The following is a 144,179-nucleotide window of genomic DNA, read 5'->3' on the forward strand; positions in this document are numbered from 1 at the left end:
AAGAACACAAATGCGTTTGAGAAATCTAAGTACATTATTTAAGCCTATGAAGTGAGAAGGCCATTGGTGCTCTAAGCACCTTTTGCTTGTCTTGAATCTAGGCTTTCCTTTCCTCCTTGAAGAACTATTTGATCTCTCCTTTGAGCTCCTTCTCAATGATGACCATATCCACTCAATCATTTTTAGCAATGGTGAGGAAGTCCATGCCCATGGTATCTTCATTCCTCCCTACCTTCTATTCATGGGTGACGATTCACCACCCTTAAAGCTTGTCTTCCCATTGCTTGTTGCTTGCATGAAGGGGAAGGAAGGGCCACATGACCCCCCTCCCTAGTGTGCAAAGTAATGCCTTAAGTGGCACTAATGGTAGTTAAGGAGACTTTGAAGTTTGAAGGATGATTCAAGAACAAATGGTGTGTAGCACTCCTAGAAAGAGGTAATTAGATGAGCAATTTATAACTTCTCTTTTTGTTATTCTTTGTAGACATATGATTATATAAGAACATATTTTTGGAGGCTTAATCACTTAAGCAATATATTATTCTTTTCAAGTTTGTATATGAATGTGAGTGTGATAAATGTCATTTTGTATTTACAAGTAATCACGAAGTCAAACCTTCTAGGCTAATGGGTTCCCCAATTGTACCATCTAGTAAGCCTTTCCCCCAAATTCTACACACTCCATCTTTTAAGCCATTTGCAAGAGTACTTTGACAAACAAAGTTCACCTCATCATCACTTGCAATAGATTTGGTCAAGCATGCAACTCAATTAGTTTATCACTTGAATGGCATAATGCTAGTCTTTACTTTCATAATCTAGTTTGCCTATTGAGTTGTTCATAATAATCCAATAACAATGTATTAACCCTTGCTTCTTCAATATCCTTGATAAACTTACTCCTTGGAACCCATCTACATGTAGGGAAATTTTGTATGTTAGAGTTTTCTTGGTGTACGTTGTCAAATGTGTGGAGGGGTGATGTAGACCTTTCTTATGGGATTTTTTTGAACACTAGTGGTCCGTGTGGAGGGGAGAGAAAAGTTATTATGTCACGATCGGTTAATCCACATTGAGTAGCCATTTATTTGCTTGCATGATAATGACAGATTGACTTTTCTACCATCCTTGTGCAAGTCCATTTGCCTACATGAGGAGGGGATCTTAGGCCAATTACACATTACTCAGCCTATGAAATTTTAGGGTAAAAAGGGAACAATGGTGTGCAAGATGAGGATTAAACATCCACACTAGTCAGAATGTCGATGCAAACCAAATTTGTCATGGATGGGGAATCCTATCTTGGTGCACTATTTTTAAGGGTGACAAGTTCAAGTTTCCCAAGTTGCTTGTTTGCTTTGAAAAAGCTCAATCCAATTGCAAAAAAGAGGAGAATAAGAATCAAACCTAGGAAGATGGATAGTTGACTTTCAAAAAAGAAAGTGATGCCACTCATAGTAGAAATCTAGTAACCTTTAGAGTGGATGTCAGACTTTGTGCTATGCACATATTGGGAAATGGCCTATTGTGACCACTCTTATTATGATTCAATGTGTCTACTAAACCTAGGGTATGGGGGCCAATAAGGTTACGACCCTTGAAAGGATAATAGGTGCCCCCCTCTAAAGAATGACACTCTTGGTGTCTTTCATCCATGCAATGAGCAAATGAAATACTGCTTTTGGTTTGTTCTTGCTTGCAATTATTTCACCCCACTATTGGCGCGTAACTGGAACATATTTTTTTCCAAAGCATGTTTGCCATAGCCATCACTAATTTAGGCAAGAAGACTTTGAACACCTTCCCACCATGTCCATGGACCATGCATGACCTTCATTTTGGTGGTAGAAAGCGAGTTGGATGACGAGACCTTGCCGATGTTGAAGTTGGGTGGTGGTCTATTGGTCGTGACCACACTTCCTCCAAGCCCCTCAAATTTGAAGGGCTACCCAACTTTTCATTTAGAAGGACTTAGAGGACCTCTCCTTTTCTTTTTAAAGAGTTTGGAAGGGCATATAGCTATTTTTCTAAAATTCTTACCTTTCTTTTGAAGGGTAATATATGTATCACCCTTCTTTAGAAGGCCAAAAAACCCTTTGAAGGGTGTTGCAAACTTCAAATGTCAGGCCTGCCTGAGTTCCCCCTTCAAGGGTGGGTGGTTTTCGGCGGCAGGCCCTTCGCATTACATCGCATTGTCATTAATTACGTTTGTAATTTGGTGGTTGCTTGTATAATCATAATAATAAATAATAATAATAATAATAATAACAGTAATAATAATAATAATAGAAGAATATAAGAAAAAGGTGTGGCTCTTCCCCTCATTGCCTTTTGTGTTGAGCGATCACCCGCAGTGGCTATTCATTCCATTGTAGGAGAAGGAGAAGGAGAAGAAGCAATAGCAGCAGGGAGGCTGAAGACGAACACCAGGCAAAACGCGCCGAAACAGGGAAGACCACCTTTAGAGGAAGGACGGTGATACGAAGGAGCCGTGCCCGGTTTACGTATCATCACATTTGCGGACCGCCTACCACAGGTCAGTCGATCGCCTCACCATTGCTTCCCGCAGGATTGATCATACGAAAGATCGAGCAATTTGTGCCAACTGTGAAGTTTGTCCTTCTAAAATGTCTACCTATCGATCGAGCTATCCTGTGCAGAAGCTATGAAAAAGTTTTGTTTTTTAAGATACATATTTCGAATTATCATCTTTAGGACGTTCGCCGAATTCGCAAGCATGGATCGCAGATTTGTTTTTGCAGAATTTCGCAGTAGATGAACACGTTCATGACTGCGTCATGCAGACACGTTCAAAGGCTTAAAATCATATGAAGTTTCCTGCCAGATAAAGATCCTGACGCTTTAGAAGTCTTGCCTATAGGATTGGTCAAAATAAAGTATTCAAAACGTTAGATGAGATTTATTGACTGATTAACAGATTCTGAAAATGAAAACTCCTAATTGACATCCTCAAGAGTTAGTTGCCAAGCATCTGGAGAAGTTCTGATGTGTGCCTATCATAGCTTATGAAAGGTAGACTGGAATGTCTGGAAGCACACTGGAAAGTGTCTGATTTGACTTTACAGGATCCTAAATTATCTTCAGTGTTAGAATGTGCTGCAAATGCCCATTTGCTTGGACGAAGTTAGGGAACTTGAGTTGAACCTTTGAACCTGAACAAAGGTCTTCCTTCTTGTAAATCATGTCACAATTATATTGCCACAAGTGGCTAGGTATCTGATATTTTGATATTGATATCAATGCACTAAATATTGTGCCATTTCATACTTGTAATTTTAATCATTAAGGAGATTTTGCCAGTAGATAGCTGCAGGTTACTTGGGGATGAACATAAGTGCAACAAGTTTCTGGCTTCTATATACTCATGTTTCAAGTCTCTAGGTCTTTAGCTTTGTGTCTATGCATATAGAGTTTCGCACTTGTCCTTGAAATTGGGATTCCTTAGCGTGGTGCTCAATTTCTACTCAATCAAGATTGATTCTGCCGCTTTTATGCTTAGATCCAAAGTTGTTTTCCATGTGGCCAAGTTGGCGGGTTGTTAGTGGGCTGTCTTAAAGACATGCTATATGATTCCTATGAATAACAGTAACCAGCAATACATACTAGTGGACACAAGCATATGTAATCATTTTGGTCCTGAATGAAGATTCCTTACCATGACCCTCAATTTCTACTTAATCAAAGGTTGATTCTGCTAGCTTTATTGTTTAACCTGAAATTGTTTTGTTGTGTGGCACATGCATTCACATGTGTTGTGATCCATAAAGTCCTTTGTTTGCTGTATGAAATAGCACAAACTTGATTTTATCTTTAGACTTTTCCTTGAATGGTGGCATTTGAGCTCTTGCAGAGGTTGAAACATGTCTCAGAACCTACTCAACCACACACACTCGTTATTCACCACCAGTCTTGAACTAAGCAGAGTCCATTGGCTTCATCACATTGGAATCACAGATGTTGCGACATCATAACATGAGGAAATTCATGTTTTTCACTGCTAAGATTTCCGAGGAAACAGGACTTTGCTTAAGAAGAACAGTCCTTAAATTTATATGTGATGTCTGAACAAGGGCATAGAAGACATTCTGGCCCATGAATGGCGTACCCTGAAGAAGTTCCATGAAGACATGAACACTTTCCAACACATTAAAGTCATCAAAACTGTACAAATCATGGAAAGAATGTAACTTCTTTTTAAATGACAGGAACTTACATATCAAGGATGTTGTGTACTTAAAGATAATTTTACATCTTACATGCCATGTTATTTCAACATCAATGGCCTGAAGGCAAACATGCTGTAACACTGAACTTGTAGTCTGGCCAGAGCCTATGTTCTGGGTAGTTACTAGTTCAGTTTTTTTGAAGCTCGTTATGTCACAGTGATTCCTGTGTATCTGCAGGTGATGGGGATACTCTCAACACACTTTGTGGTTTAGGGTTGAAACATGGAAACTGAAGTCTGGATCACCACTATCTTAAGTGGAGCTAATGCTGCCTTATATGTAGAGAACTGGAACTCTTTCTTGAAATGTCGAGGTGCTTGGCTATGTAAGCATCGACCTGAGGCTGAACGTGGAAAGGTTTGGGCTTGAGGTAAATGACTATACAAGGCCGTCGCCTATTGCAGATAAGGCAAAGAATTGAGGCTTGAATGGTGAAACAGACATTCAGAAGTGCTCAAATTTTGCATTAGCACGAAGCTTCAATGTTGTGGATGTGTATTATATGCTCTTAAGCTACTGCCAAGAGCTTGTACACATTAGTGGAAGAAATTCTCTCAATCTAACTCGTGCTCTACTTGAGTCATGATGACTGATGTATTCTTCAGTTGAGACTGGACATTCCCATGGATGGCCTCATGCATGTATGCTGTCATCCTTGAGAAACAGAAACTTGTTTGCCTTATTGACTCAAAAAATGTGTAAAGTTGCAAACTCTCACCATCAGTGCAGATAGATCTCTTTTCATTCTCATCCTTATTGCCTTCCAAGTGTCTGTGGTAAACTTCAAAGGCTAGCTCTGTTTGTACTTTCCAGCAATGGGTGCTGGGGGAGGGCATATCGTATGTTTTACGATTTCGCCATGGAGTTTATGTAATCAATTTCTTTTTGAAACTGAATCATCAAGTTTGTTTCAAATTTGCCATACTTTTGCCTATAGATTAAACCTGATCTACAATGCTCATGCAAGATGCTAAGCACACAGTGCAGAAAAGGTAAGTAAAGGTTGTGCCTGCTTGATTATTTCTTACTTATTTCTAGTGTTCAAATTCAATTTCTCACTTCACCAGCAATTCTGCAAGCATTGTATTTGAGCGGGCTGTGCTAAGCACATCAGTTTGAGCTCAATCTGAAATTTCAGGATATTGTGTTGGTGATTGTATTTAGTAGTCTATGTAAGGTTGCTTGAGGGTGTCAAAGTGATTCTTGTGTATTGTGAGTTAAAAAGGTCACTAAGGCTGCTCATGGAAGACAAAGGAAAGAGGGCTTTGTAACATGGTATTGTTGACTCTAAACGTTACGTGTTGGATGCACTACTTATATGATTAAAGAATCCTTTTCATTCAATCAGAAAGCACATGGAAAAATTTCGAAAGTATTTACAGAAACAATCCATGTCCAATGAACAAACTATCAAGAAATTGGAGCGAGTTTCAAGTTCTTTAGAGCTATGTCTATGGTGATTTCAAAATGTGTATCACCTCTGGGTATTTACAATATGTTAATGGTATTAGATCTTTTGGTTGTCTTGTCTACTTTAGACAGACAATCAGAGCTTATGGTGGGAAGTACAAAAGCTGAATTTTTACTGAGCCATGATCATCAAGCACTGATTTTTGAGATGCTTGGTTTTTATGTTTTTCTTTTTGGAGGTACAAAATTGTTTCTTTTTGGAGCACGTATTTTGCAATTATACCCTTGGTTTTGAGATGCTTCCTTGGCATTCTTGTTTCTCGGTTGCCTCAGTGCTTTTGGAGCTTAGATTCTACAAGAGGATTGAATTGTGGAATGACCATTTCTGATGAACATTATGAAATAGAAACATGACTGAGATAAAAGAGAGAAAATTTCACACTTAAGTTGTAGAAGTGAAGCAGTCCAAACTAATTTGCATAAATTGAGAGAAGCCTTTCTGGTTGAATCTGCTGAAATTTGCTATGAGGCCACAAAAAAACCAACCTAAAATTTGGAGGATGTCATTTGCTTGATTGGATGGAAGACGCTTTGAAGACTTTACGGTCTGCAATTGTTAAGGTTTGAAAGCAACAAGCTTTTCTTATCAGAGTGAAGATGATGCTACCAGCTACAATTAGGAGATAGTTAACACATGCCTTCTAATGCAGGCATGTGTGCATTCTTTATCATCGAAATCTTGGTTAGTGACATGCTAGGGGTTTATTGATTGAAGGGTGGCCAGCATTTGTTTTAATCCAAACCAACACATCATGCAAAACAAGTTTGGCTTAATCAAATTCGAGCTTGGGTTGTCAAACCAATAAAATATTTGTGTAGATCCAATGAATTTGAGTTTTGGGTTGTTATTGGCTTAGAGGAGGATTACTGAAGTTAACCCTAAATTTCATGGAAACTCTGAAAGTACCCCTGAAATTGTAAAATGAACAACATACTCTTGTATCTGTTGGCCCGTTTATTTAGAAATTATTTCCAGACTGAGGATCTATCTTTCTGTGCTATACTCCACCAATGAGCTCAAGAATAGGGACATTTGGTCGTGTCTTTGTGAAAATTATAATGGGTATAAGGGAAAAATTTGAGGGGCATTATGGGAATTTTGGCTAGAATGGAGGGGTATATCAGGATTTTTGACCAAATTTGAAGGGTATTTTGCTAAATTTTGAAACTGGAGGGTATTGGTATTTTGATTATGTGTTTATGGCTGAACATGGGCACTCTCTAAGCCCAATTATACTTTAGCCTAAGCATTCTCATAGCCCAAATTAAATTAAGCTTGGATATTAGTAGCATGGGTTGCTTTTATCGGCTATGTCAATCATTTCACCAGGTAACAGTTATTTAATGATAGTAATTCATCTTGAGCATGTGTGCAGTGAAGACAATGTGCTATTCAACAGTGCTCGTATTGGTCCATCGAAGAGACCTGAAGGGGAGGCCATGTGGCAGACCTAAATCAATAAATATGAATAGCCAGCAGGCTGAATTTCTGATCAAATGGCCCTTTTAGTGCTCCATTTATGTTAATTTTTTATCAACTGAAGTTGAATTTAAAACATCATGTTTACACTGCTCAAGAAGGAGCATTGTGTACATTTCCAGTTATCTCCAAAGTTGATCCTGTCTAGCATTTGAAGATAGTGTTAGGTTTAGAAGTGTGTTTGGTCAGAGCACAATACCGAAATGAGAGAGAGAGAGAGAGGATTATCACCTGGACAGGCAGGCAGCTGGTTAGAGTAGGCAATCGGGCAGGTTAGTGGTTTGTTGAGCAGCAGGTTGGCGCAGGGCATTTTCTGCGGCAGGTCTGTCATTTTCAGCCTGGTCAACCTGATCATTTTGTACCTTTTCTGCTGGCTATTTATAGCCAGTGTGGCGCATGTGGTCATATGCATCTTGTTAGAGAGAGATTGTGAGGTCAGGCCAAGTGCATACTTTTGTCACTCACAGTGAACATGCTTTGCTTTCAGATTTCAGGCTTCAGCATCGCCTCCCCGCCCCCTCTTTGTGGTTTCTATGTTCCACTCTTTCTCAGCCCACGCATCCGCTTCCGCAACGCTGCACTTTGACATGGTCTCGAAAGTGGTGAAGGGCTGCACCAAGGTGGACAGATTTGAAGAGTTTTCAATGCATCAAAGGAGCTGCGTTTCCAGCTGAGCAGGACGGCTGCACATCAGATTATGGTTGGAACGAGTAGAGGAGAGTGTGAATGGAGGAAGGAGTGCTGTGTTTGCTGATTGAGAGGGCTGCCTTGACCTGCATGGTGTCAGGAGGTGTGCGGACTTCATTTTGTGAAGGAATGAGCAGGAGAAGTGCTGAGAAGGCTAGATTTTCAGCTTTTGGAACAGATTTTGCATTTTCATCGCCTTTGATAGTGAAGAAGTCTCAATGATCGAGCGGAGCAAGTTCCAGCTGGCTGCACCTTTGGAGGCGGAGAGGGACTACTTGAGAAGTGTAACAAATTCAAGGCAGCAGAAGGATGTCTAGTGACTCAAACATGGATTTTCATGCCATTACCGCAAGGTCCTTGTTCTACATGTGCTTTCCTAGGAATGGAGACAACTTGAGCATCGAGAAGGTCATGATGGAGGCTATATTGGAGTCGTACAATCTTGCGGAGTTGATGACTAAATAGATTGACCCTCCAACGGTCAAGGATCCCAAATTTCTTTATATTGTTGAGAAAGTTGATTTGCAGAAGGCTCATGCTGTTGGGACAAGTCGAATGCTTGCATCTGCTCTTTCATATTTCTTGCACACCAGTGGTCATGTGAAGCATATGATGGTTGCTCATCGGATATGGCTAAATTTGGAGCAGCTCTCAATAGGATGACACCCATGAAGAGTGTCTATGGAGGTATTGATGTGGACCCATGGATTCCAACAAGCCTGCATTTGTGAAGGATGAATGTTAACAAGTTGCAATAGCTGTAGTGGGAGATTCTCAATGTGGGAAAACTGATCTTCTTCAAAGACATGGTCGTTACCTTATTGGCACAACTAGTGGTTTGATACAAGTTGTTTTATTCTATTTTGATCACTTCTAGATGGGTTGATGCCATCACATGGGATGAGTCAATGTCCATGGTGTTGGATCAAGAGGACCTTTCAAGCTACACCCTCTACAGAGGGAGAATTTGGAGGCTTTGACAAGCCAGAATACAAACACAAAGAAGAAGGGTAAGGAGAAGAAGAACGATGAAAAATCCAATAAGGACGACTCCACATGGGCCATTGGAAGAAGAATTGCTTGGATAAGGACAAGGAGGAGAATTCCAAGGATCTAAGCCTTTAGGAGCAGCTGTGCCATTAACTTTCGCAAGAGGCCAATGACGTATGGTAGTATGAGGGTACTCATCATCTTAGAAAATTCCTCATCAATCTCATTGAAGCATAGTCTCAATCTCCTCCCATGTAGAGAAGACTTGGGTGGTTTGGCTTTGGCTCGAGCAATGATCTGGTGTATCCTCTTGTGCATATGTCGTGGACATATGTGTTGGGCTTTAGGGGGCTTGGATCGTCCAAATTGGACTACATGCGAGACACACACACACATAGAGGTTTGAGTTAAACATTGTTTTTATAGACGAAGTGGTGGATGCTTTGGGACTTGATTCGAATGTTGAGGAAGGGGAAGACATGGTCCCCTATACCAAGATGGAGGTCCCTTGTTTTGAGTTTCCGCATGGCCTTGATGCGCAGCCATCGGTTAAACATAGCAAACATGCCTCTAATGCCTTGAGGGAGGAAATTGATGGAATGCCGCCAATTGATGATGAGGTGCACTTCTATGTGTAGGTCACGTTTGTCACTGAAGACTCGCAGGACCTTGATTGAGAACACTTATTGGAGTTTGCCAATACTTTGCTAGGTGATTACGTTCAACATAATTGTGAAGCATTCTTTGATCAAGATCAGGATAATGTTTTAGATGCAACCATTTATACCAAAATAGTGTTGCGTTCTTTCACGGCATTTTATGAAAGAGGGGTCATCCTCTTTTTCACGGGCAGGATCCCAATGCTTTCATGGATTTGCTAATGACTCAACTCAATGCTATTGACGATATGGAGGAAATTTTTGTGGGATCATGGGGCTTCTATGAAGTAATGCTCAAGTCGACAATGCTCAATGACAACTTCTTGGCAAAGGTGCCTCTGGTTTTTGATCGGTGCCTTGTTCATGTGGTACCATGGAGATTTGCATTGGCACAATCTTGGTGCCCCCTAGCTTGAGGGTCACCAATCTCAATCGCATGTGTATGTTGTGGGATACTGTTCACAAGTGGCCTAACTGGTTAAGGCTAAATTATCTTGGAATGCCATCCTTGCATTATAGCTTGAAATGGGGCACCTTTGTTGGTCATTGTTTCTCTTGTGGGCAGTTGGGACATTTTATGGCTGAGTGCCCGAATAAAAAGGTAATTTCAGAGGGGAGAATTCCACTAGTGGTGGCGGAGGAAGATCTTATGATTGAAGGCCCTCAAGATGAGGAGGTTCTAGCACCCACCAACATAGGCAAAGGGAAAACACCTATGTAGTCCCGGGATCAATTGGAGTAGGGTTGGATGGATGTCTATTCCAAGAGGAAGAAAAAATTAGTATGGACATCTTGGTTGCTAAGTCTGGTGCTGCCCAAGACTCCTTACAGATATATGTGTGACGTAAGGATAAGCAGCCCATGGTGCATCCATCTGCTGATAGGGTCTCTTTTCCTCCACGGAATGCTTCTATTGGGAAAGTCCTTGTGGATCGCTTCAAAGATCCCCTAGCTGCATGTGCTTTTGACACATGAGACAAGGTGATAACTCCATGCTATTGGCATTATCCTAGATCTATTCTCAAGAAGGAAAATGATCCCTCTACCTCTAAATTGATGAGTCAGCGCATTAACTCATTTGCAATATTGGCAGATTTCTTGGATGAGGGAACCCTTGAGTTGTTAGTACAAAAAGTTAAAGTGAGGCATGACCGACCTCGGCCTTGATTTTGCTCTTGATTACATATGAAAGTTGCTACTTGAAATGTGCTGGGCATGTGCTCATGCAACAAGCAACATGACACAGCGCACCTTGCACGAGATTCAATGGGATATGTTTTATGCGCCCTCAAACACAAAAGTCATGGTAAAGTAGAAAAGATTGTGGATTGTCATGGTTTTTGTATATTTTATGTTGGGGGCTCTGCACGACACTACTCTAGCATTCTCATGGTGGTTCATGAGAGATTTCAGCCACTCCTTGTTAAAAATGATGTGCGCTGTTGTTTTGTAGTGATTGAAATTGTACTTGATGGGGAGGTCTTGTGGCTGGCTGGTCCTCTATGCTTCGAATGATCTCGTGTTTGGACATGATCTGTGGAGTAGTTTGACAATCTTTTTGATGCTTGGAAGATTAGGGTTTACTGATGGGAGGCTTCAACATGTGTGTGGATTCATTGCAGTCTACCTCTGGGCATTTAGTGATGAATGCTCTTGAGAATCGGGTTTGGCAAGAAGTGCCTTGAATATTCTTAAACAAGAACTTTGGTCTTGGGATTCTTGACTGCATATATCGAATCCAAGTTTCACATTTCATTTGATGTAGTATTCCGCTACATGGTCTAGATTGGATTGCATGTATGCCATGCATGATGATCGATTTTTGCTAGAGATCTTGGATATCCAAGCCTTGAATCAATATGCCTTATCATATCATTTTCCTTTGCAATTCGACATGCTTATGCAATGTGTTGCACCTTTTGCACAATTCTTGGAAAAGCTTCCTTTGTGCTTTAATTCGTCTTATTTGAGGCACCCGGTTTTTAATGGCTACATGGAATAGTTGCTTGACTGCTTCTTATTAGATTTTCCAATGAGTAGCAATTGATCCTGTAAGCACTTGATTAGTAATGTGTAGTGGGTTGCTTGACAGTATGGTATTCATCATGCATCCCTTTGGAGACAGTGCCAACAAGCGGTAGAGGAACTCTTAGCCTTGGTTGGTTCACTACTAGTCACTAGATGATGCATTTCTCCTCCCATTTGTCAGAGTGCAGCGGTGCGGAAGCGTAGGACTGAGAGGAGAGAACGCAGAGAGAGAAGAGAGAGAAAGAGGCAGTGGAAGATGAAGATCTGCTGTATAAAGTGTGCTGAATACAAAGATATGCAGATATATACACGGGCATAGTGCGCTGGACTGTGCGTCTCCACCTCGACGATGCAACCTGCTGTTCACCTCGAAGTCCGCTGCAGTCTGCACTGTCTCCTGTCTGAAATCTGCGAACAAAGACGGAATCTGCGCGTGTCACCGGTCTGTAATCTGCGAGCAGAGAAGTGTCTGAGACTGCTGGAAAAATCGGCTATTTGTAGCCAGAAATCTGGGCGAAAATAGGGCGCCAGAAAACAGCCTGTCGGCTGCATTAAATGCAGCAGCCGACTGCCTGCACAGGTCGGACTGCCAAGTGGCAGTCCGACTGCACTCCTGTCCGACTGCACTGGCTGCCTGGCTGTGATCTCTAACACCCCCTCTCAGAGCCTGGGCAGGGCAGAAGCCTGAGGGATATGGAATGTCGCCAGAGTAGAGCCTGGGGAAGTGCCTTCGTAAACAAATCTACAAGATTGTCCTCCGTCTTGCAGTACTCCACAGTGATGGTCTCATCCAGAAGCTTCTCTCTGATGAAGTGGTACTGGATCTCTATGTGCTTCATCCGGGCATGAGAAACAGGGTTACGTGCCAAGGCAATGCAACTCTCATTGTCACATTGCAACAAAGTAGGACAAGTCTAGGAGCACCCAAGCTCCTCCAATAATCTCCGAAGCCACACAGCCTCACATGTGGTGGAAGACGCAGCCCGATACTCCGCCTCAGTAGACGAAAGGGCTATCGTGGGCTGCTTCTCGCTACTCCATGAGATAACACCTGCACCCAAGGTAAAACAGTAACCTATAGTAGATCGCCTGTGGTCCACATCACCGGCCCAATCCGAGTCGCTCCAACCTGCAAGTACAAGATTTGAACCATCTGTCCCTGCGGGATAATGAATCCCTAAATTAGACGTCCCCCTCAAATACCGAAGTATCCTCTGAGCAACCTGCCAATGCATCGTCTTAGGTTCACTCATGAACCCTGCCAAGAGCCCAACAGCAAAACAAAGATCAACCCGAGCGTTGAGAAGCCAAATCAAGGACCCAATTAACTGACGATAGCGGGAAGCATCCGCTATAGGAGAAGCTGAATGGGAAATGGCCTTCCAGTTCGGATCCATAGGAGTAGAAAGGGTTCGACAATCCTCCATCTCAAAAGACACCAAGAGCTCCTGTACATATCTCTGTTGAGAGATGAAGATCCCCCTCTGAGACTGATAAATCTCATGGCCCAAAAAGAAATGGAGTAGACCCAAGTCCGTCATCTCGAACGTCTGATGTAAAGCTGACTTCGTCTCTTGGACCTGCTGTGCATCATCACCTGTGACAATCAAAGCATCAACATATAATACAAAAAGCACACAACCATCCTCGGAAGTGTGAACATAAAGCTGCGGATCGGCCTTGGAACGCCGATATCCCAACTGAGACTGGAGGAACGAATCAATCTTCTCGTTCCATGCACGCGGAGCCTGCTTGAGGCCATACAAGGCCTTCTTCAACCTGTAGACTTTTCCATCTGAAGATCCAAAGCCAAGAGGCTGCTCAACATAGATCTCCTCCTTCAAATCACCATTGAGGAAGGCCGACTTTACATCCAATTGGTAAACAAGCCATCTCCTATGGCCAGCCAAGGCAAGAACAGCTCTAATGGTCGCCATACGAGCTGTGGGGGCAAAAGTATCATGACAATCAATCCGTGGGCGCTGTGCAAAATCTTTAGCAACAAGGCGAGCCTTGTGCTTATCCAAAGAACCATCGCTAAGGTATTTGGTCTTGAAGACCCACTTGACGCCAATCACCTTCTTATTCGGGGGGGCGGGGCATGAGTGACCAAGTGCCATTCCTCTCAATAGCCTCCAACTCGGCTTCCATAGCTTTCTTCCATGGTGCGGACTGTAAAGCCTCCTTCACAGAGGTGGGCTCTCGATCCTGCATAACACGGGTCATCAAACAATAGTTAGAGCAAACAAGCTCCGTGGAATGTGCCTAGTGCCACCGTGACCGTCGCGGACCATCCTGCGGTCCCCACTCCTCACGAACCCCCTCGATCCCTGAATCATGGAGTGTGTCACGGGCCCATCGAGGAGGAGGCCGAACCTCCCCTCGTCTCTCTCCATCAGCAGAAGACTCTGGAATATCCACCGGTGGTAACTCCGCAGGGGCGACCGGTGGAGCAGTAGACTTTGTGTCAGAAACAGAATCATAATCAAAAGGCACGGGCTCCAGTGGAACAGTAGCAGGAGCCCAACTCTCCCCTGGATCTCCAAGAACGGGATGCTCCTCACCCGTTGATATAGTCGGAACCTCCACAAACCGCACATCTCGACTAGTGTATACATCCCGCTTGACGGGATCATACAATCGATAGCCTTGGGACTGGGAGCTGTAGCCAACAAATACCTGTCTTCGAGAAGCTGCTTCAAATTTATCACGATGAGCCTTGGGAATGTGAACATAGGCATCACACCCAAAGACCCTAAAGTAAGAAACATCGGGCTTGGTCCCAAAGTAAGCCTCAAACGGGGTCATCCCTTCAACGGCCGAAGTAGGGGATCGATTAAGGATGTGGACTGCAGTAGCCACAGCCTCGGCCCACAGAACCTGAGGGGTCTGTCGGTGCTCCATCATGGTGCGCGCCATCTCGATCACACTGCGGTTTTTCCGTTCAAGAATGCCATTTTCTTGAGGAGTGTTGGTATTGGCAAACTCCTGGTGAATACCTTTATCTGCACAAAACCGAGCAAACTCATTAGAAACAAATTCACCGCCCTTGTCGGATCGCAAGGTCTTCAACATTCGGCCCGATCGGTTCTCCTCAAAGAGAAGCCAATCCTTGAAGTGTGAGAAAGCTTCTGACTTGAATGCCAAAAAATAGGCCCATGTCATCTTGCTGTAGTCATCTACGATTAGCATGAAGTACAAGCTCCCATGCAAGGACTCATTCCTCATAGGGCCACATAGATCCGTAGATACAAGCTCCATCGGTGAAGTAGACCGTCGCGAAGCTGTGTGGGGAATGGCATCCCTATGCTGCTTTCCCCTAATGCAGGAGACACATGGCTGCTGGCTCACCACTATATCTGGCAACCCTCGAACAAGCTGTCCACTTGATGCCCTCCGAAGATAATCATAGTTAAGGTGACCAAACCAAGCATGCCATAACTCTGACTGTGACTGAGAGGTAAGAAGAAGAGTAGAGAGGGCGGTGGAAGACTTCAATTTATAAATGCCATTCTCCTCATATCCGGATGATAGAACCTTCCTCGATCCACGATCAAGGACTCGCACTGTAGTACTGTCAAACTCCACCAAAAGGCCAAGGGAGCAAATCTTATGAACTGACAGGAGATGGTACCCTAAGCCTGGTACGTGCAAAACCTTTGAGGTATGGGTACCACCTCGTCCATCTGGAATAAGCTGCATCTTACCCCGACCTGCATGTGCCGGGAGGCACCACTATCAACGATCCACTCTCAAGCCTGGGGAGCCGTCATCGCAGCATCAAAAGCATTCGGTGAAGCGTTCTCAATGACAGCTAGATGAAGAAATGCAGTTGATGAGGGTGCAGCCATCTCTCCAGAATCCTTTGTGTCCTTCTTGTTGGTGTCCTTCTTGTCTTTGTCAGGGCAATCCTTCTTCCAATGGCCAGTCTTTCCACAAATATGACATGTGGATTCTTTGTCCTTGTCCTTGTCCTTGTCCTTCTTTGACTTGTTATCCCCCTTCTTCTTCTTTTGGTCCTTCCTCTTCTTCTGAGAGGCTTGACCTGTCAGCGCCTCCGACTTGGAAGCATTCTGTCCCTTTAGCTGTTCCTCTTGGTCCAAGACCATAGGAACCAACTCTTCCCACCGAAGAGTAGACTCCTGCCCCGAAGCAATGAGGGCAGAGTAGAATGTACCGAATCGTGGCGGCAACTGGGACAATAGTGTGATCGCCATGTCTTCGGAGGAAATCGGCTTCCCCGCATTCTGAACCTGCATCTGAAGCTGCCTTAGCTTGTTGATGTGCTCCCGCAGCGAAGAAGACTTGTTTACGGACAAGGTCCGCATCTGTACCTCCAAAGAAACCCGCTTTATAAGGGTCATCCGATTGTACATCTGATCAAGCTCCAGCCATATCTCTCGAGCCACTGTCAAGTGCTCGATGTGAGCGATCATGACTGTAGTACATGATAGAAAAAGAAAGGAACGAATCCTGGCATTCAGTTTGTCCCAATGAGATTGAGCCTTGGCCAACTCCGCACGAGCATCGGAAGAGAGTTTGGACTCATCTCTTACCGAGGGCCGGTCGATCTCCTCCTGTACCAAATCATAGGACTCAAGGATGGCCAACATCATAACGTGCCAAATGCGGTAGTTGTCGTCGTCGAGCTTCTGATCTGCGAGAAGAGCTGGTAAGACAGGCACCTTCCAGTCCATAATCGACTGGAACTCCAAGTCAATCTCTGTAGACATCTTCACCTGTAATGCCTTCACAAATGCAAAAGCAGCCCCCTCTGACTGTGAAAACTCAGCCTGCTAAGGCTCTTCCCCGTCCTGAATCTTCTTCACCCGTCGGAGGCGATGAAAAAGCAAAACCTGCACTTGTAGGCTGAAAACTCAAACTTCCTCCGCGTCAAACAGCAGTAAACAGCAGCAAATCCACCACCTGGACTCCTTTCCTGTGCGCCCACGCTTGCCTTAGCCTTGTTCCGAGGCGCAGCCCTCCTGTCTGCCCTCAAACGCTGAAAACGCAAATTTGTGTCGCGATAGAAACTCCTCTTCAGGTTGATTCTGCGCTCAGTCAGCCCTCTAACACTGCTCTGATACCATGTTAGAGTGCAGCGGTGCGGAAGCGTAGGACTGAGAGAGAGAGAACGCAGAGAGAGAAGAGAGAGAAAGAGACAGTGGAAGATGAAGATCTGCTGTATAAAGTGTGCTGAATACAAAGATATGTAGATATATACACGGGCGCAGTGCGCTGGACTACGTGTCTCCACCTCGACGATGTAACCTGCTGTTCACCTCGAAGTCCGCTGCAGTCTGCACTATCTCCTGTCTGAAATCTACGAACAGAGACGGAATCTGCGCATGTCATCGGTTTGTAATCTGCGAGCAGAGAAGTGTCTGAGACTGCTGGAAAAATCGGCTATTTGTAGCCAGAAATCTGGGCGAAAATAGGGCGCCAGAAAACAGCCTGTTGGCTGCATTAAATGCAGCTGACTGCCTGCACAGGTCGGACTGGCAGTCCGACCTGTGCAGTCCGACTGCACTCCTGTCCGACTGCACTGGCTGCCTAGCTGTGATCTCTAACACCATTGGCCTCAAGATTGATTGATCTTATGTAGCAGTTTCAGGTAAGATCTTACCAGCAAGCGAAATTGAAATCTTTTGACTGAAGAAATTTTGCAAGATGCCTCTTGCCAAACCCATCAATTCTTTTGGGGTTTGCACCCTTCCCTTGTGTGGGAGAATATGGTTAGACTCTAGAACCTAGGGGGCAACATGGTCACAGATCCGTAGACTTTTGTTCAAATGTGTCGAAACTATTTTCTAGATCTTCTTGGCTTGGCTTAGACCCTTTTGCATAGATCTTTGATGCTTGTGTGGCTTTTTATCATTTGGTCAAGGATCATGTTTCGCTTAACATCCATGATGCCTTGGAAACTTGAAAGGGACATCCATTTGCTCGATAGTATGGTATTAATCATACACCCCTTTGCAGACAGCGTTGGTAGGTGGCAAAGGAACTTCTAGCTTTGGTTCATTCACTGCTTCTTCAGGCACCATATGATGCGTTTCTATTGCCATTGGCCACAAGATTGGTTGATCTTATTCAGGAATTCTAGTTAAGATCTTAGTAGCAAGCGAAATTGAAATCTTTGGTTGATATGTAAGATGCCTAGATCCATAAAAATTTTCAGAGTTTGCACCCTTCCCCTATGCGGGAGAATATGGTTAGACTCCAGATGTTGGAGGTCAACATGGTCACAGGTTTGTAGACAATATATTGTTCAAATGTGTTGAGACTATTTTCTATATGTTCTTGGCTCCCTTCTGCACAAATCTTTGATGCTCATGTGGCTTTTATCACTTGGTCAGGATCATGTTTGGCCTGATATCCATGATGCCTTGGAAAGTGACATCTGTGAGGATGAGGTGATGGATGTATTATTGCATTTACCCATGGATAAAAGTCTTGGTTGGGATGGCCTCACTAACGAGTTTTTGGACACATGCTACTAGTGTGGTGAAACCCTTGACCACCAAGTGCTACGAGGTTTGGGAAATAATATTTATGCCAACATTGTGGAAGGAGGGAGTCAAATTGATTTCAAAAGTGCTTTCTTTCTTCATGTTGAAACATTGGAGACCCAATTCTCTAATGGGTCAATGTATAAAATCTTCTCTAAAGTCTTGGCCAATTGCCTCCACAAGTGCCTCCCTAATATTGTGCACCCCAAGGAGTGGATTCTTCAAGGGCAGGAACATATTGGATGTATATGTTAGAGTTCATAGCCTGTTTTTTAGGCAGCAGCACAGCTGGTCCAGCAGTCGGACCAGCTGCACAATCGGACTGTGCAGTCGGACTGCCACGTGGCAGTCCGACTGCCTGCAGCTATTTTTATCAGGCTGTGCCCCATTTTTGAGCCCCGTTCTAGGTGATTTTTCGCCTATTTATTGCTGACGTTTTCAGCAGTCTGGCCACTATTCTCTGTCGCAGATTACAGACCGGTGCCGTGCAGATTTCTGTCTCTGTTCACAGATTTCAGACAGCAGACAGTGCAGACTGCAGCAGACTTCGAGGTGGACAGCAGGTCGCATCGTCGAGGTGGAGATATGCAGTCCAGCGCACTGCGCCCGTGTATATCTTTGTATTCAGCATACTATATACAGCAGATCTTCATTGTACACTGTCTCTTTCTCTCCCTTTTTCTCTCTGCGTTCTCTCTCTCTCAGTCCTACGCTTCCGCACCGCTGCACTCTGACATGGTATCAGAGCAGTGTTTGAGGGCTGACTGAGCGCAGAATCAACCTGAAGAGGAGTTTCCATCGCGACACAAATTTGCGTTTTTTGCGTTTAAGGGCAGACAGGAGGGCTGCGCCTTGGAACAAGGCTGAAACGAGTGTGGGCGCACAGGAAAGGAGTACAGGTGGTGGATTTGCTGCTGTTTTGCGCGGAGAAAGTTTGAGTTTTCAACCTAAAAGTGCAGGTTTTGCTTTTTCATCGCCTCCGGCGGGTGAAGAAGCTTCGGGATGCGGAAGAGCCTTAGCAGGCTGAGTTTACTCAGTCAGAGGGGGCTGCTTTTGCGTTTGAGAAGGCATTGCAGGTGAAGATGTCTACAGAGATGGACTTGGAGTTCTAGGCGATTATGGACCGGAAGGTGCCTGTCCTACCGGCTCTTCCTACAGATCAGAAGCTCGACGGCGACAACTACCGCATTTGGCGCGTTATGATGTTGGCCATTCTTGAGTCCTATGATTTGGCGGAGTTGGTACAGGAAGATATTGACCGGCCTTCGGTAAGAGATGAGTCCAAACTCTCTTCCGATGCTCGTGCGGAGTTGGCCAGGGCCCAGTCTCATTGGGACAAACTGAATGCCAGGATTCGATCCTTTCTCTTTCTATCATGCACTACAGCCGTGATCGCTCACATCGAGCACTTGACGGTGGCTCGTGAGATATGGCTGGAGCTTGATCAAATGTACAATCGGATGACCCTGATGAAGAGGGTTTCTTTGGAGGTACAGATGCGGACCTTGTCCGTCAATAAGTCTTCTTCACTAAGGGAACACATTAACAAGCTAAGGCAGCTACAGATGCAGGTTCAGAATGCGGGGAAGCCAATTTCCTCCGAAGACATGGCGATTACACTCTTGTCCCAGTTGCCGCCACGATTCGGTACATTTTACTCTGCCCTTATTGCTTCGGGGCGAGAGTCTACTCTTCGGTGGGAAGAGTTGGTTCCTATGGTCTTGGACCAAGAGGAACAGTTAAAGGGACAGAATGCTTCCAAGTCGGAGGCGTTGACAGGTCAAGCCTCTCAGAAGAAGGGGAAGGACCAAAAGAAGAAGAAGGGGGATAACAAGTCCAAGAAGGACAAGGAGAAGGACAAGGACAAAACTCCACATGCCATATTTGTGGAAAGACTGGCCATTGGAAGAAGGATTGCCCTGACAAAGACTTGAAGGACACCAAGAAGAAGGAAACCAAGGATTCTGGAGTGGTGGCTGCACCCTCATCAGCTGCATTTCTACATTTAGTTGTCATTGAGGACGCTTCACCGAATGCTTCTGATGCTGCGATGGCGGCTCCCCAATCTCGAGAGTGGATTATTGATAGTGGTGCCTCACGGCACATGACTCCTTCATCAGATGGTGTTGCCCAGCTGCGACCTTCGCGTGGGCAGGTTCTCATTGGAGACAGCTCTTCAGTTTCTATTGCAGGTCGGGGTAAGATGCAGCTTATTCCGGATGGACGAGGTGGCACCCATACCTCAGAGGTTTTGCATGTACCAGGATTGGGGTACCATCTCCTTTCAGTTCATAAGATTTGCTCCCTTTGTCTTTTAGTGGAATTTGACAGTTCTACTGTGCAAGTCCTTGATCGTGAATCGAGGAAGGTTCTATCATCTGGATATGAGGAGAACGGCATTTACAAACTGAAGTCTTCCACTGCCCTCTCTTCTCTTCTTCTTACCTCAGAGTCACAGTCTGAATTATGGCATGCTCGGTTTGGTCACCTGAACTATGACTATCTTCGGAAGGCGTCACGTGGACAGCTTGTTCGAGGGTTGTCGGATATAGTGGTGAGCCAGCAGCCATGTGTCTCCTGCATACGGGGGAAGCAGCATCGGGATGCCATTCCCCACACAGCTTCGCGGCGGTCTACTTCACCGATGGAGCTAGTATCTATGGATCTATGTGGCCCTATGAGGAATGAGTCCCTGCGTGGGAGCTCGTACTTCATGCTGATCGTGGATGACTACAGCAGGATGACATGGGCCTATTTTTTGGCACTAAAGTCAGAAGCTTTCTCGCACTTCAAGGATTGGCTTCTCTTTGAGGAGAACCGATCAGGCCGGAAATTGAAGACCTTGCGATCCGACAAGGGAGGTGAATTTGTGTCTAATGAATTTGCTTGGTTTTGTGCAGATAGAGGAATTCACTAGGAGTTTGCCAATACCAATACTCCTCAAGAAAATGGTATTCTAGAACGGAAGAACCGCAGTGTGATCGAGATGGCGCGCACCATGATGGAGCACCGACAGACCCCTCAGGTTCTGTGGGCCGAGGCTATGGCTACTGCAGTCCACATCCTTAATCGATCCCCTACTTCGGCCGTGGAAGGGATGACTCCATTTGAGGCTTATTTTGGGACGAAGCCAGATGTTTCTTACTTTCGGGTCTTTGGGTGTGATGCCTATGTTCACATTCCCAAGGCTCACCGTGACAAATTTGAAGCGGCTTCCCGAAAACAGGTATTTGTTGGCTACAGCTCCCAGTCCCAAGGCTACCGACTGTATGATCCCGTCAAGCGGGATGTATATACTAGCCGTGATGTGCAGTTCGTGGAGGTTCCAGCTTCTTCAACGGGTGAGGAGCATCCCGTTCTTGGAGATCCAGGGGAGAGTTTGGCTCCTTCTACAGTTCCACTGGAACCTGTGCCGTTTGATTATGATTCTGTTTCTGACACAGAGTCTACTGTTCCACCGGATCCTTCTGAGGAGTTACCACCGGTGGACATTCCAGAGTCTTCTACTGATGGAGAACGACGAGGGGAGGTTCGGCCTCCTCCTCGCTGGGCCCGTGACACACTCCGTGATTCAGGGATCGAGGGGGTTCCTGAGGAGTGGGGACCGCAGGATGGTCCGCGGCGGTCACGGAGGCACCAGGCGCATTCTTCGGAGCTTGTTTGCTCCAATTATTGTTTGATGTCCCGAGTTATGCAGGATCGAGAGCCCACCTCCGTGAAGGAGGCTTTACAGTCCGCCCCATGGAAGAAAGCTATGGAAGCTGAGTTGGAGGCTATTGAGAGGAATGGCACTTGGTCACTTGTGCCACGCCCCCCGAAGAAGAAGGTGATTGGAGTCAAGTGGGTCTTCAAGACCAAATATCTCAGTGATGGTACTTTGGATAAGCACAAGGCTCGCCTTGTTGCTAAGGGTTTTGCCCAGCGCCCAGGGATTGACTGTCATGACACCTTTGCCCCTACAGCTCGTATGGCAATCATTAGAGCTGTTCTTGCTTTGGCTGGCCATAGGAGATGGCCTGTTTATCAATTGGATGTGAAGTCGGCCTTCCTGAATGGTGATTTGAAGGAGGAGATCTACGTTGAGCAGCCTCCTGGCTTTGGTTCTTCAGATGGGAAAGTCTACAGGTTGAAGAAGGCCCTGTATGGTCTCAAGCAGGCCCCGCGAGCTTGGAACGAGAAGATTGATTCGTTCCTCCAAACTCAGTTGGGATATCGGCGGTCCAAGGCCGATCCGCAGCTGTATGTTCACACTTCCGGGGAAGGATGTGTGCTGTTTGTATTATATGTTGATGATTTGATTGTCACAGGTAATGATGCACAGCAGGTCCAGGAGACAAAGTCAGCTTTACATCGGACGTTCGAGATGACGGATTTGGGGCTACTCCATTTCTTTTTAGGCCATGAGATTTATCAGTCTCAGAGGGGGATCTTTCTCTCCCAACAGAGATATGTACAGGAGCTCTTGGTGACTTTTGAGATGGAAGATTGTCGGGCCCTCTCTACTCCTATGGATCCGAACTGGAAGGCCACTTCCCACTCAGCTTCTCCTTTGGCGGATGCTTCCCGCTATCGACAGTTGATAGGGTCCTTGATTTGGCTTCTCAACACGAGGGTTGATCTATGTTTTGCTGTTGGGCTCTTGGCAGGGTTCATGGGTGAACCTAAGACGGTGCATTGGCAGGCTGCTCAGAGGATACTTCGGTATCTAAGGGGGACGTCTGATTTGGGGATTCATTACCCCGTAGGGACAGATGGGTCAGATCTTGTACTTGCAGGTTGGAGCGACTCGGATTGGGCCGGTGACGTGGACCACAGGCGGTCTACAACAGGTTACTGCTTTACTTTGGGTGCAGGTGTTATTTCATGGAGTAGCAAGAAGCAGCCCACGGTAGCCCTTTCGTCTACTGAGGCGGAGTATCGGGCCGCATCTTCCACCACATGCGAGGTAGTGTGGCTTCGGAGATTGTTGGAGGAGCTTGGGTGCCCCCAGACTCGTCCTACATTGCTGCGATGTGACAATGAGAGTTGCATTGCCTTGGCAAGGAATCCTGTTTTTCATGCCCGGACGAAGCACATTGAGATCCAGTACCACTTCATCCGAGAAAAGCTTCTGGATGAGACCATCACTGTGGAGTATTGCAAGACGGAGGATAATCTTGCGGATTTGTTTACGAAGGCGCTTCCTCAGGCTCTACTTCGGCAACATTCCAGATCCCTCAGGCTTCTGCCCTGTCTAGGCTCTGAGAGGGGGTGTTAGAGTTCATAGCCTGTTTTTTAGGCAGCAGCACAGCTGGTCCAACAGTCGGACCAGCTGCACAGTCGGACTGTGCAGTCGGACTGCCACGTGGCAGTTCGACTGCCTGCAGCTATTTTTATCAGGCTGCGCCCCATTTTTGAGCCCCGTTCTAGGTGATTTTTCGCCTATTTATTGCTGACGTTTTCAGCAGTCTGGCCACTATTCTCTGTCGCAGATTACAGACCGGTGCCGTGCAGATTTCTGTCTCTGTTCACAGATTTCAGACAGCAGACAGTGCAGACTGCAGCAGACTTCGAGGTGGACAGCAGGTCGCATCGTCGAGGTGGAGACACGCAGTCCAGCGCACTGCGCCCGTGTATATCTTTGTATTCAGCATACTATATACAGCAGATCTTCATTGTACACTGTCTCTTTCTCTCCCTTTTTCTCTCTGCGTTCTCTCTCTCTGAGTCCTACGCTTCCGCACCGCTGCACTCTGACAGTATAGACGGGGGGGGGGGGGGGATCGACTATGCCAAGCATTCTAATTTGAAAGTGGTCTTTTTGCAGGTAGACTTGGAAAAGGCATTTGATTATATTTATTGGTCCTTCATTGTAGAACTTATGCGTATTATGGGATTGGCTGCGTATGCCCCAATTGATCTACACGATCAGTGCTGATGCATCCTCCTGAGTGATGTTAAATGGTGGTGTCTCTAATGCCATTCCCCTTTTGCGCTCGGTTAGGCAAGGCTGCCCCTTGAGCCATTTGTTTCTTGCTTTGGTGACTCATCTGGTCGTTACTAGGTTATCTCATATGGTGGACACTGGGCAGTTGTTTGGTTTGTCCCTTTCGAACAACATTTTATTGCTTAGTCTTTGGCTGATGACACCCTCATGGTCCTTAATGTAGAAAGGGACAATCTTTGTAAGGCATTGGATGTTTGGGATCTCTTTGGTCATGCTTTTGGTCTTCGTGTTAGTGCTGCGAAGTCCTCTCTTGTCGGCTGCATTGAACTTGATCTTCAGTCCTTGGATAATAGGGGTTGGTCATAACTTGTGGCAATGTTGCTAGATCTCTAGGGTATCCCTTGGGGGTTGATGTTGAGCCCCAAGTTTTGTTGGATTGGATTTTGCAAAAGATAGAGGTGAAATTTATCTATTGGAAATCTTGGGCTTAGCCCTTCCATGTGCGTCTCAAAGTTGCATAGGCCACCATGCTACTGATGCTCACTTGCTTCCTCCCGCTCTTGCCCTAGATTATTGCCATTTTGAATGCCCTTACGAAGCATGTACACTTGATGTTGTGGAAGAAGGATTCTTTGCATGCAGGAATATCTTGGATTTCTTGGAGTCGTGCTTGTGACCCCTAAAAGTATGGGTGGTGGAGCTATTCTTGATGTGAAGACTCACATGGTGGCCCTTTATTGGTCACTTTTTCGAGCTATATGCGTTGATTACCACTCCTAGGTCTTTATTGTCCAGTTCATACAAGCTTCGTGGTGGCACATTCTTACTTTTGATGACTACTTTTCAACACCTTACTCCTTGGTGAATTATTTGGTTTGTTCCCAACTAGATCTGCTAGTTGTGTCACGGTTGCTCTCGTGGGATTGGAAACAAGAGGGTCACTTGAAATTTAACCACATGGCGCATTTGGGTTTGACTTCTATTGCTGATGCTGCTTTTGCTAGTTGTTGGGGGTTATGTCCTTCTACACATCCATGAGACTTTATTTGATTCCTTGTGGATATCATGAGTTGTGGGGTTAGCTAGACAAGATGCTACAATCTGTGCAACTCTTTCAAGTTTCCTATACCTGTTCTTAATTGTCTTGGCAGGACATGGATCTTCATGACCGTCCTAACCTTCAAAAAGGCTTCAGCTAATCAGGTTTATGATCTCATGGTTAAGGATCATCATTGGCTAGTCGATAAAGCCAATGCGACTTGGGGTATGTATAAATCTAATATCTGGGTGGAAGATGATTGTGGTGGTTGGAGAGATGGCTAAATTAGATACCCATCCAAGGTCTTTCTTTGGCGATGATCATTGGTGGGTTGCCTCTTGCCTCAACTCATTTGAAGCGCCAAATATCGAATGACATAAGGACTCCACTCATTGTGGAGTCCTTATGTCATCAATTTATCTCTTACCCTGTAGCTAGGACTTTGTTGTTAGATATTTGGAGAATTGTGGTTGGTTTGTCGTTGCAGCCCTCTGATTGGGTTTTTGCTTGGCCAAAATGCTCCACCTCACCACAACAAGATATGAAGCTTATGTTTCATTTTCTTAGTTTTTGGGGTTGTTGGCATGATTGGGTGACCCGGAATGCTTTTGTCTTCAACTTTGCTGCAAGTGTTCAAGGACATATTGCCAGAATTAAGGGTCTCTTACATCATTAATTTGATGTTATTCAATATGCTGATCTTCTTCCTTGGGAGGATTTGGTACCTTGGCATATGGCAATCTCCTCTATTTAATTCTTGTGACTTTGTATCTTTTTCTACATGATGGCCTAGAGCCATCCTACATCTTGTAGTCTTGTATTCTTTTTGTAATTAATACAATTACGTGTCATGAATGAGAGAGATAGAGAGGATTGACATTGCGATGGCGAAATGGGCCTTGTTGTAGGATTTTTGTGTGCTAGCTCTGTGCCTTGCCAACCTCGTCTAGTGCACCTGCTCGTGCCCAATTCGTTAGTTCCTCTCCTATGTGCCAGCCTGTATGTTAGCTTTTTGTGTCGACTTATTTACCTCTAGCTTGCGTTGCTGTGCACGGTGTGCATAGGCCGTTGTAGAGGCCAGCACGTAGCACCAGACCCAGGGGCCAAACAACGTGGGGCAGGTGTCATCTTGCCACTGTTTCTTTCTGTGGCTACCCATACAGTGCCTGTTGCGTCTACTCGACCTCTATTGCACTTGTGCCTACTGCGTGCAAGTTTTACGCTATGCCTGTTTGGGGCTTGCCCCGGCCTGATGATATAGAGAGAGATACTTGTTTTTGTTCATACTTGCAGTGGCACCACTCTACAATAAACCCTACTTGTAATAGGTCTCATTTGCAGCAGCAATGCTGAGTCCCTTGTCAAGTGTCTTGAGTGTGTTGAGGTCTCCTTAGTGGAAGGGACAAATGCATTGCCTTGCAAGAAGTCTCAATCATTACCTTATGCTTTAGAGATGGGTCACACATTGTCCTATGCTCAAGCAAGACGATAGTCAGATGATTCCCAGGACTTGGATTGAGAACATCTTTTGAAATTTGCCAACACATTGCTTGGGGAGGATGTTGTCATTATTTTATGATTGCAAACTGGTGCATGTTGTCCCATGGTGGCCCATGGTAGACTTCACAGTATTGCTAAAGCAAGATTGTCCGGTTTGGGTGGAAGTGGAGGGCTGCCCAGTTGTGTATTGGCCCCTTTTGCTTCATGCCATGTCTAGGATTAGCAAAGTGTTGATACCCCCCCAGTACTTGAGCCATCAATAGAAATAAAATGTGCATGCTTTGGAATACCTCTTGCAAGCGTCCCACTTGGCTATGGGTGAATTCCCTTCGTATGCACCCTTCGCATTTTCATCTCAAATGGGGAGCCTTTGTGGAACATTGCTTCAATTGCAGAAAATTGGGTCACTTTATGGCAAAATGTACTAAAGCCAAGAAGGGATAACACAGACAAATGAGTTAACAAATTCACAAAACTAATATGCACACTTTACCATACAATCTTGAACATTGGTCAGCTTGTTGGCTCGAAAACCGGCGCCCTTTGCGGTATTTCTTTAACTTTTATTGTAAATGTATGGAGTACAACTAAGATCCTTGACCTCCTCTCCTAATCCAAGTGCGACTTGCTGTTAAAACTGACTAGCAAGTCTCCAATCTAATTTTTCCCTTGGTTTACTTGGGGATCGACCTTTACCTTGCTCCTTGAAAGATAAATTTAGCCCCAATTTTGATATTGGCTAGTTGGCCTCTTGAATCTTTTTGAAACTCCTCAATTTTAATTGTTCGAATTTAAGTCCTAGGTCCTCAATTTTGAGCACACATCTCAAGGCTCAAATCTATTTCTCTGATGGCTCAAATTGCTAGAAAATACTGAGATAACTTGAGAGATGACCTGGGGATGAGAGAGAATGATGTAGAGAAAATTTCAGAGTTTCATCACGAGAAATGTTGAGAAGCTACTGCTGCCCTTCTCAAACAACAATGGAAGCTATTAGTTAAAGCTTAGGACCACCAAAAAGATTGCTGACCCCTCCTGTACATTGTTATCTACACTAGAAGGACCTTGGGTTATTGTCACTTACTCTTGGAGGGCTCCAAATTGCTGTCACATATTGTAGGATTGATCTTTGGTGGTTGCAAATCACATTAGTAGCCTCTCCTTGGGGTGCTGTCATAAAAGAGGTTGCTATCACCTACTCTCGGAGGGCTCCAAATTGCTATCACATGCTGTAGGATTGATCCCTAGTGGTTGCAAATCACATCAACAGCCTCTCCTTGCTCTCTAACAGCCTCCTTCTCTCTCACAATGGTGGGAATAGACTTCCTTTGGCCCCTAGAAACGTTTTTTTCACTTGCATGGGCAAATTTTGCCAAGTGGCAATCTTCTAATCCCATTTTTCAGCATTATCCAGCTTATTAAATTAATTTTCAAATTATTAATTTTAAAAATTAATTTAAAAAGTATTCTATTGCTCAAAAAATTAATTTCACTAGCCAATAATTAAATTGGCTAAGCCAAATTGTTTTCCAAGTATCCCTTAGACCGGCATTAATTGCTTAGTCTTTAATGTCACCATTGACATTAGTGGCTAATAAATTGGTCTAGGCTAAAATCTGACACCGAGTACCATCTAGTATCTATAATGTATAACTTATTACAACTTTTGCCTTTGTCACCCATTGTATCCTTGGGATCCTTGGCTTATTACCATGAAATAATTCCGTGTGCATCATCACATGTGCAAAACAACCTTGCACATTTGATTAATATCTTAATCAAATGTTATTAGCAAGATTACATCATATCAAAATCTCATGTTCTTATGACAGTTGATCCATTGCATTTGACTTCAAGACATGGACTCATGGATGGCCCAGAATGCCAACATTGGAACGCCTTCGCTTTAATAGCTTTGAGACAATATCTTTGGTCTTGGTGGTCTCACCTAGACCATGGATACACCTTCCATTCGGCATAACACTTGGAAACCTAGAGCCGCTTGGATTGGTTCTACATTATGATGATTGCTTTTTATTGGAGGTTTTGGAAATCAAGGTTTTGCAGGGCTATGTTCTCTTGAGATGCATATCATCTTGTTGGTCCTTTTGGAGCCCTTTTGAGCAAGCTTTCGTTGCGTTTCAACTCCTCCTTGCTTGGCACGAGATATTTGATGGCTATATGCAACAATTGCTATATTAATTTTTGTTGAACCTTCCATTCTACGAGGCAACTTCCCTCAATTAGTTGATATGCAATGTGGAAACGGTTGCTAGACAATATAAAATACATCATGCTACCTTGTGTAGACAACAGTTGCAAGCTGCCAAGCGACTCTTGGCTTTGATACAGTGTTTGGATGGATTCACCACAAGATTTTCTTTTACTTTTCATCTCCACAAGATTGGCACAGCTTGTTGATACTTTTCAAAAGTGATCACACCAGTAGGCTAAACTTGTTGCACTATCAGAGAGATTGTAGGACAATAATTGTCAGTTGCATAAGTTTTATTGCGGCTTGCATGCCTTCTTTGCTAGGGAAAATGTGGTCTACTTGAGTATCTCTGATAGTGAAATGGTCGCAAATCCGTGAGCAAGTGTGCAAATATGCAGAATCTATTTCATGGACTTGCTTGGATCACAGTCCTTTGTTTCTCATATAGTTGGTGCGGCCCGTCCATTGTTTTGTGATGTGGTTAAAGATGAAGTCCCATTAGATGTTGCCAATAGTTGGGATATGGACATTACACAAGATGAGGTCATGGATGTTCTCTTGCATTTGCCTAAAGACAAGAGCCCAGGGTGGGATGGTATCAACAATGAGTTTTTTTGAGACCTATCCCACTCACTTGGCTGCACCTTCAAGAGCCTTATGCTAATAGATTTGGACAATTAGACATTCTACTCTCTTGGAAGGAGGGTTTGATTAAACTGATCCCTAAAGTGCCAGCCCCCTTAGCCTTTAAGCATTGGTAACCAATCTCGTTGATGGGCTTGTTGAGTTTAAAAATGCATGACATGCTGAAGATTATCCTCTTAAACAATCCTAAAACATGCTTATTTAATGAAAAATGCGAAAACAGTGCATGGCTCGAGAGAGTTTCAGTGAAACCCTAATTTGGGAGGGTCCATCCACATCTATAAATAGAGAGGCTGCCCCCATTTAGTCTTCATCCTTTTCTGGAGGTTTCTCAATCTACCATGCAGATTTCAGCAGCCACCTACTATCTGCTGTCCAGCCGTCATGGATTGCAGTCCATCACTAGGCGGCTTGTTTCTAGCCATCACCTTGTTTGGAGATCTCCATCTACTGTGTCATCATAGCACCTGATTAGCTTGCATTTTCAGCACCTAGTGCTAGGTGACAGATTGATGTCATCTCTTTCACTAGGCGACTTGCATTACCTACGTTTTTGTTGTTTAATAGGCTACCTACATGAGCAAATACCTCTTTTGTTGTCACCTGATAGTTCTCTACCTCCGGTGCAACCTTCTATGGTGGTACATTGCTACGTTTACTAGATTTCAGCCTTCGACTTCTGTGTTTTGGTAGCTAACCTGCTACCCTTCATCATTTAGCACTCTTTCATCTTCGACTAATGGTTATAGCATTTAGGATCCGTGTTTGGTGGACTTCATTCTCCAACACTATTGCTCTACCCTTGGGCACTTTGTACACTCTTCATTCATTTATAGATTTCATTCACTTTAGAGTTGTGTTCTCTCTTTCCTTCTACTTGTGTTTGTTTCTGTGTTTGAGTTTTAAGTTTTTCTTTTAGGGTTTGAGTTTCGCATGTTGGTGTCTGTATTGTGTGTTAGGAAGAGTGCTAGGGTTTGCACTGAGGAACAGAGTGTACGACCACGATAGAAACACAAAGACACAGACACAGAGGACAAAACTCAAACCCTAAATGCAAAACTCAAAACTCAAACCCTAAATGCAAAATTCAAAACTCAAACACAAAAACTCAAACACAAATAGAAGAAGGGAGAGAGAGAACACAACTCTGAAGTGAATGAATGCTGTAAATGAATGTAAGAGTGTACAATGTGCTCAAGGGCAGAGCAATGTCGGAGTGTGATGTCCATCGAAGACGGATCCCAAGTCTGTGATCACCAATCGGAGTGTTGAATAGTGAATGGCAGCAGGCTGGTCACCAAAACGCAGTAGTCTGGAGGCTGGAGACTGGTGAACACAGCAGTGTACCATCGATCGGGGGCTGGAAACTGTGCACAGTTTGCTGTAAATAGTAGGCTGAAACAATGTCTGAGAGTGTCAGGGCCTGCAATGCTGAAAACGCAGGCTGGCTGACCCTGGGGATGATGGACAGCAGACTGAACAGCAGTCTGGGACAGACTGGAGCAGTTGCCAGCAGCTGAAAGCTGTCGCCTACAGCAATGGACAGGTAGTTGAGAGGTGTCGCCTATAGCAATGGACAGGCTGAAGATGATGTGGCTGCAGTCGATGATGGCTGGACAGTAGATGGAGGCGGGCTGCAGGCTGGAAATTGGGCGCCAACAGCAGCAGAGGGTGTGTGGGCTGGTGTAACTTGCAAACAAGGACGATCGTTGAATGGGAGCAGTCTGTCTATTTATAGATGTGGAAGGGAAACCCCAAAATTAGGGTTTCCACTAAACTTTCTCGAACCGCTCCCCGTTTTAGGGTTTCCATTGAACTCTCTCGAATTGCTCCGTGTTTTAGGGTTTTACTCTAAAAGAGCATTTTTAGTGTGTTTTGGGGCTATTTAAGAGGCTAATCAACAAGTAATGCATATTTTAGCTCAACATTGTGGTGTTTTTGTCATCGTCGTAAAATTTGTGTTTTCTTAGTGCAAACCCTAGTAGCTACTCCACAATTTTCTTCACATGGTATTAGAGTTGACGCTCTTGTAAAGAGTATCCTGCAGATATTATGGAGTGCCAAGTTTTGTGTGAGACACATGTACGACTCATAACCAAATCACAATGGCTTAGTTACCTTTTTCCTAGGATCCCATGATGCCTTATCAGATTTCTTTATCACTAGAGGCCTTGAGGAGGCATTAAGGACTCAATGAGGAGGATGATATTCCACCTTCACCTTCTTTATTTTCTCTTGTTCTAGATTTCAATCTCACGTTAGAAGAGTTTCAAGAGTACTTTGTATCACGTATAGTCGAATTTGCACTCCTCTTGCCAACTTTCCTATTTCATCCGGACTGATTAGTGCGGCTGACCATCTCTTTGATTGTGGAGGACATATGACATTTGGGACGACTAATGAACCATCTTCATCATCTTAGCCAGGCCTTGTTATAGATTCATACAACCCCTTTGAGTCATATGAATCAAAACTCTCTTCCGTTTCTCCTTTTGGTGTGCAAGATTTAGATGATTTTTTGTATATAAACTTCAATAGAGGGGGCTCTCAAAGGAGATATTCTTCATGAGGTATATCTACATCTTCTGTTTCATTTGAGCATGTAAGCCACTCTTCTCAAATTCCTCCCATCCCACCCTCTTCTAGCCCACACTTCGATTTCCTCTCTTTTTCATTCCAAAACCTTGGATTACACTCCACATCCGCATTCTCCACACTAGGAGTTGGAACCTCCGTTTCCACTCGTAGCACATTCTCATTCTCCATTCCATACTCAACACTTTTCTACCACTTTATATCACGGTGTATCGTTATAGGGAATGCCACCCTTTAACACTGTATCCTCCACTTACCCTCAAGCCACTTTGCACCATGGGGCTTCGTTACAGGGAATAGCACCCTTTAACATAGTTTCCTTCACCTTTTCGTGAGTGAGCATATCATTTCTCATTGGGATGGTTGTGATGGGCATCCCCGCACTATCTCTAGTCACACATATCCTTTGACATCTTAGATGCAGGGATTTCCATCCTCTACTTATGGTGTGTCATCATGCTTTCCATGGGTCACTTCTACGCGGGGATTCCCTACCTTTGCTCCATGTGTCCTTATCCCTCCTCTATGGGCTTTTCATGTGGTTTCCATGCCCATGCCTAGTTAGTCCATACCCACATTTGGATCCACTATGCATACTTCCCACATGCATGGTGGGCACTCTGGGATTAATTTCCAAGTATATTGCACTATATCACCCTAGCCACCCTACCCTCATTACATACCTTATCCATCTCCTAGCACTACCACTCTTGTTGCAATGGCCAAGAATACCTTCATGGATAAGACTCATTTTAACAGGTCAAATTTCACCACTCGGTTGAACTTCATGCAACAAGTGCTTGAATCTTAAGGACTTTGGGACATTGTTATTGGTCTAGAGTCTATGTTGGACCTTCGATTAGCTCACCTTGATTACATCTATCAATGGAGAGCTTGTAATGCTATAACCAATGTTGAGTTAATGCAGGGGTTGCTTCCTAAGTTCCACTCTCAATTACAAGAATTTTCCCTCACATTTGAGCAGAGTCATCTCATTGACCGTTATGCGGCAAGGATTACATTTGAGGTATCAATCTTGATTATGAGCTTCAAGAGTTTTCCATTAAGAAAGGAGATGATTTGAAAGTCAAGTTGGCCAAAAATCGACGGTTACCCGCGGAATTTACTACTACAGGCCCCTTGAAGTCAGATGATGATCAAGTCATGTTTTTCTTGAATAAGTTGCTTGCCAAATACTTCCATTTTATCCAACACATTGTCTCACTACTTAGATTGTCGACCTATGAGTTTGAGTGCTAGTTTTTGCATTACGCAAGGCAGCACAATCAAGTCCACAAGAAAGCCTCCACACAGAGAGTAGAGGGGATTGGTTGCCTCTTCTTTGGGAGGAAAACCAACAGTGGCAAGAACTTGCAAAATGCGAAGGCAAGGCAAGCCAAAGGTTAACTCCCCTTCTTCAGACGGAACCAAAGAAACAAAACCCATTTGGCAATAATTCCCTTAAAAAAAAGGATTTCACACACATTGCCAGAGATCGGGCCATGTGGAGAAGGAGTGTACCAAGGCTCAAGGTCTTCCTCCTAAGAAACCTTAGTAGATCGTTTCAACTACCACCACTTCAATTAGCCAGTCTGATGGGGCTACGCCTCCCATTACTGCTTTATCTACTTCTTCATTCCTAGCCGTTGTTGGACATGTGGCATATAGATAGTATCGGCGGCCGTCCTTCTCTACTCTTGAGGGGTTGTTTGATTGGTTTGCGAGTACTACACTTTATGCATTTTCTTCACATCTACCTCCATCTAGGACTACCCTTCACATCTACCTCCATCTAGGACTACCTCACTACCTTGTCAGGCATTTTATTGGTAGAGATTTGCTAGTGGGCGTACACGATGGTGGCTACATCCTTAGATTAGCTTTATCTTAGCATTCTTAGGTCTTTAGGCTCTTGAGTTAGGCCCATAGGATTTTGTCCTTAGATTTTCATTTTTAAGTCTTCTGCTACATTTACTCCCCCACGTAATCATGCATTAGCGCATTGTTCATTAGTTATCTTTTCATTTCCATTTTGTTTTGTTTTTTGGAGCATCTCACTACTAACCTTTGAGCTTGTAGACCTTCATCTCTTTGGTAGGGTTGTGTTTTTAGTGTCAGGCTAACGCGTAGGTTTGCACCAATGCTATCAAGGTTGGAGACTTGAGATGCATGCAGTTTCATTCATGGTTTTGTCATCTTAGGAGGTTTACTCTTTTACTAGCATGGAGGCTTCCCCTCCTAAGGTGGACGGGCAACATCTCTCTTGATGTTATCATGGCAGTGACTTCTATCTTGTTCTTTCAGTTGAGATGCTTCCTCACACCATGGTTCTCAGCACTGTAAAAAATTCATTACATGCCGATTAGCCTCTTAAACAGCCCCAAAACATGCTTATTTATGAAAAATGCAAAAATGTTGCACGGTTCGAGAGAGTTTCAATGAAACCTTAATTTGTGAGGGTCCATCCACATCTACAAATAGATATGCTGCCCCCATTTAGTCTTCATCCTTTTATGCAGGTTTCTCACTCTATCGTGCAGATTTCAGCCATTAGCCACCTACCATCTGCTGTCCAGTTATCATTGACTACAGCCCATCACTATCTAGCCCTAGGCTGCCTGTCTCTAGCCATTGCCTTGTTGTTTGAAGGTCTCCATTTGTTGCGTCATCATAGCACCTGATTAGCCAACGTTTTCAGCACCTGGTGTTAGGTGATAGGCTACTGTAATCTCTCTCACTAGGCAATCGTTGCAGTACTTGTGTTTTTGCTGTCCAGCAGGCTGCCTACATCAGCAGACACCTCTTTTGTTGTCACCTAACAATCCTCTACCTTGAGTTTTCAGCCTTTTGTGGTAGTACACTGCCGTGTTTACTAGATTTCAGCCCTGACTACTGTGTTTTGGTGAACAACTTGTTGCCCTTCTTTATTCTGCACTCTCATCTCTGATTGGTGGTTGTAGCACTCAGGATCCATCTTTGCTGGATTTCACACTACTATTGTGCCCTTGGGCACTATGTACACTCTTCATTCATTTACACTTTTCATTCACTTTAGAGTTGTTCTCTCTCTCCTTCTACTCGTGCTCATTTCTATGTTTGAGTTTTGAGTTTTACTTTTAGGGTTTAAGTTTGCATGTTAGTGTTTGTATTGCTGTGTTTCTGCGGTGGTCGTACACTCTATGTTTCCTTAGTGCAAACCCTAGCAATTGCTCCACAGTTTTCTTCATAGGGCTCTATGTATAAGATCTTTACCAATGTCCTAGCTAACAAACTGCATGTATATCTTTTGAACATTATTTACCTCGCCTAGTATGGATTTATCAAAGGGTGCAATATTCTGTACATCATCTTGAATGCCCAAATGGGAATAGATTATGTTGGATATATGAAACAAGAAATGGTGATGGTTTAGTTGGACCTTGAAAAAGCCTTCGATCATTATGGTCCTTTTTGGGCCAATTGATGGCGTGGGTTATGGTTTGAGAATGTTTGGACTTATCAATACTATCAGCACTGATTTCTCTTCAAGAGATTTGCTCAATAGTGGTGTTGCAACACCCTTCTCCCTTCGTCGATTAGCTAGGTAGGGTTGCCTGCTAAGTTCTTTGTTATTTGCCTTGGCCACTCACTCCATTTTGATGATATTGTCCCATCTTGCAGTCAATGGTGAGGTGGTTGGACTCTCTCTTCCTTCATAGGAGCAATTGGTGGGCTAGGTTTTGGCAGACAAAACCTTCATTTTTCTTAAGGCTGATCCGGATAATATACAAAGAGTGACGGCCATGCAGGACTTATTTGCCCTTCCCTCGGGACTACATATTAATGTATCTAAGTTGGCCCTTATTAGGTATAGTGATTGTGATCTTCGAGCCTTGGCTCGCAAGGTGAGGTGGTGCTTAAAGGCTCTCTTTTCAGGCACTTGGGCTGTCCTTTGGGAGTGCAGGTTTTGCTTAAAGTGCTAATAGATTGGATCTCCTCGGGTATTATGGATAAGTTTGTGTATTGAAAATTACAAGCTTGGCCTTTTTACGTGAGATTAAAAATAACGCAAACAATCATGATATCGATGGTTTCATATTACCTTCCCTTTTTTCCTTGGTCAAAGTCTCCTTTATAGCAAATTTCTCAACCCATTCAGTTTTTACTTTGGAAAAAAGATTCTACACGGATGGGTATTTCTTGGATCTCTTAGCACCATGTTTGCACTCCCAAAGGAATGGGTGGTGGGGTTGTTTTGGATTTGGAGACACATATGATTGCTCTTCGTTGGTCATTGTTCCATGCCTTGTGCGAGGGTAGGCAACCGTGGTCCTTGATTGCTGGATTTTTCCTTGAGACTCAAGGTATCAAGCATGGAACACGAGGATTTGTGCCTCATGGTGGCATGTAGTTAATGCCAAATAGCCTATCCAACTTAAGTCTTTTTAGTTGTTGAATCATTTGGTCCACTCTTAGAGATCGGTCCTTATTAAATCTTCTTGGCATCCACCTCTAGATTGGGAGGTGGTAAACTCCTTGAGAGTGGAAGTGTTGGTGGTTTCGAAGCTTCTCTCCTGGCAAGGCAAAGAAGAACAAAGGCCAATGTTGAATAGAATGGTGCACCTAGGGTCCTTTACTGTTGCTGATGCTCTTCTACTTGTCAATGGGGTTGTTATGTCCTTCAAATTGACTTGACACTACTTTCATGTTCCCTGAGGCTACTGCAATTTGTGGAATGCCATCTCCACCTCTTTACCGATCATGCAACCTCTTCCCTCTTTGGACCAGGGGGCCCCTTGGCAGGATTGGTTGATTAATGGTCGGTTGCTTTTGGGTCGTGCTTCAGCAAATCAAATATATCATTTCCTTATTTATGATAAGGACTGGCCTATCTAGAAAGGCAATACCACTTGGGGTCTCTAGAAAGGTCAAGCATGGTGGAAATTTGTGGTAATGACAAGTTGGCTTAACAAAATGCCTTTTCGATCCAAGATCTTCATTTGGCAAATCTTGATTGGTGCACTTCCTCTTGCCTCGATGCTCTCCAAGTGAATGATTTCCAATGGTTGTTACTTCTTTTGCTAGACGTCAGTTGAACCCCCCTGCTATTGGTTCCTTACTTACCAGGTCGTGCGGAAGGTTTGGTTACTCCTATCGATCATTTGGTTTCGAGTGGTTGGGTTATTGATGCTTCCAAAGGATTGGGTCTTTGGACATCCCAAGTTTGTGGACCTTGTGCAGGCTGATATGAAAGTGCTCTTTCCTTTCTTATGCTTCTGGAGTTGTTGGCATATATGTGTTAGGAATCTAGTCAGCTCATGTGTGAGTTTGGGCTATGCTTGATATTACTGGGTAATTTAGGCATTTATTGCTGGCCGACTAGCATTAAATGCTGGCCAGCTAGCTGCCATTTTTGGCCTATTTTGAGCCTATTTATTTAGTGGCTTCTCCTCCTCATATACAGTCGTCATCATTCTTTAGGTGGTCTTCCTATTAGAGAGAGAAGCCAGTGCCGGTGCCCACATAGCGAGTGACTCATTGTTGTACGCGTCATTCTCGTGTTTGGTATATGCATTCCATTTCTCGAGCACATCTCTGAGTTCTCTTCCTTTTCAGTGTTCTTATGTTCTTTTGTTTTCTTTCTCTTTTGTCTTGTGTTCAGCAGTTTGTTTCAGCACTTATCTATGCTTGCATTGCTGCACCACTTTTGAAATGGTATCAGATATTGCATGATCTTGGTTCGTGTTGTGTGTTTTTTCAGCTGATTATAGGTCTTTCTTTCCCTTGCTGATCAAGCCTGCGTTTTTCAGACCAACAACTTGCATTTTCAGCCTGCGCCTGGATTTCAGCCTGCAATCGTTAATTTGCTGCTTTACATGCTCTACCAGTCTATGTTTTTGGTTTTCTACCCATAACCGTGGCTGGGCGATTGTTTGTACAGGCCGTTTTTGCTGTTTTTGACAGGTTTTTGTTCATTTTGTGGTAGTTGGCCTTTGCTTTTGATTAGATCTTTGGCTACAGTGCATGTGAACTCTCGTTTTGTGAAGTCTTTGCTGTTGAATAGATGATAAGTTACATGGACTTGACTATTTTACATGGAGTGGTGTGATGAAAGCTTGGTTTGTGCAGAAGCGGATTTGTTACATTGTATGTGGATCTATTTCTCGGCCTCAATGTTCTTTTCCTCTTTTCAATGATTTTGGTGAGGACAACCATGAAGAAGTTGTGTTTACATGGGATTCAGATGATGCCAGTGCTTATTTTGCACTCCTTTGGTGTATTTCTAAAGAAGTTCTCCTGATGGTTATCTTTTGTAGGACATCATTAGAAATATGGTTGAAGCTTCAGATGTTGTATGAGACCCCTTCTCCCATGCATGCCGTGACCCTTTATGGATAGCTTCAACAGATAAAGTTTGAGTGCAAGGACACCATTCCATTATTTTTGCTTTGTGTTACACATGTACAGGATCAGCTTCGACACATGCAGTTTGCCCTTGCCCTTTGAGAGGCACATCTAGTGGGTACAGTACTCTACAAGCTTCCCCTGGAGTTTGATGGAGTGGGGAATGCTTTGAGGGCGCAAACATCCTCTACACCTGTGAGCTTTACACATATGTCCTTGATGCTGCTTGAGCATGAGACATCTTTGCGTTTACAAGAAAAACTCTCATCTCATTATGGCGGATCTAGTGAGGCCTTTATAACTTTAGGGAGGGGTGACAGGAGGAAAAAGTCGAAGGCCCAGTGTTATCACTGTGGTAAGAAAGGTCACTTGTGGAAGGACTGCAAAGAGTTAGTAGCCTCACGGAAGAAGAAGAAGAAGCGGGATGCTGACTCCTCTGACGAGTCATCCTCTTTCTTAGACTTCAACTTTGATCCTCCAGCCAAGGAGAAGTCCATGGCACGGAAGGGATCCACTTCTTCACATCGCGAGAAGGGCTTGATTGCCCCTTTCTTAGCTTCTCTCTAGTCCTGGTGATACGGTCAACACTTACAACTCTCCGATGCTAGAGTGGTGGCTTGATCACCCACTACTTGGGTATCCATGTTTCTACTTTGGTGGTTCTTTGTTGTATATGATTATAATTTTTCATTGTATTGCATCAGATTACCCATGATTTGAGAGAGGATGTTAGTAGTCTAGTTAGCTCATGTGCAAGTCTGGACTATGCTTGATATTATTGGGTTTAGGTATTTTATAGTGGTCATTTTAGTGATTATTTAGGCATTTATTGCTGGCCGACCAGCTGCCATTTTTTGGCATATTTTGGGCCTATTTATTCAGTGGCTCCTCCTTCTCTCATAGTAGTCCTCATCATTCTTCAGGTGGTCTTCCTATTGGAGAGAGGAACTAGTGCCGGTGCCCACACAGCCAGTGACTCACTGTCGTACGCATTATTGTTATGTTTGGTATATGGATTCCATTTTACGAGCACATCTTTGAGTTCTCTTCCTTTGTAGCGTTCTTTTGTTCTTTTGTTTTCTTTCTCTTCTGTCTTGTGTTCAGTAGTTTATTTCAGCCCTTGTCTATACTTCCATTGCTGCACCACTTCTGACAATATGGACCATGAGGAATGCGCATTCATCTTTGATGCTTCATCGGGCATGCAGAGTCATATAGCCCACTTGAAAGCGCTGCTTCATTGGCAGCTAGACTTGATTGAGTTAATAGATATTCTCCCTAGATAGGATCTGCTTGCTTAGCAGACTGCAGTTTCTTCTGCCCCCCTTACTTTACTCTCTTTGTGCCTTCACTGTTATGTTTCAGATTTTATGTACGATGGCCTGGAGCCATCTTGTATCTTGTAACCATGTAATCTTGTACTTTTTTTCGTAATTAATATAATTACTTTTTGTTGGAGAGAGAGAGAGAGAGAGAGAGAGAGAGAGAGAGAGAGAGAGAGCACAGAATGAACATAGAGAAGAATGAAGGAACAAACTCTGAACTGAAAGAAGGCTGAAGCCTGAATACAATGACAGCCGCTGCACATGTGAATCGACACACCACATCAGTGAGCGTGCTGGACTGTAAGCAAGAAGAGGGAGAAAGCAGGTGACAACACCTCAGAACAAGAGGGCAATGATGACAATGATGAGAAGCACAAAAAGCAGCAGCCGGTATATAAGTGGAGGTATAAAATCTGGCTGACTGCTGCCCTTATGGGCCGACCTGCACAAAATGGACTGACCTGCCCCAAACAGGGCTGACATGCTGAAAACGGTCCAACCATCTGCTACATGTACCTGCTGCCTCTAGAAATGCACCTGAAATGCTGGAAACGATTGCTGGAATGAAAGGAAGACAACATGCTACAAATGCATGAAAGAGCACTCGGTCACAGCTCCCAATGTCTTTGTCAGACTCTAATGGAGCTCACAGACAGGAGATGATAGCAGAAATACAATATATTTGGTCGTTTCTTTATCCTACATAGTATGTGCTTTTTCTCCTTATACACTCAATAATTGTCTTCAACACGTGTGAATCTTTAGCACTGTGTTTTGCAAATAATTGATCTAACAATAGCAAGGTGTATAACTTTAAATATGTGGCTGCTGCTTCACTCAAGGCTCTGTGGGGCAAGAAATAAGCTTTGCAATTGCCCATGCCATAAGTGGTTAAATCTTGTCCAAATAGTGGTATTATGATAGCTCTTTATAGCCACACTTCCTTAAGAGAGAAATGTAAAGGACCAATCTCCTATTAAGTTGCTGTTGTATATCAGCTACCAACTTTTGATGAGAAGTTGCAATGTTTATATAATCGGTACACACAAACAAGCAGAGGATGAAACTGAACTGTTGCCAGGATCAAGATAAGAACCCTGCAAAACCCTTTTCAATAAGACAGCATGTCACCATGAGGTAAAACTTTTTGTATGGAGGGATACTTAGCAATGGATGTGGAAGTTTTGTCATAGTTATAGTGTGATTCAACAAGAAGCCTTTTCTGACCAAGTGACCAATGTATGTTTCTTGTTCCCTAGAAGCATACTGGGCTTTGAATCTGGTGCTAATGACCTTGTCATTTGGCTCGTCAATTTGACTTTAAGTGTGGCTTTGCTGAATAGCATCCGTTTTAATACTGCGTCATTGGAAGAAGTCATCTGCAAAGTCTCTTCTGGAGTGGAAGAGTAGTGATTAGATATTGTCAATGAAAGTATACATATTTGTCAAAAGAATATAAACTCTCACCTACTTTTTTATTGCCTTTCTATTTAGTCGTCTAGATCTCCTCACAAGTTCTTGAGGGGGAGATGGGCTAAATCTCTATTGTTATTGCACTCGATTCTTGAGAAGTAGATTTCAGACATGTAGGGGGATATCTAGTTTTCTAGGGACATTAGGGGGACTTATTTTCAATACGAATGATATTGTCAACTAGTGAGGCATAGATGGTCACAGTGATGAAATTTTTTAAGACATGCAAAGGAGGATAAAACAAAAATTTAAGAAAGTGTGTACAAACTCGAGGTGCAAAAATGAATGATTGTTAGAAATTGAAGTTAATATCTTGGACTATACGTTGCACATTGAAAACACTGAAGGCCAAGCACACCCACATGCCCAATAAATGGTTCATCTATAGGATACAAGGTTGGGCCTAATGTGCTAGCAACCACCAATAAAAAGCTAGATGAGATCTCCAATCAATCCTTTTAATGGTAAAAAGTTGGATTTATTGGTTTAGTTGGCCTTGTGATATCTTAATAAATCCTAAAACTTGTTTAGGAGTTTTTAACTAGTTATTGTCAGTTCCATTTATTGTGACTTATTGTTGCTTTCTCACGACTAAAGTTCTCTCTTTAGAACTTGTCGATTATTAGAGAAACTTTTGGAAAAGATTTTAGCTCATTCTATCACTTGCCTTTCTTTTGCTTTTGATACGACTATTCTCATTATCTGTCATTTTCCATTGTTTAAGCCCCTAGTGTTAGAAGGGAAACTAGTATCTATTTTCGCTACATTGTTTTTTGCATCAATCTCCTTTGGTAGAGGATTGATGGGGACATCCCTTTCATCAACATAAGAATATCTAGAATAACTAAACTTTTAAATTCAAGATCAAAGATATTATATGTAAACTTCTGTTAATTATCATTGAAGGTGATCTTCAAAAATAATCTAAAGTTTAAGTGAACATAAACTAACTTGCACACATGAAATAAAGTAGCAAATATCAAAAGATTCATTGAATGGGAGAGTTAGAATGTGCTTGTACAATAGATAACACAAGATAGGCCATAAAGGTTGGTATCTTGATCTCTTTATCTATATTCAAAGCTTACGCAATTCACAAGTGACTTCTTTTTACCACCCAACACTCTCTCAATACTACTGATTCCCATGTGCCTTGCTCTTCAATTAGCCCAGACTTGTCTCTAGTACAACATCCTCAAGTGCTCTCACCAACCTTGACGAAACATGCAACAAATCTTTTCATTCACACTTCATAGGTGTAATTCATGTGAATATATGGTGATCTCAATCCAATTGATATGCAAAAGTGGGATTAAAGATGCAAATCTTGTTTCACATTGATCTAAACTACAAGTAATGCCTAGTTTATGCAAATCTCAAATTTAAAAATTGAATGATCCCTTGTACAAAGCTTAGTCTTGTTCATGCATCAAGCGAGTGCTTTGACCTAACATTTGCACACTTGAATAAATTCAAATGTGCACTGTTGTCACAACAAATCATCATTTAACTTATGTGCTATTTGCATGCTTGAAAGCAAAGGACACTTGCTTTGGTCCTTGCTATTTGCATGCCTGAAACCAAAGGCAATTGCTTTGATCGCTGCTATTTGCATTCCATTCCATCTTGGCTTGCATCTCCCTAATTTTCCCATACATTTACTGTGACAAAAGAGTTGCAATTTACTTTTTTCATGATTAACCTATGTTAAGATGTTTCCAATGATGAAACAACTAGGAAGATAGCCAGTGGTTGTACACAACAACCAATCCATAGTGCTACACTACTCATACAACCACCACTTATTGATTGCGGCTATCCAAGCCATCCAATGATATCAATACATGCATAGAAAGGCTACAGTAAATAATTGCTCTGAATGGATTATATAAGTTGGTTTTCCATCAATTTGGTGTGACACAATGGTCTATATATGTTGGAGGATCTTGTTAGCCTTATCGATTGTTTGTTTAAATGTCCATTCGTAGACTTCAACTTATTCAAGCCTAGAAAAAACAGTGAGCATTAAGCTCAAATTCCTTTAGAAAACTTCCAAATGAGAAAACTATGAGAGAATCGCTTTTTTCATGATATGATTGTCTAGGAAGTTCACAAGGCATGAGAGTTTAGACAAGAGAAGATCTCAGCTTGTAGTGTAGTAATGGCTTGTTTTGATGAGAAAAAGGTTAAAAATAGTAGCATATCTTGTTATGAAGGGAATTATAGAACTGCCTAATTGATTCCCATGTCTGGGGGAGAATATTGGTTGTTGTCTTGACTCCATACATGCTGACGACTCTGATCCATGGTGAAACTTCCAAAATTTTTAGTAAAGAAGAGAAGAATGACTATCTCAACTTGTATTGCTCAAATGAGAGAAAAACAGACCCTAAATAACCTAGACAACTTTCTAACTGAGTAGCTAGTTGCTTCTTAATCAACATACCAATTTGATTAAGGGATAATTTAACCTTGGCTAGTCAACCATAAGTGAGCTTTCTTTACCACTTGAATGAGTTGCTTAATGGGTGACGTTTTCAAATGATCATTAAACATTATGAAAAATTGTAATTTTTTAAGACTCTTTGGAAATTGCACATCTTCCAAGTTCCTTTTGTCGTGCTATTGTGCCACATAGCTTCTAGATTTGTTAACTAGGTGCCTAGTGTCAAATGCTTCTTTGCCAATGCAATAATCACCATACGAAGACCTAAGGATATTAGAATTAGAGTTAATTTTAGTTAAAAATCTTGGTGAAGTTTAATTAAATCATTATGTTCTTTTCTCATTCTGCGATATCCCCTTAAACCTTGCGAGCCACCTTGATTGCATGTAGTTCCAACATGACATTTATCAAATGAACAAATACAAGTAACCAAGCACACTGCTATTATTCCATGTACTACCAATGCACAATACTCCAACATGGTAGTCATTGCACTATGAGAAAAACAAATAACAACTTTATGATTCCAAAACTATTGAAGTAGTAAATAACCAAGCATAGATGCAGAAACACTAGTGTTTAATACGATTATGGAATTCTCAAAGCTTATTGTTTACAAAAGACAAAAGGGTGTTGCAACAAATCCAATAGCCTCATTGAGGAATTGTAAATTTTATACAAAACCTTCCATTTCTTGTCTCAAAGTTGGCCAAAGAAAGTGTTATGCCTTCTCAGTAGCAACACCTTGATGCACTGTATTTAGATCACAACTTATTTTGACACCAAAGAGGAACCATGCATTTTAAAGAAGCCCATTTAGTTGTCAAACTCAACATAACATATGCTTTACCTGTTAGAGGTATAAACACTCCAAGGCGTCACAATGAGAGATTCACCCACTCTTGCATCAACATGTGATTGTCCTTGAAGCTTACGCCTATGATCAACTGGTCAAGGTTACCAAAACAGCGAGCCAATATATGCAAAAGCCCTCAATGCAAGTCCACAATTGAAGCCTATAACATCATGAACATAAAGGCTTGACAAGGTGTAATTAACTCCCTAACAAGAGTCATGTCATAATGTCATTGCTCTATCTTGTAGCCATCTCAAAGCCATGTTTTTGAAGATATGCTAGGGTTTGCACTGAGAAAACATTGGTATGAACTCCATTATGACACAAGTCAGCCAAAAATGTAAAATCAAAACTAGGGAGAAAATAAAAGTGAATGATTAATGTATGTTGAATGAATGAATGATTGTACACAATGCTCAAGGACATAGTCCATCAGGCAATGACTCTTGTGGGAGTGGGCCGAGGGAGATGTTTGTGTGTCATTTATTGCAGATGGATCCCGAGTGCAATAACCATCAATTGGAGCGGAGGATGATGTAGAAAAGTGCTGAAAACTCAATAAGACTTGCTATAGATGAAAATACAAATCAGGCTGATGCCAAAAAGTGCCAAAGAACTAAAAAACAACTTGTTGTAGATGCAAGTGTAAATCAGGTTAATGTGGAAAGGTGTTGGAAAAGTTGGAATGCAATAGCTGATTGTATGGATGATGATGTGGCAGTTAGGGAAGCCTGATCAAGAGTCACCAATAGTAGACCAACAACTAGGCAATGATGAGGGGCTACTGTAAACAGCGAACACAGTTGTGGAAGGTGATGTTGGCCTTGTGTGGATGACCTCAAGGTGACAAATAACAGCAAGGATGCCTATTTGTATGTAAATGCAGCAGTCCACCAAGTTGTGATGAGTAGGGTAGTAGTTGCAAATTCCTTGATAGGGGCTAGAGCTAAAACCAACCTTGCTTGATGGAGAGGGTGGTGATCTTCCTCATTAACTAGCAATTTACACCTAGCAATAATTTAAGAAATAAACAAAATTTACACTTTACCAATCACAAGAGACAGTTGACACCAATTGGCTCCAAACCTTGTGTTATTTCTTTAATTTTTATTCCATGATCTTGTTGTATGACCACGAGAAAGGCCGGTTGTGTGACCACGAGAAAGGCTAGATCCTTGAGAAGATGGTGGACCTTGGCACGAACTCAAGGAATACATTCAACAGTTTCCAACTTTGTCTATTGATCATACTCAATCTCTTACAAAATGTGGAATCTTTTGCTGCCCTCGATGACTAGCAGTAGCATGTAATGATCTTTCTTGCATGGCTGAGATTTGCTGGCAGGCATTCCAAGCTAGCTACTGAATTCCTAGTTTTTACTGCATTAGGTATAGGTGTTAATGTTCTTTGTGCTTTTGTACCAAGTATGCATATGCTAATCTTCTTGTGCATTTTCTATGCAACTATGTGTAGTGACTAGTCCTTTATGAATACAGTCAGCTATGGGCATCGCATAATCCTTGACTTATCATTGACTCTAGCCATTATCCGTAAACCTTCTACTCTCATTGAAACTAGCCTTCCTCCTCGGATAGGGTGGTAAATAACTTGATTAAGCACTAATTACAGCAAGTATAAAAATCACATAAACTGAAAATGTACACTTTACCACTTAATCTTGGACATTGGGCACTCAATTGGCCTCGAAATTGACGCCCCTTGCGGTATTGCTTTATCTTATATTGCAAATGGAAAGAGTATAATTGAGATCCTTTGATCTTCTCCACTAATCCAAGTGCCTCTTGCTGTTAAAATTGACTAGCAAGCCTCCAAATTAATTTGCTCCTTGGTTTGCTTGGGTAGTCCTAAATCTGATATGGGTTGGTTGGCCTCTTGAATTTCCTTGAAACTCCTTAATTTCGATTGTTGGAATTCAAGTCCTAGGTCCTTAATTTTGAGCACACATTTGGAGGTGTCTATAAAAACCTTAATTTTTGCTATACATTAGGGTTTACAATAGAGATTGGTTGAAATCTCTTCCTTAGAGGGCTTAAACTATTGAAAAATGTTGAGATAACTTGATAGATGGCTAGGGGGTGAGAATGTTGTAGAGAGAAATTTCGGAATCTCATTGCGAGAAACGCTGAAGAGCTATTGTTGCCTTGCTCAAACAACCATGGAAACTGACACCTACAGCTTAGGACCACTAGAAAGACTGTTGCCCTCTCTTGTATGTTGTCATCTACACTAGAAGGACCTCGGGCTACTGTTATCTACTCTTGGAGGTCTCCAAACTGTTGTCACATATAGAATTGATCCGTGGTGGCTGCAAATCACATTAGCAACCTCTCTTTGCTCTCTAATAGTCTCCTTTTATTTCACAATGGTTGAAATAGATTTCCATCAGCTCCTTAAAACGTTTTTTTCACTTGCATAGGCAAGTTTTGCTAAGTGGCAGTCTTCTAATCCCATTTTTCAGCATTATGTAGCTTATTAAATTAATTTTCAAAATGTTAATTCTGAAAATTAATTTAATAATTATTCTAGTTCTCAAAAAAATTAATTCCACCAGTCAATAATTAAATTGGCTAGGACACTTTGTCTTCCAAGTATCCTTGAGCAATTATTAGCCCTTAGACCGGCATTAATTAATTAATTAATGCCTAGTTTCATGTCAGCATTGGCATTAGTGGCCAATAAATTGGTCTAGGCCAAAATTTGACACCAAGTACTGTCTAGTACGTATTAGGCATAACTTATTACAACTTTTGCCTTTGACACCCACTGCATCGTCGGGATCCTTGGCTTGTTATCATGAAATAATTGCCATGTGCATCACATGTGCTAAACAACCTTGTACATTTGATTAATAATTTAATCAAATGTTATTAGCAAGATTAAAGCATCTCAAAATTTCACGTCCCTGTGACACTCACACTATTGCACAACCTCATCTAGAGTAGTTGGTGTTCATCTATCAACTGTTGCCATCATCCTTCCTGCTGCAACTTGTGTGGACATGGCCATCAATGAAGGATACTCTCAGGTTGCTGCCACGATCTGTTTTGCTCCTGTCTTGGAGGCTGCCTATTGTTTTTTCATTGTCCAGTGGCTGCCCTAGCATGTTGACATCATAATAGGCCCTAGCAACTTGTTGTCAACCTATCCTAGCTTGTGTTTTACCGATTAGGAGGCCGCCCGACTACTAGCATAATCACATCATCATTTGCCACCATTGTTTGTTGTGCTTTTAGCTACATGCTGTGTGTTTTGTTGCCATCTAGCCTTTTAGCAGCGGGTTGAGTATTGAGGACTGATATATGGCTAGTATGGAGGAATTGTGTATAGCTTCCTTTGCTGCCATCTTTGTGTTTGTACCTGCAATAATTTGAGAAGTCATTCATAGACATATCTTTGAATGTTATAGGTCTATCTCTTCCTTTCAAGTGATATGGATGAAGCTTCAACAAAAAAAGTCATATTTATATAGTGGTGGAGGAATTGTACTCCATATGGAGAAAAAAAAACCATACGATTCTCACCAATTAAGTTGAAGCCAAAAGGTTGGGAGATGAAGGCAAGAAGCACATTGATGTGTTTGTTGTTTCAAGTGACATGGATGAAGCTCCAACAAAAAAGAAGTCATTCATATAGTGGTAGAGGAAGTGTAGTCCTTATGGAGAGAAAATAACCACAAGGTTCTCACCAATCAAGTTGAAGCCAAAATGTTGGGAGATGAAGGTAAAAAGCACATTGATTTGTGGGTCAATATGACCATGAGGAAGATGCACAAAGCCAAAATGAGAGAGAAATCTGATTTTCTTCTTGAGAAAACTCTAAAATCTGCTTGCTGCTTGCTCCAACCTCCATTTGATGCAATCATCTATTGCCAGGCACCTCCAAAATGCTATCACTTGATCAACAATGTTGTTGCCAGCCCTTGAAAGGTGTCTCCTTCTCGTCCCTTGCTTGGTAAGGCCCCTAGATGGTTATCTTCTGCAGCAAATTGCCGTTATTTGATTAGAAAATAAACCAACAGTTCCCTCTCTCTCTCTCCTAGGTTGTAAACTAATTGAATGGCTGAGACCCAGGCCCCAAGAACGTTTTCTCAGTTTGCATGGGCATTTTTGCGAAGTGGCAGCCTTCTAAATCGAATTTTCAGCATTATCCAGTCATTTCATTAATTTTCAAAATTAAATCATCCTAAAAATTAATTTCAGCTCTTCTGACCCTGTCCAAAATTAAATGTGCCCATCTATAATTAAATTCGCTAGGCCATTGTAACTTGGAGTGGTCCTCAACCTCTATTGACCCTCAGACTGGCACTAATTATTTACTTAATGCTATTCCCTAGTGTCACCATTGACACTTATTGGCCAAACAACTATGCAAGGGTTAAAATTGACACCAGGTACCATCTAGTACTTGTCAGACATAACTTATCACAACTTTTGCATTTGACACCTACTCCATTCTCAGGGTCCTTGGCTTGTTATCATAAAATAATTGCCATGTGTATCACATGTCCTAAATAACCTTGCACATTTGATTTGTAACTTAATTAGATGTGATCGACAAGATTAAAGCATCTTAAAATTTAACGAGAGAGAGAGAGAGAGAGAGAGAGAGAGAGAGAGAGAGAGAGAGAGAGAGATTAACATCTACGTAAGGCCAATGTGGCCTATGAGATAAAATTCAGAGTACATCCATGTCTAATGTCATCTCATTAGTAAGGTAAAGAACATTACAAATAAGTGGGTGGCCTATGAAATAAAATTGAAAATAACTATACGATGGGACTATACTAGGGTTGAACCATGTGTAGTGTTGTTCCATCGATAGAAAAGAAAAGGAAAGGAAAGGAGAACCATATTTGATAGAACTATGTACAAAAGTGTGGTGGAGACTATGGGTTGTAGCTAATCTCAAGATCTGCACATGATCTCAGCTATGATGCGGTCCCTAGCTGCTTCATTGATATGCATGGTGGCGAGTCTTCGGTGTCTCGTGATAATGGCTCTAATCCGACTGTGGTGCGCTTTCCTTAGATGTGGTCCTACTAGATGGGGTCGTCCTGCTCGATGAAGGGAAATGACTCTATTCAATGTGACTCCATGGCGTGGCGTGTAAGGTGTCTGGCAGGGTGGCTCTATCTCTGCTAGGCTAGTAGTGTCAGTAGGGTCGGCTCTGTAGAAGAAGTCTGTCACTACTCTCTGTGTGTGTCCCTCTGGATGAGCTGGCCTCCTGTCTCGCAATAGTGTAGTTCGGCGCCTCTCAAGCTCTAGGAGGAAAAGACCTAGGCATCTTTGGTCCTCATACTCCATGATGTGACGAAGGGGTCCAAATCTATCATGGAAGAGATTGTGGTACCGTCCTTGTATGTCATAGTATACTGTGTATGTACATGTGTAGTGCTCCTTCGTCTCAGGCTTTCGACCACAAAGTTGGCAAGTCCTATTCTCTGCTAGGATATTTGTCCATCTGCATGTCTCCATGTGAAGCGTATGTGAGGAGGTGTAAATCTTTCCGATAGCAACCCTTACGCTATGGGAGAGATGAGAGTCCATATATGCTGGCCGAATAGTGAAACCATCATTAGAGAGACACAAGAAATGACTCCTGTAGATCTCCATCCTCGATCCTAGAGGGAGTGGTAGATGGATCCATGTCCTTGCTGTCTCAATCCTCAAGATATAAGCTCTGATCACCTGGCTTAGCTTCGATCGGGTGAGAGAAAGTGTAGGGCAGTCAAGGTTATAATCCAAAGGTGGAAGACGCGGTCAATATCCAAACCATGTAGGCTCATCCAAATAGCCATTTGTGAAAACCAACAGTTCTTCTCGTCACCTGCTGCTAGTTGTCTAGATGAGTTTAGTGCCAATCTAGTGTATCTATGGCGTGGAAGTTCCCATAGTCTGTGCCAAAAGGTCACTGCCTTAAAGAGTGCCTCCGTAACTATAGGTGTTGCCCCTAGCTCTGCTCTGACAATGGGATGTGGGGTGGAGGGCTTACTCCTAATCATGCGTGCTATCATCATGATCAATGGCCTTTCCATGCTATCCCAACCATCATAATAATCCCTCTCTACTCCAATCTGATTAGTGAGTGGGCTAAGATGCGTGTGGTACAAGCTGCAATCCCATATCTCTGCTCCATATAGTAATGTAGGTGTGATTAGGGTGTCAAACAACCAGAGTTTGATGTGGGGCTCTTGAAACTGTATGTGAGCACATTAGCTCTCGAGTGCCCCTAGTGCTGCGTATTCACTTGCCAGATGTGCCTTTGATGCCCCTCTCAACGAAAAATGTGGGCCAAAGAAGGTGACTCCCAAATAGACATATTTCCTCACATGTTCCAGTATGTCTCTCCCAAATGTGAACTGGTACACGGATCTAGTCACCCATGCTGTTTAAGTATTGAAAACCATGGTTTTGGTCTTCCCAAGGTTCACTGTGAGGTCTTTATCTCTATAGAAGATGTGCAAAGCATCTAGATGGCACTGCAATCCCTCCGGTGAATCTGAAATTAGAACAATATCATCTACATATAGTAATATCGGTATCAGCACCCCTGCTAGGCTGGCTTCAGCTCCTCCTCCTCGGTCTATGTAATCAGATACTTCATCTATGTATAGACCAAACAATGTGGGTGAAAGTGGACATTCTTGTTTCACTCCTATGGTACTGTCAATCCTCTTTGATAGCTCCCCAGGTGCTCGTATATGACTTGTCACTGCCTCATATAATGCATAGACATCCCATCGTATACCCTCTGGTACTCCAATGTCCTGCAATCTTTGCATGATGTGTGTACAAGGCATTGTATCAAAAGCATTGTGAAAGTCTACAAAGAAACAATAGATCCTCTTGTCTCGGGTTCGACCCTCCTCGATAATGGCTCTAAGCGTGAGAATATGGTCTAGCGTGGTATATCCTCGTTTGAAACTTGCCTGTCCTTGTGCTCTCTTGCCTTGCATTTCAGCCCACTCACTGAGTTCATGCTCCAATATAGATCCATATATCTTGGCCAAAGTATGACCGATCATGATAGTCCTCTAGTTGCTCGGAATCAGGGGATCACCACTTTTAAATAGCGGAATTATAGTATTGTCTGACCTTCACATACTGCTCTATTGAACATATGTGCTAATATGGGTGCTAATATGTCACAAGCATGTGAGAAATGTTCTGCTACTAGTCCATTCTCATCCAGTGCCCTCGCATTTTGTAATCTATAAATTGCATCCCTAACCATTTTCCATGTGAAGAAAGACCACTGTGTTGGTCTATAAGCTTGTGGGGGCTACATAGGTGGCTGTCCTGGCAGGTCATACAACTGTCTCCCATAGTCAAGCCAAGCATCTGGTGATGTAATATGTATGGGGGGATTGTCTTTCATGAAACATCTTCCATGGGCTCTTGCTATCCCGCCCCAAAAATAGCTGATATATCTTTGCTTCTGCTTTTGCTAAGTAGTCTCGTTTCTTCTTCCGCACAAGGTGTTTGAATTATGCCTTTGCTTGGTGATGTGTATGAGTGCCTAGATCTACTTCTCTCTGTAAGTGAGCTCGGGTGACTACACACTCATCATCATACCAGCTATTTTGGGGAGCAGTAGATCGTGTGGATCTACATCGGGGCAAGGTGTGTGGAAATGTATACATGGCTGATCCATGTATGGCCTCTGCTAAATCCCTTGTACATTCTTCCAACGATCTACTCAAGTTCAATGTATGTAAATTGGTTTGCAAAGAACCACTGTAGATGTGTGAGGTTTCTTCTGTAAAGTCGCATTTGGGATGTTTAGGGAGGCATGGTGTTTCATGTTTCATATGTACACAAGAGAGCATGAATGTCAAAATAGCATGATCTGGTGCTATGCTAATTGGGCTCTTAGATATCTTAAAGTTTTGGGTGTTTGGTATCAATGCTGATGAGCCTATCAAGTAGTCCACAGTACTTGCCCCTTCTTTGTGATTCCAACATGTCAAATTGTCAGATCGTGGCCATTGTGGCATACCATTAAAGATGGCTAGTCTATGTGCACTTCCCGAAGTCAATAGGTGTGTCCCATAGGTACTCACTTCTTTATCCTGGGCTCTCTTGCGTAGGCCTATTGCATCTATTTTGATCTCTTTGAACATGGCATTATCATGGATATAAAAGTCACTCTGTCTATCTCCAGTGTGTGCATTGAAACCTCCTACTAATAATATGTCCCTAATGCTAGTATATCTCATGATATCCTCATAAAGTACATCAAAGGAAGATCCATCTTGTGTTGTGACATAGGTAGAATTTGCAGGAGGGAAGTAGCATATTGTGATGAATATATCCCGTGGTCTTCCTGCATGTATCCTAATCCATAAATATTGTGCATCATCATCTCTTTTCATTACTTGCACTATCCTTTTGAGGTCTTCTCGGTATAGTATGGCCACATCTCCAGAACCCCTAGTGCTTCCTGGTTTTCTAGCTGCTGGACGAAATGCACTTTCCCACCTGTATCCCCGCACGTCTGGTAGTCGGCTGCCTTTACATTGGTGTGTTTCTGTGTACATTGCTATATCTATGTTTCGGAAGCTATCTTCAAAGTAACCAGCATCCAAGCGTAGGGCTCCATTACAATTCCATATTGATATCCGAAGTGTCTCATAGGCCTTGTATCGTCATGAAGTTCTTTTGTCAGTGATGATGACTCGTCCATCCCTAAAAACAACCCACTTTCTCTCATTGCGAGCCTCCAATACCTTGGACATGTGTTCTCTGCGATGCGCTATTTGTGCTGGGGTAAGGTCCTCATCCAAATAAATCTTCTCACCCTTGAGGGCTCTCCTCTTGGAGAGGAAGGCCTTTTTTTCTCTACGTCCCTAAAGCGAAGAATTAGAGCCTTGGACTTAGAGTCCTCTTTCCCCACTCTCCAAGCACTGATGATAGGTATGTTTGAAGCCCCAATTTTGTCAGCAAGTATCTTAGCATCTTCCTGTGTGTTGCTCTTCTTCTCCCATCCTACTACCCGTACATGTAAAACCCTAGCTTGCCGTCTCCTATCCTCTTCTTCCAAGGTAGCATTCATTACTTCAGTCTTGTTCAGTGATGTTCCCTTATTTTGTTTCACTACCTCAATCCATGGACTGGCTTCTTCTATCTACTTTTGTGTTGCCTTTGCCACTTCTACCCATGAGTGAACGTCCCTTTCACATGCCTTCAAAGCCTCTTTCTCTTTTTGTAGTTCGTCTTGCATGTTCATTTCTTTTTTCTTAAATGTATTCAATTCTTTCCTCAGTTTTGAGAGAGAGAGAGAGAGAGAGAGAGAGAGAGAGAGAGAGAGAGAGAGAGAGAGAGAGAGAGAGAGAGAGAGGTTGGGGAAAAGTCCAAGAAGAATCTGTCAAGCAATTGCTGCATATAGCCCTGAAAAATTGCATGCTTCAAGTAGAACGAGTTGAAACGCAAAGGGAGTCTCTCCAGAAATTGCTTGAAAGGTGCAATGGGTTGTGCAAGCAACTCGAACTGCAGAGGGAAATGGTCCGACAAGGCATATTGCTGCAATACTTTTATTTCGAGCATCTCAGGCAGAAAATCATCATTCTGCATGATATATATACGGTCCAACCGCGACCATGTTGTTGCATACTGGGCCGAATGGAAAGTAAACCCTGTAGAAGACGGGTGTAGCCAGGACCAGAGATCTTGCTTAAGAACAGCAAGAGCCAACTCATGCCACATACGACTTTCCGGCGCATCCATTACCGAGTGCTCTGATGTGGACTGGAAAGAATCAACACACATATTGAAATCCCCCATGATGAAGTTCCGTCTGCCAAGTGACAAGGAAGTCTGCAAAGTCTGCTAAAGCTCCCTGCGAGATAACGAATCATTCAGAGCATAGAGGCCAAGTAACCATAAGATTTCCCCTTTGAATAAAATTTCAACCACCAAAAAGCGGCCATGAACATCATTTTTAATAAGACAGGCTGATATTTGGCATGTACAATCATGAGCACACTCGAATAATGCATGGCCTGTGTTCCTGCATAGAACAAACGAAAGCCATGGTAATCCACAACTTTTCTGGCGTCACTGTGACTCTTGTGCTCAACAGCGCATAGGACATTCCACTGATTCTCATACAATGCAGTCCACATGGCATGTTGCTTGTGTCGAGAACAAATTCCTCGCACATTCCACGTGGCTATTTTCATGTGTATACAAAACACAATCAGGTACGAGGCACAGCTTGCCTCGATTTGACTTTGTCGGCGAGAATGTCTAGGACTCCCTCATCCAAGAAATCTGCCAACACCGCAAAAGAGTTCTGAGGACCAGATTTGGAAGTAGACGGCATATCTGCTTGCTTGGGGTTGGAACGTGGATAATGACGGTCCCATGGGGTAATGACATTGCCTCTCGTATCAAAAGCCAGCTTTGCAGGTGGACCCTTTAGACGATCCGAATACATTTTCTTGGCAGGCTGAGAACGGGGGTCTGAGGAAACCATAGCAGGAGCAGAGCGCTCGGAAGACAACATTTCCTTCCTGCGCATATATGTACGCATGGAATCTTGTGAGGTAGTAGGCACAGTACTCTCCATGCCAGCAACAATCCTGTTGACTTTTTTTGCATGTACTTCAACCCAATCAGTGGCACGAGAATCCAGACCCGAAACCTGTTGTTTACCTTTGGCCAGGACTTGGGGCGGGTGGATAGTATCCAGCGACGGAGCATCACACACTATATCTTCCATGGGCGGAGCAACATGGCCCGCATCTGAAATGTGTTGCTGCTCTGGGCATTCAGCCATAAAGTGGCCCAACTGTCCACAGGAAAAGCAATGGCCTGCAAAATTGCCCCATTTCAAACGAAAGTGTAACGGATGCATGCCAGAGCAATTGAGGCGTAACCAAGCAGGCCTTTTCCTTGCAGTATCCCATAACATGCACAAGCGGTTGCGATTCACAGCCCTAAGACTGGGAGAGACCAGAACGGTGCCCACAGCGGCCATAGCATCCTTCAATAGCGGCCAATAAACAGCCGGACAATTTTCCACTTCTACCCACACAGGGCATTCACGTTGTAGGAGGCGCTGAAAATCTGCCATCGGGCGCCATGGAACCACATGAACCAACCGACGATCAAAAAACAAAGGCAGTTTAGACAGGAGAGCAGCACGGTGCGTCTCAGTTTTCAAGAGGATCTCATAAAACCTCGGGACCCAACAAAAATCTCTTTGACACATTCCCCTTGTAGCAGACTCTGCAGCCATTGGCGAATACGGGAAAGCAGAGGGATTCGACCAGTGAAGAAGAGTATCACAGCGCGATCATAAAACACCGAAAAGGAGCGTAGGATAGTTTTGGGGTCGACGGTAGCTTCCAAAACATCGTCAGGTGCAGAGTTAGAAAAGGCTTCCTGATTATGTTGAACATATTCGCCAAGCAGAGTGTTGGCAAATTCCAGCAGATGCTCCCAGTCCACCTCCTGAGAGTCCACAGAATCCGAAGCAACCTGCGCATAGGAACGATCCTGAATAACACCTATCTCTTCCGAGGTATGCTTGGCACTGCATCATTTGAAAGATTGCTCTCTAATGTGCAGCGGGTTGCTCGGCAGTATGGGATCTATCATGCCTCTCTTTGTCGGCGCCGTCGACAGGCAGCGGAGGACCTGCTAGTTTTGGTTCGCTCCCTGCTGGTGGACACTCCGAATGATGCATTTCTGCTTGCACTGGCCATGCGGGTGGCCGATCTTATTAAAGAATTCCAGTTAAGATCGTATCAGCAGGCCAAATTGCAACATCTGACAGAGACTTTGCAAGATAGTGCATGTCAGACCCATAAGTTCTTTCGAGCTCTTCATGCCTCTCCTGCTCGAGAGAATATGACCAGACTCGAGGATGCAGAAGGCCACCTTATCCTGGATCCACAGACTATTGTGCATATGTGCAGGAATTATTTCCGTGACCTTCTTGGTTCCGCTTCTCCACCTTCAGCCCAAATTACTCAGGCCCGTTCGGTTTTTTATGACCTGGTCCGCAATCAACTTCCGCAAGACATGCAAGCTACTGGAGTCAGATATTGGTGAGGCAGAGGTTATGGACGTCTTGTTACACTTGCCCAAAGATAAAAGTCCGGGTTGGGGTGGTCTCACCAATGAGTTCTTTGAAGCTTTCGCTACCCAACTGGCGAAACCATTGCAGGCTTTGTTTCAGCAGGTGTGGGAAACGGGGATGATGCCTCCCTCATGGAAACAAGGACTTATTAAACTGCTTCCAAAAGTTCCTTCGCCATCTAAGTTGACACAGTGGCACCCAATTTCTTTGATGGGTTCAATGTACAAAATCTTTTCCAAAGTAATGGCGAATCGGCTCCATAAGCATCTCCCTGCCCTTGTGCACCCTCTCCAGTATGGTTTCATTAAGGGCCGCAATATTCTACACAATGTTTTGAATGCCCAATTGGCCATTGATTATGCTAGGCATTCTAATCAGGAGGTAGTACTGATTCAACTGGACCTGGAAAAGGCTTTTGACTATCTGGACTGGTCTTTCGTTGCTGAACTTATGTCTGCTATGGGCTTTGGTGCTCGGATGTCTCGTCTAATCTACACCATTAGTGCTGCAGTGTCTTCGCGAGTCATGCTGAACGGAGGTGTTACTGAGCCATTTGTCCTTGCCCGTTCTGTCAGACAGGGGTGTCCTTTGAGCCCTTTATTCTTCGCCCTTGTGACACATCCAGTTCTTTCCATGTTATCACATATGGCCGCCTCTTCTCAGTTGGCCGAACTGTCGCTTCCTACCGGACAGCACTTCATTAGCCAATCCCTGGCGGATGATACCTTTATGATTTTGCGTACGGACAAGGATAACCTTCGAAAAGCATTGGATGTTTGGGGTCTCTTTGGTCAGGCGTCAGGCCTTCGTATCAATGTGCTCAAATCAGCCATTCTAAGCTGCACGGAGTCGGATTTGCAGTCCTTGGACTGGCAGGGTCTGGTTGTTCCTCTGGCTCCATTGTCAGGCATCTTGGATACCCTTTGGGTGTTGATGTTCCCCCAAAGCAGCTTCTGTAGTGGATTTCTCAGAAAATGGTGGCTAAGTTTATGTATTGGAAGTCTCACGCCTGGCCCTTCCATGTTCGCCTTAAAGTAGCCCAGATAATTATGTTGCTAATGCTCACATATTTCTTGCCATTGTTGCCCTGGACTACTACGACTCTGAATGCTCTTACTCAGTCTATTCGCTTCATGCTATGGAAGAAGGACTCATTGCATGTAGGTATTTCCTGGATCTCGTGGTCGCATGCGTGCACCCCTAAACGCATGGGTGGCGGAGCTATTTTAGATGCCCAAACTCACATGCAGGCACTTCGTTGGTCTCTTTTCCGCGCCATGTGCTCGGATCATCATCTGTGGGTCGCTATAGCCCGTTATTTCCTTGAGGGCCATGGGCTTCTGCATGGCAATACCCAAATCCGGAGTTCTTGGTGGCATGTTCTTAATGCTGATTCGCGGTTCTCCAGTTCATCTTCATCGCTGCTTACTCATTTAGTATGTTCCTGGAAACATGTCCTTCAAAAGGCTCAGTGGCATCCAACGGAGGATCGCTTGGCTACTAACTCTTTTCAAATGGAATTATTGGCAGTCTCGCGTTTACTTTCGTGGGAAGGTAAACATGAGCTTAGACCACAATTCAACCGGATGGCACGTTTGGGCTTGTCTTCGGTTGCGGATGCCACCCTTGCCAGTCGCAATGTGCTTATATCGTTTCGTACAGCTAGGAGGCTTTTCAGGATCCCTTGTGGATATAGGCCTTTATGGGAACAGCTTTTGACGGTGCTCCAGAGTAGACAACCCTTTCCTGCTCTTGCTTCGGATCATCCCTGGTAGGATTGGGACCTACAAGGCCGGCTGACGTTGAGCAAAGCTTCTGCTAACCAAGTGTATCATCTTTTGATTAAAGATCATCAATGGCTAGTTACTAAAGCGAATGCTTTATGGGGATTGCGTAAATCCCAGTCATGGTGGAGGGCAACTGTGATGGAGGGCTGGCTGAACAAGACACCCTTTAAATATAAAGTCTTTCTTTGGAGAGTGATGATTGGGGGTCTTCCACTTGCTTCGGCTCTTTCCAAGTGACGAATCTCCAATGGCACCTGTTTCTTTTGCACCACTACTATGGAATCCGCCCGCCACCGATTTATTTCTTGCCCCGTCGCTAAGAAAGTCTGGTTATTTTTGTCGGCTGTTTGGCGAGGGGTGGTTGGTATAACCCTGCGCCCCTTTGATTGGGTTTTTGGCCAGCCCAAATACCCTACTCCCGCACAGCCACATATGAAGCTCATGTATCACTTTCTTCGATACTGGGGCTGTTGGCATAACTGGACCATTTGGAATGCTTTTCTGTTTGACTCCGCCTATAATGTTCAGTGGCATATTGTGAGCCTTAAGGGCCTCTTGTATTGGCAGTTAGCTCTTCTCCATCGTTTTGATTTGCTCTCTACGGAGGACTTCCGTCCCTGGCATATGGCAATTTCCTCCGCACCCTTGCCATGACATTGTAACTTGTAGCACTTAGAACCTCTTCACATGATGGCTTGGATTGTCGTCATGTATCTTGTAATCAAGTAATCTTGTATTTTTTTCGTAATTAATACAATTACCTTTTACGAAAAAAAAGAGAGAGGTTGGGGAGGGGGGAGAAAATTGTCATGTCACATCAATATGTGTGAGAGAAAAAGAGGGGAAAAAAGAGAGAGTAAATGAGGGAGAATGTGATGGACGATATAGATTTGTTGGAGAGTGGTTGTTACCCGACCAATGTCTGCTACTTGACCAGTGTTTGCATCTCCAAATGTGGAAGAAGTGAGCTCGCAAAGAAATGCCACATAGTTATGAAGTAATGGTATATTCTTTTCCAAGAATGGGGCGAACCATGATAAAGCTTGGCCACAAAGCAAGGTCCCAATGAATCCCACCTTGGAAGCATCATCTAGATACCTATCCGTTTGCATGCGGATATAGAGCTTTACTTGTTGCAAGAATCCCCCGAACTTTGAACGGTCACCATTGAACTTCTTAGTCATGCTGATCTTGGATTCTTTTTTTGGGGGTTGATAAACACACATAATCATTTGATCACTTGCTTTGTTGTTTTGCAAGTCTCGGATTTGGTCTTGCATCTCTTGAAGCGTAGGGCCTAGATGCATAGAATGTTCTATTTGAAGTTGTGCTTGTTGTTCATTCAAGTCTTGAAATTGTTGTTGTAGATTTTGAAGGGAGGCTATGATTCTTTCAAGGGTTGCCTCCGTGGTGCTTAGTAGGGCTAGAAAGTAGTCTTGCTAAATTGTTATGGGAGCACTAGACTAGGCTAGATGAAAGATTTGTTACAAGAATTTTGATTACGAGATAATTCCATGTAGGGACACAAGGTAAAATGATAACTTAACAAGATACAGAAAATCCCAGAACTCGGGACCGTAGGTATAGACAACTAGACTCCATAGGATATGAAGGATCCCACAATCCGGAACTGTAGGTATGGATATAAGATATCAGAATTACAAGATCTTCCTCGGCAGGAATGAACAAGATACAAGACAATACTAGATAAGATCTCGTACTACGAGATTACAAGGTGACAAGACAACGTATAATGGAAGATAAGATAAGACTAGATACCATGACTAGACAAGAACTAGAATTGGAACTCGAAGTTACTTAGTTGGAGATCTTGACTCCTTGAGCTTCCAAGATTGGCATTGGCAAGGCTAAGGAGCTCTATGGCAAGCCCTTCCTTTTATAGGTATTGGAGAGTGGTTGAAGATCTTCTAGAATAATCCATGATCTTCTAGAATATTTCATGATGACATCATCGATGATGCAAGTGATGACATGGCATATTTTCTAGAAGGTTCTATGATGACATAGCAAGGACGGGTTTGCATGGTTGGCTCGAGGATGTCCTATTAAGTGTGTGTTCACATGGGGTGTGGATTCATATGGCATGAGCAAGAATTAATCCGTACACTTGATCACAGCATGTCCGTGACATTAGGCAAAGGAATCAAATCCAACATATGATTTTTTTGCAATGAGTCATACTCTGACTGCATGGCCCTCCCCCAAGAGTGACTATTATCTCTATGCATGGCCTCATCATAAGTAAGAGGCTCACCAGCATTTGTCACCATAACATAATCCGTAGAGGACTCAAACTGCGTAGGCTATCGTCTATCTCTAGTAGACCGTCTTAAAGTAGACTGTGTGGCTTGTACATAGTGTGGAGCATCAGGGACTTGGGCTATTGGGGCGTCAGTTGTTGTAGTAACTACCTCAGTCCAAAAATGTTGTGGTAAGCTTGCCTGGCTAAGCATACCATAAACTCGCTCTTGAACTATCCTATTCATGTGCTTTAGCCATACCATTTTGGGGTGGGGTGTATGGGGCGGTCAACTGATGCTTAATACACCTCTCTCACAAAACTGCTCAAAAGCTTTAGAGATATACTTACCCCCATTATTTGACCTTAGGCATTTTAGCCTATATCCAAGTTGATTCTCAACCAAAGCAAGCCAACGCTGAAATGTAGCCAAGATTTTCGATTTTTGCTTAATAGGAAATAGCCATACCTTATGTGTATAGTCATCAATGGAAGTACGAAATACTTCGTGCCACCTAACAATTTGTAGGGCATGGGGCCACATATATTTGAATGAACAAGACCCAATGGCTCACCCATGTGTGTCATACCAGAATTTTTATGCATATTACGTGTTTGCTTGCCATATAAACAATAATCACAAGACTCAAAGCACTTATAGTCGAGGAGCGGAAGATACTGCAAAAATGAGTAAGCATTTTCATTCATTTTAAGAACATGTGCCCAAGGCGAAGATGCCAAAGAGATGCATATGGAACTGTATCCATTGTCAAAATATGGTTAATTGACCCAGATACAAGCAAGGGGTAGAGAGTATTGGACTTAGCACCATGTGCAATGACAATGTTCCCACCCCCATGAGAAATCACCAAAAGAAACAACATAATGTGCATAATTCAATGTGCCAGTAGAGATAAGGCTCTTTGTGAGAGCCGGGATATGATGTACATCATAAAGAGTAAACATGCAACTTGAACCAAATTGCAGTTGGACATAACCAATACCAACTATCTCCAATGCTAGGTCATTACCCAAATGGACAATCCAATTGAACTGCGATAGGAGTGAAACCACTCTCTACTAGGGGTCACATGAAAGAAAGCCCTTCAATCTATGAGCTAACACTGTGTATACCTTGACAAAGCATTAGTCAGTTGTGAAGTATCAAGAGAAGAAGCTCCAAGTGTGAAATCATTACGAGAATTGGTTTGTACAACATTAATCTCTTTAATCTTAATATTGGACTTGCTAGGGACAATGTTGCGATCATTATATTTGCCCTATACTTTACCCTTGCCCTTTTCTTTGTGCTTGTCCTTGCGCATCTTATGGCATTGTGGCCGAATATGCCCTGCTTTCCCACAATAATGACAAGTGAAAGAGGACTTATAGCCATAGGACTTACTGCGAGATTGTCCATGTGACTGAGAGTGAGACTATTGAGAGTCTTTGCTGTGGTGGTCATTACCACCCCTACCATGATTGCCTCTAATTATCAAAGTATGAGAGGTGCGGGAAGCATCGACATTCTTTTTGTTGACCTCTTCAGTAAAGAGTGTACCCTCTACATCCTGCAACCGTAACCCATTAGTAGGTGTGTTGGCACACATAGTAGTGTAAAAGGTATCCCGTGATTTAGTTAGTATAACTAAGAGAAACAAGGTAAGAAGAGTGCCCTTGAATTCAATTCCTTGCAAAGACAAATGACCGATAATGGAATGAGACTTATTTAAGTGGGTTGATATAGAAGTGCCCTCCATGCGAAGGTCTATGAGTTGTTTCAGCCAAAACATCTAAGAAGCGGGGATTTACTTGTCATAGACATTGCGAATCTTTTCCCATAATTCCCATTTGGATTGCCCATTAGAGAGACATTATAGAACACTTGCTTACAGAGGGATAATATGATAGTGGACTTAAGTAGCTCATCTTATTCAGCCCAATCATCTGCATCAATAAGTTCGGGCTTGGCAACATTATGTTTCAAGGGCATAACCTGCATTTTCTGCACTAAAACTTGCTAGATTTGGGCATTCTAGTAGTTGTAGTTGGTGCCATCCGACTTGTCAATATTAAAGATAGTACTATCAATTGAGCCACCAGCCATAATGAAGGTAAATAAGTGCACAAACTGTCAAAACAAGCTGTTGTAATTACTGCAAACAGCCCTGAAATAATTGGCAGATCAGGCTGAAAACAAGGGGTATTGACCAAGTAATGAGCTGTGCACAAACTCAATGCAAAGAACTATCAAATGAAGGTGATTGCTTGCATAAATAGTCCGGTAAACTTCAATTACAGCATGCTGAAGATGAAGTACATCAGTAAGAAGTTAGTGCCAAAGAGGGGCAATCGCTAATACAAAACAAATTGCAACTGCCAAGGAATATGTGACTGGCACCAAGAACTGTCAAAGAATCAATGTGTCTGAGGGGCAATCACTAATATGAAACAAATTACAACTGCCAGGGAATATGTAACTAGTACCAAGAATTGTCAAAGAATCGGTGTGTCTGATTGAGATACATCCCATAGGCATAACCATCATGCATAGAGTGGGTCTCATGGGTAACATAAGAGACTAACTAGAGGCACAATGACCTAACCAAGGTAACGGAAGCTCAGTACATAACCAACCAAGATGTATACATCACTGATAACATTGGGACAGAGATAGGTGCTGGCCCAAAAGTAATGTCAGATCAGCCCATGAAGCATCAACTGCATACATAAAGCATGACAAGAGTATGTACATGCCACCAAGTCCCACGGTCTCACTGTAAGACGCTCAAACTCAACTGCGTAACCAAATGCTCAATGTAATATCCAAATGTCAAGAATTGGCTCCTACTAGAACAAAAGTCGAATGTCAGACGACCAAACAAAGTTGAAACCATCATGTGGAAGACATCCATACATCCAAGATCGAAGTAGCATACATTCGGGAGCATCTGACCCAAGTATCTTGCAAGGCTCTTATTGGAGCATTAAATAGTCATTCATAACAGTGAATGACAGCTAATGTCAAGATTCAAAGCTTCAATCTCAGCTCAAATGCAATTTGGAAGCATAACCAAGCATGTAACATGAACCACAAGCATTGGTACATCACCTGGAATAATCGGTAAACACCCGAGAGCAATAGGCATATGCTTTCACTGATAAAATAGCAATCAGCCCTGCTTAGTACAGGAGTAAAAAACCCCTGTAAAATTGAGCAAAAGAGTGCTCAAATCAGTCCCAAAGCATTCCAATTCATTGGCATAACATTCCTAGATGATCCCACATCAAAGAGACATCTGAGGAAGCATAAGTAACCTCCAAACAATGAATGAAGTGCTGTCCTGAATTGTATGACAGCAAGTTGTCACAAACTATGAATCAATGGCTGATCCTTGGGATTCCAATTGATGCCCAAACTCATACCAGAGATGTCGAGGAAGTTTCTAATGATTGCCAAGAGCCAGGAGGAGTGCCAGGAGTTAGAGGATGAGATAGGCTGATCAGGACGGAGGGGGCAGCAAATAGGCACAAATCATGCTGATGTTGCTGCCCCTGTTGCTGCTCCTACTACTGGTGTTGAGTGTCATTGAGCAGTTGCTGAAGCTCGGGCAATGGTCTTGAAGCTCCGAAACAAGACTCAAGTGGAGGGAGCAATTGGGAAAGAAGCAAGGGCAAGATTCATACTCGAGGAAGAAGAGGGCTGAACTGCCATGGAACCTTCAAGTTGAAGCTTTTCTTGGGCTGAAGTAAATTGAAGGGGAAGAGCTCCTCAATACCAGTGTCATGACTTTGATTCCAGTTGAAGGGAGTGAGCCTTGAAGTGGAAGCACGGAGCGGAAGCAAGAGCTATGGTGGAAGGAGCAACAGCAAGAGAGAGAGACACACACAATGTGGGAACTCCAACAATCACAATGTGTGACCGGTCTTCCCATTATTCAAATGCCATTGAAAGAATAAAGAATGAAGTGACAATGATGGATACCTACCACATAGATACTAATGTGGGTATTGTCAGTGTAACCAATATACGGGCAGTTAGGGCACATGTGCCTTTACCCCCAACACTAGTATCTATGTGAGGATGTTATGTTTCATGCTTGTCTCTTCAAGTAGGCTTCCACAACATCTTTCACTAATGTCTTAAAATTGTATAGGGTAGAAGTTGGCAAGGTCTAAAACTAAGTTAGGGCTTTCCCTTCAAGAGTTGATCCAAACGAGTGCTACTCAAATAAGAGAGAAAAAGACTCCAAGAAACCTAGATTAATTCTAATTAAATAACGAGTTGTGGCTTTATCAAAATTGGCATTTGATTTGGGGATACTTAATCCTAGGCTAATTGAACATAAGTGAGTTGCCCAATGGACCAAACTTAAAGCAACAACTTGCTTTACAATATAAGTGAGCCGTCTAATGGGCACAACTTTAAAATGATCATTAAAACTTAGAGAAATTGCATACTTTCTAGGTTCTTTTGGAAATTGTACATTTTACAAATTCCATTTGCCTTGCCCTTGTACCACATAGCTAGTATACTTTTCCATTGGTTGTTTAGTGCCAAATCCTTCACTGTTGGTGCAATGGTTATCTTACCAAGAGCTAGGGATATTGGAATTAGAGTTCATTTTAATTGAAAATCTTAGTAAAGTTAAATAAAATCATTATGCACAATTCTTATTCTAGTGACAAGCATAGTCCAAAAATGATTTCTTGGATTAAGGATCAAATGTTGTTCTCTTTTGACTTGACACAATTATAAATACAAACTTGAATTTGAAGCTCATGCTCAATTACTTTTGTTGGTATTTGGTCAATGATGTGAATGGTTGTAGCAACAACTCTTACTTGGAATTGGTTTAGCTATCCTAGATAAGAAAGTATAGTATTTTGCATTTCGATAGTAGTCTTGTGCTACTTCATTTGGAAATGAAGAATATAGAGCAGTTAACTTGTTGTGAGTTTGGACTATTTCAAAGATTCAAGAGTGTCTGCAAATTTTCATTTTACCCTTGTATGCTCTTTTCAATTCCATATAGCCCAAGAGATGGCTATATTTCAAATACATTTTTTTATTTTCTACGATGGGCTCACAATGTAGGAGGTTTTATAGGTAGTGGATGGCCGAACTACACGAGAAACAAAGAAGGATGGTACAAAGTAGCTTGTATACTTGATGGATGTGTTGGGAGAGTGAATATAGGAAGCATGGGTGTCATACCAATTGAGTGTGTATTTATAGGCTATGAATTGTACATGACTCAACACTAGTGCAAATATGTTTGGGCCCAAGGATAACAAGTGGGGCATTGACTGAAATTGGGCAATTGACCATAACTTGATGGACAATGCCCTCATTGACTTAGCATAGGCTCACCTGTTACAACCATGAGATCACCATGATGGCTAACAATCCGTGCATAGTTCATTCAATATGGACTATTGGGTTCTTGGTCCAACAAGTAAGCCATCCATACTCATCCAATGAGTTTCTGTGCTATTGCTTGATCATTAAATCTTCTTTGAGTTGGATTTAGGTTGGTTGTATGCTTGTTTGCCTAAGGAATGCACTCTGCTCTTGTTAAACTAAAGAATTGTATACATTTTGGAGCAATTCATTGCAGGAATTGAGTGTAGATCAGTTGATCTTGAGGCTAAGGTTCCATCTAGTCTAGCATATGAACTTGGTCTTGCCCATTTTGAACAAAATCACAAGGCTGAAATATGTATACTTTCTCATGCAGATCACCATTCAAAAATGCAATTTCAATGTCCAATTGATATACATTCCAACCATTATGTGTTGCTAACTCACAAATGCTACATCTTCTCATTATATGGCAAGTGGGAGTAGAGGCCTCATCAAAGTTGATGCCCTTTCGCTAAGCATAACCCCTGGCCACAAATCTAGCCTAATAGGGATTGACACTACCATTTGGTTTACATTTCAACTCATAAACATAGTTATTGATGGCCTTTTTTCCAGGAGGCTAGTTACATAGAACCAAATGCCATTCTTCACATTAGCATCATACTTAGATTGTATAGCAACCATCCAACTTTTTGAATTTTGTGGCCCTTCAAAAGAAATAGGTTACCCTCATCACTCAGATTGGAAACAACTAGTGGGTAACAATTTGATGCATAAGATGCACTACGAGAGCTAGAATGTGTACCACTAGACAGGTGCATTCAATTTATTGTCACCTAACATTTGTACAAGTCATTTTGGCATAGTCTTGACGTGAAGTTGCCTTAGCAGAGTCACTTGAGGTTTTCATCTTTATCTAGGGACTTTTTAGTTTGAGCTAACCTTGTATTTGGCTCATTTAGATTTAATAGAGCAATTGCGTGGGAAATGACTTGATGTTTAGGTGGCATAGACAAGACCTTGATACAAAACTAGATCAAAGACAAGACAAGACAAGAATTGTAGACACATGTCTTGAACTAGAACTAGAACTAGATAGTGCTTACCTGGTAGACTGTAGGAGCCTCACTATTTCAATTTGATGTGTTTGCCATTTTTCTAGAGGGGAGTATGCTACAACCTTGGGTAATTAATGCAAGTTAGTTTTGGTAGATGGGTGGGAAGACGTCAGTGATACTCAATTGCTCTTTTAAGGGCCTTCTTTGCACTGTCAGGGGAATTTCTCTGAGCTGTCATTAATATGATTTTCTTTTGTCTGAAAAGAAAGTGCAAAACTTTAAATACACGTGCAAACATATCTATAGGTTGGTGCATGTGTGTGTGGGTTTGGTGAACATCTGGTACGTGTTAGATTTCTAGAGGCAGCCATGAGACCAAAATTTCCTATCATATAATAGGGATCTGGGAAGTTAAATTTGAACATTTAAAGATTCTTGTTTTTAGAAATTAAGAGAAAAGCAGTATTATGTGTTTTAAAATAAAAACTGAAGAAAAATCTGACAACTTATCTTTACTTGGCGTTTTTGTCAGTTAAAGCTTCCATTTTTGGCAGTTCATGCCATGACATTTAGTGGGAGGTGATCACTGGTGGTCTGGGGGAAATACTACTGTTTTGGAGGACATGTTACTGGCTGGAGACATCATACTACTGGTGTTGTTCTAGCGCTGCCGTGTTGGCTGTTGACAACTGTGTGTTTGCTGTTGGCATGGCTGCCATTTATTATTGCTGATTCTCTCTTTCCTTTGGCTTATGTGCTGTGGCAGAGGCTGTTCTGAGAGTAAGGATTGTCAACTTGAGGATGGAGACAGAGAGATGATACGCTGTGAGGAGTTTTGGGTTGAAGATCTCAGGAACGAGCTGCATGTGCAAGGTCTAATTATCTTAAGAGAGTTGGACAATAAGGCCTATAGGAAATCACTCTCGATGTAGTAATGACAGTTTTGGCCAATTTGTGATGCTGGGTTTTATCAGCATGGCTGTTGTTCTTTTGTATCAAAGCTGCTTTAATAAATAACAAAATGCCACAAGGGTGGTGGGGTTTAATCCTAGTTTGGGGTTGGTGTTTTTGTAGGAGCAATCTAGCTCCCATGTGTTCTCATTGCCTTTTGATTTCAACACTATTGAATTATTGTGCAGAATAGTTTGTTTGTACATTGATATATTGGGCCTACCGGAGGAGGTCCCTACAGAGATTACAGTGGGATCCAGAAGAGTGGGTTCAGATAGAGGAGCGATCTAGCTCCCATGTGTTCTCATTGCCTTTTGATTTCAACACTATTGAAATATTGTGCAGAATATTTTGTTTATGCATCGATACATTGGCCCTACAAGAGGAGGTCCCTACAGAGATCACAGTGGGATCCAGGAGAGTGGGTTCAGAGAGATCCATTCCTTGAGAGACCTTGCAATGTGGCTTTCTTTGGCTACACTACAAAGCCGGGGAGGAGGATACAAATGAGTAGGATCAGAGTGGAGTCACTTGCTCCTCAACATTGGCATAGACAGGACATCTCAGCAACAAGCAATGTGGCTTTCTTTGGCTACACTACCAAGTCGGGGAGGAGGATACAAATGAGTAGGATCAGAGTGGAGTCACTTGCTACTCAACATTGGCATAGACAGGACATCTCAGCAACAAGGAGATTGGATGTTAGCTTCAGACCTAAGAAGATTTCACTTCCTATGGCTTGTAGCTCATAGGAGTTTTGCAGTTGGCACCCAGCTTGGTTATGGCAGGGCTCTTGTAGCATGTGTGATATGTGGACAAAGAGTGGAGACTTAGAGGCACTATGGGATTGCCTCAAGGCCCAGAAGATGTGGAGGAGAGCCCTAATCATGGTCTTTCATGGCACGATTGAGACTATGGTAGTGACTCAAAGGGGAAATAACATGGGTCAGGGAAACAACCCAACATGCGAATATGAGGATTTGTAGGAGAGCCACTAATTTATCTTTGTTTGTTAGCACTATTCATGGCCATAGTAGATCGAGGGGCATTGCCACAAAGGGGAGTCGATTGCTGGCATTATTGCTTGGTTCATTTGGATTGGTAGATGTAGTCATGTCATTGATCTTGAGGATGCATCTATTGTAGAGACTCTCTTTAGGATCTAGATAGAGACTGTTCATATACTTGGTGGGAGATGGGAGAGATTGTAGGGCGACTCTGAGAGGATGAGGGGAGAGATGCTTTTATGAGGATGTGCAGCTCTAGTACCTTCTTTCAACTGAGATGGACATATGGTCTCGTATTTTGAGCCCACCAAATTAGTTGTTCACATAACCATTGTATTTATGACGTATTTAATAGTGCCTTGTTGGGCCTTTTTTGTAATTTGTATTTCACCTTAGGGATTTCTTCCGAGGTGCTATTAATAGAATTTTCTCTTCTTGAAAAAGAAGTTTGTCCCTTGAGTACTGAAGGTCAGTTTCAAGCTCATTTAACTTGGGGTCTAATTGCATTAGATTTAGCCATGGTTGTCTAAAATGCATTTCAGCCAGAATGAAGCATGAAACAGTACAAAACCTTTCACTTTTGCCATTGAAAAAGAAATTTTCAGTTTTCTGAGCTGCAGCTGAATTCTTATGTTTAAGACAAAAGTTTTACCTTAGGTTCTCCTCCTCTATGATTGGCTTTCTGATAGAACAGTAGGATAGAGCCAACCATAATTGACTACCTAGGAAGTCCTAGAACCCTGACTAATATTGTTTTAGGGACTAGATGTGTAACTATTCTATGGCAGAGGGTTTGACGTTCAGCTCCCTCTCGTTTTACACTCTCTTTGAACCAAGTGCACTATTAGTCCGCTTTCATCTTTGATGGTTACGAAGTCACCTTTCTTAGATGGGGCCAACTTTGCTTCCTTTTGTAATCAACCTATGCGTATTATTAAAGTCCTAAAAAAAACATCCCTTCATATTAAATCTAACTTGCAGCCCTTGCTCTACCACTTGACCAATAGATACCAAATTCTTTGTGATGGATGGCACATGGAAAACATATGACAAATGCTTTGTTTGACTATCATGCAAGGACAAAGGAACTTTTCCAATATGTGAAATTGGATGACCCAAATCATTACTCCTCTCTACATAACCTGGACTTTGTATATCTTACATCTCTCCAAACCATTCACCATGGCTGGTCATATGAAAAGACACATCTAAATTAATATACCATATGTCATCATATGCCCCATTGTTGTTAGGTGACCATTGAAATACGGGAACGAACAACAAAATTGCATGGATCAAATTCAATTCCACAACAATAAACTATAGGACCAAACAAAATACATTGTTAGAGCTGAATGACATAAACCAATGCACAATGTCGCATAGTCATTTCACAAATTCTTACAATGCTAGAAATCATGGTTGCTCTTACAATTTAAGGAGCGGCCAACTTGGAACCAAACTAGTTAAGCCAAGACATATGATTGGTACATATTATGGAAGTTCCACTAGCAAGTGTACTAGAGTTCAGCATCCTCTAGTACCTCAAACTTTTATTGCAATTGATTTGTGTTCTCCACTAGAATCTTTTGGAATTTATAGGAATGTTCATGGGGAATTCAGGAGTTTTAATTAACACTTTTGGAAAAATCCATGAAGGATATGTTATGTTTCAAAAAAGAGCAAAAAATCTAGCGTGTCTCCTTCCAAGAGTATCAATTTGGGTTTGGAACTTTATTGGTCTCTATTAGATCTCTGTGTCTTCAAACACAAAAAACAAATTGGCTCATATGTTCTGATTAACTACATGTAAGTTTGGCCAAATTATATTGAGCAAAACTTGCTGACAGTGATTGGCTTCATTAGATCTCTGAGTCCTCAGGGGAGAAGGCTTCCACAATAGACTCTAGGAACTGAGTTTGATTGATGCATGTTCCAGTGACAGCTGCTCTATGGTCCTTTGAATATACCATCATTGAATTATTATGATTTGTTAGGTCTTGGTTAAAAGATGCTTTGGATGCCTGCTGCTGGGGGCAGGAGACGTGACCAAACAAGCTCAATGAAAACATGGACATTATTAGCATTGTAAAATGACATGTTGCAAGAATTGAAGGCATAAAGTTAGCTTGTCAATATGACACGTATTGTGCAATGATCACATTCGGTAGTAGAAACAAGAATGAAATGAGATATATTTATGTGTCTTCTTTTATTGGCTCAAATTGACACAAAAACTGGTGGTGTGTTTTAGATGCTATCCTCTGGAGAGTTGTCTTACTTCTTGTTGAACTTTCATCATCCATAAATGTTCCTATACATGAGGAGCTCTGTGGTTGACAAGGAACAAGCTGTGTTTTGAACACATATATGAATCTCATGGTATACATATGTAAAGCAAAACATTGATCTTAAGCTCTTTACAATTGTGGTCTTAATGATCATTGTTTATGAAGATGCTTACAAGATTTCGTAATGCCTCTACGCCATTTGGACCTAGTAATTGAAATCCTGCCACCCTCCTTTTTCACATTCTTCCCATGAGATGACAGAGATTAGCCTTCTCAGGTTCTTTAAACTAAAACTGGACTTTTTTCTTTGTTTGGACATTCTTCCCCTCATACACTCCTGCATATGCTCAGTAGATTGTGGTTAGATCTCCATCTTTTGCTAGTTGGTCATGTCTGTATGGTAAATGTGGTTACCTTGACCATGATGACATTGTGCAGGTGTAGTATATTCAATAGTTTGCAGATTAAGTCCCAGGTTGTTATTTCAAATGCTGGTAGTTGTTTCTATCAGTTAGTATCCTAAAGTGAAAATACAAGCTGTTCAAATAAGCCCTTTTGAAAAACGGTAGAAAATCAAAGATGCTAAGCAAGCATGCATAATCATGCTAATAAACATTACTCTTGAGAACCATAGTTTCTTCTCCACCAATCTTGGCCTACTTCCTACATCTTTCTCCCAAAATGGTAAGGCAAATACATCATCTAAGGATCAAACCAGGGAAAGGATTTCTGAGGGCTGCTGTCTGCAGCATGAAAGAAGCGGATTTATCCATGCATTGCTGTAAAGGCACGGGAAATTCCTGCTTGGTTTATCTAAAAATCATATATATGCCTATGAAGAACTGACAATGGATTATCAGGGATCAAGGACTTCTGATGTATAGTCATGTAGATATGTGACATTGAGTCACACAGATATAAAGGTGCAAAGGAGAGGAACTGTGCAATAAGAGGGATGGAAAGAAGCAACTACAGCAGCACTGACAAGGCAGCTCGATAGACAAGCAAAAAGTGCAAACCAGCAACATGATGATCTACTTGTAAGTTAGAGCTCAAATGCTTAGCTTTTGACAAGCAGACGGATGTTGATTATAAAAATCATTATTGGGGTTAAATTTACTTGTTCCCGAAATCGAATTGCATGCCTCCTCAAAACCCAAAACCCCTGGGGCTCTCCTTCCAAAACTCCAAAAACACACCCAAAAAAGAACTCTGTTTCTCCTTCCCTCCCTCTCCTTCAATGGCTTTCCAAGGATTGCAGTTGTCTTGCATTAAGAATGCTCTTGCAGAAAAAGTACCAGTTCATGCTGTTAGTTATAATTTCTGTGCATCTAAATTAGTGGTCTCTTTTAACAGGTTGATAAATCTTATTCTGGAAAATTATCAGCTTGGGTTCCATTCTCTTCAGCATGTTGAATGATCTTGATGAACAAGAAAGACTGTATGGGGGCAGATATGGTGACAGTTTCTCATTTCAACTGCCTGAACTGCAAGATGTGATGAGAGCAAAACGACAGAACTGTGGAATTGATTCTCAAGCACGGTGGAGTGTTACCAGAGATTTTCAGATCAGCAGAGGAATGTCGGAAGTTGACATAAGATTCAGCCAGCCTCGTATGCCCTGCTTGGAAGAGCTTCATTGTTTCAACAATCAAGGCAGCATTTCCTTCAACAATGGCTTGCGTGCAGAAAGGTCTATAAATGGTGGTACCATGAGGCTCTTAAATAAGAGCACTGTGGAGTTGGCATCCCTTCCTTTAGTTGGAAGAAGCCAGTTCAATAGCAGACTGATGCATCCAGAATTGTCACTTGAATGCTTGAGCAATGCTTCAAGGTTTGTGCTCTCACATGCAGATGAAGGGAGGAGCTTCTGTAAAAGGAAAAGATCATCATATGATTGTGAAAGTCAGCTTAGGGCGCATCAAACGAGGGTGGCCAATTTACCAAGACGCATGGAGGGATGTATGGAAACTATTACCAGAAGGGACCCTTTTTGGGGTGCATCAAACTATCATGGGGATAATGCAATTCGTAATAGATTGGGCAACAGCTTCTACCGGAGGCATCCACGTATAGAGAACTCACTGTTGTGGCAACATAACAGAGCAGCAATGAATGTCTTAAAATCTGGTGCATGGAGAATTGCGCAGGTGGCTGAATCCGCAAGACATGATATCAATGCTGGACTACTTGGGACCTTGGCTTATGATCACTCTGTAGGTTCTATGGTGACAGACCGTTGGGTTGGAAGTGGTTTTAAAGAGAATTGGAGTAATTTTCTGGTCGCTTCCAGTTCACATGAACGCACTAACTACCTATTATCGTCCAGGTTTCAAGATTCAGCAAGGATCATGCCTGTCACTATGAATAGGGACTTCCGTTCAGATACTCGACATTCAGCTATTGTCCCCAGTGCTCATGTTGGGTCTATTTTTGGCATGGCTGGAGTTTCTCTAGGTGTGATGCTAAGAAGGCAGAACAACCTTGCCTCCGAAGGAAACCTGTTTCATGCTACAGCACAAGCCACTTCAAACATCACAAGTCCTTTTACTGCATCTGTACATGGGCCAATGCGAGCTGGTTTTGGTCCATCAAGACAAAATATACCCCTTGAGACAGCAGAAACGCTGCCAACAGGAAGAAGACCTCGTACCTATGATGTAAGTGTTAGCTTGATACTAGATTTGAGTACATGTAATCTGTTACCGAATGTCTAAGAGAGGGGTTTGAAAGGCTTGTTATGTGGAGTAAGAGGCTAGCTAGTGGAAACACGAGTAAATGCATCCTGATTGTAAACCTTGCAGGAATTGTTGGACCTATCACCATTGGAGGAGGAAGGGACTGAAAGTTATGATTTGTACAGTGACATGCGGCTTGATGTTGATAATATGTCTTATGAGGTATGTAGGATTTGGTTTCTAGTTAACTGCAGCAGGTTGGTTAAAGCTCACTTGTTGTGGAATGATGCGCAGTGATGCCTAAACATGGTTTTACTTCCAGGAACTCCTTGCCTTAGGGGAAAGAATAGGCAATGTTAAGGTGGGGCTGTCTGATGATGCAATTATGCAATGCTTGCAAAAAAGCAGATTTTCCTATTCTGATGTGACAAGTTCTGAGGACATTCAGAAGAATGAATCTAAATGCAGCATTTGTCAGGTTGGGTTTTCCAATCAAATTGTGTTTGTGTATTCCTGTGTGAATCTTTATGTATTCTTGTTGTGAATCTTCATGATGACTGATCTCAAAGAGGAAATGTGCAGGATGAGTATGTGGACGAGGAGGAGCTGGGTAGGCTTCATTGTGGTCATAGCTACCATGCTGATTGTATTAGGCACTGGCTTGAGATTAAGAATGAGTGCCCTATTTGTAAAACTGCAGCCTCTAACTGGGAGTCTTAAAGGTAGACAAGCAAGCTGAATGACATTGTTTTGAGCTGTACATAAGAGTCCCCTTTGGTGGTTTTGCTTGTCAGCATTGCTATGTACAGCTTTTGCACGCAATGCCCATACTGTGGCTTTACTCTCCTGGGAACATGTTAAAAATGGCAATATATTGTCTTCAACTAAAGGTAAAATGATCCTTAGTTGTACATGTTGGAATATACCATCATGTGAATGCACATGGCCATGAGCACCAGACCACAGCACCCCAGCTTCCCTCCCCCCTCCTGATGGAAATGCAGTTGTGTGATCTTTTATGTGTGGTGTATAATTGAGTCTCTACAGCCATAACTCGATGTCTCTCTCCCTAAAGCAATGAACCATTCTCCTCTTGGCCAAAACATTCATTTTCCAGGCTAGGACTACTTTTGAAAGAAAGTTCCCAAGGTCTTTTGTGATTGTCTTTGAAAACTCGTTAATTCTAAAAATAAAAAGTAATCTTGTTATGCCTTTGCTTTTGCAAAATAAAAAGCAACCTTGTGTGACATGCACATAAAATAGTAGGAAAGATTGTAGCATAGGCAAATCCACCATTGATGTTTCTCGTAGGTGTGGTTTTCAGCTTTGATTTTTACCATTGCAATGCCATTTTGGAGAAGTAAGGAGCTCATCTTTGCATGGGTATCATGCTGGGTATGATGCTTATTGGGATTGTTGGAAATGATGCTCGGGAGACAAAACAAGTAGCGTTGGAGGAGTAAGATGGAAGGTCCATAACTTTCCTAAGAATTGACAATGAAAAAGCAATACAAAGGACAAGTATAAACCCTAAAAGAGTGAGAGTAAGGCGTATACAAGCCTAAGAGGAAAAATCTCTTAAGGAGGGGAAAAATTCGAGAGTATGGAGTGTGTTCATGTGCTATAGTTGAGAGTTGCTCCTCTACATAAAGATAATGCACCTCAACGTGCTTTTTGTGAGCATGAAAAATTGGGTTCCTTCTTTCAAAGCACTCTATAGATAGTATTTACAGATGATGGTCTACAATTAGTTGTAATGTTCAAGTGATATAGATTGCAATCATAATGTGTAACAAATGTAAAAAGACACTAAATGATGGGTATATGTGAAGTATGTGTAAAGGTCTTATTGTAATGAATCTTTTGTTGAGTATAACCATGTGCAAAAAGCTCAACCTTGTGGCCATCAACGTTGTTTGCTTTCATCTGTAGCTTATAAATGCACTTGGTACCAATGGCAATTTTGCCTTAAGGTAAGTCCTTAAATTTGTGTGTGAATCTTGAGTATCCATCCATTCATACTTCTCGCTTTCCTTTTTTCTTTTTTGAATGAGACCGATTTTGTCCCTCATAATAGAAGTAACAAGACAAACTCATCAACAAATGAAGCATGCAAATAAGTTTTAACATGTCTTTTTATGTTGATAGTTTGCAAAGCCTATTTGGTCAATTGTTTTAACTCGTCAATGATTTCTCTCTTCAAATGTCGCCTTATTAGCAAATGCCATATCTTTGTTGACAATTATTATTGTTTTATATCAACATTACGAAGTTTATGCCCTTCAATTTCATTTTTGTATTCCACAAAAATGTACTTCTTGGTCTTGTCATCCATCTTTGTTGGTTTTTAGGCACAAGAGCATACATGCATTAAATTCATGCATATATATATATAGCAATGGGTTTTCTGTTATGCTAAGCCTCGTAAGTTATAATTGTTTGCAAAGTATTAGTCAGATACCTATTCAATATGATTTGTAATTAGTATTAAAAATACCTTCAAACAAAAAATTGAGACAAAAATTGCTCCTTCATGAAGCATTATGCCATCTTTAAAGTAGTCATTCTTTCTTTGAGGCACTCCATTTTGTTGCAAATAATAAGGCATTGCATCTCGTCTTTTTGTTTCATAAATGTATCAAGCTCTTTGGATATGTACTTGCCCCCCATTATTTGTATGTAATGTATCAAAATCATAGATAAAAACCAGTCAATCACATAAACATCTCTATCCTTAGCTTCATAGACTATATCTTTGTAAATTTGTAGTAGTCATTTATGAAATGTCACAAATGAAAAATGACTCCCAATTGAAGGTGTCCTCATAAGATCACAAACCTTACTATTATAAGGTGTAATTTCTTAACAGCCCTAGTCGGAACCATCCTTAGTGAATGTGTGCATGCATGTTTTCAAGAATCTACAAACGTGGCAAATCAAACATCATGCCTTGCTTGCAAAGCCATAACAATGAAATTTGGTTTTAAGTGTTTAAATGTGCATGTTATAGCTTAGCATCACTTGTAGAAGTGGTGCCAATACCACATGCATCATGCATGCCACTCTCATAGATATGCATCTTGTAATGTCTACAACTTAGGTTCTTGATATACAACAATGTCACCATTGATACAATGATCATTTTTATATTTATCATGCACAAATACATTTGTGAAGTCAAAATTTGTAAGTGCAAAAATTAATAATGAGTTCTTTTTTTGTTGACACAAAGCACTAATAGGAGGGTAAGTACACTACCATTTTCTACTATAAGGTACACTTTACTACACTTTGAACATAATAGAAGGTGTTGTTGGCATGATGAATAAATCCTTTCTTCTAGGGCTTTTCTTAAAAGAAAATTCCTCCTTGTAAGGAGTGATATGCTTGTTAGTAGCACCATCAAAGAACCACATATCAAATTTAACAATTTTGTATCTGTGTCATGCACATAAGGTTCATGTCATGAATGCATATTCTTTTGAGATATAATATGAGAATTCTGTCTTCTCAAACCTATGATCTCATACCTCAACAAATTGTAGTGCCTTATTCTCATTGCCTTGTAAATTTTGATAGTCCTGGATATATGATGTTCAAGATATTGCATAGGGATAAAATGTTTCTTTTACTTATCAACAAGATTATTGCTTTCATGAGGGTTTTGTGCAAAATCAAGCTTCGACTTTGAGCACCTAGCACAAGAGACATTTCCTTCACTCTTTTGGTGATCTAAAGCAAATGCACGATCATTGTATGTACGACAATATTTAAATTGTTCGTTTTGCAACAAGATTGAATTCAACTAATCAAATGTGGGGCATTTAAATTGCCCTTCATCACGAGTTGAAGCATAGATATAAAATCCTAATGAGAGTTTGCTAAGATAATCAAATAATTGGTAATAAATGAGCCATTTGGAATGATTTTATCAATTGTAAGCTTCTCTGTAAGATCCTTGATTTTTATGAGAAATGCATTGATTGAGTCACCCTTATTTGTGTGCTCAAAATGCAATTGTTTACACAAGTAGATTAAATGTGCTTCATTATACACTTCATAGATATTAATTGATGCATCTGAAGCTTGCTTGGTAGTTTTATAAGAGTGAATGTAAGGTGCATAATGCTTTTTAGAGGCATGACGACATGTACACTTTGCATCCTATTTACATTATTCCTGAGTGGGTGGTTCATAATCGAAGCTGTACCATGTATGCTACAAAAAATGGATATACTAATACCATGTACATTTATGGGTCCATCGGTATCTTATTATTTAGAATGATAGGATTGGGAGTCTAATTAAGAAATAAGGTGACCCCTAAATAAGTGATTTTGGTAGAAGGAGATGCTACGATGAATGTTTGATAGTTGAGTGGAAGGATTGAAATGGGATCTCTTAAGTTATTGGGAAGGCATGCACAATATGTTTTTCTCAAGTGTGTGCATGTACTCACTATATACATGTGCATGCTCTATGTAATAGACCTTGCTATAATGATTATTGTGAAAGTCTTTTTTAGACATTGAATTGTTCTTCATTGATTGGCGATTTATTGTGTAAATTAAAACCAACATATGGGACTACCAAGTTGTATGATCAGCTTAATTTTTCATTGAGCACCCATCACATGAGTTAGACTTCACAAAGAGATGGTGAAAAGGTAGCTCACATATTGTGAATCATGATCCTTATCATGTCTGATTCCATACAAGGAGAAAGAGGATATATGCAAGGATTGTCACATGCTCATGGTTCCACAAAGAGGTGATAATAGGGCATTTCACAAGACATCAATCATGACACATCTTTTAAAGTATCATGAGACCCAAGAACTAGGGTATGTGAGAATTGGGGAATTTTACAAGAATTGGGTAGGCACCAAGCACTGTGTGTAGGGGCCTAAGAAATATGAGACTTGCGATAAGCTTTCTAGCACTTGAGAGTCATACTTTGGGGTATTATTTTCATATTTAGAAGCCATTGATCAAATATAGAATGGCATGGTATAGGATCATGATGGATAATTGACAGGCACTTCTCAAATACTATCCCTTGTCTAGCTTACATGTCTCATAGAGCTTGATATGGTGTTGTATTAACCCATACAGAATGAGATCCATTAGAGCTCAAGACATTATTAGATCCTCACCATTGGCCACATATAATCAAGAGTTTTACTAAGCATGATTTTAGCAAATGGGCTAAAAGCTAGGCAAAGATGTAGACATGTTAACTTAAAAACAAGGATGCTTCATAGAAGAGAAGTTATCCATTTGGTGATATTGAAAGAGCGAAGCTTTCAGGCACATGAGATTCATGCCTTTTGGTATTATTGTCATCTCTAGAAGCTGTTGATCAAATATTGAATGGCATGATATTGCATCCATGGTGGATAGTTTGCAATCACTTCTCGAATGTTCAAGACCTACTATTCCTTTTTTAGCTTACATGTCCCATAAAGCTCTATATGGTGTCTTACTAACCCATAAAGTAAGAGATCTATTAGATCTCGATATATTATTAGATGTTCATGATTGGGCACACACTAATCAAGAGTTTGACTAAGCATAATTTTAACAAATGGGCTAAAAGATGGGCAAAGACATAGACATGCTAGCTTAAAAACAAGGATGCTTCACATCGAGGTTCACCCTTGATCACAATTCCACTTTATGGGCCTCATTGATAGCATATCATTGATGGGATTATAACACTGAATCCGAGGTATATGAGGAGGAGGTTTGACAACATACCCAAATGATACTATATATTGCTTTTTTGGATTTTCACAATGCATTAACTTGTAACCATTAGCAAGAACATTATATTGATTCCAAGTCCAAGTCCAAGTCAAAGATGAAATGAAAGGTTTTTACACTTTGAATCAATGTTAGATAGGATAAAAGCTTTAGGAGGGATGTTTTATAGCTAGAGCGCCATCAGTTGATCCCAACCTTACTAGATGTTGATGTTGTGATGATTTTTGCCTATGTGGATTATGTACTTGAGTGAGTAGTTTGAGATGTTTACCTCAAAGCCACTTTCTTTGGATCCAAGTTTCCCATGAGGGGAGCTACTAATGCTATATCTATATGAGGATTTGCAATCCTTGTTGCAATAGCGAAACAATGTAACCATATATAGTTCTTGGAGTTGTGGACTAGTTTGCATTTTTAGTATACTAGGCAACCCTATATTTTGAATTCTTAGAAACAAAATATTTCACAAATATTGTTGGATTGTTTAGTGGGACATGCTCTCCTATAAGTGCACAAAGCTATACTTCCAATTCTTATAAATAAAATATTTCACAAATATTGTTGGATTGTTTAATGGGATATGCTCTCTTGTAAGTACACAAAGCTATGCCTTTAATGTTTGAAAATAAAATCTCAATACATAGTTCATCAAGATAGTTGAATCGATACGAGGACCATAGGTTGATGTTCACCATACTATGTTAAAGCAACCATGGGTTGAATTCTTGCTCCCTTATTTCCTAACTTTAATTTGATTTACAATTCTCATAGTGAAATTGGAAAGATATTTTTGAGGAAAGGGAGACTAAACATTTCCCTTTTTTGAGTTTCCTATGCTCTTCTTCCCAATGGGTCGTTGGAGTCCAGAAGAATGCTTATCAAGTTGACTCTTCAATTAATCATAATAATGACGTATCTTATTAGCTATGTTTGTTACATATTAGGAAGTACCAAATTAATGACTTACATTATTAGATATGTTTGTTATAATAAAAGATAATTGAACAACTAAACTCTAAAAGACAATTCCATGACTACTAGGTAATTTGGAAGTAGACAAAATAATGAACCTTAATATTAATGAGGTCCATGCATGATATAATGATGCAATGTCAAACATGATTAATATGCTTGAGAAGTATTATGATTGGATCAATCAAGACAATTATATATGCAATGGATATTCAGACACCCAAATAGAAGTTGGCTCTAATGGTCTCTTGTTGTCTTGAAAGGCTCTCTTTTCCTGTTAGTATGCCATACAATTCTTAGCTTCTCTTTAAAATATGAATACATTGGTGTTATGGCATACCCTATCTATGGTCAAAAGATGTTCTTAGCTTCTCATGGAAGGACATAGATATTAGTGTTGTGGCATACCCTATCCATGTTTAAAAGCTATGGGGTACAAGCACGTTGATATGACACAATTTAGCATGTTTGTGGACTACTATAAGGGAATTATTTTATTGTCTAGAGAAGTTAACTTCTTAACATTGCCACATTTATACATGCCTCTAAGACTGTTGGGAGGTAAAGGTGCTTGTGTCGTCTAGCTACCAGTGTATTTGTTACAATAATAGTACTTACACCATATATTAGTTGCCCACATACCTATACATTATAGGTGGTGGGCGCCCATCCTTGTCACTTTATTCCTTATTCTTTTAGTGACATTTGAATAAAGGGAAGACCAGTCACACATTGTGACTATTGGAGTTCCCACATCTTATGTGTCTCTCTTTTGCTCTTGCTCCTTCCACCATAGCTCTTGCTTCTACTCTATGCTTCCTCTAGGGTTCTCTCCCTTCAAATGTATCAAAGCCTTCTTCTCCATGAGCATCAACTTCTATTCAAGCTACCTATAGCAAGGATTTACCATTGGTAGCCATTGCTTCATCTCTTGAGGCTCATATCGATCATTTATTGCTTTGGCACTCATCAGGGCTTATTGGAGTAGCTTGGTTAGGGGAAAAGTAAGCTTGTGTTGAGCTCATCTAAGAGATCATATTTAGCTCAACAATTCAGTTCACAAGACAACCATAGCCATAGCTTCAATTTGAAGTTTAAGTTTTCCTCAACCATTGGTTGAGCCTTTACCAAGGCTTCATTGGGTACTTATTGTGACCCCCTACCCTCCCAAACTCTCAAGCAACACCATGTGGAGCTTTAGCTCACAAAAGCAAGCTACATGGAGTTTTAGCATGTTTCCTGTTTCCTGGTTGGTTACCACAATAGCTCCCCTTGTCTTTTAAGGCTCATTGGTAGCCTCCCTACTCACTTGGCTACTTAAGCATTGATCTCTAGACTTGACTTGGCTTGGAGCAGATCATACTTTAGCTTCATTCAGCTTGTGGTTGTGCAGTTGAGCTTGATTATTGACATAGTGGGATATTCACTTTATGTACATGCTCTCTTTACATGCTATATGTATGAAGTTTATGCCTTGAGGGTTGATTTGAATTGACACTTGTCTTGGACTAGCACACCGACCTTTACCAGGTCATTGTCAGTTATGCATACGTATGTTTGGCTCTTTATTGAGATTTTGTTCAATGAGTCATGCCTTTGGTTGGTCTATTCCATTACCCCGATACTTGTTGCTACATGCATGACCGTTATGCCAGTTGATGCATTCCATACTAAAACCCATTGCAGTTGATAGCATTGCATTCTTGTCTTATGTATGTTGGCTGCTAGAGTTTATTACATACCTTGCATGGTGTAGGATATCACATGGCGGTTTTGTAGTTTATGTTTTCTTAGTGATAAACTTAATTTGGCTTGGTTTTCTTATTGTTGTGCCTCATTTACATCAATATGTAATTGCAATTTTTTTGTAGTTTTTATGAGGGCAATCACTTTCATTTGACAATTCTTTGCATTGAGTTTGTGGATAGCTTACTACTTAGTCAATACCCCCTGTTTTCAGCTTGATGTGGTAATGGTTTTGGGATTGATTTGTAGGTTATTACAACAATCTATTTTGCCCTTCTGTGCATTTACTTGGTCTCAGTATAGCTAGTGGTTCCAATGATGGTGTTATCTTTAATATTGACAAGTTGGATGGCACCAACTACAGCTATTGGAAGGCCCAAATATGGCATTTACTTGGTCTTAGTAGTATGACTGGTAGTTCCAATGATGGTGTTATCTTTAATATTGACAAGTTGGATGGCACCAACTATAGCTATTGGAAGGTCCAAATACGGCAAGTTTTAGTACAGAAAATGTAGGTTTAAGCTTTTGAAACATGAGAGTGTCAAGATTGAATGTATTGATGTAGAGGATTGGGTTGAAATAGATGAGCTATATGTAAGTCCACCATCATATTGTCCCTCTCTAAGTAGATGTTCTATAATGTTGTCTGTGATGGGCAGTATGCATGGGACTTATGGGGAAATATTCACAATGTCTATGACAAGTAGAGCTCCACTTCTTAGATGTATTGGCTGAAGCAACTCATGGACCTTCGTATGAAGGAGGGCACTTCCATGTCAACCCACTTAAATGAGTTTCATTCAATTCTTAGCCACTTTTCGCAGGGAACGGAATTCAAGGGCAATATCTCTCTTTTGTTCTTCTTGGTTACACTTTTTCTTGAATCATGGGATACATTTTGTACTTGTGTGTGTGTAAATGTACCTACTAATGATGGGCTAGAATTACAAGGTGTAGAGGATTCACTCTTGAATGAAAAGATTAATAGAAAGAAAGCCAATGCTTCCCGCACATTTCATGCTTTGACTATTAGAGGCAATAATGGTAGGTATGGTAATGACCACTGTGGGAGAGACTCTTAGCAGTCTTGTCCTCAATCATGTAGACAGTCTCACAATAAGTCACATGGCCATAAGTCCTCATGACTTCTCATTACTATGGGAAAACATGGCATATTCGGCTGCAGTGCCATAAAATGCGCAATGTTGGCAAGTGTAAGGAAAAGAGCAAGGTAAAGTACATGACAAAAATGATGATCATAGCATTGTACCTAGCAAGTCAAGTGTTAAGATTGAAGAGACTAATGCCATGCAGATTGATTCTTATGATGATTTCATACTTGCAGCTTCTTCTTTTGATTCTTCATAGGTCGACTGATGTTTTGTTAGGGTATACTCATCAAAGTTGGTTGATAGATTCAGGGGCTTCCTTTCATGTGATCCCTCATAGCGAGTGGTTCCACTCTTATCATAGTTTGACTGGATCTATGACCTGGCATTAGAGATAGTTTGGTTCAAGTTTCATATTTACTCTTCATGATGTACGTCATGTACTGGTTCTCACAAAGAGGCTTATCTTTGTTGGCACTTTGGATGATGTAAGTTATGTAGTTTCTTTTGGTGATTCCTCATGGAAGATTATCTGTGGAAATTTGTCATTAACCGTGGTGCTAAGTCCAATACTATGTACCCCTTGCTTGTATCTAGGCCAATTGACCATGTTTTGGTAGATACAATTTTACATGTATATCTTTGGTATCGTCGCCTTGGGAATATGTCCTTGAAAGGGATGAAAATGCTTACCCATTTATAGTATCTTTCACTCCTTGACTTTAAGTGCTTTGATTCTTGTGATCATTGTTTATAAAGCAAGCAGACATGTAATACACATAAAAAATATGGTATGATATGCATGCATGAGCCATTGGCTCTTGTTCATTCGAATGTATGTGGTCCCATGTCTTACAAGTCATTAGGTGGCATGAAGTATTTTGTTACCTTCATTGATGACCACACACATAAGGTGTGGGCATATCCTATTAAGTAAAAATTGGAAGTCTTGTCTACATTTCAGCGTTGGCTTTCTTTGGTTGAGTACCGATCTCTGGGTATAGGAGGCTGAAATACCTAAGGTCAGATAATGGGAATGCATATGTCTCTAAAGTCTTGTACGTCTCACCCCAGAATGATATGATTGAGCACATGAATATGACAATTCAGGAGCAAGTTTGTAGTATGCTTAGCCAAGTAGGCTTACCATAACATTTTTGGACTGAGGCAATTATTATTGCTATACACTTGATAATTTGGTTTCCATATATTGCTCTCAACTATCAAGTTGTAGAGGAGGTATAGTCTAGAAAACCTCCCTCATATGCTCATTTGTGTATCTTTGGTTGTGAGGCTTTTTACCATGTTCCCAAGGACAAGCTCAATAATAAGTTGGATCCTAAGTCTAGAAAAAATGCATCTTTCTTGGTTATGGAGATGTAAGTTAGATGGGCTATTGTCTATGGGATCTGTAGGCTGCTTGGAAGGTTATTCGTAGCCATGATCTTGTTTTCCATGAGGAGACAATGCATGAGCAATGTGAGCATGCCATTGAGATACATAGGGTGAATTTCAGGAGGAGCCTCCTGCTACTATACAACCAACTAGATAGCTTGTAGTAACGATTGATGTTCAAGTGGCTCAAATCCCTGATGCTTCATAGGATGTCTAGGCCCCCTAGTCTATTTTGAGGTGGTCTACTAGAGATAGATGATAGCCTATGGGGTTTGAGCCCTTTATGGATTATGTTATGGTGATAGATGCTGATTATTCTCTTAACTATGATAAGGCCATGCGGATAGGTGATATCACCCTTGGGAGAGGGCTATTGTTTAAAAAAATTATACCTGAGATTTAGTTCCTTTTCCTAGTGGAAAGCGTGCTCTACCATGCAAGTGGGTGTACAAGTTGAAAAGTATCCTTGGATGACCCAAGCAAGTATATAAGGCCAAATTGGTTGCTAAGGGTTCCACACCATGAACATGGTGTGGACTTTGATGAAGCCTTTTCTTGTCTCTCCTCATGACGGACACATTCGCCTTTAAGTGGAAGGGTGCTGGGGGTAAAGGTGCTTGTGTCTAGTTGCATGTATATTAGTTAAACTAATAGTACTTGCACCATGTATTAGTTATCCGCACACCTATACACTATAGGTGGCAGGCGCCCATCATTGTCACTTTATTCTTTATTCTTTCGGTGACATTTGAATAAAGGGAAGGCTGATCATACATTGTGGCTGTTGGAGTTCCCACATCTTGTGTCTCTCTCTCTTGCTTTTGCTCCTTCAACCATAGCTCTTGCTTCCACTTTAGGATTGACTCCCTTCAAATACTTCTTTGTCTCTCTCTATAGGTGGTAGACAATTAGTAGAAAATATTATTCCATATTCCGTATGCTTTCTCTCTCTCATTATGTGTAATGGTGGAGGTCCTTTTGCAAAAAATGTTTGTGAAGTGTATGAAAAACATGCTTATAGTTTGTAAATTACTTGTTAGGGATTCTATTGCAATATAAGCACAAGTATAGAGTCATTTGTACAAGCCCATTGAGCTAATTTTCCTTCCCTTTCCTATGCTATAATAAGTGTGAAGCAACAAATAATGTTAATGATGAAAAAAGCATAGAGCGATTTGAAGCCACCATGAATGTAGACACTATTAATGAATACAAGAAATGCAATATGTGAAACAACAAAAACAAGTCAAATAGTTCTCAATTTTAAGCTTCATAAGTGGTGCAAATTCAAGCATTATGAGTGTATCATGCAAACATGTGTAATGGAGGAGTTATTGTCAAAAGAAGCATTGATGTGATCTTGATGAGTGGGAATTAGAAACTATTTTTTTAAATTTTAGGATCTCTAAAATCCTTCAAATTCTTGGGCACTCCCTTTGCTTTCCATATTACGAGCTTCTTTATGTTAACATAAGTAATTGAACATTACTACTTTTCTAAACAGATTTGTACAAACAAATCCCAAAAGGGGTAAGTGTTTATGACTCCTAAAAGAGGAAGGCAAAATGTACCCTCATTACATAATTAGGAGAATTTCACAAGCTTGATTAGGAACTTGTAAGTGACCTCAAATGAGTGGATCTTACAATAAAGATCCTCCTAAAGCATGAGGCAAAGTCTTAAATTATTATTTAAAAAAGATTACTCCAAGCTACAAGTCTTTTGATCTTCCCAAAAATGACATCATTCATTGTGTTTCAGATATTCTTAATAATTGACTTGAATACTTGCTACAAATTCCAAGACTCATTACTTCACCTAACAAGCCATATTTGAATTTTTAAAAAAATAATGTGGTTCTATATTACGAAAGAATGAAAATAATATTTACAAAGCCTTTAGAAAGGCTATGCTAAGGGCTTCTAAACTAGGCTTGACTCAACCCTTTAAAGAAGGCCTTAAAAATCTTATTTGCAGAGGCAAAACTTTTCAAGGTTGATAAAAGTTCTCCCCTAAGTTTGGACCACTAGTCCATTGGGATAGTAGGCATCCTAACTTTTCCAAAAATGATCTTGTTTCTCAATCTCCACAACTCTTGAGTTCCTATTGCCCTTGTTACATTCGATTGTCTAGGATGGATGCCATCTTTCTAGGGAGATCACTCAAAAATTTCCTACCAATCAATCATCTAATGCTTTCAAAGTACATGGAAATTACTTTTCTCATTTTTCCTTTTACAAAGGGGGCATAACATGCAAAAATATCAAAATTTAGAGATGCATTCCATCATGGGAAACTTATCGATAATAACAAGCATAATATGAAGTTACATCTGAAGGAAGGGGTACCTCACTAAACTTTAGGGAATCTTCTTTTCCATATGACCATTGAACTTGGAAGGATCTTAAATGGCTTGCATTTACTAGTAATTAAAGAGGTAGGCCAACCTATTCTCTTCTTACCAAACACTTCTTGAAGGCAACAAGCTTTTTTAATAGTACGACCAACATCAGCATTGGCTTAGGATTAGAGGCTTGCAAAGCCCAAGAATCTTTCTACCTTTGAAGAGCCTTATTGCAACTATTAGTTGATAAATCTAGCTCAATCAAGCAAAACATAAAATTACCTCAAAAGCTTTTCTATTCAGCCTAGATTGCATTAGAGAAGAATCCATGTGCCTATCATTTCTTTTGAACCATATTGCACTTTCATGCTCATTTTTAAAGAGGTTCTCAAGAATCTCAGCTATTGTAGAATCCTTTCACCTAATCTTTGAAGGGAAAAGAAAGACAATATCCTCTTAAGTAAGGCTTCTTAAACTTGCAAAGGAATTTCCCACCATTTTAATGTAATAATTTAGAATAATAGGTCGTGATTGATTGGAATCAAGACTTTCTAGTGAACAAAAACTAAGTTTACTTGTTTTATCCTTGGGTAAGTTACTCATGAATATATATGTGCATCACATGGGTTCAAAATAAGGTATTTATAAAATACCATTTTTATACATACAAAAAGGGTATAGTATAAAGGGGTTATTTACAAATTGAATAGAAAATGGTTATATTTTATTTAGAAAAAATTCAGAGATAAGGATATTTATAAATAGGCCTTGAATGCACGTGATGTAGAGGATATACATATAGTAACTTCTTGAGGTTTTATCATAAAAAGGTTCCAATCCTAATCCACCACCATTCTTAAGAGATGTCACTTGATCTAAAAGAATGGCATGCTATTTCTTAAATTTACCATAAGACGAGAGGAATCGGTAGAAAATAGACTCAATCTTCTTCCAATTACTAGAGGTAAAGGGAAAGAAACATACAACACAAACCACATAAGAGAAAAATTTGCCTCATATAGTTCCAATCCTTAATGGATATCCCAAGTCCTTAATCCATTGAGGGGTACCATTCTAGTTTAAAATCTCTAATAACATTTGCGTTGTAACAACAAATAGTTGAGGAAAAAAAACCCATGAATGGTTTGATCATATGGCCTCATATAAAGATTCCTTAGAAAAGGTTTAGTAGCTATCACAAAAAGGAGAGGAGAAATATGCTCATCTTGATGGACGGACCTCCTAAGTTGAAATGTGCTATCTCATCCTATGCATAAATCTTTTTCCAAGTCCATGTTGATTAGGACAAAATCTTGCAGATTGTTGGAGGTAAAGGCGCCTATGCCTAACCACCCACATTTACTCATTGTACATTGTACTTACACAATTGTATACTACAAATGGTAGGTGCCCATCACCCACCACCTATAGTGCTCTATTAACTAGAAATTATATATTCTAGCTACATTTCAGTGCTTTGTTGCTCTTGTTGAGAACTAGTTTGGGTATAGGTTGAAATGCCTAAGGTTTGACAATGGGGGGTGACTATGTCTTTAAGGCATTTGAGCAATTTTGCAATGAATGGGGCACTTTGATTACTAGGAGTGCTTGTGATGAGGTGAATTCTTTGAAGTCCTGGCTTAAGAAGAGATTTGAGATGAAAGGCATGAAGTATACCTCTCACATACTTGGTATGCACATTATACATAATAGTTCTAAGGGACTCCTCTTCTTGTTATAGGAGTACATTCATAAAGTCCTTCAGTGGTTCCATATGTAAGGTAGTAAGCCAATTGGATTCCCCTTACCTTCTCATATGAAGGTTAGTCCTAGTCACTCTTATTAGATGATGAGAGGGTTGAGATGACCAAGATCTCATATGCATTAGTTGACTGCCCCATATACCCTACCCCAAAATGGTATTGTAGAGCATATGAACAATACTAATCAAGAAAGAGTCAGTTAGGTAGGCTTACCATAGTTTGGGTTGAGGCAATTACTACTACCGTGTATCTCATTAATAAATCCCCATGCACTACTCTTGGTTATTAGGTTATAGAGGATGTATGATTTGGAAAACCTCCATCATATGCTCATTCGAGGGTCTTTGCATGTGAGGCTTTCTGCCATGTTCCCAAGGACAAGCGCAACAAGCTGAATTCAAACTTTGTCAAATGCATCTTTGCTGGATATGGGGATGTAGGTGAGATGGGCTATCTTCTTTGGGATCTACACACTCAAAATGTTATCTGCAACCATGGTGTTATCTTCCATGAGGATAAGATGCATGTGAGGCTAGAGCAAGTGGTTGAGGTACATAAGGTAATCCTTCAAGAGAAGCCTCCTATTACTGTATAGCCACCCTTAGTGAGATAGCCTACTATAGTTATTGATGATGTAATAGCCCATGATTCTCTCATTGTGCAGGACCATGTTGTTAGACATAAAGGACATAATGTATAGGCCCCACAACTAGCTTTGAGGTGCTTTGCTAGAGTTTTAGGTCCTCATGAATGCTCTAAGCCCTCTATGGATTATGTCATGCTGACAAACTTTGCCGAGCCTTGATGAGCCACATACCTATGAAGAGGCTATGCATAGAGGCGATTCTCATTCAGAGAGGGCTATGTAGTCTGAGTTTGATTCGCTACAAAAAAATTGTACATGGGACTTAGTTTCCTCGCTTGATGGAAAATACGTATTGCCATGCAAGTGGGTATACAAGCTAAAGAGTATGTGTGGTTACCCTAAGCCGACATATAAGGCTAGATTGGTTGCAAAGGGTCTTAAGTAGGAGCATGGTGTTGACTTTGATGAAGTCTTTTCTCCTATAGTCAAGATGACTATCCTACACTTGGTCTTGGCCTTGGTTGCTCCCCGTGGGGTCCATCTATAAGAAGTCATCTATATAATGTGTGTTAAAAGGATATTAAGAAATACTATTTCTTTACATGCTACAAGGCCTTAAATTGATTCCTTTTACTTTACTAAACTTATGAATTTACTAAATATAATACCCCTTCTTTGGAACTCACATGGTATCTTACATGTTTTATAAGGTGGACCCCCCGGGGTTTGCTTAGTTGGATTTGGATCTTAATTAGATAGATGTGGAGATGACTTTCTTATATAGGAACTTGCATGATGAGATTTATGTGTAGCAGCCTAAGGGCTTTGAAGAAAAAAGCAGGGAACACCTTCTATGTAGAAGAAGAGTCCTTATGGATTAAGTAAGAACCTAGGGAGTGGTACCATAAGTTTAATGCTTTTATACATTCGCATGGATATTTCGAAAATGATATAGATCCATGTTTTTACTCGAAGAAGGCATACAATAATAGCCTTATTATCTTGGTGCTTTATATTAATGACATGCTTATAGCTAGGAGTGCTCATATTGAGCTAGATGCTTTAAAGAACAAGCTCAATAAGAGCTCTGAGATGAAGGACATAGGATAGGCCTCACACATACTTGCACATTACACATGCAATCACTCCAAGTGATTTCTCCACTTGTCCTAAAAGGAGTACTTGCATAGTGTACTTGAGTGGTTTCATATGTAGGATGGTAAACTTATTGGCTATCCTTTACCTTCTCATGTGAAGGTTAGTTAAGCTAATTGTCCATAGTTAGCCTAATAAGATACTAGAGATAGCCCAGGTTCTATATGCATCCACAGTGAGTAATTTGATGTATGCCATGATAGTCACTCGTCATCTTGACATAGCATCTACAATGGAAGTTGTGGTACACTATATGGATATACTTGGAACACGACATTGTGACATCATGAAAGATATCATGAGGTGCCTAAAAGACACTACATATATGTGCATTTGCTATTGTGGCTAGGATACTATAGTAATGGATTACACTAACTTTGATTATGCAAGACATGCAAATAGTAGGAAATCCATATCTAGGTATGCCTTTACCTATGCTGGAGGTGCTATTTCTTGGATGTCCAGGGTGTAGAAATGCATGGCCTTATCTACTACTAAGACTGAGTACAGTGTATCCATTGAGATTTGTAAGGAGGCCCTATGGTGATAGACCTTGGTATTATTGTTACTCCTACACAACGTTCGGATTCTATGAGTGCCATTTAGGTGGGCCTGTAATCCAACCTTCCATATGAAGACTAAGCACATTGAGGTGGGCTATCACTATTAAAATAATAAGATAGTGTAGATTCTATATGTTTATTTTTCTCTTTATGTGACTTAGATTAGTTTAACTCTATTTTATTGAAGTACATAGGGTATAAAACAACTTGATAAGAATTTATGATGTATTTATTAATTGAACCACTTAATAAAATACAATTATACTTATTTTTAATCATATTGGATGTTTGAACTGCCACATAAATTTTATTGCAATATCTGCACAACTTTATGATAATTTTATAGTGACCAACCTAGAAACCCATAATTTAAGTGTTCCTAGCATAACAGATTAACAGTATGGACATTCCCAACATTAAATATTAGTCTTAGGTCACGAATAGATATTATTTTTATAGCCCAAACCTTAGCCAAGGGAAAAAAAACACCATATAACCAAAATTTATGACAAAAAAGGTCTGTTTTCATATAACAATGAACATATGAAAAAACTAGAAGAAAAAGTAGTGGCCTAGACTTGAGGAGCCCAAAAATAGCTTGGAAATCCCATGATTAGGACAAGAATACGCCTTTGGAGTAGTTCCCCCCCCCCCCCCCCCCACACACACACACACACACACACTCTCTCTCTCTCTCTCTCTCTCTCTCTCTCAATAGATTGATCAAACTTCCTCTCAAACTGATATTGGGCATTTCTTTTGCCACTACATTGATGCCAAAGCATATCAAGATCTCCTCCAATTGATTTTAAATTATCAAAGCATGAAAATCTTACTTAAAATTGAGGGCTATAGTAGCAAATCAATCAGCCAATCATGACCATCCACCACTCAAAAAGGTTGACTTCAATCAATTATATTGTTTCTAAACTAATGGAAGGGCCTAAAGAGTTGGTTGGCCACCTCTACATGAGAGAAAGCATGTTTGGCTGCACATGAGCTGTGAAAGAAGCTTACATGCTATTAGAATCAACACATACCCCTCTCTTAGCCTCTCTTCAGAAAACCCCTAAGTTTTGAAAGATGAAGGGTTAATTTTATTAAGCTCAAATGCATAAAAATTGTATTTTTTATAATCCTTCAAATGTACATAATATGTAGATTTTCCTAACAATGAACTCACCAAGGTGGTGCCTCAAGAGAACTTTCCAATTAGTAAGGTGGTGAATATGTGAGCCAAGGTGCCCCAAGAGAACTTTCCAATTAGTAAGATAATGAATATGTGAGCCAAGGGTATCGAAGCAATGAAGCAAACGTGTTGATTGTGATAATTTTCAATAGTTGATCACATGGTCACATCTAGGGTGGTGAGAAACTAGTACAAGAATGGATGATGCTTAATTCCTTCTTTTTTGGATTTTTCAAAGCTTTTGACCTTCCAAATAGAAGGGGCTAGAACGTTCACACCAACTACAAGATTATGCAATCAATGGTAAGGAGTGACTTACTTATTTGTCATCAAGAGAAAAAGATAGAGTCATTGTCATTAAGTATAAAAAAGCCTTTTATCAAAGACCTTGTTTGGACTATAGTGAATTAGAAGGCTAAGAATGTGGGGATTGTCAATGAGTTAGAAGGCAAGGAAGAGGGACATTGATAAGGTAAGAGATCCCTTATTCATCGATTCTCTTTGAGTTACCATAAGAGTTAGAAGGTTAGGAATGAAGATGCAATAGACTAGATAGGTAAGGTGGTTAAAATATTACTATATGTTGAGGGTATTTTATTATTGTCATTGATGCAAATAAGTTTGCAATGTCACCTCTGTGATATCTAGGCTTTTGCAGGGCATTAAGGATAATAGTAAACAAGTACAAAACTAAAATGGTTTAAGCACCTTGAATTAAAATCATGTCTGCTACTTGGGCGTTAGGACAAATAGAAGTTGAGATATTTCCACTAAAGGTGAAAGCTTTGAGTCAAACAAGAAACATGTTGCATGAGCACCCATGTCAAGGATGAAATATGGACAAATTTCAAATACAAACATTGGGATGTAGGAGCTGATCATGGAAGAGGTGATAAAAAAGACATGATTAAATCTAGGAATATGTAGAACTGAAGTTTTAGATGTTTAGCGAATGTAAGCCATGCTTAGCGAACCAACCTCGACCAATTGGGCTACGGCTCGTCGTTGGTGATAAGGATCTACTTTTACTTTTACAGAGGTTGTGGAGACAAAGTAAGTTTACACAACAGTTCTATATACCAGGATCTACTTTTACTTTTACTGGGCTTGTGGAGACAAAGTAAGTTTACACAACCGTTCTATATACCAGGATGGTGTCCTGCCTTTGTTTTTTCCCTTTTGCCCAAAGGAATAGTAACGGTCATTAGGGACTAACGGTAACTTTGTTCTTCTTTACCAGTCGAGGATATATTATATATTCATGTGCTGTGACAGGCAAAGGTACGATGAGTTCTTCTCGCATTCGCCTTGTCGCAATATACCCGTCTCATCAATCCCTTAGTCAGTCCTCCTCCGCCATCAGAACCCACAAGACACAGACTTTCATCTCCGTCCTCTGCAGCTGGATGGATTGTAACAGAGGAATGGGCTCATTGAGTGTGAATTCGTACAACAGGCGAGAATCGTTTGGGCTGGGGTGGGCAGATCAGTGGGATTACAAGTTCAACGACGAGAAATTGGGGGTGAATGGATGCTGCAACAACAAGAACAAGAAAAGCAGCAGCAAGGGAATAGGCCACCTACTGGGAGGAGGAGGAGGAGGCAAAGAGAATTCGCTGATGAAGAGAGAGAAGGAGGACGAGAAGAAGAAGCAGCAGAAGAAGAGCGCCATGGATGGATTGTGCAGCAGCAGCAGCAGCAAGAATGGTGGCAATGGTAAGAAGGAGATGATCAACAGGAAAGTGCTCGGGGTCGCCAACTCAAGCGCCCATAAGCTCAAATCAGGCACCTCCATTGGCATCAAATGGCTCAAGAAGCAGTGCTCCCTCAAAGCCCTCGGCCCAGCTGCTAATTCATCCTATAACTAGCTGCTCGGCTCTCTCTCTCTCTCTCTCTCTCTCATTCTCATTCATCTGTGTCTGGCTCCATACTTCCCACATATCAACTTTTGTAAAGGAAATTTGTCTCAGGATCTTGTAAATTTGTTCCTCCACTTCAGCAACTGTCAGCTGCTGCTGCTGCTGCTGCTGCCGCTGCTGCTTTCATCCATAGCCCTGTGCAGTTGTAGCGCCCCTGTTCCAGCTTATTTTGTGTTACTCCTTTTACTCAATGCCAATTGGGGTACAATTCATTCAATCTTTTATGAACACATGTACATCTGATAACCTTAGAAACGGCAGAAATGAATGTGTGCGCGCGCGAGAGATTAGAAGAGACAACATAATGATCAAGTGCAGTTGATTTGAAGAGATGGGCTATCAAGCTTCTTGTGTTAGTAATATCCTTGCTCTCTGAAGAGTTCCAAGACAATCAATGCTAGTGTTGGTTAATGAACAGTAAATTCTTTATGTACCAGCTTCTTCAAACGTCTTTGCATGTCGTCCCTCAAGCCCTTAATAGCTCTTGCTCTTGGGCCTTTTGATGTGGCAAGCTAGCTGGTTACATGTGTTTGGAATTCAATACCGGCTCTGCAATTTTGATCAAGGAACTATTGGAGAGCAGTCTACCAATTCATACTACTAACAATATTAGTACAAGAAACCTCGATTGGATAGACGCTGCAAGCAAGTTCAGGTTTCTTAGTCCTTTGCATTGAAATTTGGTGTCCATCCTCCTTGAAATCTTAGTAAACACACATCCATGAAATTTCATCAATATTGAATCCCATATAGTTGGATGCAAAGTGACATTTCTTACTACTTTTCTTCGAAACTCTTTTCCTTCACCATTCTAATGATTAGTGTCTAATACAAAGCCCAAACATGAAAGTGATATGAAATAGAGTAGTCCTTACACATACCAAAGGAAAAGGAACGATGCATTTTATCCCTAGAGGAGATATAGATTCTATCCTTCACGAGGGAGTGATCTATTCGATCTATCATTGAGAAGGATATTATGAACAATGGAACTGCAGAATTTTAGATGCAGTGGAGTGGCCTTAGTGGAGGAGGGATAGTCTACATAAATTGTTTCCATAATTGATAAGTTTTTAGCAACCTTGGCATATCTTTTTCACAACTTTGGATTTGTGAACTACTAGGAAATTGGAATTAGAAATTATATTTGTGGAATGATAAGATTCATTTTTTGGCAAATAGATTTTGGAAATTACAAGATAGAGATGTTAAGAGATAGAGCAATAGAGAAATGAAGATATGCAAAGGTTGCTAGAAGATAGAGATGCTAAGAGATAGAGCAATGGAGAAATGGAGATATGCAAAGGTTGCTAGAAGATAGAGATGCTAAGAGATAGAGCAATGGAGAAATGGAGATATGCAAAGGTTGCTAAAAACTTATCAATCAAATGCAAATAATTTATGTAGAGATATTCTCAGATCTAAAGTGACAAAAGGATATATAGAGGCAAAGGGAGAGACTATTAAACTTAGTGATATGGAGACTATGAGACAAAAGGCAAATTGCAAGCAAGGCACCAAAGGATATCTTCAACATTGATGGAATATTAATTACATTACACATTTAGCTCAAACATGTTAAAGGATGAAATCACAATTTCCTTTGCATCTAGAATTTAATTACATGACCTCTCTCATAGTCCATTATTTATTTAGCTCAAACATGGTAAATGATGAAATTTCAATTTCTTTTGCATCTAGAATTCAATTACATGACCTCTCTAATGCTCACTCATCTCGTAGCATTGCCGTGATAGGCAAATGCTTATTACCTATGGGGGCAATTACGATTGTGGTGGCTATGGAGTTTGAAATTTCAAAGTAAAGGTCCTAAAAAGTTTAGGTTAATGTGAGCCACTTTTTGCTCCTTTCAACTTGTATTGAGCAATTAAACTTGCTCTAATGATTCCACTTCTAGTGTACCACACGTAATTAATAGGAGAGGTTAACCTTTTGCGGTCATTTCATTGCCTCCTAAGCGTTAAGGTTAGTTGATGTAGTCAAGAGTAAACTTAACCATAAATGCATAAAAGCCTTTTGTGGGATTAGATCCAAGTGTCACCTTAATAATTTGGGAACCTCATTCGTAGAGGATATTTAATTAGAATCAAATGGCCTTAAATTGCTTGTTATACAATCAACTAGCATTCGGAGCACTAGTTTTAACTTCATTGTAGGGATCATTTTGAGATCTTGAAAGCATGGCATTAAATTGCTTGTTATATAGTCAACTAGCATTCGGAGCACCGGTTTTAACTTCTTGTAGGGATCATTTTGAGATCTTGAAAGCATGGATATGATAACCTTATATAAACACATAAAAGCCTTTTGTGGGATTAGATCTAAAGTGTTGAAGTTCTTAATACTTAGCAAACTTATTGTTAGAGGACATTTAATTATAATCAAATGGCATTAAATTGCTTGCTGCACTCAACTAGCATTTGGAACATTGGAGATGGCTTCTAGGTATTTTAATACTTAGCAAACTTATTCTTAGAGGACATTTAATAATAATCAAATGGCATTAAATTACTTGCTACACTCAACTAGCATTTGGAGCATTGGATGACTTTTAGGTATTTTAACTTCATTCTAGGGATCATTTTTGAGATCTTGAAAGCATGGATATGATAGTTAGATGAAGGCTTGGATTTAACACTTTAGATGCAATTTATTTGGCACATGCCAAATGTTTTCTTTTGGGAAGTTTAACTAATCTAGTTGCAATGCTTGGAGTAGAAGTGGCCTTCCCTAACATTCATGAACATTCATGATACCTAAAGAAAGGACTTGGTCACCTAGTTTGAATACATGGACACAAAGAGAGAGGCAAGGGGGAGGGGGGGCAATGTTGAAGTCTGAAATTTGAAAGCAAAGCATGTTCACTATGAGTGACAAAAGTATGTACTTGACCGGAATTCTAGGCCGCTTCGTGGCCTCGAAGCAACTTCGCTCAACAATCCATTTCTCATCATTCTCTTTCCTCTTTTTCCTCTTTCTCTCTCTCTCTCTCTCTTCCCCCTCCAAATTCCCCATGTCTAATTTTCTCTCTCTCTCTCTCTCTCTCTCTCTCTCTCTCTCTCTCTCTCTCTCTTTCTTTCTCTGCCTTCTATTTTAGTTTATTTTTTCTCCTCTCTTGGTTCTCTCTCTCTCTCCTTTTTTTTCTCTCCCTGCTTTTCTTCTCTCCCTCTCTCTTTTTATTCTCTCCCCTCTCTCCTCTCTTTTCCTTCTCTCTCCCTCTCCTCTACTTTCCTTTTTTAAAATTCTTTTCTCTCTCTCTCTTTAATCTCTTTTTGATTTTTTTCTTATTCTCTCTCTCTATCTTCCCTCTCTTTTCCTTCTTTCTTCCCTATATATAATCCTCTCTTTATGTTTATATTCTCTCTCTTCTTCTCCTCTCTCTCTCTCTCTCTCTCTCTCTCTCTCTCTCTCCACCCCCTTTTCTTTTTCTCCCCTTTCTCTTAATTTTCCATTTTTTCTTCTCTCCCTCTCTCTCTTTTAAATTTTATCTTTTTCTTCTCTCCTCTCTCTTTCAAATTATATCTTCTCTCTCTCTCTCTCTCTCTTTCTCTCTCTCTCTCTCTCTCTTCCCCCCTCTCTCCTTTCTCCGTTCCTCTCTTTCTCAAAAAACATTTAAAATTTTTCGCCGTCTCTCTTCCTCTTTCTTCTTCTTATTCTTCTTCTCTCTTTCTCTCTCCTTTCTTTTCCTTCTCTCTTCTTTTTTTCCTTTTTTTCTCTTTTATTTTTTTTCTTTTCTCTTTCTTTGAAATTTTACTTTTCCTCTCTCTATAATTCTCTCTCTTCTTATTTTCTCTCTCTCATTTTCTTCTCTATGTCTCTCTCCCCCCCCTCTCTCTCCCTCTCTCTTAAATTTTATATTTCCTCTCTCTATAATTCACTTTCTCTCTGTTCCCCCTCTCTCCCTCCCTCTCCTCTTCTTTCTTTTTTGCTCTTTATTATATTTCTCTCTCTCTCTCTCTCTCTCTTTATTTTAATTAAAATGAAAGTTTCTCTTTTTTTCTCTCTTTAATTTTTTTCTTTTTATCTTTCTTTTAAATTTTATCTTTACTCTCTCTATAATTCTCTCTCTTCTTATTTTCTCTCTCTCATTTTCTTCTCTATGTCTCTCTCCCCCCCTCTCTCTCTCCCTCTCTCTTAAATTTTATATTTCCTCTCTCTATAATTCACTTTCTCTCTGTTCCCCCTCTCTCTCCCTCCCTCTCCTCTTCTTTCTTTTTTGCTCTTTATTATATTTCTCTCTCTCTCTCTCTCTCTCTCTCTCTCTCTTTATTTTAATTAAAATGAAAGTTTCTCTTTTTTTCTCTCTTTAATTTTTTTCTTTTTATCTTTCTTTTAAATTTTATCTTTCCTCTCTCTATAATTATCTCTCTGTGTTCAAATTCTTTCTCTTTTTTTCTTATTTTCTCTCTCTCATTTTCTTCTCTCTATCTCTCTCCCCCCTCTCTCCTCTTCTCTCCTCTTCTTTCTTTTTTGCTCTTTGTATATTTCTCTCTCTTTCTCTTAGATTAAACTTTTAAATGTAAATTTTTTATTTAATTCAAATAAGGAGAGAGAGATTAAACTTTTAAATATAAACTTTTTGTTTAATTAAAATAAGGAGAGAGAGAGAGAGAGAGAGAGAGAGAGAGAGAGAGAGAGAGAGAGAGAGAGAGAGAGAGAGAGAGAGAGAGAGAGAGAGAGAGAGAGAGAGAACCTAGGCCCTACACATGAGAGAGAGAGAGAGGGGGGAGGGGGAAAAGAAAGAGAGAGATTATAAGTGAGAGAGAGGGGAGGGGGTTTTAATTTAAAAAAGGGAGGTGGGGGGGGGGGGGGGGAAGAGGGGAGGCTTTAATGAAAAAAGGGAGGGGGAAGATAAAATGAGATATTACACGTGAGAAAGAGGGGAGGGGAAGGGGAGGGAGGTTTGGAAAAAGGGGTAGGTTTAGGAAACCCTCTCGAGGTTCGGGGCTTTCCGAACCTATAGCTAAAATAATATAGTAGTAAGATATTAATTAACATATTGGAGTGAATTTTGGCACATGGCATTGGTTGGGAAAACGTATTGCGCTAATTTTAGATTCAAACTAAAAATCCAAATCTTGGCATCCAAATTACCTTGTGTACATCTTCCTTACTTTGAGTCACTTTCTCACACTCTTAGAGAAAGTCAAGGTATAGACTAATAGTCTACTAAGGGAAAAATCGTAGTCAACTTGGGCCAACTCAATTACTCAACTATAAAATGCAAATGCTATAAGGACATTAGTTTGAGACACTTTGAGATTTTCTATGGCTTCTTAACTATCATGGTTACTTTCTTAGGAATAGTGTCAATGGAAAGGCAAAAAAGTAGTGTGCCACCCATGGAAACAAAACCTAAACTAATTGGAATCTCAAGAAAAAAAGGATAAGCAACTCAACAAGCTAAGCTTTAACCTTCCCACACTAAGGGAGATTTGGACTCAAGTTTGGGCCTTATAAGAAATTCCACCTTAGCATAGAGAGAGGTAATTCAAAAATGATTGAAAATAGCATAAATTTTAGTTTAATTAATTTTTTTCTTTTTTAAAAAATATATAAATTAGTATGAAGCTTTTAAGTTGTTAATTACCATTAATTAAGAGTCCAAAGTTAGTATCCATTTAATAGATAAGTCAGTGCGCATAATTTGATGGCTTGTATGTAGATCGATTTGAAATAATGATGCACTTCCTTTTCATCAAAACTTAAGCAAAATACTACGCAAACGCTTGAGCTATCTTTTGACATGTTACGTTTGACATATTCTCATTTCTTCGAAGCAACTCTAGATAACATTGAGAAGCTTGTGAGGATGGCTCTGATTGAATCAATATCACAAAGAGAGATGGATGGGGACTAATAGCAAGCTTGGTATATACAGGTGTTGGAGGAGATGGTCGGATCTATATTAGAGAGGCACATGCGAGATGTACATTATCTTTATAATGATCTTGAGCATGAGTACAAATCCTTAAGTAAGAAAAATAAATCTTATCTTTTATCTTCTGCTTCTAAAGAAATATTAGGATTCTATAATATAACAAAAAGCTTTGAGATATGCAAGCTATGAAACTACAATAGGAAGGTATAAAGTAGACAATCCATGTAAAGAAGTAATATATTTTCTAAACATATTTTGATGCTCATTATTTCTATATCTAAATTTATTTTCATTTGCTTGACTAAAATTGACCATGGATTTTTGAGAATAGGTCTATCCATTCAACAAAAAATATGCAAGCACATATATTCGAATGCTATTGAGTTTATCAAAGTAACAATCCTTTGAGACATAAATCTTATGTGCTTATATCAAACAAAGAGTGTCATATACTTAACTAGTTTAACCTTGGGTTTCAAAGTGATTTACTAATTTAAAATGTATTGAATTCTTTGATCACACAACAAATACAAGAATATCTATCGACTTCCAAATTAATATGATAGTATATCAATTCGATCGATTCAATGGATGGAGAAACCATGTGATCAAGCCATATGGACAATCATATGATCCATCTACAAATACATATGGACAATCATATATCAATCACCCCCCCTCAATTTTTGACACCTTTAAAAAAATAAGGAACATATCCATGATACAAATGAACACACAAATATATGAAGAAACAAGGAAGATATCAAAGAGGAATAACACAATGTGAGGTGGGCCTTAGGCTAGCATAATGTAAGAATGGGGCCATTGAGGTTGTCAATGGTCAGAGGGGGGGTGCTTAAGGTCCAACACAAGCATGGACACACACAACATGAGAGGGACCCTCAAGATTTTTAAGTGCCCCCCCTCCTCATGTTGTGTGGGTCTATTGCCAACACAATGCAAGGGGGAGTCCACCATTGTATTTGAAAGGCCTTATCATGTTGTGCGGGTCACTACTACCCAGCTTCTTTATAGATTGGTTTGCTAATATCCATTTTGAGTAATTTTTAACATCCCATATAATTTTTGGATGATTCAAGTTATACCTAGATTTTGGGTTTAAAAATGCTCTAAATGGATAACTAGAGACTAAGATATGAGGAAATGAAAAACATATTTGGTGGGGACTCCCCTTGTGTTGTTTGGTTCTCCCAGATTGATAATTTGGTAAAATGTATTATGCCATTGCATTTGGAATGGTCCAAAACCACCACCTTAGGTCCTAAAATGCTCAAAATGGACAAGGGGGAGGCAAGATGTGAAGAAATAGAAGTGTCATCCTAGAGGACCCGCATAGCGTGCGGGGGGGGGGGGGGGGGGGGGCAACCAAAATTGGGTAGAGATTCCCTCATGCTATACCTATCTTCTTGATTTGACATTTTGGCTAGAGAATTTGGCAAAATCGATGGTGTCATTGTGTCCAAAATGGGCCAAAACCCCCATCTAGACTAGCAAAACGGTCAAAATAGACACTAGGAGGCCAAGATTGGATGGGTCCCTATCGTGTTTTGTGAATCCTCCTTGGGTGACTTTTTTGTTCTTCATATGATGGCCCCCCCTCTCATTGTGTGGGTCCTTCTCGTTAGGTGACTTTTTTTCTGGATGGACCCCCCTCGTGTTGTGTGGATCCTCCCTAGATGACCTTTTTTTTCTTCATATGATGGGCCCCCCTTACAGTGTGTAGGTCCTTTCCAGGTGACTTTTTTTTTTCTCTTCATATCTTGGCCTCTTGATGTTAGTTTTGAGCCGTTTTTCAATCCTATACGAGGATTTGGGGCCGTTTCGAATGCAATGGCGCCATTAGTTTTGCCAAATTCTCCATCAAAATGTCAACTTGAGAGGATTGGTACAATGAGAAGAGGGCCCCGCTATGCAAGCCTCCCCCCCACCCAAATTTTTGTTTGGGGGGCCCTCATGTTGTGTGTGTCCTATAGGGCGACACTACTACTTCTTCATATCTTAGCCTCCTAGTGTCCATTGTAAGAATTTTTGGATTCAAGGTGGGGGTTTTGGGCCATTCTAGAAGGGCTCAAAATATGATAAGACATTTTCAGAAAAGACAATGGACCCTCATTGTCCCCACCCCCCCACCCCTCTATTGTGTTGGCTCTAGGCTAGCATAATGTGAGAGGACCTTGGGTCGACTAAATGTGAGGGAGGACCCTCCAATAATCTTGGTAGCCTCTCTTCATGTTGTATCGACCCAAATTCCCCATCATGGAATCCATCTTTGGTCATCTATATATAGAATGTATACTTTCCATTGAAATAGAAAACAAAGCAAATGAAAACATTAAATGAAAGGTAGGAGTGAGAAGAGCGAAGCACATGTAAAATTTTGGGACGAGAGACACTTCATTTAATACTTGAGAATTTCAAGACAAAGATAGAGGTACTAGAATGGAGGGAGAGTATTTTGATGTAATATTCGAGAATTACAAGAAAATGATAGAAAGAATGAAAGGGTGTATGAGACTAACAAAAAAGTCACTATCTAGCCTCTTAAATTGTTTGGGAGCCTCTTTGTTTCCGTGCCTCAATGAATTCGTCCCCAAAAATACCTAAAATGTTTTATGTTGGGAATTTTCCAGAATGAGATAAGACATTTAAAAAATAAAAATTTCATTTTTACCATACCGGCAGCTCTCTCCTTATTAGTTGAGAGGCTTTCTCTCTCTAAAACTGAAAGGCCCAAACCGAGTCCAAATCTCCCCTAATGAATGTTGTCCACTTATTAGTGTAAAACTTACATACTATGGAGTAGGTGTGCTCTTGTGTCATGGAGTTTCTCCATATAAAGATGCTTGTCCAGTTTGATTTACCTTGTAATTATTCCCTTAGGTTTGGATACTTTCTCTATCTACTATCCTCATGATGTTTGATGTGGTGGATGTAGGTGCGTGAGGTGGCCCTTACTTCACTTTGTATGTAATGTAATGATAGTATTCTCAATGATGCCATTAATAGAAATGGGTAAAGCTAGAATACAAGAGAGGAGAGAAGAACATGGATTCAATTAGATGCACACAATAGTCATAAAATATCCAATGAGACATTTCTTCCATTACAAATATTTGTTGGTTAGGATTCACTTCCTCACTCATCTTGTGATTGTCTACATTATGAGGCTTTCATTTAACTATAAGCCACTTTTATAAGCTTCATTTCGAAAGTCTCTTTGGCTAGTGGCTTGTACCACATTATTAGGATCCTTATTTTGATTATTTGCAAGAGCTTATTTTGAGTATTTGGGATGCAAGACATATAGTCAGTCATGTAGTGTTGCTTCCCTTTATGTACCACCGTGGAGAAGTCAAATTCTAAAAGCAGAAGTAGTCATCGAGCGATGTGTCATGTAGCACAAGGTTTATTAACAAGATATAACATGGCCTGATGGTCAACAAAGAAGGTAAAAGGCGTAGCCAAAAGATAATACCAAAATTTCTTTACAGCAATTACCATGGACAAGCCCTCCCTCTCCGTTGTCGAGTAATTTATTTTGGTCTCAGTGAGTTGTCTGCTAGCAAAGCTCACTGGGTAATCTAGGTTGTGCTCAACAGGTTAGCACAACACAACTCCTGTGGCGAATTTCAAAGCATCAATGTGCACATGGAACGTGAGTGTTCAATTTGGGGCTCGTAGAATTGGTGCTGTGGTCAAAGCCTTTTTTAATTCCGCATATGCCCATTGGCATTCATCGGTCCATTCAAATATGATCAACAGCTTGTATAAAGACCTAGCAATCAATGTGTAGTTCAACATAAATAGTCAATAATACCCTGGATGGCCTAAGAAGCACTAAACGCCCTTGTAATCAGTTGGGAGTGGAAGATCAAGAATGATCTGACCTTTGAGAAGTCTATGGCAATGCCATTCTTCAACACTACGTGTCCTAAGATGCATCTGTGCTTTATCCAAAACTGGCACTTCAAGGGGTTCAACGAGAGACGATATAGTCGACACCATTCAAAGACCACTCGGAGTTTGTCCAAGTGTTCCGTCCAAGTAGAGTGAACACATAGGCCATCTACGAAGACCTCTAACTCCTTTCTAAGCATATCTTTGAATATAGTGCACATAAGTCGTTGGAAAGTAGGTGGTGCGTTAGTCATCCCGAAGGGCATGACTATGTAGGCAAAGACGCCCCACTTAGTGGTGAATGCAGTCGTATGCCTATCATTAGGATGTACTTGCACTTGATTGTATCCAAAGAAGCCATCCAAAAAACTATAGGCCTCTTTGCCATCCACTCTCTTGAACGTGTGCTTGGTGTACGACAATGGATAGTTATATCTCTTCATAGTAGCATTTACCTTCTTGTAATTGACTCACACTCTAATCTTTCCATTCTTCTTCAATACGATGACTATGGGTAAAATCCAGTCCATGTGCTCAATTTCGTAGATGAATCCTATTGTCATTAGCTTGTTAATTTCTTCCTTGACAGTGTGGGCATGCCTTGGATTCATGGGATACAGTCATCACTGCTTAACCGACATTGCGTCAGGTGTCATGGGTATATTGTGAATCACTACACTCAAGTCTACCCCTTTGAGCTCTTCTAGGGATCAAGCAAAGACATCTATATACTCTCATAAGAGAGCAATGAGACTTGCTTCCTCTTCCTCAGTCAAGTCATAGGCTATAAAGATAGGTCGGTTTGTCTCCCCTTCCTTGGCTAAATTGACCTCCTTGACCTTGGTGGCCCCTTTGATTGGTTTGCTTGCTTACCCTTGTCGTTTGACTCCCAACAATATCACTACTCTTTCTCATTTTTAAAATTTTTTGAATCACTTTGGTAGGTCTTGCGGTTTTTGCTGCTCCTCTGCATGTGTTTTCTTAGGTAGCTTCCGTCGTTCCTCCTTTAGCCGTTGGCACCTTAGGTGGGTAGGTAGGTCCCCCTTGGTGAGTCTAGTTCTAGAAGGTTGAGGAATCTCAGGATCACTATCTGAGCTGACTTCTGACTTAGAATAAACTCCTTGTCCTCACTAGAAGAGGGAGTCTCTCTTGATGGTCGTAGCTCGGAAGGTGAGTCTATTCTTAGTAGTGGCGTGTCACTTGGTTGAGCTAGGCCTGCTTGCTAGTGGTCTATTGCGTCCATGTGCTCTAATCAAGCTCAATCACACTCCATGCGCATGACTCCTTTCTCTATCCTAAAGGCGTTCTGCTTGCGCTCTCATCTCACTAAAGGAATAACAGTCTTCATATTCGTCGTTAGAGCTATCCATGTCTGGCTGCTCATCATTTTGCAAGTTTTGATACGTCTGTTCTTGTTGGTCAGGGATTAGAGCCCAATTGTACATCAAGTTTAAATTGTGCACCTTGGTCCATCGCCATTTGGGCTCAACCAAGAGATGGTGGAGTGGCTTGAGATTAGTTGTTGGATTGCCAGTCAACTTGTCATTCAGATATCCTAGGATCTCCAGGAGCTCTAATCTATTGTTCGGGACTTGGAATGTGACAAGGTTGGGTCTTCCTTGTAGGCTTCCAATCATCTTGGAGACTGGTTGGTGCATAGATTGGATGTTGTATGCGTACATAGTAGCGAGCGCCGGAAGGTCCCCAAGAACAAAAGAACTCTACTTTTGCACAAAAAACAAGAGAGAATACTTGCAGGACATGAAGCAAAAGACTAATTGGGTACAATCTCCCCCCATGCCTTGTGTGAGCGCTCCACAAAGCATGTATTTGATATATTATTCATCTCCAAGCTCAAAAAATAGCCCAATTTACAATTAGCATGCTTTAGCTTTTGTGTTTTCTTTTGTCCCTCTAAAGAATTAAAGTGATTGGGTGTACAAAGAGTCAGGATGTGCCCAAATACAATGTCCAATAACAAATATTTAAATCGTGTGCCCATACGCATACAAAATAATAAATAAATATTAGGTGCTTCAATAAATAAGCATGTCAAAATAAATATTGGTGCCATGCCTAAGATGCACGCCCATCAAAAATGATAATTTCTTGTTAATAACTTGAATACACACTATTGCCCAGTGCTTCCCAATGCCACTGCTGCCTGCTCTACACATCAACTTAAGCATTCGCAATTGTTAGAAAATAATGAAATTAAACCGACAAAAGTGAATACCTAGTAGTCTTCAGTTACAAAATAAATAAATTGGTTAGAACTCAATCCTAACCTTAATTTATTACGAGTGTGCACTCTAAACTCATAAACATCCATTAATTTAAATATGTGTTTCGCGGAATCACCCTCTATGGAATCACCTACTTGCACATTAGATTAACAAGACACCCGAAAAGAACAGGTGTCCCCATCGACTTTTCGCACAAGGAATCCACCTTGTATATGAGTCTTGGCAACAAATATAATTTTAAGGAATCCACCACAAAACCTTACGAAATCCACCATGGAATATGACTCCTGGCATCACTGGTACTGAGGGTGTGTCCTTGGGCTTGCCAATCATCTTGATAGCTTTCACGTACCCCTCATTGTCAGAGAATGGCAGGTCGATGGTAGCAAGAATGTACAACCAGTCTCGCTTGCCCTCAGGACATGTGACATACTTGTTTAAGGGCCTAAAGGATTTCCTAATCTGGCCGTCGTCACCCTTTATCATGGTGTAGATGGCATCTAGGTCAACCGGCATGGTCTTGTAGATGCCTATCTCTACCCTTACAGCCTCCGTTCAATTACCTAGGAAGATGAGACCATTCCCTCAGTCTTCTATGACTCTCGCATTGGGCATCCAAGGTCGGCCTAGTAGGATGTCGTAGTCCAAACCCTTCATGACTATAAAGTCAATAGAGAATTGGATTCCTACGATCTTCACTAGCCAATTTTTTAACACATTGAATGGTTTCACCTTCATTCCGTTAGCCTATGTGATGTTGAACCTAATAGTCTCAACCAGTGGGTTACCCCAGGTTTGGAGCACTGCATGGCTTAGCACATTGACTCCTGCCCCCGTGTCTACAATTCCCTTTCTTTCTTGTGACATCTTCAAGAGCTAAGACTGGCAGGACTGCATGCATCTTTGTGCCTTTCCAAAAGGCATTGACGTGCAAGGACTCAGGCATTGAGTGCATCATTAGGATTGGTATTTGCATTTTCGCATCGTGCTCGTGCTCGTGTGCAATCGCTTGCTCAGTTCATTCTTTGATCCACTATTTCAGCTCTTGCCATAGCGTTGGATGCTGCCTAAGAAAGTCACCTAAGCTTAGAGTCACAAGGGTGGTCACCAATGTATCAAGGAGGTTGCTAGCTGCTTGCCTCTCTCCTAACTCAGTGGTTCTTAGCCAATGGCCTTAATTGGTTCACTAACCGGTAGCATTTAAACTTTGTCTAAGCCACTACTTGTGGTGCCATCACATCCCTCGATTTCGGTCGTGGGGGCCAGATTGGTGTGCTTATGCTTGAGAGATCATCAATCTCGTCTTCTAGTATGGGCTCAGCATCTTTTGGGTGCTCTTAGCTTCCTTCACCCACTCCCTATCCTTCACGATGGCTTCGAGTTGGCGCTTCGGGTTGGGGTACTCCCCAACCTTAGCACTTCCCTTTTCGGCCATCTTTGGAGCCAATGTTTTTGCCTCTGCACATTACTGACTTTCTTTCCAGCAGGCAATGTCGTGGCACTTTCAATTTTGAGTGTGACCTTAGTGTCTAGCCTTTTCTTCCTCTGTCTCCGACTCTTCTTTTCGATTAAGTTTGCATCGAGGTTGCTAGGCCCTGGAAATGATATGTGGGCCTTATTTGTTTGTGCACAGGTCATGACACACAATGGGATAGCGTGGCCTCCCCATCGAGTGTCTCAACACCGAACAACCCCAATGGAACCGATGGCTTGTTTGTCAAACTAGAGGATGGCTTTCATTTAGGGTAGTTGACAAAGAGATGAGTGATTCTGCACTCAACACATCTTAATTCAGCCTTATCTCTATTCGCTTGCTGCCTCTCGGGGCAACGTGAAAAGACGTGTCCTGGGTGACTGCAAGTCGACTCTTGTGTTTGCCCTCCTAGCCTTTGCCTCTCCCTTTACCTAATGCCATCATCATCACTGGTTAATAGTCCATTAGGACTGCATTGCCTTCTTCGTCGTATGATATGTAAGGGTGTAGATAAGGTTCGTCTCGCCATTTGGCTCCTCCACATAGTGGACTGGAGTGTTACTCGATAGATGGGTTACGTAGGGTCCAGGTGATCTAGGGATGCCCATAGGATTTATCTCCACCCTAGAGATGGTCAGTTTAGCATCATTAGGTGCTCGGAGGGCCAATGGGGCTCCCCTTCCAAAGACGTTCGTTGGCCTATTCGCAAGGTAGAGTTGATCGTAAGATTGCAAGTATGGGAGTCTTCGAGGTAATCGACAATGCATGACATCATGGCCGAACCTATCATAGTTAGAGCAAGATTGTGATCTAGGTCCTGACACTTGACTGGCAGGTAGTTTTTGCCACAATACATGCATTGGATGTGTGGGCTCACTGGTCATCTCATCATCTCCTACAATTTGGCTATGTCCATCTTCATCTTTGCTAGCTCTTGCCCTGAATTAGTGCCCTTCCCTTTATCCCAAGTACTCGAGCTTGATCTCTCGATTGGTGTTGAAACTCTCTTAGAATTCCTAGCGCTGGACTCTTCTCAATTAGAGCACTTGGAGCTTCTCTCCTTTAGCTACTTGTCCACTCTAATAGCTTCCTCAAAGACCCTTGCCAGCATGTCTTCCTACATGCTTGAGTTGCCTGCCAAGGCTTTGTAGAGCTCTTCACTTCGCATTCCGCTAATGAATACTATGGAGACACCACTCTTTCAGTTGGCCTCTCGCCCATAGGGATTCTCTTGAAGAGGCTTCTCACATGGGTTACGTAATCTCGGATGTCCTTTTTCTCTTTCTGCTTAATGTTCATGAGTCGCACTAACAGGTTGTCAGAGTATCCTGGTTCAAAGAATCTCTTAATGAAGAGACTTTTTTGGCCATTGAAATTGGTTCGCTTAGCAATATCTAGACTTGTATACATGGTCCTACCCTTATCGCCTAAGCACAGACCAAAAGCTTGCAAGTGTTGAGTGCGATCTATGAGGCCATTGTCCTCACAGAGCTACTCGAACTATTCCACAAGGCTTTGCAAAGCTTTGCGTGCTAGCTTTCTCTCCTCCTCAAGATCCACTATGATGTCCTCTGCAGGTTTGCCGTGGTGTTCTAACTGGGTTTGAGCGTCATATCTGCTCACTAACTGTTAGATCCTCTAAGGGAAGTCTCCTAGGTCAAGTTCTTTATCGCTTCTACAGCCTAAGCTACCCTCTTCCATGTCTAAGATTTCCTATTTTTCCAAGTTATCGATCAGGTTGATAAGGTCGGGTAGATTCACTTCACTGATAGTGTCGGTCCTTGCTTTGTTAGGCTCTTCAGTTGTGTTCTTCTCACTTGGTCCTACCTTTGGGGATTCGATCACTTGTCTCTATCTTGGGATCTTCTCTTACTGGTGGGTTCCTTCAAGTTTTTACGTTTGAGTGAGTTCCTTGTTAATTACAAACAGTCCTCAACTTACCCTCACTCTGTATGTGTGTGTGTGTGTGTGTGTGTATGTATACTCTTTTCTATGCACTGTGTGCAATCAAGCTTTTAGCTTTTCTTAAGTGTGTTTCAAGTGTTGGAAATCAGAGTGAGTGAGAAAACAAAGTGTCTAAGTGGCTCTTGCACTCTCGTTTATGGGTTTGGCATGATAGGCTTGTATGTTTTGGCCATCCTTGCCGATTTATAAGGTTTTTCGATGCGCCTTCCACTCAGTCAAGATTCATTTGGGGGTCTATGAATCTGCTTGATGCCACTAACGGGCCGGATCACTAGATGGTTGACTAGCGTCGCCTTCATGCCTGTGTCTCACCGATTCTTCTATCCCTTGTGTAGAAAGGTGTTTTAAGTGTCTATATGGCTTTCAGAGGTTTGTACAGCCAGTGTCTAGGTGGGTTTGGTCCAGGATTTAAAATTTTTAGGAAAATTCAAATTCGGCCCAACAAGTTCAAATTACAGGGGCTGAGTGAATGACTCAGACAGGCCGAATGGTTGAGACTGAGTGAAATTGGGCCGAATTGAGATGGTCTGAGTGGTTGAGGGCCTAATGGGTGTGGCATTGGAGGCCCAGGGTCGAGCTGGACTGGGCCAAATTGAGCGGGCCAAGTTGAATTGGGCGGGCCAAATACCTAGTACATTCGAATGTGCGACTTGGATGGCCGTGCCGAATCTATATGGGCCAAGTGGTTATGTATCCGAATGTGCTAGGAGGACTCAGACATGTCGAATGGCCGTGTCGAGCTGCTTGGACGGGCTGAATGGGGCGCGTTTTTTGCTGAAATGACTTAAAATTCATCACACTGAGTGATTTGGAGCTTCACATTTGTCAAACACTTCCGGACCCTATCTATGCATGAAGGAGAAGGTGTGGGTATACCTGTAGTGGGCAACAAACTTGTCATCGGCAAGATTGAAGTGAATTCCCACAATGGAGCTCTCTCTCTCTCTCTCTCTCTCTCTCATGTACACACAATCAGGATTTCGAATGAACTCTCCCTTAGCCTCTTGGCTTTTAAACCCCCTTCCCAGCAAAGGTCTTGCCACTCCTAATCCCTCACTTTTCACTTGATCACTCTTTCTTTCCCATTTTTCTTGATTTGTGCCCTGCTTAGGCTTGTTTTACTACAACAAACCCTACGCTTTTCCAATTTGATTTCTTAATCCTAACCTACTCTAAATGCAACAATAATTAAAAGCAAAGCACTGAACTAATTTATCCTACTCTCCTTGTAGGGGAGCTTCAAGCTCTACCACGAGACCTACGGACCACTTATTGCTCAAGTGTTTCGAATTGAGCGGCCATGGCTACCTCTCACATAGTCGACGCGCAATGCCTACCATACGGGTGTAGTGAGCTTACCTTGATGCTCGATCGAGTACCCTCCTCTTTCTTGTACACCGGTAGCTCCACGATCCTTGAGGCAAGCTCAAGCAACCTCAATCCCTCTCCCATGAGCTTCATCCTCCATAGTCACGCGCGAGACAAGAGAAGAGAAGAGAGGAGGAGAAGATGAAGAGAGAAGATGGAGAGCTTCTTTTCCAAGATCCCTCACTCTCACACAATCACTCCCTCACTCCCTCACACTCTCTCGATTCCTCTCTCAAGCACAAGCAAGAAGGCAAGAACAAGAGAAGAAGAAGAAGAAGCTTTTGCCACACACAAGAATGAGCTTCTAATTCACTTTTCAACTTTATATACATGCCGTAATTTCCATGGGCGGTCATCCCCCTTTTTTACATGGCCGGCCATTAGCCTAGGCCCATTTCCTCCTTTCCCACCATTCTAGTCTATCATATCCCCAATTAATGCATACAATTTGCACAGTAGTGAGCCTGGCGCTCTTTTACAAGGTTTCAAGGTGCGCCTTTTTATTTTAAAATGCGCCTTTCCCCTTTTGCATTTGCCTTGGACTTTTAAGGTTGCCCTTGCGTTTTTGGCCTTTTCTCCTCTTCTTTCTTCAGTCGGGCTACCTTTTTTCCGCCTCTGCCCTGCGTCTTTTCCACTTCCTTTTGCTTTTCTCGTGTTAGGGTTAACATTACCCCCCTGCTAGGTGAGTGCTAGTCCCATGGCACTGTGGTGGGAAGCAGTGGGATAGATGATGCTATTGCTAGGTGTAACTGGTGGGTAGATGACACTGAGGCTTGTGAATGAGAGATGATGGAGTTTGATGACAACCAGGAGAGATTCCGGCATGCTTTAGGCTTCCTGACGATTCTCGGTATCTTGCACACTGTTCTAGCGCCCCTATGGAGCCAGTCGTCTTTTGAGTAGCCGAAACGCTTGAAACAATAAGCAATCCCTTAGGAGGATGGTATTGGAGGGATTTATTCCGGAGAAACCCCCCGAACGCTGTTTGCCTTGAAAAGCCGTGGCCTGGGCTAAAAACCCTTGTCTGGGAGTAGAGGATATTTAGTTTTGAGTTGAAAGTCTTCAGGCTTGTGGTGTTAATAAGCGATCCATAGATCTTGAGGCAGTGGGCATGGATCATCGGACGGTGAGGTTCCAAGATGTATGCCAATGGCAGCCCATCACTGGGTTTTCCTTCTACTTGATTTGGTTCAATTGCGTGACTTTGTAGGTATTTCTTAATACCGGCTCTAGCTCTTAGAGGAGTGGTGGACAAAAAGGGGTGATTACACCTTGCAAAACGGGTGTCACTCATATTTTCTAATAGCTCTAAGCAGAAGACATGGAGGAGAGTAGCGCGCATCATCAACCTAGTCATGGCTCTACTGTCTATTCCTAGGTTAATATAAAAAAAGAGTGGGGGGAGATGGGCTTCCTCTGCTGCAGGTTTCTGGAGTAGTAGGAATTTGAGAAGTCGGAGGTAATTACAAGTGGTTAAGAATCCTAGATCGGGGCAGGAAGAGAAATCTACAAGAAAACGATTTATGGAGGGAAGTATATCTTCTACCCTAAATACTAAGCACTCCTCCGGGCTTCTAGCATTTACAATATAGATTTTTGAGAAGTCAAAATCCCCATGTAAATCTCTATCGTAATCCACTCCATGCCTATAGGGGTAGAGCATGTAGATGGGATCGTTACACTCTTCGGGGAGGGAGCTACAAAATGCGGTCCAGGCATCAAAATTGGTGTCCCAAATCCTCCTCCGCCATTTTGGCTGTGCCTCATAGCCTTGGACGGATTTGGGAACCAGATTGACCTTGTCTTCCCAGTACTCTCGTGGCTCTTGTCTCCACCTAGTCATTATCATGCTTCTTTCTTCCATCCATCTATTTGCGAGTTCGTTAGCCAGATCTTTGATCTTGGCTACGACTCCTAAGGGCAGGGCCCAGTCTAGGGAGCGTGGAAAAGCAAATGAAAGCTCGAATGGCCTCTTATATAGCTCTCTCTGGCGCCAGATGACCAACTCCTAGGGCCAATCTACAGGATGTGTATCATTTCTCAGTGGTATGGGCTCCTCAGGGAGTTGTCGTGGAAGTATGCGTGCTTGGCGTTGGGCCTCCTCTGCTAACTCTTGCCTCCTTCTCCTTGCTGCAATTATGTGTTTAGGTAGCTCGGCATCGGCAGGTTCCTCCTGTGGGATCTCGGGTTGAGGCGGACTCGGCATCCTTTGTGGCTCTTCGTCATCATCTTGCTCAAAGTTCGGGCCCTCTTCGACATTTTGCTCTACCACAGGAGGAATGACTAGTGGTGGTGGAAGTGGCTGCTCCTGCTCCTGAAAACCCAACTCCTTGAGCTCCGCAATGGAAAGGCCCGTACAATGTAGGTAGTAGAATTGGTGCTCTTTAGTTATTCTTGTACTTGTTGGAAGCTCTCACTCTTGAAGACCGTATCTTAGAGCCCGGGTGGTTAGCTCCAACTTTCTTTTTACCTATTCCACTGTATCATCGCCCTCAGCTTGCATCACGTGGAGCACCATGTTGAGGAAAGCCTGTCGCTGGGTCTTAGTGGTTATCTCTGCAGCCTCAACCCTAGCTTCGGCAAGCATTTTTTCGCACTCAGCCACCGCCAGGCGTTCGGTTAAGTCCCTTACCTTATCAAAGTTTTTCCTTTCCCACTCGATGGCTCTCTCCTCCATCCTTTGCCTTTGTTCCTCTAGCTGGCCTGCTAGGGTGGTTACTACCTGTTGCTGCTCATTTGATAAAAACCATAACTGGTTTCTTTCTCTTAGTTTCTGAGCGAGTTGTTCTTCAGCGATCCCTCTTGCTTGATCAACAATGCTGAGCCTGTGGTGCGCTTTGGCCAGGATTTCTGATTTCTCTTGTACCAACTGTTCTTGGCTCTAGATTTCAGCGAGGAACGGCCTCTTCTGATTCAAAGTCATGGCCATGAGGGCTTCCACGTCCTCCTGGGAGGTCTTCAACGCATCTTGCAATCTCTGTACTTCATCCTGTAGTCATTTTGCTTCAGCTGCTGCTGAGACTCCCGGCCCTTCATTTTTTAGGAATTCGATTTCCCTTATTAACCTATTTTGTTCTTCTTGCTCCTGCCATGACTGGGGCTCCACGGCATGTTCTTGTGGAATAGTGGCTTCGCCTTCCTGAACCTCTTGGTAGAGCTTTTCCACTTGGGAAACCCTTTGCTGTAGATCACTGTATTGCTGCATCAGTAGTTTTAGGTTCCTTTGTTCCGCCACCAGGCTCTGCTCCTCATCCTCTAGCCTTTGCCTAAGGCGGCTTTCATTGGTTTGGGCTTCCTTCATTTTCTCTGCTAGCCGGTCCTACAGGGCCTTTATCTCTCTCTGTCTGTCGGCTTCCTGCCTTGAGACCTCTAGCCTGAGGGCCATTGACGTCTCCTTTTCTTTCTCTAGTTCCAACAGGGCCACCTTCTTTTCTTCTTTTGCCTTGTCCAGTTGTGTCAGTAACTCGGCCACATATGCGTCATAGTTTGCGGCAGGTATGGGAGTATTGGGCGTGGTGGTTGATGCTTCCAGTCTTTGTCGTTTGGGGTCTTGCCATGACTCTGCATCGGCGGCGGTGGGCCTTTTCAATCTAGTTTCAGGGACAATTTCAGCCACCTTGCTCACGACCATCTGCACCATGGTCATGAGCTGTGCCGTGTCGAGGGGAGGCGTGGGTTGTGCAGTAGTTGCGGTCGTAGTTTTAGCTCTTGTCGGCACAAAGGAGGGAGGGAGTGGATGTAGGAGGGACTTGCCCTTGCCTACGACCACCGGTGCTGCTTCCACACTTGCACTGGCTTCAGCTTTATGGCCAGGGCTTGCGGGTTCGAGTTCTCCGCCCCCATGGGTCTCTTTCACCGATCTTCGTGTAGCTTCCGCCAGTTCAGCCAGTTCCTTTAGTTGCTGCTCCTGGGCTTCTTCCTTCACCCTTCTTTTCCTGTTCTCTTCTACCTTCTTCGACTCCTCTCTTATCCCGGCAAGCTCCTCCTCCTCTTTCCTCCTCCTTTCTGCCTCAGCCCTTCGAGACTCTTTTTGAGCCCTTTTGATGTCAGCTCGTTCTTCCTTACTTAATTTCTCTTTCTTCTCCTTCTGTCTCCTATCACTTTTGCTTTGTTCTTTGGGTTTGCTAGCTTGTGGAAGCGGCACCTCTTGCTCTCCCTTGTCGCTTACTGTTCTTTCGCTTGATTCCCCTCCTTCGTGGTGAGGTGGGCTTTGATGCACCGCTTCCTCCTCCATGAGGCCCTCATTCTTTATTGCTCTGTCTATGATGGCTGTCAGGATGCCCCCGTATCTGATTGTAGCTACCTTAGACGCAGGTTTCTTCCTTGCGGAGTGCGCAGTTGAGGCAGGGGATTCTCCTCCTGCTGGTGCTTCCGTCGGAGTGAGGAGGGTAGCTGAACTTTGAATGGTCTTTTGTATGAATCCATTCCAATCTATTTCTTCAAGGACTCCTCCTGCTATGCTTTCCAATAGTGGGAGCCCGATCCTGTTCATCAGCGCATTGTAACATTGGCCCGAGAAGAGGGCATGGATCATCTTTGCTTGTAATTTCACCGCTAGGTCCGGGATGTCAGCCAAGCTGATTCCATCCACAGTATGCACCGCTTCTTTCTTGACCCCTAGCATGGTGTAAATATCTCGTCTCGGCCTTCTCTCTTTCTTTGACACAAGCCCCAGGGCCTTTTCTATGATTATTGCATTGAGGGGCACTTCGATTCTTCTTTCTTTCTCCCATGTCCTTACTATGACGGTGCCACAGTTCTTGCTTTTGTCAAAGTTCCTCAGGAAATCCGCGCACATGCTGTAATCCATAGCCTGCCCCACCTTCTCCATGTACTTGTGGAGGTGGCATCTGTCCACCAAGTCTTTGATCGCGGGTTCCTCCAGGATGGTCTCGTCCAGATTCAGTGTGTGCTTGAAAGTGAACTGATTGAATCCGCGCGTCTCAATGATGATGCCGAATTTGGTCATTTTCTCTTCAGAGAATGGGAGTTTGCCTCCTTTGTCATGTCCTGCCATGGTGGTGACCTGTCAACACACCATGCCAACATTAATGCCTAACAATCGGATTATTTCAAATTAGAACACAGTTTGAGAGAACATATATGTGCCCAAAATGGGTACACTTGCTTAGAGGCTTGACCATTGCTATTGTTTTACTCTGTAGTATTCTTCCATAAAAACTTTCTTAATTATAACAATCCACTAGCTAGATAGCATAACTTTTCATTTTCGCTCTGCTCTTGCTCACATTGCTCCCCCCTCCATCGGGGATCTTTCAAAGAATCCTTCCTAGGATTAGCACAGGAAGGATGAGGTAAGCGTTGTTTTGCGTGGGTTGACTTACCAAACCATTAGCCAATCATAGAAGCTTGGATTGTATTCAAGTTGGGCATGACAATCTAGAGTAGATGGTTGGATGGAGACTTGGGAAATGTAGGTCAAAACGTCGTGGAAGAGATCTCCAGTTTAGAGGCGACTGGCAACATATAATTCCGCTTCAGTGAGGAATTGGTCAATGTAGGGATGGGCAAGCACATAGTCATCCAAATGCTGATTACGGGTGATGGCCAAGACCCTAAACGAGATAGGTGCCACATAAGTGGGGTCATATTCGATAGTTTCAATTGCCATGCGTTGCTCAGCATTGGTCATTATGCGACAACCTTTTTTCTCCCATTGGATCCTTAGCGTAAACCACTGCTGCAAGAATGTGGAAGGTGAGCTTGCCATCTGCTTGAGCTCTTGCAACTCCTATTTAGGAACAGAACAAGGAGGCTTACAATAAGAAGTGATAAGTCTTTTGAGTGCAGCTTGATCCTTTGAGATTTCATCGTTTACTATCAGTTCGACAGCAATTTTGGGAACTTTAGTGGTCATAAGTTCGTATTCCTCCCAAGTGCACGCTAATGCACGAATATCCGAAGAAAGCGTTTCGTCAAGAAGGCCTAGGTCTAGCCTCTCGTAGCTTCTAGAAAATGTAGTGAAAGTTTTATCTAACTGTTTAATGTAGGTTATTAAGTCATCCCCAGAAGTTGCGGCAAGGTCCTTAGCCAAAGAGAGGAAAGGTTGTATTGCGTATGAAGGTTTAAGACCCGTTGGTGGGGGTGGTGCAACTGGACTGGATAGTTGTGACTTCCTCATCAATGTCACGGGTTGGGCCTTGCATTCTGAAGCACTTTGAGATGCTGCAGGAAGCTCTAGAGGCATGGGGATTGTACTAGGTTCTGAGTGAGCAGTCATAGCGGTTTGTAAGTTCTCAGGATTAGGTAGGTTTAAGGCCTGTGGCATTTGCTTTGGTCGATACATGAGATGAGGTTTGCTAGCCATCGCTGGCCCTGGCCTGCTAATTGTGTTCTGGGAGCCACTTGTGCAAGCCTATCTCATTAGGGTGAGATTGCTTGTAGATGAGTTTCTTAGCTGGCCAATTTTAGGCACCCAAATCTAGGGATTGCCCTCGTAGTATCCTTGTGCCTGCAAGAGATCTTTGGGAATCTAGCGCGGCGTGGTTGTGCGTCTACAGCGATAGCGCCTAGACTGCCTCTTGGGTCGGGACGGTTGATAATTTTGACATTTAGGATCATACTTGGGTGGTCTACCCGGATGTGGTTTTTGCCATTTCGGCACCCATAGAAACTTGGACTCTTTGGCCTTGTAAGCGCTCTTGGTGGGCTTGGGCCTGGGGTTGAGAGCTCGGCACGAGGCCATAGTTTCTGTCTGTTCAGAATCGGGCTGAAACGTGGTCGTAGGGGTTTCTACCGGTGGCTTCATAAAAGCGGGGGAATTAAGACAGCCCTTGCTGAAAGTCGTCACTATGCGCACATTGCCGATAGCAAGATGTATGTGATTTAGGTTGTAATCCACATTACAATTGGTTTGCTTCTTGAAAGTGCAACCCAATAGTGACACATTACCAGCTTCCTTAGTGTCAGGTAACACATGGAAGAAGACTGGTAAACTTTCAGACTTGATGGAAATGACCACCTTGCACTTCCCTAGGAGTGGGTAAGCGGTACCCCCAAACGGGGCGAGTTTAGCGTTAGTGGGCTGTAGTTGCGGTTGACCAATGCGTGTCCAATGGTCATGTGTTAAGATGTTGTAGTCAGCACCTTCATCAATCAAGGCTTTGAAAGAATACACCGCTCCTGCTGCAACTGTGATCCACAGGTATGCCGGTGCCACTGCTTCTTCGTCCTGATCTGTAAGGTCAGTTACAGTAGCCATGCGGACATTTAGTGGGGGTTCTAGCATGGGTGGCTCATGTAATGGATGTGAAGGAGGATAGTACTTAATACGGTTGCCGTTAAAAAAGCCTATTCCTTCATCGTCAAGTGTCTCCAACTCGACATTCCCGATCCTACCGATCACGCGTACTCTGAAAGGCCCTAGCCCCCGAAACTTCATCTTTTGTTTATGTCCTTTTACGAAGTACAGTAGAACAAGGTCCCCTTGTTCGAAGTCTCGCTGCTTGACATGCTTGTCAAACCACATCTTTCGTCGAGCCTTTTCACAAATCAGAGAGTGAGTGGCGAGGAGTCCGGTCTCTGTTAAGCGCTCGAGTTCCACTAAGCAGTTGGTCCAAGCCTCTCTTCCCTCCCAACGCTCTTGGACTGCTAGCCTCAAACTAGGGATGAAGAATTCTAAGGGCAAAGTGGCTTCAGTTCTGTAAGTCAGCCTAAAGGGTGTCTGTCCTACAGCCATTTTATAAGCTGTGCGATAGGCCCACAAGGCCACCATTAGCTTGTTGTCCCAGTCACTTCTCGAAGTAGACACGACTTTTGTAAGCACATTGACTAGGATTTTATTTGTGGATTCGGCTTGGCCATTAGCCTGAGGGTAATAGGGAGAGGACTTTCGATGAATTATTATGAAAGTAGAGAGCAAATGGGCAATCACTTCATTAATGAAGTGTGTGCCTTGGTCGCTTACAAGTTTGATTGGACAGTCAAACTATGAAATGACTTGCTCCCACAAGAACTTTGCGGTGGTCCTAGCATCGTTCTTCCTCGTGGCTCGTGCCTCTGCCCATTTCGTTAGATAGTCGGTCGCCACTATGATGTATCGAGCTTGGGAATATTGTGCTGCAGGACCGACATGTCCAATAAAATCGATGCCCCATTTTTCAAAGGATTGTCGGGCTATGACAAGGGTCAACTCCATCTTGTTCTTTCGCAAATGCACTTTGGTCCTTTGGCACTCATCACAGTGCTTTACAAATTTAGCTGCATCGTGGAATAGGGTGGGCCACCATAGCTGGAATTGTAGCACCTTTCGGACTGTTGTGTCCCCACTAAAGTGTCCTCCAGCGATTCCGCCATGTGCTTCGTTTAATGCGTCGTGCATCTCATGCTCACACATGCATCTGCGCAATAACCGTCTTGTCCCAACCTGTAGAGTTGGCCAGCTATCAGTTGGTATGGCTGAATTTTCAAGATAAGTCTCTTCAGACTGGCCTTCTCAATGGGTCGCTCTGGTAGTCCATTTTCTAGCACTTGCACTATGTCATCGGCCCAATACGGCATGCGATCTGCTCTAAATAATTCTCATTCACTAGACAAGTTAAAAAGATGGGCGTTCGGTAAATCGTCAGGCACGCCTTGTCTAGCGGCTTCTCCTGTGGGTATGCGGGACATGTGGTGAGCCATGTAGTGTTGCTTTCCTTTGCATACAACCACAGAGAGGTCAAACTCCACTAAAAGGAGTAACCATCTAGCTATGCGCCCCGTAGCGCAAGGCTTGTTCACGAGATACAGTAGGGCCTGATGGTCAACAAAGAAGACAAAGGGAGTGGCCAACAGGTAATGCCTAAATTTCTTTACCGCAAATACCATGGCCAACCCCTCCCTTTCCGTCGTGGAGTAGTTCATCTCGGTCTCTTGAGCTGCCTGCTGGCAAAAGTCACCGGGTAATCCAAGTTATGCTCACCAGGCTGGCATAGCACGGCTCAAATAGCGAACTTAGAGGCATCTATGTGCACATGGAACGTTACGTTCCAGTCTGGGGCTCGCAAGATTGGTGCAGTCATAAGAGCCTTTTTCAATTCTTCATATGCGCGCTGGCATTCCTCCGTCCACTCAAACACTATCAATAGTTTGTACAAAGGTCTAGCTATTAATGCATAATTTAGCACAAATCATCGATAATATCCAGTGTGTCCCAAGAAGCACTGAACTCCCTTGTAGTTGTCGGGTAGCGGTAGGTCAACAATGACTCTGACTTTGGAAAAGTCAGTAGCAATGCCGTTCCTTGACACTACGTGCCCTAAGATGCATCCGTGTTTTACCCAGAACTGGCACTTCAAGGGGTTTAGCGAGAGGTGGTACAGCCTACACCTTTCAAATATAGCTCTCAATTTCTCCAAGTGTTTGGCCCAACTAGAGTGTAAACATAGGTTGTCTACGAACACTTCCACTTCGTGCCTAAGCATGTCCTTAAAGATAGTGCACATTAGGCATTGGAAAGTTGCAGGTGCGTTCATTAGCCCAAAAGGCATGACAATGTAGGCGAATACGCCCCATTCTGTGGCAAAGGCAGTCTTGTGCCTGTCATCGGGGTGCACTTGCACTTGATTGTAACCCGAGAAACCATCTAGAAAACTGTAGGCTTCCTTCCCTGCTACCCTCTCCAGCATGTGCTCGGTGTAAGGTAAAGGATAGTTATCCCTTTTCGTAGCGGCATTCACCTTTTTGTAGTTTACGCACACTCGGATTTTTCCATTTTTCTTCATGACAATCATGATAGGTGACACCCAGTCTCTCATATATGAAACCTGCCCTCATGAGTTTATCAATCTCCTCCTTCACTGCATGGACGTGCTTGGGATTCATGGGGTAAGGTCGCTGTTTTGTGGCATTGCATGTGGAACCATTGGGATGTTATGAGTCACGACCCTAGGGTCGACTCCCTTAAGTTCCAAGCAAACACATCAACGTACTCTTGCAGGAGCGCAACAAGTTTGGTCTCTTCCTCCTCCCCCAAGTCATCTGCAACGAACACTGGTCTTGGTTTTTCACCTTTCCCAGCCAAGTTAACCTCTTTGACTTTGGCGGGTCCCTCGATCAGTTCACTAGTCCGACCTTGTCTTTTTGCATCTAATAGGACCACCACTCTGTCACCCTTTTTAAATTTTGTAAACCGTTTGGGTAGATCCTGTGGTTTCCTCTGCCTTTCTGATTCTGAGTCCCTAGCTTGCTTCCTGGCCTCCTCTTTTAACCTCCTGCACTCAGGTGGACTGGCAAGTCTCCCTTGGTGCGTTTGACCTTAGAGGGTAGCGGTATCTCGGGATCACTTTCAGTGCTAACTTTCGACTCTGAGTTGAACTCGCATCCCTCACTTGAGGAAGGTGTTTTCCTAGGGGGTCATAGTTCCGAAGGTGAATCTGTCTTGAGCACTGGGATTACTCATGGTTGTGCTACTCCGGCTTGCTCATAATCTACGGCTCCTATTTGTTCTAGCCAGGATCTGTCACACTCCATTAGCATGACTCCTTTTTCGTTCTGACTGATCCCTTCTCTCCTAGGCCTCAAGTCTGCCCTGATTTATTCTATCGCTTTTCCCTTCGTGTTGTACTCTATTGTGTCTACCTCTCTTCTCCCGTAGAGTAACAGTCCTCATACTCCTCATCATCTGGATCCTGTCCTTCTGACTGCTCATCGTCCCCCAAGCTTCCCTCTTCAATCTCCTTGTCGTCAGTAACTTAAGCCCAGTTATATAACAAGTTCAGGTCATGAACCTTGGTCCATTTCCATTCTGGTTTAGCTAAAAGGTCACGTAGAGGTTTTCAGTTAGTAGCCAAATTACCGTTCAATTTATCAGTCAGATACTCTACGATTTCCTGAAGCTCTAATTTGTTGCTGGGGATGCGGGACGAGGCCAGTTTGCCTAGGTTGAGTGAGCTTCTTGCCATCATGCAGAGCAGCACAACTGGCTCCTCAGTTGGCACGGTAGCGGTTTTAGCAGCCTGCTGATGTGGTCCTTCCTCATCCAAGAATGGTAGGTCAATGGTTGCCAACACGTGCATCCAATGCCTCTCATCCTCAGGGCAAGGAATATATCTAGTGAGCGATCCATAGGGCTTGGTCGTTTGAGTATCGCCTTTTAGCATGGCTGAGATGGCAGCCAAGTCAACAAGCGTCGTTGTCCAAGTGTCCATCTCTACCCTCACTACACTAGTTTTGTTCCCTAGGAAAATCAATCCATTGCCCCAATCCTCTATGACTCGTGCATTCCTTGTCAAGATTGTGGGAGAGAAGGAAGGAGTCTCACTTGTAGCTTTCTTGCTTGCACAATGGGGGAATACGCGAAGGTGGAGGCTGAAAAGAGTTTTCCTCTTCTTAGTTGTGTAAGCCAAAAGAACTCTAGTGCATAGAAATAGAAGAACCTTATATATGGGTCTCAAACCAAACTCAACTAACTAAGGTGACATACTAACTGAGCCAGGAACTAGAGTAGATAGGGATAGCTGTCATCTAGCTATTATTCATGGGCGTTTGTACATAGTAGGGTCTTCCAAAAGCTCACCTGCATCTGCAGTCGCCCTAAGGGCCTCTTCATCACGAGGTTTTCAGAGGCATCTGCGCTCGATACGAACCTAGCAATGACCCGTACAGCTTCATGGAGCAGTTCAAGCAAGTATGTGAGGCGAACAGTCTTATTGACCCTGCGCAGCGAGCTCAAGCCTTCGGCCTGTGCTTAGGCGACAAGGGGAGGACCTGGTACTCTAGTCTGGATGATGTAGAACGTACAAACTTTGCACCTAAAGCATAGTCTGACAAGATAGGACAGTATCTTGTCACTATTGGCTTTCAGATTTCCAAGGTAGATTTCTCACTTTATGTGAGAAAAACAGAGAAAGGTATTATGCTGCTTGTCATTTATGTTGATGATTTGATTATCACAGGTGATAGTGATGAAGATATCCTTCATGTGAAAATGCTATTGAAACAGAAGTTTGAGATGAAGGATTTGGGAGAGCTGCGTTATTTCTTGGGCATTGAGGTGATTAGATCACCAAGTGGGATACAGCTCTTGCAGAGGCAGTATGGATTGGACATGCTATCCAAATATGGGATGACAGGCTGTAAGCCTATTTCAGTTCCTTTGGAGCAAAATGTGAAGCTGAGCGCAGATGTAGGTGAGCTTCTGGAAGACCGTACTATGTACAGACGCATAGTAGGAAGTTTGATTTATATTACTATTACCAGGCCAGATTTGAGCTATGCTGTTGGATTGGTAAGTCAGTTTATGCAGGCTCCAAGGAAACCACATTTGGATGCGGCTAGATGCATACTTAGGTATGTGAAGTCCACATTGCAGTATAGACTGTTTTATGAGACTGGGGTTCAGATACAGTTGCATGGATACACTGATGCTGATTGGGCTGGTAGTATTTCTGATAGATGATCTACCAGTGGATAAGTGTTCTCTTTTGGGAGTGCTGCAGTCACTTGGAGCAGCAAGAAATAACCTACAAATGCCTTGTCGAGCACAGAGGCTGAGTACAGGGGTGCAGCAATGGCTGCATGTGAGGTAGCTTGGTTGCATAAGCTACTTTATGATATGCATCAGCCTACAGATAGGCTAGTTGTCATTTATTGTGACAACATGAGTAGTATACACTTGGCAAATAACCCAGTCTATCATGCTAGAACAAAGCACATTGAGGTACATTATCACTATGTGCGGGAGAGGGTTTTACTAGGTCTTATTGATCTAGTTTATGTCAGCACAGAGGATCAGGTAGCTGACATATTCACGAAGGCATTGGGCGCAGAGAAGCTGCGCAAGTTCAGAGACCTGCTTGTGTGCAGGAATTGGAATTGAGCTCGAGGGGGAGTGTTGAGATATCGAGCTCCACTCATGATATGCCAGGGTGACCGTTGTGCATTTATGTCATCGACTTCGCTCGCCCTTAGGGCGAGCGAAGTTTGTACGTTCTGCATCATCCAGACTAGAGTACCAGGTCCTCCCCTTGTCGCCTAAGCACAGGCCGAAGGCTTGAGCTCGCTGCGCAGGGTCAGTAAGACTGTTCGCCTCACATACTTGCTCGAATTGCTCCATGAAGCTGTACGGGTCATTGCTAGGTTCGTATCGAGCTAGTTGTTTTGCTACTATGGGGATTCTAGCCTACCCTTTAGCCCCTTGCGTGACTCCCAATCCTGACAGTAGCACGGTGGCTAGGGCAGTAGCACTTTGTTCCACGGATGTATTGTCCATGAGTCGCTTTGCCACCAGTTCACTCAACGTCATGCCAACCTCTGCTGCCCGTTCCCTCTCTACGTTCGGTCCAGACTTGGTTGCCCCAGCTAGGTCTAGTACTCGTCTAGCTTCATACATATCCACATCTTGCTGTAGCCTTCTAGCCCTTTGCTCATGGTTATAGGCAATTATGCCTTCCAGCGCTCTCTTGATAGCTCTTCTCTCTTCTTCCAGGTTAGCCACCACTTCCTCTACAGGTCTACCTTGGATCTCAGTCCTGGTGAGTAGATCATAGTCGTGGACCAGTTCCTGGACCGAAGTTGGAAATTCTCCTAAGTCTAATTGGTCTTCCCCTTGGTTGCCTCTTGATCTCGACATTGTTTCTGCTTCCAGCTCCATGAGATTGTCGATGAATCCAATCAGCTCCGGCAGCTTCCACTCCTCTATCTTGTTGCTTCCCGTGTCTTTGTGTTTTCTCCAGGTACTACTAGTAGGGCGCTCAGGCACCTGTCTAAGTCTTGGGGTCTTTTCCTACTAGTGGGTTCCTTAATGTTATTAGGTATCCAGATGTGTTCCTTGTTATTTGAAAGCAGCGGCGATCCTTACTCACACGTTGTGCTTAGTGCTTTTGTGGTGCTTGGTGCGAAAACAGGCATTTCTCTTTTCTTGCTGTGCAGGTTTAGTGGAGCACAAAAGTGAAATGCCGATGCAGAATGCGTTTAATGCAAACTCCACCTTGTTTCTACCCACGTTCTTAGCCTAATTTGAGTTTTCAACTCGGTTCCCGGCTATCCTACTGTCTTTCCGCACCCCAAGTTCGATTAGTCTCTGTGGTCCTAATGGTCAAACTGGGTCTTGGGGGTGTTCAGGGTTGCGTCCTGGGGTCAGGTCTATGGCAAGGTTAGCAAAAGATCCTTATCTTTTTGTTCTGGAAAAATGGTCCGATTCTGGGAATCAGACAGGGCTGGTCAGACTTTCGGAGTCGGATGGTTCGATTCTGGCAGTCGGACCAGTCTGGTCCGATTCTAACAGTCGGATGGGGTTGGTCCGATTCTGGGAATCGTCCGACCCTGGTGGTCCGATTCTGGGAATCGGACCAGAAGCGTGGTCCTACTTTTGAAGTGATTCGACTATGGACTGGTCTGAGCCTAGCCCCAATTGTTCGACTACGATGGTCTGATTCTAAGGGGTAGTCCGAGCACCACGTGGCACGCCCGCGAAGCCTCTTAAGGTCCTTTCCCAGCATTGCAGAACCTTACAGCCAGTTCCCTGTCCCTGTTTCACCCAAAAACTTGAATCTGGGCCCCTGTTTTCTTATTTCCAGCAGCAAGAACCCATGTTTTCTCTTTTCTTACCCTAATCTAACCTTAATCTAATGCAGGCAATATGAAAAACAGAAATGCAGAACAATAGTCCTAATCTAATGCTTCCAACAAACCCAAATACTTACATGTTCCATGGATTAAAACCTCCTAAATCTCCTAGTTATCTCGAGCACTAGTTCAAGCTGCAAACTCTACTTCCATGCTCGATCTGATGCGCGTGGCGCTCAAGGCTCGATTCTGTTGGTCCCGGCAATGGAACCAAAATGTAGGGGAGCTTCAAGTTCTACCCCGAGACCTACGGACCACTTATTGCTCAAGTGTTTTGAACTGAGCGGCCATGGCTACCTCTCACATAGCCGACGCGCAATGCCTACCGTACGGGTGTAGTGAGCTTACCTTGATGCTCGATCGAGTACCCTCCTCTTTCTTGCACACCGATAGCTCCACGATCCTTGAGGCAAGCTCAAGCAACCTCAATCCCTCTCCCATGAGCTTCATCCTCCATAGCCACGCGCGAGACAAGAGAAGAGAAGAGAGGAGGAGAAGATGAAGAGAGAAGATGGAGAGCTTCTTCTCTAAGATCCCTCACTCTCACACAATCACTCCCTCACACTCTCTCAATCCCTCTCTCAAGCACAAGCAAGAAGGCAAGAACAAGAGAAGAAGAAGAAGAAGCTTTTGCCACACACAAGAATGAGCTTCCCATTTACTTTTCAACTTTATATACATGTCCTAATTTCCATGGGCGGTCATCCCCCTTTTTTACATGGCCGGCCATTAGCCTAGGCCCATTTCCTCCTTTCCCACCGTTCTAGTCTATCCTATCCCCAACTAATGCATACAATTTGCACAGGAGTGAGCCTGGCGCTCTTTTACAAGGTTTCAGGGCGTGCCTTTTTATTTTAAAATGCGCCTTTCCCCTTTTGCATTTGCCTTGGACTTTTAAGGTTGCCCTTGTGCTTTTGGCATTTTCTCCTCTTCTTTCTTCAGTCGGGCTACCTTTTTTTCACCTTTGCCATGTGTCTTTTCCACTTCCTTTTGCTTTCCTTGTGTTGGGGTTAACACTCCTAATCATCAAACCATCAAAATAACCAAAATACTTATTGTTAAGATTAAAAAACCCAAAACTTCCTACTTGTCTCAAGCTCCGGTTTGGGGATGAAACCCTTGCTTTGTTGCTCAATTTTGAAGCATACAAGCGCTTAAGCCTGAATCCGTTGGTCTCGGGAGCAACGGAACCAGAATGTTTGGAGCTCACGCTCAATCGCCAAGACCCATGGACTGCTTATTCATTCAAATGTTTCAAGTGAGCACCTATGGCTATCTCTCACCTAGCCGATGCGCCTTTGATTCTAAAGGGGTGTAGTGAGCTTACCTCGATGCCCCAATGAGTTGCCTCCTTCCTCAAGCACACCAGTAGCTTCACGATTCTTAATGCATGCTCAAGCATCCTCAAGCCTCCACCTCCAAGCTCCATCCTCCATAGCCGCATGCGAGACAAGAGAAGAGAAGAGAAGAGAAGAAGAGAATAAAGGAGACGGTAGAGAGCTTCACCTTCTATATCCCTCACCCTCACCCTCACACACTCACTCCCTCACACTCTCACACTCCCTCTCTCAAGCACACACAAGCAAACAAGAGAAGAGAAGAAGAAGAGTCTCTTGTTTTTTGCCACACCAAAGAATGAGCTCTCATTCACTTTTTGAACTTTATATACATGCCCTAAAATCCCATGGGCACCCATCCCCTTTTTTACATGACCAGCCATTGTGGCAAGGTCCTTTTTCCCATTCCCTTCTACTTGACCTATTTATTTAGTTTATGCTCATCTACCCTTTTATAATTTGCATAGGAAAAAGCCTGGCACTCTTTAAAAAATTTGAGGTGCCTTTCACTTAAAAATGCACTTTTGTCTTTAGCTTATTTTTAGAGGATGTCCTTGCACCTTTGCTTGTTCTTTGACACCTGCTTCTTTTGTCTTGATATGGGATTAACAACACAAAATATAGCTATTGGAAGGCACAAATTTGGAAGGTTCTAGTGCAAAATTTACAGATTAAGTCATTGAGACACGAGGGTGTAAAGCCAGAATGCTTTAATTAGAGAATTGGGATGAACTGGATGAGTTATGTAAATCTATAATCATTTTGTCACTCTCTAAGAAATTCTACTATAATATTATCTTTGATAGATAGACTGCATGGGAGTTATGGGATGAGATTTGCAATGTCTATAACAAGCAAAGCCATGCCTCTCAAATGTATTGGCTTAACAACTCATGGACCTTCGTATGGAGGGGACTTCCATGTCTACCCACTTAAATGAGTTTCATTATATTTTCAGCCACTTATCTTCAAATGAAATTGAATTTAAGGTCAATATTCCTTCCTTGTTCTTGGTTGTTACATGCTTTGAGTCATGTGACACATTCCATATTACTATGTGTACAAATATGCCTACTAATGGATTGAAATTGTAGGACATAGAGGGTGCACTCTTGAATGGAGAGGTTAATGGCCAAAAGTCTGCATTGACTTATCACTATTGTGGGAATTAGGGTTATATTCGATCACAATGCCATAAAATATGTGATGATAAGCACAAAGAAAAGGGAAAGGATAAAGTGTAGGAAAAGAATGATTATCATAGTATTGTCCCCAGTAAGTCCCCAGCATCAAGATTGAAGAGATTAGTGTCATGCAGACAGATTCTAATGATGACTACATACCTTCAGTTTCTTTCCTCGATGCTTTACAAGTGATCAATGCCTTGTCTACCTATATGCTCAGTGTTGGCTACTTGATTTAGGGGCTTCATTTAATACTACCCATTCACCGAGAGTGGTTCCATTCCTATCACAATGTTGACCTACCTCGCCTTGGATATTTTTGGTATTGGAGATATCCTGTTGTAATTTCCTTTAGGCAATATACTTACATTGCATGATGTATGCCATCATCTCACTTTAGTCAAAAGCCTAGATAGTTAGATGATATAGGTTATGTTGTATCTTTTGGAGACTCTTCATGGAAGCTTACCCGTGGGAATCTTGTCTTGGAACGAGGTGCCAAATCTAGCACTCTTTATCCCTTATTTGTATTTGGATATATTGACCATGTTTTGGTAGTGGTTGGAGTATCGCATTTATTATTATGGCATCATTATCTCTAACACATATCCCTAAAATGGGTGAAAATGTTTTCTCGTTTGCAATATCTTTTGCCCCTCAACTACAAATATTTTGATTCATATGATCGTTGTATTTATGGCAAGTAGACATGCAATTCTCATAAGAATTATGACATTATGCACATGTGTGAGCCTTTAGCTCTTATTCATTCTGATGTATGTAGCCCCATATCCTCTCAATCACTAGGTAGCATAAAGTACTTTGTGTATTTTGTTGATTACTATTTGCATAAGGTATGGGCATATCTCATAAAGCAAAAATTGAAGGGAGTGAGCCCAGAGTGGAAACACACGAGTGGAAGAAAGAGCTACAATGAGTGAGAGAGAGAGAGAGAGAGAGAGAGAGAGAGAGAGAGAGAGAGAGAGAGAGAGAGAGAGAGAGAGAGAGAGAGAGAGAGAGAGAGAGAGAGAGAGAGAGAGAGAAGATTTTGGAACTCCAATAGTCACAATGTATGGTGGGCCTTCCCTTTATTCAAATGTCACTAAAAGAATAAAGAATGAAGTGACACTAATGGGCACCCACCATCTACAATATACAGGTGTGCAGATATTGTTAATGTAGTAATATACAAGCAGCTAGGCACAAGTGCCTTTGCCCCCAACAATATCCCACTTAAAGGTGAATGTAACCCTAGTGAGAGGAAAGAATAATAAAAAAAGTGGCAAAGTGCAAATGTACACAAGTATAATAGGATGAGGAAAGATGTCATCTCATCCAACACCCATCAACTTCCTAAGGAAGGAAAAACCCTCCACTAAGAGACTTTTCATGAGCAGATCTATAACATTTTGGTCAATTAAGATCTTAACAATGTCAACAAACCTATCCTTAATGACCCCCCTGATGAAGTGGTAACACACCTCAATATCTTTCATCTTTGCATGGAAGATTGCTCGGATTCTTGGCTAACTAGATAGCATCATAGAATTTGAATATAGTGTAGGGATCATATCAGTAATACCAAGGTCTGCCACCAGATAGCCTAACCAAAGAGCCTCCTTACAAGCCTTAGTGGCTGCAACATACTCGACCTTGGTGTGGTAGAAAGGGTCGTGCATTTCTGCACCATGCACATCCAAGAAACAATATCTCCAACAAAGATGAAGACATAGCAAAAGGTGGACTTCCTATTGTCTACATGTCTTACATAATTAGAGTTAGTGTATCCCATCACTTGTGTCCTTTAGGTACCTCATGATACCTTTGATGGCATCTCAATGCCGTTTGCCAGGTGTAGCCGTATACCGTGCCACAACACCCTTGCAAAGGTTATGTCAACGAGTGGCTATCATGGCATACATCAAACTGCCCATGGTGGATGCATAAGGGATCTTGGCCATCTCAAACTTCTATTCATCAAATTTTTGGGTAACTAGCCTCACTAACCTTCAAATGAGAAGGTAGAAGAGGACAACAAATAGGCTTACTATCTTGCATATAAAATTTCTCAAGGAATTTTTGGACATACTCCTTCTATAACAGATAAAGAAGTCCCTTAGAGCAATCACACATGATGCATAGCATATCCCAAGAATATGCAAGGCATGTCCCATGTCCTTCATCTCAAAGCCTTTCTTGAGCTGAGTTTTCAAGGCATCCAACTTATCATGAGCTCTCCCAACAATAAGCATACCATCCACATAGAGTACAAAAATCATAAGGCTACCATCACGACCCTTCTTTGTGTATAAACACAGATCCATAGCACTATGGATATATCCCTATGGATACATAAAAGCATCAAAATTGTGGTACCATTCCCTAGGTGCCTGTGCTAGCCATAAAGGCTCTTTCTCAACTTGCACACTAGGTGTTCCCTACCTTTTTCTTTAAAGCCCTTAGGCTACTATATATATATCTCATCATGCAAGTCCCTATGTAAAAAAGACATCTTTACATCTATCTAATAAAGGTCCAGATCTAGTTGAGCAACCAATGCTAGCACCAAAAGCATAGTGAGAGCTAGATTCTAGAATCCATTTTTGAAACGGAAAAGTGGCCCAAGAGGCGTAAAAGACCAATTTTTCATGCAAAATCAAACGGTTAAAGATCGATGAGTTGGAGTTTTCCTAGATGTAGCTTGATGGCAGGAACCCAACGCAAGTCTCGGTTCATCGATTTGAGTCCGTTTGACCCCCCATTTAATCCCTGCAAGGTTTGGCATTATAAAGCAACTATGTGATTTGGGAGCCAGAAAGTACACAATGGGGGTCAAATTTATAGATTTCAATGCCACGAAGCCGCATGGCCCTCGAATTTGAGTTCGTTTGCCCCTCCAAAATGTAAAAATCCACTTGTCGGGCAGTGTGAAACCCCCAAGTGTAAACCAGATATTTTATAAATGAAATGTTAATGATTAAAAAACATGCAAAAATCAACCATGAGGAAGGAGGTGGTGAAAAAAAAAAAATGCCTCAAATTTGTGAGACTTGATGCCTCTCCACCAATGTTGAGAATCATCAAGCAATGATTGCATATCCTTGATCTACTCCTCAAGGGCTTCAATTTGGTTGTGAGCATATAGATTTTCATGAAGGGAACCAAAATACTGATTTTTAGTCTTTCTCTCTCCTCTCTCCTCTTGTTGTGTGTTTCCATGGATTAATATATAAGAGAAGGGGGTGGATTGACATGAAAGATTTTAATCATGGGATGATGCTGGAGCATAAAGGAGCGTAGATTGAGGTTGGAAGGATCATTAGTAGTTGTTGGAAAGCGTCACCAGGTCTCCTATCACGAGATACATACGTCATAAGATGCAGCTTTATGAGTAAGTGGTAGATTTTATTGTTTATTATAAATTTTGATTGAAAATCGTTGCATTTGGTTGCCAATGCTCTGATTTATCAGAAACATTAAAGAAATCAAGAAAAATTAGTCATCTAATAATTTCTTTGTAAACACGCAAAACTTGCAACATTGTGGTTTTAATAAAAATTATGTGTTTTTTGGGTTTTGTCATGCATATGGTGTTTATATGGGATAAAATATGATAGAAAAATAATTCTAAGTAAGATCAATCAGTCTAAATTAGTAAATCAAAAATATCAGTAATTATCAATAAATAAAGTGAAAAATAAGAAAAAAATAAAAAATAGATTTTTTACATGTGAAAAATAGAGAAAAATAATGTTTGTGTTTCTAAATGTATGATAAGGTTGAGGCATGAGGTTTAGCCCTAGTTTAGTCCTATATCTCTGTCAAAGTGGGTTTTAATTACTTTCATGAAGGAAAAAGAACATAAAAACCACTCTCTAAACCTACCACCAAATGCACAATCTTAAGCGGTAGGGAGAAGGCGGTTGTTAAGTGCTTATAATACACTGAATTTTGATTTTTTTTAAATGCATAGTATATAAGACATGTGTGGTTTAAAATTAAGAGGGTCTAGTAGCATGAGCATGCTCGGTTCTGGCCCTAGGCAATGCAATAATCGCGGTTTAGAGTAAAGGCATGAAAAGATATGTTTTTGTGCCTTCACAATGCTGGTTGCCAATAAGAAAATTGTCTAAGCACTATAAATCATACACAATTACATTGCACGCAACATATGGCATCATCCTAGGAATGCACAACAATTGTTTTCATGAATGATGACCTATGTTGAGGAGGTGAGGTACCCTAAGCTGTAGGGTTAGTGGTTCGATCTCTTTGGGAAATATTCAGTGAGGACTATCTATTATCTCATGGAATGACTAATTAAAAGAGTGGAGAATGTTTCGTATGTGCTTTATGTATTCATGATGCATCTTGGGGCCAATCCCTGAGGTGCAGGAGAGTCATAGTGGGGTAGCGGTAGTCAACCGCCGAGGGGCACTCCCTTTGTTTGTGCTTATGTGGTGTATAACACCAATATGCATAGGGACTCCCTCTGAGGATTGTGGGAAGGGTTATCCATTGGATTAAAATCCAAGGATACTTTTCAACTGTTATACCCACTTGCAGAGCAATGCCTTCTTGCCTCTAGGCAAAGGAACCAAATCCCATGTATGATTAGCATGTATAAGGAGTCAACAAAAATAAGTAAAACAAGTTTTACAAACAATCCTTATTTCAAACATTAAAAGCATAAAACATTTGGTCCATAATAAAAAATAATGCCCATTTTGGATGGGCCGATACAACCCTACCATCCCATATCAATAGCCACTAGGCCACTCCCTAACTAGTATGGGAGTCTCTCAAATTCCATTGGGCTCATAGGATGTTGCCTCCTTCATCAACATTAAGGTAGTTATTATGAGAGCCCTATTGGTCACTTGAACCTTAAGCAAAGTGGACACTCCTACAAATAGATTTGTCGATAGCGGGCCCCGTCCTAGCACCCATGCCAAAATTTGGTTCTTAGTGAGGGGGAACTCAATGGTGTGCTTTGGGATGGCCACACCTACTCCCCATAAACTCTTCTATAAACTTAATACATCAATAGCTTTCTTATGAATTCACATGCATAATCATAAAGAAAACATATCAAGACAAGGAATACATCTGTTTCCAAAGAGTGATTTTCTTAATTACATCTACTAGTTCAAAGTAACAAAGCAAATAAATTTGACCAAAGTACTTTTCTTAATTACATCTACTCAATCAAAGCAATAAAGTAAAAAAATTTGACCAAAGCAACCTTTTTAGCTTGAATAGAACAACTAAATATGGAATAAACAACTCAAACCTGATTATTGCAACTTGGTATCATATGATCTACATCTTAGATGGCATCTTTCAAGCCCCTCACTAGACTGCCTTGCTCGAATTATCTAGAAATACCTTCTCTAATCACCACCTTTCCTTCACAATGTCCTACTAGGGATCATCATTTAGAATAAATTTAACAAAGTTTTCATACAATTATAGAAAATTCAAAAAAAAAACTTAGTGGATTTTGGTAAAGCTTCCATGCAAGTATAGAGGAGAGGGGAGAGCTCAATGGATTTCGGCAAAGCTTCTGTACAAGCATAGATAAGAGGGATAAGATCGACGAATTTTGGTAGAGCTTCTGTGTAGTTGTGGAGCAGAGGGGGAGAAGCTCTATAGATTTTGGCAGATCTTCTATGCATGTGTGGAGAAGAGAGAAAATGCTTGGATTTCAATAGAGCTTCCATGTAAGTGTGGAGAAGGGGGAAGAACCTTGGTAGATTTCAGAATAGCTTCTATGCAAGTGTGGACAAGAGAGGGAGAAGGTTGGTAGACCTCAATAGAGCTTCTATATGCATGTGGAGAAGAAAAGGGAAGCTTAATAGATTATGGATGAGCTCTTGTGAAATTGTAGAGCATGGACAAAAGCTAAGAGGAAAAGTTTCCCTCTAGCTTTGTTTGTGCTTGTAGAGTGGTGTTTCCCTCCAAGAGAGTTATTCTGTTATGCAATACCTTTCCCCCTTTATATATTAGTTGGAGAAAGGGGGTAGGGGGTGGGAGGGATTGCTTTTAGCATGTGTAACTTACGTCATTGATGACGAATGCAAAAGTAAGCTAGTTTGAGTGCTTTTAGAGAGATTTTACTCAATATTGAGACTTCCACGTTTTAGGAGTATAGGAGTCCAAAAATAGCAAAAATGAGGCTCTTTCACACTCACACACAACTCGCACATAAAAATTCCTGCACAATCGACATAATTTAAAATAGCCACAACTTTTGATTTGGCAATTGAAATTCGAGTCCATTTGAACCTTTGCCATCATGCCAATACAATTATATCCCTTCATTTTACATTTTTGAAATTTTTTAAAAGGCCAAAATTCAAACTTTATGATTTTTTATTAGGAATCCCTATCAATATCCCAAAGAAATCAATAAAAGAAAGGTACTTAATGCCTCTAAATGTTATAACTCTTGGAGCTCATTTATATTTCAAAACATGCAACATACTTGATTGTTTGATCAGTAAATTTTATACAATGCCTAAGATGCCAAGGTAAGTACATTACATTCTCTCCCCTTTGTTAGACTTCAAGCTCATCTATCTGTCTTCAGTTATGACTGTACACCTGACACTTAGGATGTCCAGTTGTACCACACTATGCGAACATTGAAAAAGTCGGTGTTTTTTAGGACTTAGCAGTCTTTGGTGTGAATCGTTCTTGAGACCTTAGGTTGTACTATTCACTTTAGTTATGTGTGAGAATGGATAATGGAAGGTAGAGAGTGCACACTGCTCTACACTATTACTCCAACTCTCTGTCTCTATCTTTGACTTTTAACATGGTATCAGAGCACCCATGACTGGGCTTTGTGGAATGAAGCATTCGGGAGTAAAGACACAGGTTCTTGAAGTGACGAGGGTTGACTGCCATTGATTGTCATTGTTTGTGCAACAAGGTATGCATTTTGGTAAGATGGATTCTATGCTTCATGTTAGTGTTTGAGGCTTCTGTGGGAGCTTTGGGGAGCACCCTTGAGCACATCCAAGTGCTCATCTTTATCATCATCAACAACATATGCTTTTGCCATCAGATCTATTGCCTATGTGATTGCGCCTGGTTTTGATGCTATCATAAATGTCTGCAAACTGTCACTTATACCATTCACAGGCTGATATAGAGCTTGCTTATGCTCTTTGAGAGGTTATTGAAAGCTTGGACATGTCATGACTCATCAATGAGCTGAAAGGACTATTTGCAGGTCTAGAAATACTCATTGTTTGCTATATACAAGGTACATACAGCATGTATACATGTCAAACATGAGGTTGGAGCCTTCAAACATGTCCAAAGCAATCACCTGAGCTTCTGTACATGCAAAGAAGACATATGTATTGAATGCCATGCTTATAAACTGCAGTTTGGTGTCAAAAGAATTCAGATTTATGAGTTCTTGATAGGCTGAAAACTATCATTCACAGTCTATAACAAGCATTCATCTACACTAGAAGATTACATGTTTTTTTTAAATGGTCTTAATGACATGTATGACATTGGATATGTCTGCAAAATTGTTTGAGGATTGACATGAGCATTGGATGCTCTTAGAAACTGAAATTTGGATCAGAAAACAAATGCTTTGACACTCTATTGGATGGTCATGAAGTGTGAATGCATTGTCTGATATTGCTCTTGAAGATGGGACAACTTGGAAGTGGTCAGGCTCATGTATTGGATCCCATGTATGGTGGCACATGTCTATGATGTTTTGAAGAGTTTGGTGGGCTGAAAATACATTGTCATTGATTGTTTATGCTTGACTGAAATTTACAGCAATTGTACCTTGCTTTTGTACTTGCAGTTCATGTTGCATTCAGTGTCAGATTGATATGTTTGGAACCCCATATGCAAAGATATAACTTTGAAGTACAGTAAGTGATCTTGGGGCACATACCCTCTGTGTTGAGCTCAAAAAGAGCTGTTGGTTACTGTCATTTTTCAACCTACAGACTACTTGTCTATACATGAACAAGCTGCCCAAATACATGCTGGTTTTTTATTGAATGCAGTCCATACATGCAGGCTGCAATACCTGGGTGATTGCCAAGTGTCAGGACGTATATGTACCACTGTTTTTAGGCTAGAATAACTGAATGTTTGAGCACATAGAGTGCTAAAAACTGTCATAAACAATTACAGGCTGAAACTGAACTGTTAAGAAGAATTGGTTTGCAGGTAGCTAGACAGGGTCTACAACATGGGAAATGCAGAAAGGACAAACAATATTACCCAGATTGTGGGGGAGAAGTTGGACAGCCATAACTATGCCATTTGGAAGTTTAGAATGGAAAACTTCCTGATAGGTAAATGATATTCCAAATCCCGACCTACAACTGATCAGAGACGACTACATCAAGCTTGGATAGAAAGAGCTCACAGGGTCTTGCACTGGTTGTCTCTATGCATATCAGATGCCATGGTAATGCAGATAATGAATTGCAGCTCTCCTAAGGATGCTTGGGACATCCTGGTCAAGTACTATGGCACAACCACAAGTGCCAGAAAGATACCGTTGAAGCAAAAGGTCAACAACATGGAGACAAAGAGCAGATCCATACAAGATTATGTCGCGGAGATCAAGACCATTGCAAATCAGCTGGCATTTGTTGGTTCACAGGTTGAAGATGAAGACATGGTTGCTGTGACTTTGAATGGCTTGGGGCCTGAGTATAAGTCTTTTGACACTTCTGTGTCTACGTGGGCTGAAATGCCTAATTTCAATTATCTAGTTGCATTGCTTATCCATGAGGAGGTTAAACTTGGCTTGGCTATAGGGTCAAGTAGTTCTAAAAACAAGGATGCAGTTTTTTATTCCAATCAATGCGGTTGTGGCACCCGTGGTAGAGGCTATGGGTCTAGCAGAGGAGGCCAGCAAAATGCATCCTATGGAGGTAACAACTAGTAGCTATCAAATGCAAGAGGTGGTGGAAAATTTAGAGGTAGGGGGAGATCTAGCCCTAGAGGCAGAGGCTCCTAGTAGCAGTAGTGCCCATTTGGCAATCCAAATAAGGATAAGGATTGTCATTACTACGAAAAATATGGGCATATTGCCAAGGACTGCTGGAAGAAGAAGGGCAATCAGAAGGGCAAACAACATGGACATTTTGCTATGGCTAGTCAAGCAGATGATGCTTCAGGTGATAGACTGTTTGCCATGTAGTATGTAAAAGATAGGGCTGCTGAAAAATCCATTGATGATGTAGTTTGGTATATTGATTTAGGGGCATCGAATCACATGACCCCTCACGGTGATTGGTTCACTGACATGGTTGCTAAAAAACATGGCTATGTATGTACAGGTGATGACACGCAGTATAGCATTAAGCATAAAGGCAAAGTGCCTCTTGTGGTTCATGATGGAAAAAAGAAAAATTTGCATGATATACTGCATGTTCCATTGATTACAAAGAACTTACTATCTGTCAGTGGAGCATAATTTGCAGGTTAGATTCAATAAGCATGGCTGCTTTATTGAAGAGTTTGGCAATGGATACAAGTTAATAGCTCGCTATCACATGAATGGCAGAATGCTTACTCTTGATGCTACTTTGCCAAAGCTGAATTCAACTATCTTTGCCCATGGTTCTGGCACTATTAGAGATTTGGAAATTTGGCACAAGAGAGTGGGGCATGTGAATTTGCAAAGGCTGCAAATTATGCAAAAAAACAGCTTGTTACAGGTTTACCCAAGTTCCAATACTCAGATATTGGTCATGTATGCGATGCTTGCCAGTTTGGTAAGCAGTCGAGGTTGCCATTTGTTAGGCATGTAGGGCAGAGTACACGTCCATTGCAATTAGTGCACTCTGATGTTTGGGGGCCAGCCCATAATGCATCTATGGGAGGATCAAAGTATTATGTGACATTTATTGATGATTATAGCCGCTATACTTCGGTTTACATTCTGACGACAAAGGATGAAGTGTTTGATATTTTTTAACAGTTTGAAAAGCAGGTTGAAAAAGAATTTGAGTGCCATATCTCTTGCTTGAAATCAGATAGCAGTGGGGAGTATGTGTCAAATGAGTTTGATAATTTTCTGACTGAAATGGCATACGCAGGCAGCTTACCTGCAGCTACACTCCTCAGTAGAATGGGATATCTAAAAGAAAGAATAGGGTCTTAATGGACGCTGCTCGTGCCATGATGAATGAGAAGAAGATGTCACTCTATTATTGGGTTGAGGCTATTATAACAACCATATATATCTTGAATCGGACTCCCACTGTAGGTATTCATGAGATGTCACCGTTTGAGAAGTTGTATGGCTATAAGCCAGATGTAAGTCACATGAAAGTCTTTAGTTGTCTTGGTTATGTGTACATTCCAAATGAGAAAAGGAAGAAGTTGGATCCAAAATCGCATAAGTGTGTTTTCATTGGATATTCACAAGAGAAGAAGGCATACAAATGTTATGATCCCTCCACCAGGGAGATTTTGGTGAGCAAGGATGTTATCTTTGATGAGATGGGCTCTTGATATGTATCACCGGCTACAGTGCCATCGGATAAACCAGAGCACTGCTATGACAGGTCCTAGTGGTAAGACAGTATCCCCATGGACAGGGAGATTGAGGAGCTCACCGTCCATTGACACCAGTATGCAAGTGAGGGGGAGATATGATGTCTTGGACAACAAAGGAAAAGAGAAAGCTACTAAGGATGCATCTAGTATGATGACACATGGTAGTATAACTTCTGGATATGAGTCTGCTGACACTTTAGACAATGAACTTGGTATTCCGACTGTCTATGCGCCTGGCATGAGGCAGAGCAAGTACATTCTACCTCATGAGAGAGGGGAATCGAGCAGTGCACCATAGCCTAGACGATCGCAGAGAGTCAGATATCTTGTTGACAAGTTAACGTACAATGGCTACTTTGCAAAGCATTATGCTTACATGACAAAAGTGATGGAGATTAAAGAACCAGGTACATATGCTGAAGCAGTGAAAGATGAGAACTGGTGTGCAGCTATGGATGAAGAAATGAATGCCTTGGCTAAAAATAAGACATGGGATCTTGTGCTACTGCTTGAAGGGAAAAAGACCATTGGCAGCAAATGGGTCTACAAGATCAAATGCAAATCGGATGGTAGTGTTGAAAGGTACAAAGCCAGGCTGGTTGCTAAGGGGTATGCCCAATAGTATCGACTTGATTATGAGGAAACATTCAGCCATGTTGCTAAGATGGCAACCATACGCACTGCAATTTCTTTGGCTGCTGCTAGAGGCTGGAAATTGCAGCAGATGGACGTGAAGAATGCCTTTCTTAATGGTGACTTGGTAGAAGATGTCTATATGGTTTAGCCGAAAGGGTATGTAAACCCTGATTTTCAGCATTATGTATGCAGACTGAAAAAGGTATTGTACGGGCTGAAGCAGGCTCTGAGAGCCTAGCATGCAAGGATCAGTAACTACTTGCAGAGCTTGGGATTTGCTATTGGTAGGGCTGATCACAGCCTATTTACGAAAAAGACTGACAGTGGCTTGGTAGTGCTGGTCATATATGTTGATGATTTGATAATCACTGGTGATGATGACTTGGGCATACATCATGTAATGAAGATGCTGAAATCTGAATTTGACATGAAGGACCTAGGAGAACTGAAGTACTTCTTGGCCATTGAGGTAGTTCCAGTTGAAAATGGTTTATGGTTGATGCAGAAGCACTATGCTATGCTAATGCTGAAGAAGTATGGCATGGTTGAATGTAAACCATTGGATACACCTCTTGATCAGAACGTCAAGCTAGACATGAGCACTGGGGCTGAAGTAGAGGATGTGAATATATACAGGTAGATGGTTGGCAGTCTGATTTACTTGACCATCACTAGGCCTGACTTGAGCTATGTTGTAGGGCTCATAAGCCAATTTATGCAGAAGCCCAGAAAGCCGCATTTGGATGCAGTTAGACGCATTATGAGATATGTTAAGTCCACTGTAGATTATGGGCTGTTCTATGTCAGAGATAAGCCCTTGAAACTAATTGGATATACGGATGCAGATTGAGCAGGATGCTCATATGATCGTAGATCTACTAGTGGCTATGCTTTCGGGTTTGGTAGCAGCATGATCAGTTGGACCAACAAGAAGCAACCTACTGTTGCTTTATCAAGTACTAAGGCAGAGTACAGGGGTGCTGCATTGGCAGCATGTGAGATTGCATGGCTGCTCAAGCTTATGGCTGATTTGGATATATAGGTGGATGCTCCAGTGACCTTGTTATGTGATAATCTAAGTAGTGTACTCCTAGCTATGAATCCATTATACCATGCCAAGACAAAACACATAGAGCTACACTACCACTTCATTAGAGAGATGGTTCTTGCAGGGAGAGTTGATCTCATGCATGTGAAGATTGATGAGTAGGTTGCAGATATCTTTACCAAGTATTTGGGTAAAGATAAGTTCAGTGTTTTTAGACAGTTACTTGGTGTCTAGATATGTTGTCTTGAGCTTGAGGGGGAGTGTTAGACTTCAAGCTCATCTATCTCTCTTCAGTTATGACTGTACCCGACACTTAGGATGTCCAGTTGTACCACACTATGCAGACATTGAATAAGTCAGTGTTTTAGGACTTAGCAGTCTTTGGTGTGAATGGTCCTTGAGACCTTAGGTTGTACTATTCACTTTAGTTATGTGTGAGAATGGATAATGGAAGGTAGAGAGAGCACATTGCTCTACACTGTTACTCCAACTCTTTGTCTCTGTCTTTGACTTTGAACACCCCCCTTCCTTTAGAGGAATTGAAATGTTCTCATCTGTATTATGCTCAATTATTTCTACCTTGGGAGGTATTCCATACACATCAATGAGTGTGATTAGATAATCCAATTCATTGGATATTCTTATGTTTGAGGCATAAGACTTGTGAGGTCAAATTCCAATGCTTGTAATGATCAATCACCCTATCAAGTCGATCATATATATAGCAATTTTGGTTCAACTCTTATCCACCAAACAAAGGTAGAATTTTTAGACTCTTAGTCTCAATGAACCAAAATTCTTTTGCAAGATTAAGTAGCTCAAGTATCTCAACTCTATTAAGGTCCCTCTCAACATGAGCGAAATTCTCGATATCAACCAAGATACATTCATATCGCCATTGCCATCCATGAATCAAAGCCAAAGATAGCATTGAACACCATCAAGGCAACAAAATAACAAAACTCTTATTCACTTGACCCGCAGGCTGAAGCATACATAGCCCCAAAAATCTCATATTCCATAAGCCAATTCAAAATTCATGAGGGAAAATTGATCCTCTAGCTTACTACTTCATATACTTCTTTAAAATTTAATTTTAATATCGAGAAACCTAGGAAGTAATGTCAGCGGGTAGTTGACCAGTTGCTTTTCCTAAGTGTCACCACCTAGATCCCATGGAACATATGAGCTTAGATAGTTAGCTTGCTTCTACGCCTATCTCATCGGGGAGGATATGGCTTGAACCACAAGGATTGAACTAAGGTTTCTAATGACTCCACTAGGATCACTAATAGCATTCCAGTATCAAGTTAAGAAAGCTACTTATGTGATCAATCAAAACTTAAAGTAGGTAAGCACCACACTTGGTTCAATGAGAGTGAGAAATGAGGAAGAATGAAATACTAATCCCTATGTCTGTAAGGCATAACCTCAAACTAGCCCCCTAAAACCATGCTAATATGCAAAGACAAAGTATGTGGATGTGAAGTATCATCAGAGAGATGCTTGAGTGCCGATAATATAACCGTGATAAAAGACACAAATGAGAACCCCGTAGATTTTCTTGAAGAGCTTAACCTCCAAGGGATTTACACATCACCATGCTGATGAGCATTGGATGAGGTTACTTTGATATATTGTTTTCCCTTATATGCATATTGACCTTTGATTGGGAGATTGTTGGGGTAAATACTAAGTGATGGTCCATGTATACTACTATACCTACCTATCAGTGGGTGCTTGTTAGTGGGTTGGTGTATATATGAGCTTTCGCTCGATTGCCAAGACCCATGGATTACTTATTGCTTCAAGTATTTCAAGCCAAGTGCAATGGCTACCTCTCACATAGCCGTACGCACTCTCACACCTATGAGCATAGTGAGCTTACCTCCATGCTCAATCAAGTCCCTTCTACCTCAAGTACTCCGAAAGCTCCATGATCCAAGGTGCAAGCTCAATCCTCAAACTCCAAGCTCCATGCTCCATTGTTTCACGTGAGACAAGAGAAGAGAAGAGAAGAAGAAGAAGAGAGGAGAAGATGGAGAGCTTCTCCACCATGGTCCCTCACCCTCACACACTCACTCCCTCACTCCTTCATACTCCCTCCCTCAAGCACAAGTTGAAGCAAGCAAGAACAAGAAGGAGAAGAGTAGAGGAGAGCTAGTTTTTGCCACATACAAGAATGAGCTTCTCCATTCACTTTTTGGCTTTTATACATGCCCTAATACCTTTTGGGCACCCATCCCTTTTTTACATGACTAGCAATTTTACCCTAGGTCATCTTTTCCTATTTCCTTCTATTTACATTGTGGCTTCACCCATGCCCATCTACTCTTTACAAATTGCACACGAGGGAGCCTGGTGCTCTTTTACAAAGATTTAGGGATTCCTCTGCATTTTAAAATGTGCCTCTTCCATTTTTGCATTGGCCTTGGTTTTTAAAGGTGTCTTTGTACCTTTGACCCTTTCTGCTATCAGGCTGTCTTTTTCTACTTTACCTTGTATTTTTAAATTTTCTTTTACTTCCTTCTTTTTTATTTTTTACCTTTCATGCGCTAGGGTGCTTAACATTATCCCCCTGCTAGTCAAGTGCTAGTTCCATGGCACTTGTGGGCTTTGTTGATGAGGGCTAGAGTGGTTGGAGGGTTGTCATGGAGGTCGATGATGGGGCCTTACGGGGATGACATGGAGAAGAAGCATATCAAAATGGTTGAGGTTGTGGAGGCTGAGAGTGGATTGAGTGGTTGATGGAGCCTCCAAAGTCGATGGGTTGTCGCGCTTGGTCAAATTCACCTAAAAAAGAAAAGAAGATGCACTACCTAGGGGGTGTGCCTACCTTGTCATGCAATGCATTGTGTCCGTGCTAGTGGAACTGGGAGTTGGGCTGAGCTGCAAGTACGAGCTTGGGGTGTTGTCCCACACTTGAGGACCCAGTTCTTGTAAAGGGAAGGTGTGGTGGGTGTAGCTTAGGGAGGCAGGTCTAGGTGAGTGTGACCTCCCTAGGTGTGTCCTACCCTTGATGAGCCCTAAGTGTGAAGTGGGGGATTGGCGAGGGTGGTTCCTAAGGTGTAGTGCTTATGATACGTGTAGAGTACATATGGCTGATTTACTTAATGTGCTTCTTTGCTTTCTACTTCCTTCCTTCTTGTCCTTGTCCCTCTTTTTTTTTCCCTTCTCTTTCTTCTTCTTCTTCTTCTTTTTAAATGAATAAATTTAATAAGGGAGTATGCTAAGAAGCATCCCATTTTTTGCGAAGTAGGGACCAAGCTGCATGGTGGCTTGAGGGCTTTACTAAGGAATGCTCTGCTTTGCAGATATCCCTTTAAGCTAGCTTTTACATTGAGTGGAGTAGATGACAAAAATGGGTGGTTACACCTGGTGAATCTACTATCACTCATATCCTTTAAGAGGTTCATGCAAAATGCTAGCAGGAGAGTGGCTCTCATCATGAGGTGTACCATGGCGTAGCTATCAAT

General features: G+C 41.8%; 2 protein-coding genes across 13 annotated transcripts; both read left to right on the top strand.

Annotated features, from left to right (window-relative positions):
• The first annotated feature begins 2,308 nt into the window (after nt 1-2,308).
• LOC148038546 (uncharacterized) lies at nt 2,309-75,132 on the top strand. Of its 12 annotated transcripts, XM_087673307.1 has the most exons (9): nt 2,309-2,536; nt 4,425-4,617; nt 39,955-40,408; nt 67,591-67,711; nt 67,825-67,931; nt 72,664-73,967; nt 74,112-74,207; nt 74,308-74,463; nt 74,568-75,132. In XM_087673307.1, the coding sequence occupies exons 6-9, from the start codon at nt 72,717-72,719 to the stop codon at nt 74,703-74,705; spliced, it is 1,641 nt and encodes a 546-aa protein (XP_087529433.1). In that variant the 5' UTR covers nt 2,309-2,536; nt 4,425-4,617; nt 39,955-40,408; nt 67,591-67,711; nt 67,825-67,931; nt 72,664-72,716; the 3' UTR covers nt 74,706-75,132. The 12 variants fall into 12 exon arrangements, with proteins under 12 accessions (XP_087529433.1, XP_087529450.1, XP_087529441.1 ...); XM_087673324.1 differs by lacking the exons at nt 67,591-67,711; nt 67,825-67,931; XM_087673315.1 differs by lacking the exon at nt 39,955-40,408 and having other exon boundaries at nt 67,591-67,931.
• An 18,701-nt stretch (nt 75,133-93,833) lies between these two features.
• Nucleotides 93,834-94,711, top strand: LOC148038547 (uncharacterized). The gene has a single exon (XM_087675441.1). It carries the CDS (start codon nt 93,862-93,864, stop codon nt 94,441-94,443), a length of 582 nt encoding a protein of 193 aa, XP_087531567.1. The 5' UTR covers nt 93,834-93,861; the 3' UTR covers nt 94,444-94,711.
• Nucleotides 94,712-144,179: the final 49,468 nt, after the last annotated feature.

The sequence above is a fragment of the Lygodium microphyllum genome, chromosome 3 (genome assembly GCF_053477565.2).
Source record: "Lygodium microphyllum isolate KBCC chromosome 3, Lygodium_microphyllum_v1.1.10, whole genome shotgun sequence".
NCBI lineage: Eukaryota > Viridiplantae > Streptophyta > Polypodiopsida > Schizaeales > Lygodiaceae > Lygodium > Lygodium microphyllum.

Excerpts from the sequence above, each read along its gene's own strand:
- LOC148038546 (XM_087673307.1), top strand. The coding sequence starts at position 72,717 with ATGTTGAATGATCTTGATGAACAAGAAAGACTGTATGGGGGCAGATAT. Across the intron at positions 73,968-74,111 it reads GAAGACCTCGTACCTATGAT|GAATTGTTGGACCTATCACC; the intron begins GTAAGTGTTAGC and ends TAAACCTTGCAG. Across the intron at positions 74,208-74,307 it reads TTGATAATATGTCTTATGAG|GAACTCCTTGCCTTAGGGGA; the intron begins GTATGTAGGATT and ends TTTTACTTCCAG.
- LOC148038547 (XM_087675441.1), top strand. The coding sequence starts at position 93,862 with ATGAGTTCTTCTCGCATTCGCCTTGTCGCAATATACCCGTCTCATCAA.